The sequence below is a fragment of the Uloborus diversus genome, chromosome 5 (assembly GCF_026930045.1).
Source record: "Uloborus diversus isolate 005 chromosome 5, Udiv.v.3.1, whole genome shotgun sequence".
In the NCBI taxonomy this organism is placed as follows: Eukaryota; Metazoa; Arthropoda; class Arachnida; order Araneae; family Uloboridae; genus Uloborus; species Uloborus diversus.
Window position 1 is genome coordinate 55,085,662 of NC_072735.1, and position 115,645 is coordinate 55,201,306.

Here is a 115,645-nt window from a genome sequence, read left to right on the forward strand (position 1 = left end):
ATTTGCCGCCCCTGCTTTGGAGCATGCCGACCGGCACATTCGCAGTTTCAGAATGGGTGATGTTCTTCAGGTCCTCTATGGTTTGTGGACGATCGTTATAAACGCGCGACTTCAGATAACCCCAAAGGAAATAGTCACAGGTGCTAAATCGGGCAAGCGCGCAGGCCAGTTTAAATCTCCAATCCGATCGAGTTGCAGTTAGAAAAATACGCATCCACAGTAAAAGCTCAGTGCTGTCTTGACCAAAGCATGATGTCAACTGAAAGCATGATGTAACAATACTTCCCATTCAGATCTGTCCATTGAGTCTCTCCACTCTGTGATGCATCACACTTTTTGCGCGCCAAATTCAAAAAAGGAAGTTCCTGCACCCCACCCGTAGATGAGGAAGTTAAAATTGATGTTTGCATTTCTTGGTCAGGAATTATCCCGGATTACCCTGCTAATATTTTCAACAAATTTTACTTTCAACAGCAATAAGTGTAAAACAAGGCTTGTCAGACATAAGAAAATTTTATTAGCAGTATAAACAAAATATATTTCTTTTAAAAATGAAATGCAAATGATTTACAAATTAATGCACTTGGATGGAATGATGTTAGTCGTATAAATCATGTAAATATTAATAAATGCAAAGAAAATGCAGGAATGTTCTTATGCATCTACAATGTAAAAATCTCATAAAAATACGAATCCTTTCTTATAAAAACATAGACTTTAATTATTTTGCTAATTCTATTATAAGAGTGATAATTTAACTACGACTCAGTAGAAAAATTCTTCTCGTTGAAGCCATTAAAAAAAATATATACATTATAAATAAATTTATAATAGAAAAAAAATAAAGATAAAAAAATAAACACTGAAGCAGAAAACTACATTATAGTTATGCTATTTTGAAGAGAGCATTGTATATTCAAATACATCATTTACATGAATCAATTGAAAAAGAGTTATTATGAAACTATAGCCTGAAAAAACATTTTGACAAACATCAAAACATAACAAAATAATATCTTCATAAACGAATCAAACATAACAATTTTGTGCAATAACAAGATTGTGATTAAACATAATGTACAAGTTCGAAGAAAAAACATACTTTCATGCGAAAATAGGTACGAACACATGTTTGCTGAATATTAAACATTTTATATCATGAATTAAAAATTGAATAAAAACCACTTCGTCAACTTAAGTATAATGTAGCAACAGAATCAATAGGCCCACAAGTGAAGTTCTTTTAATGCATCAAAAATATTTTGACAATAATATAGCTTGTCATCAGATGCAATGCTAAGTTGTAAATGTTTGAAACTGAATCGTTCATATAGATATATCCAACATTGTGCTCCAAATTTGCAAATAATGATAGACACATGCATGTTTCCAAGTAGGTTTTTTTAAACATTTTTGCAGCACTCATGCAGTGTCCATTGCAAAATTGCTTAAAAATCTTATTTGTTCAGTCTACAAAGTAATCAAGCATTTAAATTTTAGAATATACAATCCACATAAATGAAAAAATAAAAGCTATAAGTTATAATTTAAGTAAGTGGCACATTTTTATTGTATGAACATAATACCAGAAAACCATAAAAATAATACAATTTAAAAAAGGGAGGGTGAAATGGAAGCAAAGTTAATTGCATAATATTGCAAAGACTTGTTTCAAGTCTAAGATGAAGCTCCTTCCCACCGAGAAGCATTCTTCCCCTTCCCGAGAAGGACCTTAAAACTTAATTACCTTAAACCTGGTCAATTAAAGTCATTCAAGGATGATAATTGAAAGTCACAATCATTAAGAAAAAATGTACCATTCTGATCTCCAAATACCCTTTAAACAGGCAAAGAAACGGCGATTGCATTTTGATCATAATGTATTGAGGAATGCAACACAATGGTAAAACAACATTTCAGGTTAATTAATTGTTCAAACTGAAAGATGGAATATAAAGAAAATCTTACTGATCAATGAAACAACTTTATGCAATAAATTACTCTAGGCTTGCATGATTGAAACTTGATTTGAATTTTACTTAAACCTTCAAAATAACTTGATAAAGCAATAATTTTTTTCGCAATGTAGAAAGTCAAGAGCATTTGAATTTTACGTTTGGAACAACAAATTAATTATATAAAAATAAAAAAGAAGAGCTTTGACAGACTGAAATATTTAATATGTATAAGCTTCTGTTCATTTTAAAATTCAATGCTTATCATATTCTAAATTTTGAGAATGAGTCTCATACCTCAAAATCAAGGCACAATCTTACTTGTACTTCATAACTGGTCACACTTTTAAAGCTAATTAAAATTTAGTTATCTGACACATATAATTTAAAATTTGCAACTGGTTTAAACTTTTTCACACAATTAACTTCCACAACCGAACAATTTTTCATTAAATTTTGTGTTCAGAACAACAAATTAACTGTATAAAAACAAAAATAAAAGCTTTAATTCCGTGCATCAGAGTCAGACTAACGTTAGTCCATCACAACGTAATTCTATAAAAAATATTCCTTTATAATTGTTTACCAGCATAAAAGAGCACAAGCCCCATTATCTTTTGTATGCACCATACAAAGTTTTTTCACTCTCTTGCAGAATAGCAATGATGTGACTTACGTTAGTCTGGTTCTGAGGTAAAGAATTTACCAGAAATATTTTACACAATCATGTTTCTTTTCATTTAAAAATTCAACACCTAACAAATACAAAATTTTGAGATTGAGTCTCATACTTCAAACTCAAGGCACAATCTTATTTGTAATTCATAACTGGTCACACTTTTTAACAAATTAAAATTTAGTGATCTGAATATATATTTTAAAAGCTGCAACTAGTTTAAACTTTTTCATAATGAACTTCCACAACCAAACAATTTCTCAACATTGGAATCCAGGTTCAACAATACCATAGAACAATCAACACTACAACAATTCTGAAAGTACTTCTCTTTCGAAAGCAAGTTTTTCCCATTCTTATTCAAATATCTTTTAAAAATTAAAACACATTCCAGCACTTAAATTCCAATCAGCATACAAACTTTTAGAACAGTATTCCCTATTAAAACCCTTAATATTCCCTAGTAGAATGAAAAATAAAACTTAATAAGAGAAAGAACTTTGGAACAACAACAATCAAAGTCAAAGATATCAGTTTAGCAAAAAGTGGTTGTAGAGATTCTCATTTTTTTCTGGTGCTTTCTAACTTTTACATGAGAGAGCCCAGCAAAATTTTGAACACTTCAAGAGATGACTGCCTCATGCTATTTTTTCATACTACTACATATAATTCAATTTATTTTAACTACACTTAAATTAAAAGTGACATTCATTGTTTTTGCAGTAAATAAAAATACTGATTATTGAAAAACAAACACTATAAGATTTAGGTAAATTCAATTACTAGAACTCAGTAGGACACTATATCACATTTGTTGTGGTTGCACTGAAAATTTCATTACATATTTCTATCATCATAGGTGGCTCGTAAGCGAGGGGCAAGGGTCCCCACACTTTTCATATTAAAAAATTAACAATCAATAGAAAAAATGATCATTTACTCGATGGATTGATTTACTTTACGAAAGTAAAAGCTAAAAATTCACAAAAAAATAAGCTCTTCTAGTGTTATTTCATGCAAATGGAACTTGGAATTGTAGGGGGAGGGGGGGGTGCAAGCTGCGGTGGCTGTTCTGAGGCTATATTCCACATTTTTAAGAAGTCAGAACTGTCAAAATTTAAAATTATAGCCCAATTTTACAGAAAAATAGCTTAAATGATCCCGCCCCCCCAATTTCTTTATACCTCTTTTGATCGCCCACTTCTTTGCGCAACAGTCTATGCCTATCACAAGTCAATTTGGTCAAAATCTGCCATTGGCTGTTCTTGTTCCAAGGAACCGCGATTTATTTATTTTTAAAAAGTACTCACTTTTCTCTATCATTACCAGAAACTATATTTGACAAGGCAATCTAAAATACTGCGCTTTTGGGTCCAAAGCATGCAGCAAATGTATCCGATAAAATTTGTCTTTATCTTAGTTTGCAACAATAACTCACTCTAGAATTGTTTTCACTGCTACTGCTGCAATGCAATCCACTATGCTTCTGGTGAGTGGCTCAATTTTAATACATTTTCCTTGGATTCATAGCTCTGAAACAAATATCAAGCTACCAAAGTTCGAAAAAATGAGATGTCATGTGATGCTAGAATAATAATAAAAGTTATTTATGGGATGAAAAAAAAGTTACTCTCTAGAGAGAAACATTCAAATGCAATTTGCATATATAATCCATCAATCTCCAAAAACGATTCCTGTCACAGGAGTTACTAGTCTTTCAAACTGTAAAAGTTTTAAACATAAGGGATGCAGTAAAAATTACAAAAACTCATGAGTTTCATAGTAAACTGAATAGCATAAATTTCAACCATACATTTTTGCCATATCCATACATCTATAAACAATTGACAAAAGCTTCAAAACTATTAAAACTACTGTACAAGAGTATAATTTCAAAATTATTTGTTTTAAAATTCACAATTTCAAATGTGAAAAAATCGGCATCTTCCATTGCTTTTTAATTATAACAAAAACATTTCCAATCTTGGTTGATAATTAGTGTACAAGATAAGAAATCACAGAACATTTCAAAGAACTAATTGCAGGAGATAAACATAATATCAAAACCATAACTTGCTGAAAATAAAACAAAGAACTTTAAATTTTGAGTTTGGTTGTCAACAATTTAAAGCTTTTACACAAATAATTGCTTAGAAATATGTCAGGGACCTCAGTTTTACATGAGTCCAGCAGTGAAAGTAACAGGCCAAGATATTAGCTCGTCCTTTTTCTTTTTTGGATGCTTAATTATTTTTGAAATATCCCCTCAAGCAGAGTTTTGGGAAAAGTTAATGCAGTAACTCACGGCTCATCTCATTCCATTCCGATGGGCTCATTTGGATAGATCATTTTTCCTCTGTTTCTCAATATGTTAAAGGTTGTAAAATTTAGCTTTAAATTTCAGACCATATAAGAAATAATAACATTGCATTTCTAAGGAAAATTCTTCCCTTCCCTTTTTAGCCAATAATAAAGCAGAGTTATATTCCATTCTACTCAATTCTTTGATCTGTAAAGTTACAATTGTTTGGATATTTATTTCACACAAAACAATTGAACTATTTTAATTCCTTTTTAGCCTACTTTCCCAGTAAAAGTCCGAAGAAGAAGAAAAAAGCATCAAAGAAGGCTTAATGCATCTATCGCGAAAAACAAAAAAAAGTCTAAAATAAATAAGATAATTAAATAAATATCTAAAAATTAAAAATTGGAAAGTAGGGTATTGAGATGGGGAAAAATGTCTGTCGGTCTGTCTGTTGGTCAGTCGGTCTGTCCCCCCTAAAAACTTTCGAATGAATAGTCCGATTCGAACAAACTTTTTTTTGTTCGAAAGATCTCGACGAGGACACCTCATTCCCATACTTCACTTTTTGGTTTGAACTATTTTTTGTTCAATTTTGAACAGTTCAAAAAACTTAACATTAGCGCCTACGGGGAAATTGAAGGCAATTCTTAACTATGAGGCGAATATGCTTCAAACAAACTTTGTAGGAAAAAGCTTTTGATAAAAAACTTGTATATAAAATATATTTTTGATTTGAACAATTTTCCGTTCAATTTTGAACAGTTCAAATCCCTCAACATTAGTGCCTACGAGGAAACTGAAAGTCAATGTAGATTCCGTACTTGAAAGCGGATTTACTTCAAACAAATTTTGTTGGAAATAGCTCTTGACGCCAAACTCCAGACTCCGAGAATTTAGGGGCACCTGACTCCGACTCCTACTCCTGTGCCCAACAATTAATCGGACTCCGACTCCCCGACTTCGTAGCTTTGGCAAAAATTTATACACGGAGGACAAATGACCGAGTCCGATTCTCGGATACTCGACTCCGACTCCGCAGCTATGGTTTTAACTGCGAAATAATTATTGTTGATATGACTTTTTTTTTTATTTTCACGCTAAAGTTTTAATTTAGGTATTTAGTTTTCGGCGAACAAACTCGAAGTCATTTATGTTTCTACATAAAGATATGCACAGACGATTATTATTATTATTATTATTATTATTTTTTTGACAATGAAAAGTATTTCTTTAAGTTGACATTTTATTGTTTTTATTTATTTTGGTAAGTGCATTAATTCATTTAAAAAATTACTTTTGGCAACAGGGGAAAAAGAAATGATTTTTTTTTGATATTATGTATTTATTTTAATGAGCTTATTAATTTTAATTATTATTTTTTGTTTTGAAAGCTGTTAAAGATTTTTTTATGGAAAAAAGTGTATTAGCTGCTTTGTTTAAAAGGTTGCTGCTATTTTATTTGTTCGTTTTTTTTTAAATTTAATTTAATTTTTTATTTTATCTTTTACGCATTTATTTTTTTTAGACGAGTGAGGAATATTTTATTCCTAGAAATTAGCTTAAAATATTAAAAAAATATGTTTGAAACAATTTGCGACTTTAGCTATTTTTGAGAATATTGATCAGGTACTAGAAAGTAGTATGAGTATACGGGAAAGTAGGCTCGTATAGTTCTAGACAGAACTTCTTGTTTATCTAAAAGAGAAAGCAATTGGTAAGATAATTTTGTCTTACTATAAGAAATACAGTTGATCTCTGTTAATACGACCACGGATAATACAAAATCACGGCTAAAACGAGAACTTTGTTAATTTAGTTTAGTTTGCTATTTACTTACATTAAAGATGTCATGTATATTACGTAGATCAAAATGAAATTTTCGGTTAAGACGAACAAAACTTCTGACCTCTTCCGGGAAAAATGTCCCAGTTGGCACCAAAAATTTTAAATGAAACTGTTGTCAACGCAGGCATTATCCCCCAACTGTCCTTTATATCGCCTGCCTTTTCTTAGAACACACACTCCAAGTTCATACTTATTAGCTCTCTAGGGAGTTGAATATTCTTGGCTGCATTAGCTATTGTGGGAAGTCGCCACACCCACAATAGCTCAAAGTGGGTGACTGCCAAGGTCTCTGCTATTCAGAAAGAGTTATAGATATAAAGCTCATTAAACTTATATATTTTTGGACAGGTCAATAAGCTAGGGGATAAAACAGTCTTAGTTCATAGTCAACCGTTCATTTGGGAATTACCACCTGGGTCCATCATTATCACATTTCTTCGCATTGGTACTTCAGTTGTCGCTAAAGCAATTTTACACAATAAAAATTACTGTCCCACTATTTCCGACACTTCTATTTAGTCCCTCCTAGAGTATCGATAAAGCACGTTATTTCATGCTCTAAATAAGCTTAGCGTTTTCTGGTTTGTGCAAGAAAAAATTCCGTAGTATCTATCCTGCCTGGCAGTCTGACGTTTCTGATAAACTGAATGCTGCTTTATTTGGTAGCCCATTAAAGGCTAAAGACGGCGAGCTTAAAAAGGAAAACACTATAAATCAATTTGTGAAAAGATAGACATTGTAAATGAGTTACAAAGCAATTCTGTTTTGAACTTACATATGCATTTTTTATTTTCCCCCCATTTTCCTTATTCACGGTTGTTACGAATAACACTTAATGCGAACAAAATCGTGAATTTTTGGCATTTCGTATTAACAGAGTTTAACTGTACCTTATTTTATTGTATATGTACATATTAGTTACTTGAATGTTATTTAAATTATTATTTTCAATCACCTCTGCTACATCACACTTTTTTTTTGTCATCTCCCGGAAAGTGCAATAAAACAAGGGATTTCTGTATTTACAAGCAAAATTTCTTGAAAGGGCTATTTTCTCGAAAAGTAGGTTGGCACCTAAAGGTCACTCTACGAAATTGGAACATTGAACAAGTATGTGGATCTGTTATTAAAAAAAAAATGAATTTATAAAAAAGTTATGAACAAACATTGACACACAAATTTGATTTTGTGCTTTTTTGATTTCAGATCTCTTAAACCATAACATCACCAACATTTATCTTTTTTCTTTCTCTCCCCAAGCCAAAACACAAATTACTCAAAATCATGGCATTCAATATGTTATTGAAACAAATACAAAAAGAAAATAGAGATAAAACTTCACACAGTTTCATGAATATTGTACATAAAGAATGCCAACATGAATCGCAAAAAAAAAAAAAAGCATAAATCAAGCATGATATCATTATTTGATAAAATACTTTTCAGAATTAAGATGAAACAATGTTTATGAACCCAATTAATTGTATGTAATATCGTGACTTTAATGAAAAGAATAAAGGTGTGAACGCAATAAAATGTATGTAATTTAAGTACAAAACTAAATGACGCATAATATTTACCCATTGAAAGTGACATAAAAAAGATGATAATTTACATAGCTCACATACAAAGATAATTATTCCAAAATGTAGCAATAAATAATTTAAAAATTAAGTATTGTATTTCTTCATTTTTTTCATATTCTCACATTCATAAACTTGAGAATGAAAACAATAAAGACTATTTTAATAATAACAGATAAAAACTCTATTCAAAATGTGTAAAAGGTTAATACCAATATATTCATTTCAAACATTATTAAAAAAACTACTCTTGTTTTAGTCGATTTCCATTACTGTTGTTGATTAGTTACAACAGCTTCGTCCTGGTAATTGATATCTGCAAAACTAGGACCACTGTCAAAAATGCTAGCTGATAAATTCAAGTCAGTTAATCCCATACTGTCCATCTTTTCCGCAATCGCATCTTCTTCTATTGCTGCTTCCTCTTTTCCAAGTGTATAATGTTCATGCATGGCGGGAGAAGGCATTGCAGTCATAGGAGGTGTTAGCGAAGCTTGGCTGACTGCGCCTGGTGACGTGGCTAGACCGGGAGAATGGGCTGGGTTGAGATGAGATGATGGTGAGGGGACACCAATAGGAATCGGCATAGAATTTAGCATTGTAGAAGCTGAATATTCTGGTGGTGAGAAGGATGCACCCATCTGAGCAAAGAGAGCCTCAGCTCCAGAACAAAGAACTGCAAGCAAAAATATACAGAATTTTAGCTTTGGGGAAGAGAATACATATTAGGTTTTTTTTGAAAATTATTACCGCTGCTTTCGGGAGAACCTAGATGAAAACAGTATACAACAGGAAACACACTTTAAATGAAAATATCATACATATATTTCCAGGGTCCGACAAATCCAGAATGACCGATCGGCAACTGAAACAATACCTTGGCAACATGGGCGGATACAGAAAACCATTTAAGGTGAGGTCATGCTAAAAAAGCCCCCCCCCCCCTGAACGAACCTACGATTATGGTACGAAAAATTTATGAAACTGCTTGGAGGTCAATAAAAAGCCCCGAATCGGCCAGGAATAAGCACCTAATTAGGGATATACATTGCAAATTAATTTTATTAGCAATGAAACAAAGTAGTAGTTCAAATATTTACCTTCAAAAATAATTACGAATTGAAAAGATATTGTAATCATTTACATTTCATGCATAAAATGTTTCAACACAATGTGGAAGGATACTGTTGTTGAGGGGGGGGGGGGGGTCATGACCTCCATGACCATCCCCTTGTATCCACCACTGCTTGGCAACTAGTTCTTTCAGAACAAGTTTGAATATTTCAAAATCCATTTTACACCGAATGTGCTTTCATACCCTAAGAAATAATATATCCAGTGCCTAAAATTTCTTCCTATTATCTAAGATTTTAAAATTTTTGTCAGTCTCTGTGTGTTTCAGAGTTACAAGATTTGTTTTATTTTTGAAGTTAAAAGCCTCAAGAACGAGAACTGGCTGTAGTGTTTTTCTTTAACAACTCACTGAAAAGAGAAATTAAAAACATAATTCTGAGTACTGCAGGTACATCCATGTTGGAGAGAAGGAATAAACCATAACAGTACACAAACATCATAGAATTAAAGCTTTGGTTATTTGATCATCAAGAAAGCATTTTCAGTTTGCTCTTTGACGGAAATTAATTGATTTTACTGAAATTGATGTATCTTGAGAAAATTTTAAATGAGGATTCTGCCCCCCCCCCTGCCAGGTGGATTGACATGCTGTTTCCTTAATTTACCATAAACATATTCTCATGTTGCACATCACTTAAATGCAGTTTCATGGAAATTTTACTAAAGCATTAAAATTTCATTAGAACAAAAGTTTTGTAACAACAAAAAATGTGCAAGGACCATACAAATCTACTACAATGGAATTGCAGTTTAAGAATTCACAACAGTTGAAAGAATTAGTGTAACTACTGTAAGCAAAAAAACTTACTGTCACAAAAGGTTATTATACATTTATTTATTTTTTTTTTGCCAAAAAAAGAAAAAAATACAAAATTTTCTCAGTGGAAGGATGTACCCAATCAAGCAACAGAATATGGAAAATGTTATTTGCATGCTTACAAATGTTTACCAATGCATATATTTAAAACAGAAGTAGAGTATTTATACAAATACAAAAGTGATGACCAGCAACAGGCTCTGGGCCCAGCTAGACTGGTCCTAGTCAATTTACAATCCCCAGTGAAGATCAATGGCCCTCTTAAAACTATCTACTCCCTTGCTCATTACCCCTCTTCCGGTAAACTGTTCCAAGGTTCCACTACCTGCTAAAATAATAGTTTTTCCTAACATCCATGTTAGCCTGAGATTTAAATAGCTTAAAGCAATGACCCCTTGTCCTGTTTGTATTCTATAAAATACTATCACCACAAATGAGCTTGAGAGAGGCATCATTACAATATGTAGTAAACCCAATATAAGAAGGTGCTCATTCTTGCAAGAATGCTAATGTGACAAGTGATTTAAAATACAATTGCCGCAAGGTGTTAAAATGGATGCAAACTTTGATTTCTCCCCCCTCCCCTCATGCTTCATCATTTATATAGGACTATTATTTTCAGATGAATAGTTATTACTTTAAATTGTTGTAAGTTTATTTGCTATTGAGAAAATAAATTTTTCCTCTTCTCTTTTTTAGAAAAATACATAAATTACTGATGTAGCAATTTTCTTTCACATTTATTGAAAATGGTGTAGACTTGCCTTTGAATATCTCTTTTGTTCAACTTTTTTTTTTCCTGGAAATCTGAAGGATCCTTGAACTTGAGAGACACACACAAAGCTCTAAAAAAGTTTGTGCTCAATGATGAATTACACATTTTATGACAGCATAGCTATTATTATTATTTATTTATTTATTTATTTTGTTAAAGTGGCAAATACTAGATTTCAGATGGAACCTGAAAATGTAGTTCATAGGATCACTCGGAACTTAGGCCAGGGGGGGGGGGGGATTTTAATGTTGCATATAAACCTCATATCCTTCAAATGTATCTTTTACTAATAATAAAGCTGAAAGTCTCTCTGTCTGTCAGGATCTCTGTGACGCGCATAGCACCTAGAACGTTCGGCGGATTTTCATGAAATTTGGCACAAAGTTAGTTTGCAGCATGGGGGTGTGCACCTCAAAGCGATTTTTTGAAAATTCGATGTGGTTCTTTTTTTATTCCAATTTTAAAAACAAAATTATCATAAGATGGAAGAGTAAATTACGAAATTATCATAACATGGAACAATAACATGGGCACAAGCCAATTGGCGAGATATGAAATTATCATAACGTGGAACTGTAACATGGGTACAAGCCAATTGGCGAGAAAATTCACCATACATTTGTAAATATACAGGCGAACCAAAACATCTTTTAATTTTTCTATTACGGGCAAAGCTGTGCGGGTACCACTAGTAATTAATAAATGCACAGCTTTTTTTTAAAAAAAAGACACTTAGTTTTTAAAATCAAACGTCTCATTAATCAATGCTTTAAAACTTGATGAACTTGTTCTCTAATGGTATTATTTTAAGAGTATGTTTACAATTATTACCATTTTGACCAGTGGGTTCAGCTTTTACCCTTGCTTGTCGAGTAGCTTGTCTGGATGTCCTTGGCACACCAATAGGAGGTAATGGATGTTCTGAAAAATACATGAATGTTCAGGAAAAATGAATAAGTAGTCAATTATTTATAAGACATATTGGGGTGGGGGTGGGGGCATAGTATACCTTGTTGAAGACCTCCAGGCAGCATATTTCCTTGAAAATATCTTTCTAGATCAATTCTCTCTTCAACTTTTAGCTTCTTTCGAGCTAGACCTTCGGGATCTATATGAAAGATAAATACATGAATTAAATTTCAAAATTTTAAAACATGAATATTTCTACTTACTAAATATGAATCAATGACATTTAAAAGTTTTGAGTGAAAAGCTGCATTTACAAATTTAAGCAAACAGGATTTACTAGATTTTTAATTTCATATACTGATTTCAAATGTAATTTCTATAAGATTTTCTCTTAACAAGTTTAACCAATAATACAATCTTAGCCTAATTTTCAACAATGGGAACTTGCTGAACAATTATGTTGTATAAAGCTTCACTTTCTGTATGATTATTGTATTTTGAGAGCAATACCACACACATAGAAACAATTCACACATATAGAAAAAAAAAACATTTTTCTTTCCTAACGTGATATCAAATGGCACTAAATTTTTTATTGTCTGAAGGTAATTCATTTCTTAATCAAAATATTGCTGCATTCAATTTTTGAAAACTGGAAAAATTTTGAGCTTGCAATGCTAAACAGCAGTTACAAAGAAATTTGTATTTTGTAACTGATGCTGGATGCTGGTTGGTAGTTCAAGGCATGAAGAGTTTGTCGTAAGCTTGATACTGGTGAAAAAAATGTATTTGCACTCTCGTGCTTCAATATCATTTATCTTACTGTTTCATTTATTACAAGAGCACAAATTATTTCCTGCAGCTTTTTGAGCAGTATTAAATAGATTTATACTTTTATAAAAATGTCTTTCAATATGGCTATAAAATATACATTGATGCAAATACTCAATCTTTAGTAAATCTACACCACTTCTTAGAACATTTTCATTAGGATACAGTTATTTGTCTAGGATAGCTTATTTATCTTTAAGTTTTTAAAGATAAATACAGAAAATTGTATTTTTCATAAATCTTTTTACTTTTTAGTGTTTGATGAACTGGAATTTAGTAGCCATACATATCTTTCTTATTTGAACTTGGAATAGATTAAGTAGAGTAGGGATTTAGTATGTTGTATCAAACTTTCATTTTCACATCAGTCTCATGAAGTTTCAGTAGTCAATTTGCAAAAGCAAAAGACAAAAAGCATCTTTTGTCGGATGTCTTTTCATCCAAAGCTCACTTATTTTGCACTGAAAAAGGGGTTCCTAGTAACCACGAAACCCGTGTCTGCAGTAATCTGCAATTTTGTGCAATTATATGTTGTTATTTCTAAATTTAGTTTTCAAGCACAACGTTTATTTATTCAGTTTTTATGATTGCGTTTGGAATGTGGAATATCTAATAGTAGTCGGATTCCAATAATGAAGAAAATTGAGAAAACATTACTTAATCAATGAAAATAGTCAAATTTTTCTTTTTATCAGCACACGAAGAAACCATAAAACATATTTCCTCCACCATAAAACATATTTCCTCTGCATATTTTACTTATTAGAATTGGAAATGAAACTGTTATTTATATACAGTACCAAAAAGTATCACAAACAAGTTACAAATTAGTAACTTTAAAAGTTCACAATTCTTGCTTCTGAAAAAAAAAAAAGGAAGGAAAGAGAAGAAAGAGAAAAATAAGAAACATAAATTGTAACAATAATAAAAATAAAATTTAAATAAAAAAACAATGGAAACTGGACATATAAGTGACAGAAAAAGTTTTCGATGATGTTTTTGTCAAAGACACATTAATTAAAACATGGTGACTTGAAAAGAAAGAGTTAATTTTTGAGATTATAATAAATCAATGAATACCTCTTTCCATTGGCAAATACTGAAAAGGTCGTGGCTCACCACGTTTATTTTCACTAGGTTTTCTAAGTTCTACAAAGACAGGAACAGGTTGTTGTACATTTTCATTATGATAACGAGGAGTCCGAAACGTTATCGCCACTTGCTTATGAACATCACTAGGTTGAAACTCTGCTTGGCTTTCCCACAAAATTTGAGAGCTTTGTTCCTCATAAAACCAAACTTGAATATCATCTGGACCAAAAAAAAAAAAAAAAAAAAAGACAATAAGTGCAAATTGCAAACGGGGGAAAAAATGAACAAATGATCTTTGACAGGCGACTCTTTTACATTTTGCACGTAAAGATTTAAAATTAATGCAGTCAAAGGACTTGTGAGAATTTTTCCTTTGAAAGTTGGGTAAGAACTAACAATTGCAACAATGGACCAAAAATAAAACTCTGGCATTTGGTACATTTTTAAATTTTATACTGAAATGCCACTATTAGAATTTTTTAAAAAAAGGAACAAAAACACACTTTATACTTCTTATACAAAAAACGAAAATTCTTCAAAAATATTTAAAAAATGATTGTGTACAAATATGAAAGAAAGGAACAAATAATATAAATAAATATTAATAATAAAAAGAGTATGACAAGTAAAAAATAATAATAATAAGGAAATAATATGAACTATTACAGAATTGCAGCATAATAAAAGAAAAATATGTCAAGCATTATTATGAAGAAAAATATATAATATCATGTAAAAATCTGTTATGTCTTCAATCATCATATCCATTGACAGAAAACAGAAACTTTTACTTACTGCATGTTTTTGAAGTGTGGTCAAAAGAAACAAAATGCATCTAGCAGTAAGTTACCATCCCTAAGCTAGGGCTAAGACCAGGGCCAGATTTAGAGGAGGGCAAGCGGGGCTACTGCTCCAGGGCTTCCACAACAAAGGGGCCCCCACAATAAAATTTTTTAAAAAAAATTCTTAATTTCACCGGCTAGCAAATTTTATGTCCCCCCCCCCTATAAATTATAATAATATTAATATAAAAAACTGAATAGCAGTAACTTCAGGATGTATTTACTATTAAAGTACTGATCGAAAATATCGGATATAGGGGAAGGTTGCCGTCAATGACTAGACCCGGAAGATTGTTCAGAGTTTGTGCAGACACGTAATCAGTTTTAACACCTTCCTTTGTCTGAAAACAGTCTACTGCAGAGACGTCAAGTAGCTAAAATTATTTCATCCTATTGTTAATTGGGCAGAAAAGATTTTTATCATTATCTTACTAATTATTGAGACTTTGATTTCGTTATAACATGCTTTGAATATCACTGATCAATTAAAGGGGAAAATTGACTTAAAAAAAGAATGCCTTTTCTAGTACAATGGGGTCGCTACCAAAATTTTAAAAGTATTTTTTTCTGAAAGAGCATGCTTAAAAACATGGGATCTGACCATTTTTAAAATAATTTGACAAAGTTTAATATTTAAAAAAGAATACCTTATTCGGTGCGCTTTCATTGTTTAACGCTTCTGCCGATGACATCACAAATGATGAAATGCCATTCATTGTTGCCATTCAGAAGAGCACAATATTTAATTCCCATCTTTACTCACATTTATTGGCAACAATATGGTTGATAGCAAATGTAGAGGCAATTTTTAATTCGCTGCTTGATTATCATAACGTGGTAATGCAGTGAAAAATGCACCAAAGGACATCATAAAGACTATGCCTTGTTTGAATTTTAGACATTTTAAAAAATTAATTAAAAAATAACTGTAGGGAAAATGAAAGTATTTTCTGGGTCCATGTTATTTTTTTGCTTATTCTATCAATTTCTGTGACTAAAAGTAGTACTTTTGACTGAAGGAAACAACCCCATTCCCCATACTTCATGTTTCATTATGATTCGTCCCAGCAGTAACACCTATAAGAATATTCAAAATGACGCAGTTGCTATCAATGGATTACTAGGTGTTTTCAGGAATGGAACACCTGACAAAGTGGTTCTTTCATGGAAAATCTCAAATATTGTTGTAACTTCAGCTCAATTACCTCTTTGACAATTGCTCAATTGTTTTGAAATAAATATAATAATTAAAAAAAATAATCCCAGTAATTCATGAAAACTCTTATATTTTCTTATAATTTCATATCAATTTTTTTTATAAATTGATTAAAAATTAAAACATAATAACACAGTTTCAAATAATTTCGCTGTTCCAGAAAAATGCAAAAAATAGTAAAACATGGCCAGTGGACAAGTGAGGGCATGTAACGTACTACAGTAGCTTACAGAAATGGTGGCATGGACTTTAACGAAATCTGCCGACAATATCGAGTCTTACAAGCAATTTTAAAAAGTTGAATGGAGAATAAATCCGGTTTGTTGTTATTTTAGTCACTTATTAGATATTTAGGAGATAAGCGCTCCGAAATATAAATATGATTAGTGAATCATACTTTGAAACAAGAGAGGACTTTTTTTTAAAATAGTCTTGAAAATTTGGGAGAATTGGCCATTCAAGAAGCTGAGAAAAATAACATATCCCATAGATTTAATTAAGACAGACAGTCTATTAGTACTATATTCTCTGGTAGTTTGAGAATTAAGTTTCTTATTTCAGTAATAAAATGGTCACATTTTAGAGAGATAGTACAACCTTGCGTTGAACGAAAATTTTCAAAATCGATTTAACAAAATTCTCAACAGTTCAAAAGAGGTTCAAGGGATAGTAGCTAAGAACAGTGTTGCACGGGTTGGGAAAATATCAAGTGGTGAACGAGGTGTGATGACAACAGCTGTGTGTTGTGTGAGTGCTGTTTTTTTAAAAATGTTCCTCGTATCCGAAAATAAAACAATTTAGAAAATAAATCTATTTCCTATAACTTATTGTTATTTGTAGTGTTTATTGATCACCTGTTATAAATATTTGTAAGTTACGCATTGATTTTGTAATATGAGAATGTGGTTCATCGATGGAAACTCGATGGTCCATCCATAGCAACCGGTAGCCATGAATGGACCACATGCTAAAATATTTATTTTCAATTTTCATTCTTTATTGTGTATATTTATTATGAAAGTGAATATTACTATTAAAAGAGAAATATACTGAGAAATTGTTCCTATAATTAACGTGAAATTTGAATCGGATTTCCTTTCTAAAACAATCAAAAACTGTTATGTGATTCATTGACGGCAACCTTCCCCTATACATATATATCAAAGTATCGGATATTTTCGAAAATATGATGATCTTTTCAAACCCTGATTAGGGACCTCCACTCTTTCGCTGCTCCGGGGCCTCCACACTTCCAAATCCGACCCTGTCTAAGGCAATATACTATAACAGCACGGTTATCACATCCTGAGATGCAGTTTTGTTCTAATTAGAATTCCTCAGTTCTGGAATAGTGAATAACCGAGCTGGAGGCAGATTTCAACTCATTGAAGCTGAGAGCGCCAACAAACGGGTAGATAAAATAATCTCACCATTCATGCATCTATTGAAATGCACAATTGAAAGATTAATTATCAAATTACCCAGGCCCGTCATTTGGATGGGTCAGAACGGAGTCATTGCCCCTCACTCTGGCTTTGAGGAACTAATGTTTTTACATTTTTGAATGCTTTTTTGTTTTTGTTTTTCAATACATTATGCACTCAGCATAGACCTTTTTCTTTTGAAAAAATATAAAATGATGGACCTGGTGGATTAAAAAAAAAAATCACTTGAGCATCAACATTTTTATTTAAGCTATTGACAAAAATGGTAATAACTTGACAAACTTTGAATGGTTCATTTTTTAAACTTTTGAACTCAGTTTCTTAAAAATGTTGGACATAGTTTGAAGGAACTTCATTGAAAAAAACATATATATTTATTTAAATATTAGCATTTTGAATTCAACTGGATAAAGGTCAGTCAAAGGCATTGCTGAGCTCTTGAGAAATCAAAACAAGCAAAATAACAAACAAAAACAAGCAGAAATAACAGATGTACACGAGTTAACAAGTACAGATAAACTGTCTCAATTTTTTGGAAGGTAATTTAGTTCTCATTGTATAGACTACATTATTCCTGATAAATTGATACATATTATGTCTCCCTCTCGCCTAAATGGTACTAAAATAAGAAGAAATATTTATTTTTTACCAGGACTACACTGTTGACCAAGTTTAAGCACCTGTTATATATTTATTTACTTTTGCAAATGCCACACTAAAAACAGCTCTTATGCCAACAGTGCACATGCTCTCCAATACTTTTCAATAGCTGAACTAAAATCACTCAGCACAGTGCACAGTGCACATGTCTAAATGATCAGCGGTCGTAGCCTGACCGGAGTCACAGAGTGTACATTGGGGAGAATCAGCAATTCCAATTTTACAGTGGTGCAACCGCAGTCAGTCATGTAATGTTAACAGTCTAAAGGTAGCTACAGCCAGCTTTCTAGGGGAATCAGGGACACAAGAAGGGTTCTCATTCATAACTGCTTAGGTCCTGTGCCCTTCTGCTTAAAATTATATTTAAATGTCATGTTAGTAAAAGCTTTAATGAATGAAAGGTTGAAATTTTATTGAGTCTTTGGACCACGAGGGTTCTTTTCTTAGCAAGCAGCCAGTAAAATATTACATTCTACAGTACATTTCGATGAGCAACAAAAACTCAGCTCTCACAAAAACTTCTTGAAATGGAAATAACTTCAAAAATAAAAATATTGTGCTTGGACCATAATATTTTTGAACTGAACACAACACAAGTCAAAGAAATGAAGAAAGTAAAACTCAGAGCCTTGATAGAATTAAACACAAGTACAACAAAAGGAAATGTAAAACAAGTGCTAGGCCCAAAACAACTAAGATAGATTATGATAACTACACCTGCTCATACATTGAAAATGAAGAGTATTTTTGAAACAAAATAAAGTGAAATTTGTTCTATCCATCAAAGTTAAAATCTCTTTTTAACCGACTTCAAAAAGGAGGCGGTTATCAGTTCATACCGTATGTATGTTTTTTTTTTTTTTTTTGTCCACTCATAGCGTCTCACCTAGTGAACCGATTTTGATGATTCTTTTTTTAATGGATAGGGGATGGCTCAACTTAGGTCCCATTACTTTATTTGACCATATTTGTTCTTTAGAAAAAAAGTTATGGGCAAAAAACAGTAAATTTTATGCAATTAACATGATATTGTAGCGAAGTTCGCACTTTTCATTCGTGGATAACAGTGGCTCAGTGGTAGAATTCTCGCCTCCCACATGAGCGACCCGGGTTCAAATCCCGACTAGGATAAAGTGAATTTTACTAAAATTTTGTTTCTACTGTTTCCCGTATTTTCTCGAATGTTCTATTAATTTCTGTATCTTTCCAAGTCTGGAAAGTTCCAGCACTTTCTCAAGTTGTATATAAGGAGATGTAACGTTCATTCGTGGTTCTGAATAAAGATCTCGAGTTGAGAATAACGAGTATTCGCTTCATTTGGCTTTCACATTGTCTTCGCTATCTTCATCTACGCGACAATATGAAACTCATTGTTATAAAAGTTTGGTGCCATATAACAGTAACATTAATAGTAATTGTAATGATAATTTTGAATAAAGGCTTTTCTAAAGCAATACAGTGATATAGAGCCGAACTTCTTACTAGGTAACTTCTTACTTTTACTGAAATATCTACATTTACACTAAAAAGAATGAAATAAAAAAATTTTGAAAAAAAAAAATAGAACCGACTTCAAAATTGCTCTAAAAAGTGAAAAATAATTTTATTCTTTAAACACCATCAATAATACTTTTAAACATAATTTTTGAAGTTGGCGCAAAAACAAAAAGTAAAATCCATTGTAACCATGCTTCGTTCATATTTTTATCAAAAAATCATCTAAAGTTAGGAACGAAACAGTTATATCGTTACTCAGATATGCTGTCATCAATGCGTAATGCATGTGGTAGTGAAGAAACTGGACCTGGTAAAATTTATACTTGTAGTTGAGTTATGGCTGTGAATGATTTTATCGATCGTTTTTGCGCCAACTTCAAAAATTATGTTTAAAAGTATTATCGATGGTGTTTAAAGAATAAAATTATTTTTCACTTTTTAGAGCAATTTTGAAGTCGGTTCTATTTTTTTTTTCAAAATTTTTTTTTAACAGAGTTGCTGTATTTATTCAAACCAATTCATAACATACCGCCATATTCCAGCATAATGTTCCTTTTTATTTCATAATAGCATTTCAAACATATGCTTCTTATACAAATACAATACATTACACTTTTAAATCTATACATATAATAAAATAAGATGTTTGTGTGTGTGTGGCGCGCTCCCCGGGAAAACGGCAAGGCCTAGAAAGATGAAATTTAGTATACAGGTGCTGTTTTTGCCAAAGATGTGCACCTCGGGCTTCGATTTTTGATATTTTAATCAGAAAAAAAGTTATTTAATGTTTTATGTGTTTTTTTTGCACTTTTTAGTACTTTTTACCTCACAGACCCCGAACCAATCGCACCACACAAATATTTTTTGTACTGTAGTGTAGAAAGTTTAATTTTAAATATGATGAATGAAAAAAATTTGAAATCAGAGCAATTTTTGTATTTTTTACGAATTTTTGAAAAAACCTTCAATTTCCAGTTTTTCCAGGGTTTTACTTTTTTCTAATATCATCCTGCGAGAAGTATCAAAGCCTCATTTCTAAAATTTAAGTTGGTAATAGTAAAAACATTTCGCCCTCTTCAGAAGAAAAAAGTTCTTAAGAATAAGCAATAGTTTTTTTTTTTTACAATTTTTTTAAGCTGAACACATCATGTCTTTCCACGCATCGGTCAAAAAAAGGTTCTTCATTCCTTTATGCCTCTGATGTCACTACTTGGATTTCGATTCGATATTTAGGACGGAATCTTAATCGCAAACAATGTTAATCTTTTTTTTTTACTATATAGCTTCTTCTGCATTTTATGACGTGATGACCACGTGTTTTTCCGGCAGCGCTTGCTTTTTTTCTTTCCTTTTTTTTTTATTTATTGATTGCATTTATTTCTTTTTCCATCCCCCCTCCCCCCCCCCCCCCCCCCCCAAGCTGGACGTTTTGCTGTATCTATAAAACGAAACATTTCATAGATGTTCGCATTTAATTCAATAAAAATTTTTGAATGCTTTTTTGTTTTTGTTTTTCAATACATTATGCACTCAGCATAGACCTTTTTCTTTTGAAAAAATATAAAATGATGGACCTGGTGGATTAAAAAAAAAAAAAATCACTTGAGCATCAACATTTTTATTTAAGCTATTGACAAAAATGGTAATAACTTGCCAAACTTTGAATGGTTCATTTTTTAAACTTTTGAACTCAGTTTCTTAAAAATGTTGGACATAGTTTGAAGGAACTTCATTAAAAAAAACATATATATTTATTTAAATATTAGCATTTTGAATTCAACTGGATAAAGGTCAGTCAAAGGCATTGCTGAGCTCTTGAGAAATCAAAACAAGCAAAATAACAAACAAAAACAAGCAGAAATAACAGATGTACACATGAGTTAACAAGTACAGATAAACTGTCTCAATTTTTTGGAAGGTAATTTAGTTCTCATTGTATAGACTACATTATTCCTGATAAATTGATACATATTATGTCTCCCTCTCGCCTAAATGGTACTAAAATAAGAAGAAATATTTATTTTTTACCAGGACTACACTGTTGACCAAGTTTAAGCACCTGTTATATATTTATTTACTTTTGCAAATGCCACACTAAAAACAGCTCTTATGCCAACAGTGCACATGCTCTCCAATACTTTTCAATAGCTGAACTAAAATCACTCAGCACAGTGCCCAGTGCACATGTCTAAATGATCAGCGGTCGTAGCCTGACCGGAGTCACAGAGTGTACATTGGGGAGAATCAGCAATTCCAATTTTACAGTGGTGCAACCGCAGTCAGTCATGTAATGTTAACAGTGTAAAGGTAGCTACAGCCAGCTTTCTAGGGGAATCAGGGACACAAGAAGGGTTTTCATTCACAACTGCTTAGGTCCTGTGCCCTTCTGCTTAAAATTATATTTAAATGTCATGTTAGTAAAAGCTTTAATGAATGAAAGGTTGAAATTTTATTGAGTCTTTGGACCACGAGGGTTCTTTTCTTAGCAAGCAGCCAGTAAAATATTACATTCTACAGTACATTTCGATGAGCAACAAAAACTCAGCTCTCACAAAAACTTCTTGAAATGGAAATAACTTCAAAAATAAAAATATTGTGCTTGGACCATAATATTTTTGAACTGAACACAACACAAGTCAAAGAAATGAAGAAAGTAAAACTCAGAGCCTTGATAGAATTAAACACAAGTACAACAAAAGGAAATGTAAAACAAGTGCTAGGCCCAAAACAACTAAGATAGATTATGATAACTACATCTGCTCATACATTGAAAATGAAGAGTATTTTTGAAACAAAATAAAGTGAAATTTGTTCTATCCATCAAAGTTAAAAACTCTTTTTAACAGAGTTGCTGTATTTATTCAAACCAATTCATAACATACCGCCATATTCCAGCATAATGTTCCTTTTTATTTCATAATAGCATTTCAAACATATGCTTCTTATACAAATACAATACATTACACTTTTAAATCTATACATATAATAAAATAAGATGTTTGTGTGTGTGTGTGGCGCGCTCCCCGGGAAAACGGCAAGGCCTAGAAAGATGAAATTTAGTATACAGGTGCTGTTTTTGCCGAAGATGTGCACCTCGGGCTTCGATTTTTGATATTTTAATCAGAAAAAAAGTTATTTAATGTTTTATGTGTTTTTTTTGCACTTTTTAGTACTTTTTACCTCACAGACCCCGAACCAATCGCACCACACAAATATTTTTTGTACTGTAGTGTAGAAAGTTTAATTTTAAATATGATGAATGAAAAAAATTTGAAATCAGAGCAATTTTTGTATTTTTTACGAATTTTTGAAAAAACCTTCAATTTCCAGTTTTTCCAGGGTTTTACTTTTTTCTAATATCATCCTGCGAGAAGTATCAAAGCCTCATTTCTAAAATTTAAGTTGGTAATAGTAAAAACATTTCGCCCTCTTCAGAAGAAAAAAGTTCTTAAGAATAAGCAATAGTTTTTTTTTTACAATTTTTTTAAGCTGAACACATCATGTCTTTCCACGCATCGGTCGAAAAAAGGTTCTTCATTCCTTTATGCCTCTGACGTCACTACTTGGATTTCGATTCGATATTTAGGACGGAATCTTAATCGCAAACAATGTTAATCTTTTTTTTTTTTTACTATATAGCTTCTTCTGCATTTTTTGACGTGATGACCACGTGTTTTTCCGGCAGCGCTTGCTTTTTTTCTTTCCTTTTTTTTAATTTATTGATTGCATTTATTTCTTTTTCCATCCCCCCTCCCCCACCTCCAAGCTAGACGTTTTGCTGTATCTATAAAATGAAACATTTCATAGTTGTTCGCATTTAATTCAATAAAAACAGCGAGATTTTCTTTTCTTTGTCAAACGCTGCTTTTTGCACACTACGGGGAATTTTGGAGATAATTTTTTTTGGTCAACTTAAATAAAAATAGCAGTTTTTTAAAAGTACTTTGCTCATAATGAAATGGGCGGGGAGGTTAAAATAAATAGAAGTGGATCGTAAAGGTAGGTAGCCGCCAAAGGCGGCAATCTCAGACCCCGAAGTGGTTTTTTTGGGGGAAAAAACAGGAAATAAGGAATCAAAAATTAAAAAAGTAGGAAATGTAGGGAAAAAATCACTTAAAAAAGTAGGGAAAAATAGGAAGAGATAGGACTGAACACACGTCAAGAGGAAACAAATTTAGCGTAAACTTTATTTCTAATGTAAAATAAACTAACAGTATTTTTAATTCAAAACTGTCCCAAAAATAAATTAACAGTACTTTTGAAGTATTAAAGGGATTTAATGAAAGACAGAGTCGTAAAAACAAAACGAAAGAAACAAGCTGACAATATTCAGTATTAAAAATAAACTGGTGGAAACAAAGATACTAAATACAAAAATCTACTATATATTAAAATCTGTTCGCGTCCGTCTGTCTGTCTGAAGATCGATCTTCTCGAGAATCGCTGCGAATCGAGAGTCAAACGAGATACCGATCAATTCGAAATTTTCCAAAGAAAACAATAGGACCAACCTCGTAATTGTGCGACTTTAATTAGCTGAGATATTAATTAAAACGTTAATTAACATAACGATATTCAGGAATTTTTATTTCTTTTCTGTTGCCATTTTGCATATGGGTGAGCAAGTAAATTTCTAATTCGCAACTCCAGAGTTCGAATGCGCTACCTTGCGGTGATTTACAAAACTGCCGAAAAAACTAAAACATTGCATTTCACGTGTTCGTTTTGGGCAAAACAAACAGTTTGTTTTGTGTGTGTGTCTTCTTTTTTTGCGTAATTCATCATTTCGAATCGTCATTCGCAATAGCGTAACATCAAAAATATCTGATATAAACTGTGAGTACATTTTATTTATCTTGTTCTGAGTGAATTTGAATAAATATCAGTTTTTCAATTCGATGAAAAAAAGCGGACTTAACAACATTGACTGGACATTAGGGCCATGCTGAAAAATTACTTCTTTTTCTTAACCTAATTCCACATAAACGATTTAAATAACCTTGTTACTATAGCATCCAACTGAAATGGACAGTATGCAAATAAATTTTCTTGAAAATATTTACCGCAGAACAGATTGAAAAATCCAGAAAGAATGTTAAGAATATGAACAATAAAAAATAAAAGCTTGGAACTTTTGTCGCTAAAATATCGCGCTAACTTTACTTTATTGCTCTGCAAAAGCTGTCATTATCGGTGGAAGAGTTTCGCCAAAAATCTGTTTATAGGGTTATGGTTTTAAAATTGTGTGAAAGAATAATGTATCTTGACAAGATTTTGCATATCAGTTAAATCATTTCCATGACGAATGAATTAAATGCATAATGATTTCTTTTGATATCCAATCATATAGTTATAGAAATAAATTATCTAGTTTTAAATGTTACTCTTGACAGTCTGTCACGTATGTGCACTATGCGAGAAAAATGTCAACAAATGCCGGAAATGTCACAAAAATGTCAATAAATGCTGGAAATGTCACGAAACTGGACATAATATGTACTAGTGCATAGAAAAAACAGTACAAAATGAAAATGCTGTTCGAAGCGAACCAAAAATTTATGAATACCGAATTCAACATCGTGAAAATGGCTGCTTCAGAACAACTTACTGTGTGTTCTGCATTACTTATTTACTTTCGTAATACTTTTTGATTTCTAATCTCTTTCTACATGGGTCAGAATAACCAAATGACTTTGAAAAATCTTTTTAAATGAATAAAGAACAAAATATCATACATGCGAACAAAAATTTCTGTCATTTCCTAAGTTTAGAAGCAATTTATACGTTACGGCGTGCGTTTGTTTTAGTTTTTTCCATCCGCCATTAGGCAGTGACTGCAGCGTGCCCTATAGTTTGTTGGAGTTGCGAATAATTCTTTTAAAAGAAATTTTTTTGCTGCTGTCCAAATCTTAAAACAACGTTTCCATCTAGAATTTCATTTTAAATTAGTTTAAAATTGGTTGCACTATTCGGACATAGCCTTTATTTTATCGTCTGTCTTTTTTTGAATTTTTACATTCAACATTCTTAACTATTTTCAGTACAGGAAAGTTGTTTCTTTAGCTATGTTTATGGATTGTAATGTAAGTTTATCATTCACCGGCCTCATATTTTGGTACATTTAGGAAGTGTAACTAATTATGTTTATTTTGTTGCACCTTTTCCCATCACATGAGTGAGTTTTCGAATTGTAATAACTCTCTTTTTCCTTCCTGTTTCTATTTTTGAAATGCAGTTTGTATCGTCAAAAGAACATGTTAAATTAAGATTGTTTGGATTTCTTTAAGTGAAACAGAGTTGAACAAAAAAGATTGTTTTTAAAGATTTTAACTAAAACCAAATTGGAATCTGATGACTTGGTATTAAATTAGTGCTTATTGGTATTTATTTAGTGTTGGTGCTTTAGTTTCACGTAATCAACCAAAAAGTATGTGTCATTCTATGTAAAAAGCTGATTGTATTTGTACATAAATAGTTCAGATATAGTCTATCAGATGTAATTCATTTTAAAGTGAGCACAGATTATAGTTGATAATGCATAGATTTTCATCTTTTGTGCTAATTGAAAATACTCATAACTTGTATCATTGATAACTATGATTAACGTCAAAGAGATTTTTGCCAAAAATATGCTCTACTGGTGTTTTTCAAACCTTGCATTACGCGTATTTATTTACTGCTTAGCGCTTTAGAAACTGATGTCAGAGTAATACAAAAACATCAATTGGACATCTCTTTCATTTTTCAAGTAGCCCATGCAACGCCGCGCCGGGCACGCAGCTAGTATGAAAATAAAATCCAAACAAAGAACACCTTTCAACAATACATTAGTAAAAAGTGTGAAAGAAAAGTGTGAACAAATAAAATGCAGTATAGCGATAGCAAAAAAAAAAAAATAAATAAATAAATAAAAATAAAATAAATAAATAAATATAAATAAAAATAAATAAAATAAAATAATAATAACAACAATAATAATAAAACTCATATTTTGGTGCAATAAAACCACTTTTGTTAAAGATTTGTTTTGTCAAAAACGAAAACATTCCTTCAAGAGCATCCATTTATCATTTATAAATACTAACACTTTCAGCTCCTGTTATCATAAACTGCCATACAAAAAGAGAAGTAAATATTAATTTAGTTTTAGTAAAAAATAATCAGCAGCTGACAAGCATTCTCGCATAAACAGGTGCAGATGTTTGAATTTAAAAAACAAAAGGGGAAAAGATTGAAAATGCAGAACTAAATAAATTTGTTCTTAAATATGGGACATAAAATTTATAATAAAGTAATTAAACTAAATAAATAACGAAATAAGTAAACTAAAGGGTTGCTATTATGTTACATATTTTAAGCATTCAACAAAATTTTTGTTTCAGGATCGCCATTTAGGGGGGTCAGTGGGGCCAATTTCTTCCCTCCCTGGCTTCAGAAAATTAATGCTTAACTATACAAGTTTGTGCGGTTTTTGTTGTCTTCAGACAAAATTTGCATTCAGTATACATCCTTCACTAGCCATCCCCGGGGTAAAAATCAAAATGACGGGCCAGTTTTAATTTTAATCAAGCAATAAAAACAAATATTGTTTTACTGATTTGATGATTTTTTACCTTCTTCTTCCAAAATTTTTGTCACAGAAAAAAAAGTAACAAAAATATTCATCCGGAAATTGTTCACCAAATTGAGAGTTGGGGGGGGGAGCAACTACTCGATATTGATGATACATCAGATTAGAAAATACCCATTAAAAAGAAAAAGAAATACAGTACATATTTTCTTTTGCCCCCCCCCCCCCCAACATTTAAAAATGTGAAGAAATGAAAACGGAATCTCGCATTTAAATTGATTCCCGATTTTTCTCCAAAAATCAAGAACGTTTTGCCTGTCTAGATTTTACCGAGTTTTTTTTTTTTTGCAAATACAAACTTTGCAAGGAAAGAAACTGAAAGTTTATAAATTTTATAATCATATTTCCTATTTAGAATGAAAAATAATTATATTTATGTATGAAAAAAGTTAGTTTCTGCTATTATTTTTGAAGTGTTCCGTTTTTGCGAATTCCTGTTATATGTCGCTTTTTCTTTTTACTAACATCAAGAAAATATGTACAGTGTACAGGTTTTTCATTTTTTGCTTCCTTACGTTCCCTTCAAGGGTGCCCATATAGGGGGGCTCGAGTCCCCCTTGGAAATTAGAACTTTCTTGCTTCTAGTACTTTTTTCTTTTCAAAAATATAAAAATATTTCTTCTCCAGTCATTAATGAATAAATAATTAAAAATGTCAAATTTTAATGACTCTAATCTGTCCTGAAATCTGCTTCCATGGGGAAAATATCCTGCTAAACTATGGTTAAAATTACCGAGCCCCCCCCCTTACAATTTTGCGTATGGGCGCCCATGGTTCCCTTTTAAGGTTTTACATTGCCTTTCTGTTTAAATAGAGCTCCATTTCCCTTGTAATCATCTATACAAAAAATTGCTGAATAGGAAATTCGTCTTTTCCCGCACTTTTTGAACAGTCGGACGTTTACTTTAATTAAAGCTTCTAATTGACGGGTAAGTAATATATAATTGCATCAGAATGTGCCGGTATCCATTTCTTTATTGTTTTGTTAAAATAGTAGGACTGAAGTCGGGGCGATAAAAAGAAAAGTCGATCATAAACGCAGCAACAGTAAAAAAAGTCACTTATGAAAATTTAACTTTTAAATATGCAGACGTCGCGGCGTTCCTTCCAGAAATTACTGTGGTCAGTCAATAAAAAGTTCAGGATCCGCTGTTTTTTTTTTTTCCTTATCAAAATGCAGAAAATTATTGATGCGGCATTGTAAAAATAAGGATCAATGAACAATTAGAAGTGCTATACTAAAGAAAGAAAAAGTAGGGGAAAAAAAGGAAAAAGTAGGAAAATAAGGAGAGAGCTCTAAAAAATAGGAACTCTTTGGGGTCTGCAATCTTAGCATAAAAATGTGAATGGCACAAAAAAGATAGAGATGGATTGATTAATACTGCTGCCAAATTTTTTTAAATAGCCGCCGAAGGCGGCAACTGCTAAGTAAAAAGGTAAAGTTAGCCAAGCAGCCGCCGTAGGTGGCTGCTTGCATAAAAAGCGAATGGCGTAAGAAGGCGAACCAGCTGGTCGCCGCAGGCGGCTAGTTTTAAATAAAAGCTTCAGAAGCAGTTAACAATAAAAAGAAAACAAGCATTTATTTCATTTTTAAACTAAAAACAGAGGGTCACAGAACATATGTTACAAAGTTGAAATCAATATACCTTTAGCAACTCTATCACATAAAAGGATGACTTCTGTACCACCAGTGACTGGTGCCGAATAATGACTTAATCTAATGATTGTCAGGTCAGACATTGCTTCTGAAAAACAAATTATTCTTGAGCAAAATTTTAAAAAATATCAAAACATTTATCAGATCACTTAATCACATCACTTACTTTTGTCATAAATAGGATCAGAAACAACAGGTGGTAAAGGAAAAGAAAATGCATTATCTGAGCCCCGTATGAACACTTGGAAACACAATCTAACAACATTCAGATCTATGCTGCCTGGATGATTAAAACCCGCTGAAATGTGAAACGTAATATTAGTGTTTTAAAAAAGTTTTAGTAACAAGATGTTAGTTTAAATGTGATTCCAAAATAACACCTGATTGAAGATCTCTGTGAAATAAATGGAGAGCTCTACTTTTTCATGTTTTTGTGCAGAAATGTATGAAAAGAAACATTATCTTACATTTTCTATATAAGAACAAGCCTCCTTTCCTCCTTCACTCCAACCCCTCCTCTGTGAAATAAATGAACAGCTATACTTTTTCATGTTTTTGTGCTTGACATTGAAATGTATGAAAATAAACATTATCTTTCATTTTCTGTACAAGAACAAACCTCCAACCAATATTCCATAAGATGTAATAGTTATGATAGACTATCCTTCAGGAGAAGGACAATACAGTTCCTTAATAACTGAATATATTATTTTGAAATAGAAGCGTTCTTTTTATTCTTTTTATTATAAGACTTGCATTGTTTTCTGACTAAAGGGTTGGCACAGGAAAAATGGTCAAGAAAAACATCAAAAACTAAATGTGTGAAAGTTACCTTTTAGCAGCTTTTTAAATCTTTCAGGATTTCACTTTTTTGCAACTTTCTTGTAATTTTAAGCTAAAAGGTAACTTTCACACATTTAGTTACTCAAAGAAAAAAAAAATTGTGTGTTTCAAAATAAAACAATTGTAAAAAAATCCTGTTAAAATAAACATACAAATTTGAAAAGAAAAAAAAGACCAAAGTTACTTTCTTTTTTTTAAAGAACCTGCAATAAGAAAAAGAAAGAAAAAATACAATGTGAATGAACCTAATTCCATTAAATTAGTTTCTCTTTTGTTCACTAAACAATTCAATTACATTTTCTTCATGTTTATTGCTTTTCTTTTCTGAGTTTTATACTATTTTCTATCATAGCCTGAACTATTCTAGTTTGCTTTTAAATCAGCAATTTAAAAGCAAATATTATTCAAATTATTATCAAACATCCGAAATGTATTTTGACATTTTTTGTACTTGGAGAAGAATTGGACAGCTCCAAAGCATAATAATCAATTACACACTGGTAACATATTTTATTAAAATGTCAAATTTGTTCTTATAGAGGCAAATCCTATCCCCCCCAATATTAAATATAAAGACAAAATCTTTAAAAGTGAAACTTTAAAAAGTTTTTTGTGATTGCAGAAAGTTTTTAAAATGTAAAGCTGTTCGCTTCATGCACAGAGGTTTTCAATCATGCGGACCAATCAGAAGAAAAACAACCTTTAGCATAAATTTTACTGGCAAAGTTTGAAATTCAGCATTCTTTTGAATGCCTATGCACTGTACACAATGCATAAAAAGAGCCAGCAATGCATGAAATGATTCATAAGTCACACATAGCCTAGGCGTACTACGCAATGCCAAATGAAAAATCAGTAAAGTATGAAATTCATCTCCAATTCAAAGACACAAACGCAAATGTGAAGACCAGCAACAGGCTCTAGGCCCAGCTAGGCTGGTCCTAGTCAGTTTATGAGACCACAATGAAGATCAATGGACCTCTTTCAGCTATCCACCGCTTGGCCATTACCACCTCTTCCGGTAAGCTGTTCCAAGTGCCCACAACCCTACTAAAGTAGCAGTTTTTCCTAATTTCCAGGTTAGCCTGAGATTTGAATAGCTTAAAACAATGACCCCCTCATCCTGCTTTCCGTGCAAAATTTTTAACCCATCAACATCTTTCATTTTGATAAATTTAAACAGATGAATCATGTCCCCTCTGATTCATCTTTGCTCCAGGTTATAAATATTAAGCTTTTTTAGTCTGGTATCATAACCAAATCTGAATGTCCTCTTTCTAGTCTGGTAGCCCTTCTTTAAACCCTTTCAACACAGAAATATTTTTCCTGAGATAATGAGATCAGAACTGAAGAGCATACTCCAAATGTACCAAACTCCTACATAAATATCATGTGGCAAGGCAGCAAAAAACAGAACAAAGAGAAAATAATCAATTGAGCAATCAAAAAGCCTGTTTCAAAAAAACATGGATGAAATTATAATCGATAGTCTATTAAACCATCATTATGAAGACATGCTTAATGAGGAGATTTCCGTGTCTGACACGTGTTGCAAGTGTTTTAAGGAAATGAGTGACGCAGTTGCATGCAAAAAGTGTCAAAAAATTCATATATTCTGAGTCAGTGTTGTATGATAGCTATATCAGAAACCTTTTTCATACTTTGTCTAAATTGCATTTGTCATTCTACAGAATACCTAGCGAAAATATATAATAATCCTTTCATACTTTGTCTAAGAATGCCCAGAATTATACACAATGCCTAGGCATTCTAAAGAAGATAGTAAAATTAATTGAAATTATCTTTTAAAATAATACTCACTTCCAAAGGGATCTAATTTGTGAGCTTCTCGTACTTTTAATGATTTGTCAATATCTCTTTTTTTCACACACTGTATACCTAAACTGGTAAAGCTGAAAAGGATTAAAACTATACATTATGATGTAATTCAAAATGATGTTTTTATTTGACCTTACATAATCAGGCATAAGTAAAAAATTGGCACAAAAGTACGTTCTTGAAAACTGAAATTCTTCAAAAGAGAAAAAATGCACATCAAATTGTTTTTTCCACAAAAAGAAAAGAGAATATATCAAGCAGCACAGTAATATTTAGGAATATAAAACCAAGTTGTTTCAAAAAAATAAAGTAAAAGATACAGAACAATTGGGTGACTCTACAAAAGTGGGAAAGTTTGGATTTCTAATTTTGCTGAATTTCTTAACTTTATTCTTGATACTTATATACTTCTTTAGCACTCCAATTTCAATATTTAACTTTGAGACATTAGAAATTTCTCCTATTGAACGTAACATTTTGAAAATGAAATGTCATCAGAATGCCCTGTTTCATGGCTGTAACTTCATATTTTAAAAAATCTAGACAAAAACCGATCAGAGACTTCCGCTTTTTTTTTTACAATTAAATATATCTCTTAACAATTATCATAAACAAAATTTCAAAACAATGTAAAATTCAAAATTTCAAGCAAAGGTAGAAAAAAGATCAAATACTATGATTTGCAGTGGATTAAAATAATACTGAAGAAGCAGCGTTATGAATTTGTTATGTAATATTCTTGCATTTGTTTAACGAAATAATTTAAAGTTAAAATAGTGGGAAATTTGAAGTTAAAATAGTGGGAATACTTTGAGACTTGAGATTTTGGTATGATTGCCAAATTTTGGAAAATTTCGGTTTTGTTCTAGCGCGTTTAGCAAGGCAAAAAAAAATTTTAATGGTCAAAATATAATGTCATGAGCACAATAATGAACCAGTGTCTGCTACACTATAACAATGTATGTGGTGAATTAGGGCGCTGAGCTCAAGTCAAAGGAATCAAAACCGAATTGCTGAATCATAGCAAGCAGGGGAGGGCGGAGGTGTATTCCTCTCGTACATAAATAAAAAAAAAAATTAAATTTTTCAAATGACGTTTTTTAGCGGTGAATGATTTGAATTTTAAAAATGATACAAAAAAGTTTTAAACATCTCAAAAAAATTACCCAATGGTGCTACTCCATTGAAAGGCAGGTACCAGATCTGATTTATGTTAGTTCTTATCCGTAGTTCATCTATACACTAGTTTTTTCCTGAATCCAGGTGTTATTTTACAAGTTTCAGAGGGATAAACTTTTAACAGTACCTGATGTTACTTTTCAAGGAGTAACCTTATCCTATGAGCTTACAAGAAGTGAAGAAAATAGCTGCATATTGTAGAAAAATCAATCTTACTAATTATGAGAGTATATGAAGCTCACCACATATCTATGTCGAAACATACAATGGTTGATTAATTTTCATATGTCCTTTAGAAAGCACTTCATAAGCTCAAAAGCAAGTTGTGTCCTTCATTTTATATCAAAATGCATAATTTAATGCTACGCATGAAAATTTGTTTAAAAAACATCAATAACAAAAAGTGGAATTGAAGAAAACTAATAAAAAAATGCAAAAACCTTTTGAATTTCCAAAATTAATTTGAATTCTGAAATTTTGAATTCAAATTATGTTTTCCCCAATCACAAGTTGCAACAGGACCGTACTCATTGGTTATTACTACCCCATTCGCTTGTTTCTAGAAACAGTTCCTGTCCCTGCTCTTGGGTGGTTGGTTACGTGCATACTTGTGTATGTGTAGGCTTGTGTGTGTGCGTAGACCTGTGTGTATGCACGCTGACATGTGTGTATGTGTGTAAAGGCGCGTGTGTGTGGGACATGGAAGCCACCGACCAAAGGAGCAGAGGCTAACGGAAGGAGTCGTGCCTGCAGAGGATGGTGGGGTTGAAAAAGGAACCAAACATCAAGGTCGGTCAAATGAAAACAATTAGCAATTGTGATTGCTCAAAAAAAAAAATAAATTTAGACAGAAATTTACTCCAGCGGATCTGTAATACACTTTCTGAATTTTTATTTTTTTGAATTGCAATTTTCCGTTTTTCAAATTTTAGTAATGGTTTTCGAAAATATTTATAAAATTTATGCCTTTCCTCAATTGCTGAAGGTATGAAAACCGAAACCTTGAACGAAAATACCCATGCATTCTCAGGAAGATATACTCTATTTTTATTCTGATCTTAAACAATAAATCCATCGTCCATCATATGAGACACAAAGTTTTCTTGCCCTTCTTGCAAATATAATAGGAAGGTGATTCGAACTTCAGATGATGTTTGTAAAAATATTTGTTTTATGAATGGCAAAAGTTGGAAAACATTTGCTTGGAAAACCTTTGTGAGATTAAATCTTACGGGATTTGGCCTTCAATCCCAGGTTATTTGGGATCAGGATTTTGCGATTGGAAATACTAAGTGCTATAAATTCAAAAAGTTAACAAATGTTGCTCAACAAAATTCCAGTTAAATGTGTATGAGCTCAAATCTGCATAACTCCCACTCCCTTCTATTAAATTAGAGAAAAGGTACTTACCTACAAGTCATGTCAGGATTATTTACTAATAATGTACAAACACCTCTTTTACACCCTTCTCTTCCAACCAAATTATGCGGATGAGGCCTGTACGGTGGGCCATCTTTAGCTACACATGATACTACTACTGCATATTGACCAGTATAATTCATCACCTAATGGAAAATACAGATCCAAGAATTATTATCAAAATTCATATGAACACAGTAAGAATTTGAAAATGCTTAATAATAGAACTTTTGATAAATTTTGATTATCTTCCTTCATACTGACCAGTATAATTTATCACCAAATGGAAAGCACAGATCCATGAATAATCTTAAAATGCATACCAACATAGCAAAATTTTAAAAATGTATATGAAAAGAATTATTTTCTCAAGTTTCAATTTAGTTGTGAACAGAACTTTTAATCTATTTTGCTCATCTTCATCCATACTTTAGATTAAGAAGAATTGAAAGGAGTATTTTGTATGGAAAAGTTTAGCACAGCAATAATTTCACAGCAAGGTAAAATAAAGTTCATAATCAGTAAACAGAAATATGCCACCAAATTAAAATTTAATTTTTAAGTTTCTATTTAAATGCCTCTTGAACCAATGGTCAAATACAGTATTTGTTGGTTCTACAAATTTCAAGGGATAAAAAATGGCAAACCACTTTGAATTTCTTTTTATTATTATTATTATTATTGTTTAATGAAAGGGTGGCAACAAATTTACATGTTTTTTGAAATCAGCACATAAGGAAAAGAGAACAAGTAAAAATGATAGATAAATTAAGCACACAGTTTTTAATCATGTTTTCACTAGAAAATTATCATAAGCTAAAATTTTCTAAGAAAGCATTTGTAACTGAATAGCACGTTACTGTCTTTGATAGGTTTTCTGGCATGGCTTTTACAGCTTTCTTGGATGCATCATTTTTTTTTTTACTACTTTTGCTACTTTACTTACTTTTATAATCAATTCAGATTCAAAGTGTCATTATTATTATCATTATTATTTGCCCCAATTCAAATTGAAGAAATCAATAGCTTCAGTTCTGATAGCTGCCAAAGTACAAATTTGCATTAAAAACTAAATCAATTCATTATATATACGAGTAAAAAAATTTATATATATTTATTTTATTTATTTATTTATTTATTTATTTATTTTTATTTATTTATTTATTTATTTTTTATTTATTTATTTATTTATTTTTTGCAGTCTGATGTGGACAAGTTCTTGAAATCTAGGAACATTTACAAGAATTTTTTATTGAATTTCTTTCTCTGCAAGAAATGAACAATCAAAACAAAAGTAACTTTACATATTTCAATGTAATCTTACTATTATTGAAAAAATAACAATCATATTCAATCAAAGTAGATAAATTGCATTACATAATAATAATAATAATAATAATAATAAATACCATGCAGATTCCAACAAACAACCGATAATTCCCAACTAGAAGTTCAGAACCATAAAATAAAATACCCCTATACTTCTGCATTTAAGAAATATTAATGTATAATTAAGATAAAATTGTGCCATGCTTTGAAAAGATTAAAAATTTAATCATATATTTAAGATTTTTAGCCTTTTTAATTAAAATTAAAAAAAAAAAGACTTTAGGGTAATTTGAAATATAATAAGAAATGTGCATGCATAACAACAAAAATTACAAGATGTTTATAGAATAAATATGCATTACATTTAAATTTTGAATAAAAAATTATTACATTCACACAAAAGATACCTTGAAAAATTCATATAAAGAATTTCACCTGAATGGTTGGATAAGTTCTGTTTTCTGGAGTGTTACTAGCCCCAACAATGCTACCAGCTGACCTTCCCTCGATTTCACACTCATAGCGGAACCTGAGACTTCGTGAAGCTGGCTGTTCCAGAATGCGAACATAGGGTTTGTGAGTAAGCACAGGTATACTGGGCATGCCAGGTTGTGAACTTTGATCCATTAACTGAGACTGGATCACCTCATCTGGGGAAAAAGTGTTCATAAATTCAGTCTATACAATCATTGTTTTGTATTTATACAGATTTTATATTCATACTATGCAATTATATTGAATTAACATACAGTAATATTTCTTAAGCCTTTAAATAAAATGGTACTTTTATGTAAGAAGCATATTTTCCCTTAGTGTTCAAAAATAAATAGACAGAAATTTGATTAAACTATATTTGCCAAAAAAAAAACATGTTTAAGAACAAAACAGTTTTATGAAAGACATATTCCTTCTATGTCAAATATATATATGGGAAACATATATACTAATTCATTAAACAGAAATTTAAAAATAATAATGAAAACTGAATAAATATAAATGGAAAAATTGGATTTAATTTAATTAAACAAACAGCCATTCTATTAATGGCACATGAGTTTAAGCAAAAAAAAAAAACACATTTTTTGAGGAATGGAAATTAGCAGGGTATTTATTACTGAGAGACATAATTTTGTTTAAGGCTCAAGCTTTTAAAGATGAGACTTGATGAAGGCTAGCTAATTTAAGCCATTTTTCTCAAACCAAGTTTTGCTCATTCACATCCAGTTACTTTCATTAAAACAAAATATTGAAGCTTCAACAATTTACTACTCATAGTTAGGCTAACTTTGATTAAACATGCAAATAAAACAGTAAGTGAAGCCCTGGTGTAGTCTTTAAGAAAAAAGGATCCTTACAGATACAAAAAGAGATCAAAAGGTTGGAAGATGTTGGTGTAAATATAAAAAGGCAGGGGGCATTGTCCCCCTGTGTCACCTGCACCACTGAAGTAAAGGCTGAAGTCTGTTAACTAATTCTTGCTAGGGTCCTTTTTTTTGGAGGGGGGGGGGGTGAATTTTTTCATTCATGGGGAAATAAGATGAGTCTGTACAGAGGTTTGAAAAAAAAAAAAAAAGAACCTTTTTAAAACGTTCATTATCTTCAGACAAATTTTATAGTGAAATTCAGAGAGATGATGCAGAAAGCACATTTTTCAAATTTTGAAGCAGGGCTCATCACCTCTTAGATCTTGTTTGACATTAAACTAGCAATTAATTATGAATTACCACTTGTTAATTATAGAAAGTGGTTGATAGACAATTGAAAATAACTTACCTACATCAGAAATAGTTAGAGAATCTGTTAGAAAGGAGTACAGCATATTGAGAGTTCTTAATTGATAGGAAGCAGAGAAATTGAAGATAAGAATTTTGAAACCATCCCACTTTAGCATGCAAAAAGATAGAAGGTATTAGCCATAGAGAAATGGAAGATATATAGAGATAATTATTTGAAATGTACTGAAAATTTACATAATACATAAGTTTTTTTTTTCTAAACTTTATGAGGAGATACATATCTGCCAACACCTTTTTCAAAAAATGCAGAAGACAAAAAAAAAAAGTGAAATAATTAGGTAAAAATGAAGAAGATTTTATATGACATTAATTTGCAATATTTAAAGTGTAATATACATGTTCAAACTTGTTTACTTGTTAGCGGTCCACGTTGGACAGACTCTTTTTTTTTTTCATGCAATATACCTTATAGGAAAACTTATTTTGTGTTGGTTTATATTCAGTAGTGGTGTTTTGATGAATAAATTTTAGAAAATGCAAGTTTCTTTCAACTTGACCATTAATTAAGAGTAAAATCTAACTTGGGGTGTGTCTCGGTAAGGCGCATTGTTTCATATGTTTTGTTTCAGACTGAGTGTGAGGATTTATACAATAAAATGTAAGTTTTTATTTTAGAATTAAAAAAAAAAACTCACTTCCGAAATTTTTTATGTTTTTATAAAATCTTGAAGGTTTCTTGTAGTTTTTAACTTTATATTTACTGCATGTAAAATTATTTTACAAAAAAAAAAGTACAGTTATTTTATTCTAAAAGTTATTTTTTTATCGATGCTAAGAACTATTCAAGCATATTCTGTAAACGTGCCTCCTTTAGGTACTGAATTTCTGAAAATAAGTTGATTCTACGATTTTATAAAAATATGAAGGTGTTATTTTATGTAAAATACAGAAGATATTTTTATTAGGTATTTTGAAAGCATTTTTGGATAGCAAATTAATGTATGGCATTTTTGTATTGTTTATGTTTGGGCTGCTGTTCTGTCGAGACATTTTTACTTTTCAAATCGAAATTTGAATAACTAAGCGTTTTTTTGGATGAAATAGTTACATTTTGTGGACGTTTTCCGCTTTAAACATCGCATATTGAATCGCTTTGCTCTTTTTTAGTAAAGTATGATAAAAGTTTTTGTTCGATGAAATGCATGTTGGAAAATAGCATTAATTTCTATTGGTACATATTTCTTTGGTGAGCTGTGATAGTAATTTGTTAATTTAAGCATTTTAAATACCTTCTAGTAATTTTTTTTTTGTGTACAAAAACTTTGTAGTTTCTGGTATTTTTAAAGCAAACATTGCCTCTGTTTTTGCTGTGATTTTATGTTGTTTTTATATATATTGTGTTCGGAAGTGCTTCGATCATGTTTTTTTTTTCTGAATTTTTCCTGTTGGCGCCAAAAAAGCATCGCTAAGAACGATGCTTTTTCTTGGCGACGCTTTCTTGGCGCCAACAGGAAAAAGTCGCCAAGGGTGGGGTGTATGACATTAGTTTCAAAACATTATTTGAAGCAATTTTAAAGAAATCTTGATGCAGAGTAACAGCCGACAGCACAATAATGATAGAAACACAGAAGGGTATGAGCTGAAAAAAATTCGCAGCGCGAAAAGACCGTGCGTTCATTTTGACAACATCTACAAAAATATTGATGCCCCCTGAAAGTTTTCCATTAACTCAAAAGTCTTCATGAAAATTTAATTTAAATTGTGGATCACTGTCTAACAATGTCTTTCCGCTGCTGAAAAAAACATTTAGTCATAGGCAGGAAATACGAATCAAAAGTGAAAATTGAAAATATTTTGTCAAGGTTAAATTACAAAACTTTATTTGCTAACAAAGAGGCAAAATGACAACAGAAAAAAATAAAATAATCGAGCTTTTTTCCAACGTCGATCAAGATCTGCGATAATTATTATATAATTAGAATTTGTGCTAGTGATTTGCGAGCATTAAAAGTCCTAATTTCAGTTCTAATTAATTTTAAAGCAAAAATCTATTCTTTCGATCCGTTTTAAATACGAAAATACAGGGGTAGACTGAATCCCTCAAGAGGGGTCAAACTTGACTCCCGAAGGGCGAAAAAAAAAAAAAACGAAGTCGCGCAGATTTGAGGCCGTAAGGAAAAAAAAAAAAAAACTAAGTCTCACAGGTTCAAGGGCACAAAAGAAGAAAATCCAAGGGGCACAGGTTCGAGGGTCAAAACAAAATATTGCTGAAGACACACAGGTTTGAGGGCACACACACACACACACACACACACACACACAAAAAAAAAAAAACGAAGTCGCACAGGTTCGAAGGTGCACAGGCAGGTAGGCATTAGGGTTTCCAATCCCGAATCCCGCAGGATATTTAGCGGGATTGACCCCGCGGGATTTTGCCCTCAATCCCGCATTTTTTTCCCATTCAAGCGTTTTTCAGCTTTTGCCGCTCGTGAAACGACTATTATCACGAGCATCAGCTAAAGTTATCTTTTTCCTCGTATATCTACAAGAAGAGCAAGAAAGCCTGTGTGTCTCATATGACCAACGATTAATTTACTATTAAAAACCCAATAAAATGAGAGCATATTTTTCTGAGAATGAATTGGTATTCTCATTTGAGGTTTCAGTTTTCATATGTTCAATATTTGAGCAAACTAAAACTTATAAACATTTTCAAAAACCATCCCTAAAATTTAAAATCCAGTAAATTACGCTTTAGAAAAAATACAGAACACGCACTAAAAATTCCAAATTCCGCTGGAGTAGCCTGAATGCAATATTGGAGCACTTCTGTAAGTTTCAGTAATGCGCTCAAAACCCTTTAAGCTCCAAAAAAAAAAAAAGAAAAAAAGAAAAAGAAAAAAAAATGAAAATAATGACAAATCTGACATTTATATAGTATTCGGCACAACTTTAAAAGGTGTGACAAAAAATTGTATGAAACACAGGATGACTCGCATGACAGTGCAATTCCTCTTTAAAGTGGGGGGCAAAAATTCGAGAGGTTGTCCAAACACTTTTACTGAAACTGCGACTGGTGGGCGTGCGAATGGTGAAATCAAGCAGTAGTCATCCCTTGCTGTAATAAATCAAATTCACTGATACAATGACCAACGTTAATGAAGCAACAGGGATATTATCGATGCAAATTAAATTCGATGCAGCAAAACAAATTTCCAGCAGATATCTTTTTTTTTTTTTTCCCCGAAATTAGCAGTTCTTCTCTTGAGCAAAAATCCAGCATAAGAAAAATATTTCAGGTGATGAAGTTAATACGGATCTTTTTCTAAGTGTCCACAATTACTTAATTTTAGTTAAACCAATTGCAGTGGAGCCACAGGACGTGTGTTCATCAAGTGCATTCTTTTTAAAGCAAAAATCCTTGAACATTCCATACGATAACTGCTAAATAGCATCTGACTGACGTGTTTCACAATTACTTTTCGGAATTCAAGGCTATTAAAAATCGAGTAATATAATTAGTCCTTCCTAAAAAGCACAACTTTTTTTATTTGACATAAAAATTTAATTTTTAGAGGAATAAAATCAATCCTGCGTGATCCCGGTATCCCGCGGGATTGGCACCTTACAATCCCGAAATCCCGCGGGACGGAATTCGGCGTGGGATTGGAAACCCTAGTGGGCGTACAGGATCTGCTCCTACATAAACATAATTCCACAACAACATGCTTAAAATATTCTAATTGCGATTTTTTCTTTACATATCCATTAATCCAAGTCTTAGCAAGAGGAGTCCTGCCTTGACGGGATTTTTGAAAAACTGTGACCTTTTTCTCAAAGCCGTTCTCCAGGAGATTGTAAGTGAAAATATTTAAATTTGATTTAACTTTATCGCTGACAATCAAAATAAATCGAGTTGTGGCTTCATTATAAAGAAAAATATTCCATTGAGCAATTTCTAATGAAGCAATTGACCTTTTTGGATTTCTCCTGTAAACCAAATCCTACTATTGCCTATCTAATCTCTGATGTTAAACTCACCCCAATCGACGGTATAGCAGTCACGCTACTAATGGGAAAAACGTTCTTTTCTTATATCGATTATTATTCTTCCCTTTGGAAGAGATTGGCGCCAAAAACTAAATAACACCAATTTACCATGAGAGTTCATATGCGTACCGAATTTCATTATTGTCAGTACTTTTTGTGCTAGAGTGGAAACAAAAAAACTTCCACATACTACATGCAGACACATAAAAGTAGACATTTTCCAAAAATGGATTCAGCACGCTTTAAAATGCGTAAATCCGTCGAAATTCAAAATTTAAAGGAATAAAAAAGAGCACAATTTCAACAGGTGTCCTTTAGTATTATCTCAGGTCATTCAATCTGCATTAAAGTACTTCTCTGCAAATTGTAATCAATGCTAAAAAAGAAGACACCTCCAAACGCGTTCTCTAAAATCGAACAAGTAAAATCGCAAGAAGTAAGACAAATTCCTTTGCGGTTCGGAAATTAGGCCAGCCTGACCTGATTTCATCAAAAACTACCTGAATCATTGTCAAATCTTTATTTAAAAAAAAAAGGCCGCAACATTTATGAAATAATAAAAATAATGAATAGGAATATAAAACAAAACTAACCGCAACTGAATTTCGTGACGACAACGACGAAGATTCTTTTGACCAATCTTTATTGAACGGGTCTTGTAAAACAATTCACTTTTCAAAGTTCGACGTTCAGTAATTTAAAACAAATTTTGATTTAAAATTTCTTTTTAGCAAAAAATACTTTTTAAACAATTGTCATCACACTCTTTTTAACTCCATTCTGAGGATCCTTCCAGCGTGAGAATATTATCTTTTTAAATGGTGCATACTTGCGACCCTAATAACTATTATTGTTCCTAGGAAGGTAAAACAGATTGCGACCCCTCTCTCCTCCTCTTGTTAAAATTTTATATTAAAAAAAATATTTAAGCTTCAATTCGACCAGCCTAAAGAGTAAGCTCTTCATCATCTAGTACCGAACAAAAAGATCTATGTGTAGCAGGGTTGGCAAGTTGTTGACCAGTTGGTGGTTTTATCTACCGTCAAGTTATCTACCTTCTTTTGTCATGGTTTTTGACAAAATTGTCAAAAACCTGAATTTCTGGTCCAAAATCAGTCTGAAACTATAATATTGATAACAAAATTGCCTTAACAAGCGATCCTTAGTTTTATAAATTTTGATTCCATACATAAAAGTAAGTTTCTTCACTGTTTTACATTTTGAAAATGATGTACAATGAAAAATTACGAAACAGTATTTTGATTCAACAAGTTACTTGTCTGTAAAATAAAAGAGAAAAGGTCTGTCGAATGAAAGGGCCGTTTTTCTAAAATGCAGTGTATATTTAAGAATGTATATAAATAAAACAAAAAATACGTGTGTATGTATAAAGTATATCGGGGTGCCCATTCCCCCACGATCAAGGGCGCAACCCCCCACTAAATACCACCCCCCCCATAAAAAACCTCTAAAAATTTCAATAGCGCAGTTTGTGCCATGGTCCCTTCTACGTGGGCACCCCAGTGTATGTATGTATGTTCCCTATACAAATCCAGTTTACGTCGGATTTCAACCAAATTTGGGAAGGAGGGAGGTACTAGTGCATCCGAAAAGGAACGTGGGGGAGGGGGGTTGAACGCTAAAAAAAATACCGAATCGTTCGAATTTTAAGACTCGAAAATGGCACTAAATGGCTCTTTCTACCAAAAATAATTATCTGATTGTACTAGTTTCAGTCTCATTCGAAAGTCCACGAAAAGTAGTCCTGATGTGAATTTACTTCCTTCGATTTGCAAAAATCCAAGGCTGTAAAATCACCAAGAGAAAAGTTTTAGCATTTTTTAGGGGAAGGAACATCAATGTTAAATCAGAAATTTATCGTCTGCAGCGAGCTCAGTTGTAATTAGCGTGAACAAAAAAATCGAGAAGAAAGATCTGTTGCTATTTTTTTCTCGACAGCGAACAAATAAAATTCTTGCTTTTGTTTTGAGGCTTTTCCTGTAATCGGGAGATTTAAAAAAAAAAATCTTTTGGGGGATTTTTCCGCGATCTGTCGGGAAGTTTTATTTCTTTATTTATTTGTTCAAGCCTGATTGTTGAAAACGCGGCACTTGACATAACTTTCAATTTCGAGGAGGACCGTGCAAAGTCGGGCGACGCAGCTAGAAAACAAATATAATAGACATCTTTAGCTACTATTTACACATTATGTTTAGTCCCATTCTAAATCGTTTTTCCCTGAAGCTGCGGTAAAAATTTTACCAGTTTTGAAGCGTTTTGTATACCAGGTTCATTTTTGAAGTTTGGGAAGGATCAATCCAAAACTGGGAAAATCTTCTCACTTTGGATGCTGAAATATCTGATATATTTTGATTTTTCCACTTACATTAGCTATTAGAAACAAAATGAATTTGGTTCGTTTCCGGTAACTATTAGCTCATTAATGAGCAAAGAATGTTTATATTTGTTTGCAGGAAAATTACAAAAGAAAAAAAATGGTGTCATCAAACATATTTAGATAATACTAGCAAAAATACCCGGCGTTGCCTGGGTCAGTAATAGTTATGAGGAACAATCGTTACTTGCCCTTGTTTTCTGTTTTAAGCGAAAGAATTTAAAACAAACCTTTTTGACGTGATTAAAATTGAGCTTCTTCCTTACTCATAAAACTAAAATAGCAATAAGTATAAAAAACAAAATAGTATTCATTTAGAAACGAAAGCACGACATGTAAGCATATACAAATTTGAAAATTTCCGAAACATGAAATTAAACTTTACATGTTTAAAAAGATTTATCTGTTAGTATTTTTTTTAACATTTAAAATTTCTCTGTATGGCTATTGATGTACGAACTGTTTTAAAAAATGTAGCTGCCCATGTTCCCCTCACACTTGCTTTAGTTATTTTGGGAAATTTCAATTATTGTTCACTTGGTGCGGTTTAAAATGTTACCAAATTTGCGAGAATCATTTTGGGACATCTTCGATAATACTCCCCCTTCTTACTAATTTTCATTATAGAAATATTGTCGCCAGATGCTGAGATACTTTTGGTCAAAATAAAATGACGCTACACGGTTTCATCCGAAATGTTTCCAAAAAAAGTAGTAAAATTTGGCAATTGTTTGAAGTTGTGCAAAAATAAAATTTATGGAAGTTTTTTTGATATTATGGATTTGCCTAATTTAGTTGCTAGATTATTTTACACAGTAAAAAATTTTTTTTAAAAAAGATTCTTTGATTGGCGATATTTTTTTTACATGGAGTAAACTGAGAAACATTATTACGTAGCCTTTGGCTTCAAAAACAGCGATAGTTGAAAAAAACTACCAAATGCATCAGCTACTGAAATCTTTCTGCAAAAATTTTGGCGATGTTACTGCGGGTTGATTGGATAGTGAGTTAGTGTCCAATACAGGGTTGGCCGAATTGGACCCAATTGGGTTGGACCCAATGTTTTTTTGAAAAAACCCATTTAAAAAAACTCATTATTTAACCCACTTTTGGGTTTTTTAAAAAATTAATTCATTTAAATACTTTCACAACTTAAACTTCTTTTTTATTTGTTCTTCACCACAGACAATGAACGTAAAAAATGAATTTTGAACTTTAATAGTATTTTTTAACTCTTAACAGCATTAAAAAAATACTTCAAAGATTTTAAATAAATGTATTTAACTTTTTTCTTTAACTGGTTAATAAATAACTCAAATTATATTGACCAAGTCCTATCATGTCTGATTTACTCAATATTTGTAGATTGTACAGAGGAAACTAATCTAGTTAAAAGGCTTTCATGTCAATTATTTTCTGCTAACCGACACGTCACAAATCTCGAATAAACACAAGGTATATTTTTTAGAAATAAACAGATTTTTCAAACGGTCGACAGAAAACAAGAGGTACAGTATTTTCATTATCTTACAAAAAAGTTTAATATTTCTTACTCTGTACACAGAAACAGAAAAACAGGCAACATAAAATTCAAAGAAATGTCTTGATTAAGCTGGAATTCAGTAAAAAGGGATTTAAACCACTTGAGTTTCTACTGTAGTTTTGCATAACAAAATGAAATACAATAAAGTAAAATGCAAAAAAAATGTAGTAATTAAAACGAACAATAGATTTTATTACTCGAGAAATAACTTTGCCTTAACTGTTGGTAATAATGAAAATTAAAAAATCAGAAACTTCACCATTCTCGGGTTTTTCGTCTTTGATACTTTTCTTCAGAAAACGCTGAATTTTAACTAGTTTTCCAGCTTTTTTTACCCGAAGACAATTTTTGCACTTTGTCCATATACTTACGCTACAATATGCTACAAGTACCCCACATTTTCCCGAAAAAAGACAAAAAAAACCACATTTCTTTTAAAAAACCCAACTTTAGTTGGGTTTTTTGGGTTTTATTTAAAAAAACCCTGGGTCCATGGGCTTTTTTTAAAAAACCCGGGTTTTTGCCAACCCTGGTCCAATACGCATAAATAATAATAAAAACCCCTTAATTACATTTAAGTTCCGTTTAAATAGAAAATGATCTGCCAAATCCATTTATTTTTAGCCAATCTTGTGGGAAAACATTAAGATTTGACTTGAGAAAAGACTCAAAAAGTCAGACGAAACGCAAAAATATTCAACAATGCAACAATTCTAGCTATCGACTGGGCGTTGAGATGATACACTAAATAATGAATTGGATTAATGAAAGGCTTCGAACAGGGAACAAAAAAGCTCATAACTCGTTTTTTATACAACTTAGAAACTTCGAACAGGTGCTATCTTCAGCAGAAAAATTAGCGTTTTCGATGGACACATATTGTTAATATGTGCATGTTTTTTTCCACCCCCATATTGGGGCATTTATGCGAAAATTGGGACTAAAATTGGAATAAAAAAGGAACTATCAATCGGATTTTTTTCGAACTTGTCTATAAATTTTCCCAGTACCAAAATGAACAAAAGGTGAAAGTTTCAGTCTGAGAGTAGTTTCTGAGATCTTAGGGAACAAATTTACCAACATCCATATATATATATAGATATAACTAATCATTGAGTACTGGTCAACTTAGTTTTACCTTTACTCAAAAAGCAAAAAAAGATACATAAATCTTCACACAGAAGGATTTTTAGATTTACTAACTGGGATTGATAAAATATTTGTAACTCGTTGTATTTTAGCTATTAAAAAATTTAAACATCTTGGCCGGTATTTAAATGCCATTTTAGTGATCCCTTTTCACATGAAAAGTTGGTCTCCTGTAAAAACGGTACGTGATGAACCATTTCGATGTATAAATCATGTACGTTTCGTTTATACAGAATTTCACAATTTCATTTAACGGACGGAAAATTTGTTGAACACTGTAAAAAGAGTAAATAAGCAAAGGTTTTTTTTTATGTTGTTCAAGTAGTTTAATTTTTTTACCATGATATGAAAATAAAAAGGAATCAATCAATGTGTAGGATAAATACAAAAAATTTGATTGATTAAAAAAAAAGAAGCAAGTTATTTATAGATTAGATTACACATTGCCAGTTACGCACTGTGTAAATTTGTCGATTCAACAGAAAAACAAATGCAAACAAGCATCGGCAGTTAGCTCTACAGCGGTGAGAGTTCGTTATTTAAAGACAAAGATAAGCATCGAGTTAAAATAAATATTCGAAAGTAGCAGGAGAAATTTCTCGTGAAACAAAATAAATAGAAAACGAAACAAAAAGCACAGAACAAAACCAAGTATTACAAATAAATGAATGAATCCACATAAAAAATAAATGTAAAACATGCTTTGGGATTTTTTTTTTTTTTTTGTTTTTGGTTCTGAATTGCACGTAATACTCCCCCGCCCCTTTTTTTTTGCAACTACTGGAAAATAGGTTTGTACTCCGAAACATATGCAACTTTTATTGCAAAATATTACTGCAAACTAGAGGTGGGCAATGTCGTTCTTTTTAATGATTCGTTCATCAGAGGATCGTTCATTCTTTTGACCCGTTCATTTAACTCGTTTATTTAAACGACTTCGTTCATTTAAAAAAGTTGCAGTCGATCTCTCTTCACGACATAGGGGAAACCATGGTAAAGTGGATACCCCGGGCAAAGCGAATATTGCCTATAACTCCCAAACCGTTCGTTGGCCGGCAACCGCGTTTGTCATAGCAAAAGTCATCTGTTGCCGCTCCGTGTGCGACAAACACGTCTGGACGAGTTCGCGTCGTGCGGCGCCAATGAACGGACAGAGTATGTTTTTGAGAAAATAATATTAATTTGTAGAGGTAAGTGTTTCTTTTTTTATAACTTTAATACTATTTGTGCCAGGTTCTTTGTTATGAGTAGGAGTTTATGCATGATGATGTAGCTTTCAACTATCCGTAGACGACGAGTTTAGACGCTCTGGATTTTTAATAATTTGGGATAACCTCAAAAATGTACCTGAAGGGCAAAGCGGATTGGGCAAAGTGGATACCATATTCACTATGCCCGGTCATGACAAGTCACTTCATCCAAACCTGGAAGTCCTTCAATTTTGTGATCTCAAGATCATGCTACAACCGAAAACAGTCCTTATACTCCCATGAGGTCTGAAACCTCTCCTAGCAAGGGACTCCGATGGGATCCAAGGCAATGATGTTCCCGTCGCTTCATCTAAACCTGGATATTCTAAGAACTACTGTAGTCTTTCAGTTTTACGAGCTATTCCTGAGCCTGCTAAACCAATAACAACAAGCTACAAAGATCTACACTCCTGACAAGAACTCCAATAAAGGAAGACCAGAAACAAAAATTTGAAAAAGCAAAAAAGACTGTCATGAAGTCACTGGATGATGCTTCGACAAAAGCTTCTCATAAGACTATTAAAATGACTACTAACAAAAAGACGGTAAATCAAAATTCTCTGCCACAATACATAAAACTGCAAAATAGAATAATTTAAAGATGGAAGGAAAGAAATTTGAAGTTGTAAGGTGAATTTTCTGTGGTGAAATGTATATTGAAAAAGATGATCCGCCAACGAAAAACTGCACACAATGTCAAATTTGTACTCATTGGTATCAGGAAGAGCGTTCAGCATTCAAAAATGGTGATGTGATAGCTGCTGTTTGTGATAGCTGCAATGACTAGTAATGTAGCAGAAAAATGTTTTTTTTTTTTTTTTTTTTTAATATGCTCCTATAATTTTGGATGTTGATTTTTCTTAGTTTAGTTTTTTGTTTATTTGTTTGTTTGTTTGTAACAACTACAATAATTAGCATTGTAGCAAAAAAAATGTTTTTTGAATTTGTTCCTTTAACATTCAATAGTTATTTTATTACTTCCTTTTACAAAAAAGGAAGTATTGTATTCGCGAAAAAATTTTCACTCAAAAATCGCCCTTAATTTCCATTTTGCTCACCCCCAAATGAATGTTGAGTTTTTTTTTCGATTCGACCACATGCGGAAAAGTGCCTAAGAATGTATAGACACGCGAAATATCCATTTTGACCATCACCGAGGTAATTACAACGACTTTTCTCGTGACGTCTGTATGTATGTGCGTATGTGTGTATGTGCGTATGTGCGTATGTATCTCGCATAACTCAAAAATGGTATGTCCTAGAAAATTGAAATTTGGTACATAGACTCGTAGTGGGGTCTAGTTGTGCACCTCCCCTTTTGGTTGCTTTCGGATGTTCCTAAGGGGGTCTTTTGCACCTTTTTGGGGGGAAATCATTGTTAATTTCGATGTAAACTCAAGTGGCGTTATAATTTGTCGGACACTTGGCGATATATCGCCAGTCTTTTGGTCGCCAAGTTTTGTCGCCAACTTGGCGACAAATTTGGCGGAGTTTTTTTTTTTTTTGGTTTCAATTTGGCCATTGTTGGTGATATTTAGAGAATAAATATTGAATCACATTAAAATAGCGAATATGGGGAAATGACATTAAATTGGAGTAAAAGGAAGTCATGTGATGCACACATCAGCTCGTTTTTAATGTTTAGCTTTGTAACAAATAATGTTGTTGCTCGCTTTGCCCTAGTATTGAATCCACTTTACCCGGGGTGTCGGGCAAAGTGGATATTCATGCCATTGTTGAAAACTGGCCTTATATCTAAAATTTTAATTAATATTAAGGACAATCGTTATTGCATTACGTAAGTTCATTAAATGAAGAGTGATTATAAATATTTGTTTCAATTTCCGCGGTTATAACTAAACTACTATAAGCAAGGAAAGCTTAAGGTATTCACGTTGCCGGGTTTCCCTTACTCACGTACATTTGAAAATGCTTCATTAGATGATTAATATTACCTTTGAAGGAAAAATAACTAAAATGATCTAAAAGTAAGAAAATATGCCTATGAAAATTGAATCAAACGAGCTGATGTGTGCATCACATGACTTCCTTTCACTCCAATTTAATGTTATTTTCTCATTATTGGCAGTTTTAATGTGATTCAATAGTTTACTCTCTAAATACTACCAACAGTGGCCAAACTAAAACCAGATTTAAAAAAAAAAAAATTAAAAAAAAAAAATTTTAATCGCCAAATTTGTCGCCAAGTTGGCGACAAAACTTGGTGACCAAAAGACTGGCAATATATCGCCAAGTGTCCGCCAAATTATAACACCACTTGAGTTTACATCGAAATTAACAACGATTTTCCTCCAAAAAGCGGCAAAAGACCCTCTTTGGAGCATCCGAAAGCAACCAAAAAGGGTGGTGCACAACTAGACCCCACTAGGAGTCTACGTACCAAATTTCATCTTTCTATGACATTACGTTCTTGAGTCATGCGACATACATACGCACGTACGCACATACATACAGATGTCACGAGAAAACTCGTTTCTTTTTTTCTCGGGAATCGTCAAAATGGTTATTTCGTTTGTCTATATCTGTGCTCAGATGACAAAATGTTATAAGTCACTTTTTTTAAATTTTACGGGACGTCAATTTTTAAATTCAAGATGTCATGAAAAATCAGGAAAATGTTTTACATAAGTAAACGTATTACCAATATTTATGCAAGATAGTTGGGTAATACTTACAGTCAGTGCACATAGAAAATATTGCTGTAACCTAATTAATAACAGCTGTTTCCCAGGGTTTTCCTGACTTACCACTTGTTGCCACCTCCTGTTTTCTCAATTTTCCCACTATCTACATGGTATTGTATAATGTTATAGAAGGGTTATAGAATCTACACTTATTAAATTTAATGTTTTATTGATCAAATTAAGATAACAATAAATGCAATTTTACATGGTTTCATTTTCAGCCGTTACAATGTCTTCAACCTCGTCAAATTCTGCAGCATCATCACTAGTTCGCAGGTTTTTATAAAAATCGTGGCAGTCTTCATCTACCAGTGAAAGAATTGACAATAAGTCGTTCTTTTTCAAAGGGTTAATTGGAAGTGGTCCAGCATAAGAGAGCGGGATGGTGATTGAATCTAATGACAGTGGCCTTCCTCTTTTTTGTCTCCTGAAATCTACAACCTGAAATTCCGATGCATCGTCCAGGGTGTATTTATATTTAATAACCCCAAAAGTTGATTCATAGCGCAACCATTTTATCTTCATCCACTCCACCTTTTCCCCGTTTAAATTAATAGTTCTTTTTACCAAAACCCCCTCTTTTTCCAAAAGTTTGGAGAAAGCGAGAAAATCCGAGTTGGCCATGGGAGTCACATGAAAACTTTTTCCTTCTTTTCGTCTACTCTGTTTACTGGATACTAGTCGTACGAAGGAGTACCAGTCCCTTGGAGTCATTATGGCTGCGTGCTCTGCTTGTTTCTTTGCCCTTTCAATCCTGGCATGGTCACTATCACACTCCAATCTTGTGTGGCCAGGTAATATAAATTTTTGATCAATCACAGAGATTGAAGGTTTCTTTAGGATTACAAAACTGAACATTATGGCCATGTGAATGTTTCTATTTTGGCCACCACATGTGTCGGAGTATGTTGTTACATGAGATATATTGTCGGGCAACATCGTGATTTTTCTGAACACACAGGAAGCAATTTGATCTGATCCACGACCTCCAATCGCCTCGTGCCACATGAAACAGTGTGTTTCTTGAACATGTGAGCAGTCACGCACTGTGAGATTGTAGGTAGATAATAACCTTTTGTAGTAAGCAATGTTGGTAGACAGATATGGTGTTGGAAGCACTTACTGCAAGTCGAATACTAATACTCTTTCACCTGGATTGTTAGTAGCTAACTCCTTACCCTTCCTCTTACTTTCATATCCCATTTCAGCCTGAGCAATATGTTCATCATGAAGCAAGGACAAACGTTCTCGTTCCGCTAGATTGGTACAAAATTTTTTCTTAGCTTTGAATTCATCACATTTCTTACATGTATCTATGTATGGTTGCTTAAACTTTAAACCAGTGGTTTTGAAAACACTTCTGAAGACATTATAACAAGCCACCTTAGCATCACTATTAACCTGTAAACACGATGTTTTGTATTCTTCGTGCATTTTTTTTATTGTAAGGTGACTGGGAAGGTAAATCTTTTCAGATGTCTCTCTTCTGGAATAATGGCTAACGTTTCTTGGGTACGAATGGATAAAACGTCTTATTTCCTCTCGTTCCTCTGTCAATTTATTTGTAGGCGTATGCTGACCTCTGCGGTCACTGACCACCATGCCAGTTGAACTATTTTTGAGTTTTATTATAAGAGTGTCGACCTGACGTGGTGTGATCCCGTGGACATTACAAAAAAAATCTTTACATACTTCGATTTTTTTGGAGCTCCATATAACTGAATAGGATACAGAAATCTGTCTGTTCTTATTCCCTCCTCTTTTCCTTTCGACAGCTTTCTTTGAAACTGAAATCCTACCACAAAGAATTTCATGTTTAGCAAACTTCGATTTTAATTTAAACTGGGCATTGAGCTCTTTCTGGGCTTCAGGTGGACATTTCTCATTACATTTCTTGAGTTTGCAGCACTCTGCTCTAGGAGAAAAAAATTTTGCGGGTATTAGCGTACCTTTCCGATTCCTGTATGACAAGCCTTGTTCCTTCTTTTTCATTTCTTCCTCTCTACTTATCACCCCTTTTTGTCGTTTTCTTCTTGGTATGGCTTCAGGTAGCCCTTCAGCTTCATTGGCTGGTACTAAGCAGTGAGAGTTGGTGGATGTCCTCAGATCATCGTTGTTGTAATTATTATCATCAGAATTTTCGTCCCCTAAACAAAGAGGAAAAACGGTATTAGAGTTGTTGGGAAAATTTTAATTGATTTGTTTTTATTATTTTTTTTAATCAATATTTTTTAAAAAAAGTTATTGAAAGTAAACTACTTCATATACTTATTTTATACCTTCAATATGATTATCTTTGTCAGCTCTACCAGAAAATTCTGGTTCTAGTCCAACATCACCCTCAGAACCAGTAGAATTTGATTCGTATTTACGTTTGTTATCATTTACATCAACAAAAGGATCGTAAGAGGGGTCTGCATCTTCATCATCACTCACGTGAAACGGGTCCTAGAAACATAAAGGAAAAATCAGTGCTATTACCTCCATCTTAACCGAACATCTCAGCTCGAATGAAGAAGAAAATAATAATAAATATTACGATTTCATCATAATTTTAATACCTATTACGTAAACTTACAATATTAAGCTTGATTTCTTTAGCACGTTGACTGCGGAAATTTTCAACAAAATTTCTCAGTCGAGCGAAAACTTTTTTTTTGCTAATTAGTTAAGTTTTACATTACTTCAACTGTATAATATAAATTGAATCACCTTTTCATTTGTTTTCCACAAAAAAAAAAAAAAAAAAACGCTGAATGACACGTTGTCGTCAACCGCACTGGGAAGCATACTTCCCGGACCTAGTCTAATAATGTAATTCACTAGTGTAAACATTTTTTTTATGATTCCTTATTTATTTTTATGATGATCGTTCACAATCACTGATTGATTGAATTAATAATCAGTAATTTATAATTGATTTTTAATTTATATTTCGTAAGCTATAACAATTTGGAATTACATATTCCAGTTCAGTTTGAAATAATATTTTTCCAATAAAATAAACTTTTTTTAATCCATTTAGTTACTTTTAAACAGATATTTGTCATTAGCAATTATTATTAACGACTAATTAAAAACAAATTCATTAAAAAAAACTTTTGTGTAAAATAAACGTAAAAAAACAACAAAAAACGGGGAAGGCTGGGACAATCCCCACCCATTTAACCTGACGACAATGTGTCGGGGCCCGCCGCTAGGAACAACTCTCGAAACCGACAACATGTCGTCAGCTGCAGTCAAATTGTTAAAGCCTCAAGATATTTACTTATCGAAAATGAATGCCAAATACAAATGTGAGTGAGCACTTACCTCGTCATGAACAGCTACATCATCTTGCATTGCCAAATTATTAATAGATGTTGGTAGTTTATTTGTAGTTTCCTCAGTTTTTAAACAATCTTTGCTTTTATGCAATAAAAGTAACGAACGAAGTAGAAACTTCGATTTGCACCTATCACACAACCACATCACAAAATACAAAATAATTTCAAAGTGAAACAAATGAAAAAAATATCAGAAACAACTTGTTGATAGCAATGACTAGAGGTTTAATCTGGATCTAAAAACATCTGTTTGTACAGCTCGATCACGTGACCAATATTCCTCTAATCGGAGTTAAATCAACAGGGGAGAAGAATGGCGCGAAAAAACACGTGGACCTTACGTCATCAGTATGAAAATGTTTTGCCGTCTTTTCCGATAGGACTGCTCCTGAAACGTAGAAGACGGCAAAATGTCATAACTCAAAATATAACATCTTGCCATCTGCAGATTCAAAGAGTCAAACTGACTCTTCGAGACGGCAAATTGTAAACAACATTTTGCCAGCATGCAATTCTGTGGCCTTTGACTTATTACAATTTACCATTGTTGTTTGCTCGTGAACTAAAAGAGAAAAACTTATGCCATTTTGCCACCTTCTAAACGTAAACAAATGAGACTCCTGGATGCGAAAAACTCAATTTTTTAGGAAATGTGACTTATATCATTTTGCCATCTGAGCACAGATATGTTCTTAGGCACGTATCTACATGTGGTCGAGTCGAAAAAAAACTCAACATTCATTTGGGGGTGAGCAAAATGGAAAATAAGGTCGATTTTTGAGTGAAACTTTTTTCGCGAATACAATGCTTCTTTTTCTGTAAAAGGAAGTAAAAAGGAAAAAAAATCAGGTTTAGATACATAAAACAACTATAGTTCATTTTGTACGATATTTCTCAGTTGCCGTACGGTAAGATGTTTTCTATTCCAAAAATCGCAGGTTCCATTTCAGTATGTCAAAAAATTAAGTTATCAAATTTTTCGAGCTTCCGCACTGTACATAGAGTTATAGTATTACCAATAGGTCATGTATAACAAAAAAGGAAACAACTATATCGGTATCTCAGCCGCAGTACCGGATAACTTAATTAAAGAAAAAAATACCTTGCTAAAAATATTAGGGAGCTTCAAAATCATTCCACAGTACCAATGAAAACAGAAAAAAAAAAAAAAACGCAGCACTAAGTGGGGAAAAAATTAGACAGTAATAATCAGTCAAAAATAAAAGTGATAAAAAAGGTATTTTTAGAAATAATTTTCGCGACAGAAAGAGGGAGAAGGATTTTAGCAGGTGCGGGGGGACAGGCAGTGGAATGCCCAAACAGTTTATTAGTAGCCCAAACAAGTTACACTAAACATTACAATGGATACATTGGAAAATTTTAATCGAACTGCAACGTCAGACAGACACATTTTCCCCGTCTCAAATACCCCACTTTCCAATGTAATATTTATTTAATTATTTTATTTATTTTAAACTTTTGTTTTGTTTTAGCGACATTTTTAAGATGCATTTAGCCTTTTTTTCGTGCATTTTTCATCTTTTTCCGACTTTACTGAGAAAGTAGGCTTAAAAAATGCGATTTTATCACAAGTGCTTCAATATAATGTTCCAAACTGTTTACCGTTCAAAAGAACGGTCGTTTACTTTTTAAGTGAACGATCCGTTCATTTTAAGGATTCGTTCTTTTTGATACGTTCGTTCATGAACGACCCATCCCTACTGCAAACTAACACATTGAAACCCTTGAATTACACAATCACTTGAAAGATAATCTCATTCACAAATGTTCTAACCTTTTTCTCTCCCGTAACCATTCTAAAACTCCGCATTTACAAGCATCCTCTCTTTACCAAAACATTTATCCCTCCATACAATCAATACCATTCCAATAACCCCAATGCTACATCTTACTTTCAATCACTTTCATTTTGAGACATAAAGAAGTAAGAAAATGTTATTCGAAACCATCGTAACATAACTATAAAAATTATAATAGATAAAAAAAATTATATTAATTTGAATTTTTGGCATCTTGAATTCAAATTATGTTTTTCGCAATCACGAGCGTGTGTGTGTATGTATGCGTGTTTGTGTAGGTGTATGTGTGGGTGTTTGTGCAGACGCATGTGTGTGTGTGAGTGTATGTATGCATGTGTGTGAGTGTTGTGTATGCAGTGCTGTGCGTGTACGCGCGTGTGCGTGTAGGCGTTCGTGTGTGTGTATGTAGGCATGTGTGTTTGTGTCTGTGTGCAAGCAAGAGTGTGTGTGTATGTGTAGGTGTGTGTATGTATGCGTGTGTGTGTGTAGGATATGGACGCAACCTGGACACGGTTTTCGCAAGAGGAGCGCAATCGTGAGGCGGCCGGTCGACGGTGATGCTGCAGAGGGTGCTGGCGGGAAAATAAAATCAGCGTAACGCCAAAAACAGTCAAATGAGAACAATAAGCAATCGTGATTGCTCAAAAAAAAAAAAAAAAAATGAATACAGAGGACGCCAGTTAATTGAATCAGTGGTTAACTGAATCAGCCGCTTTAATGAATCAAATCGTCAAAAACAAAACAAAATCCCGCTTTATTGAATCAAAACTGTTTATAACAAACGTGATTCATATAAGCGGCTGCCACTATATTATTATTATTAATTAACGAAGTTAGGCTGCTTACTCAAAGTTCATACTACTCAAATAACACCCAACTGAACAGTAAATGATGTCTCGTTTTGAATCTACTTTTAAGGAAATGCGTCTAAGTTAGTGCTACTGAGGAGACGACGTGAAATACAAACAAAACAGGGGTGGGGGAGGGGGGAGACAACACAATAAGTGGCACAGGCAGGGTTGGGTTTTTACCGGGAAAAACTTGTTTTTACCAGGACATGGGAAAAACTAGGTTTTTACCGGTAAATACCTAGGAAATTCTATTTGCCCTTGTTCATCTGCTGGCAGGCAATGATTTATTATTTTCACCAATAAGCTTTATCATATATTATAGTTTATAATCATCTATTTTTTTGTATTAATATATTTATTGCATACTAGAAAATAACCATTGGGTTATTGGGCAAGCAATAAGATGAGGGCTATCTCATGAATTTCAGATGTAGATTTTTTTTTCTTTTCTAAATTATTTGGGAAGGGCATGGGACAATTTTCTGCTATTAAAAGCTTAAATTGATAGTTCTATTAAAAATTCAAAGTTTGTCAGCAAATAAATATTAATTTAATATAAAATAATTTATACTACATGTGTATTATATCAATGTAGATCACAATCTTATTGTAACTCACTGTACAGAGACACATAAAATGTATTTTGCTAGTTTGCTACAGACTGTTAAAAGGACACAAAAGATTTAGATTGGTAAATCTATCTTTTGTCTTTTGTTGGATTACATTGGTAAGTTCCTGGCTTTTTTTCCTTTCGTTTAAAATTTTAGCTTAGAAGTAAAAAATTAATTTCATTCATTTTGATGCATAAATTAGCTTAAAGTTTAGATTCTTTGAAAATTAAATACCTGAACAAAATTGCAGAAACAATTAGTACTTTTTAACATGAAAATGGTTATAACAACGTATTTGTTATGCATTAATATAATATTTAGTAAAAAATATATACATATAGCTGTATCATCTAGTCATTAGAGCATTTTTTTTCCAAAAGTTGGCAAACATCATTTATTCTTCATTATACATTATTTTGAAAAATATCGATACAAATTGTTTTAGAGCCAGTTTTTCTTTCCTTAAAATTATTAAACCGTTTGCATGCAAAGACCCGCTAAAACAATTTAAAATTTACATTTCATCACCACCAAGTAAAAAGCTACGGCCTTTTTTATTTATAACCCACTACCCCCAACCCCGAGTCCAAAACTCATTTTAAAGGGTGGGAAGTAAGTGTTGTTGTAAATTAAGTAATAACTTGTAATGAATGATCACTGTCACTGAAAATTAATTTTACTTTAATGAAAAATGGGAACTGTGCATGTTTACAACCTTAAACATGAACACTTTTAACTATAATTTACTTTTAAAAACCAATAAATGTGTGCAGAAATGACAGAAACAATAAAACATACCATGAGTATTTTTTTCCCTAAAAGATGGTAAAAACCACGAAGAAAACAGGTTTTTCCGAGGGCGGAAACAACCATGGTAAAAACCGGTAAATACCATAAGTGGTAAAAACCATGCCAACCCTGGGCACAGGCATTTTAAAAATAAAGGGCATATTATAGCCGTTATGATAATCCTCATGAAAATACGACCGCTTATTTGGCTTTATTATGTCGCATAGCATCGAAAAACATACAACATAGTATTATAATGTCATATTTATTTGTAGAAAAATCGTCAACGTGCTAATAAGCTTTAACTTCAATAATAAAGTTAAACAAATTATTCACTGCATAAGAAAAACGCTTTAATTTTATAAACTCAGGAGAATATCAAACTTTCTTTTAAAAAATTGTTTTCAAAAGAAAAAAAAACGTTTTTCTAAAATGATAAGCGAAAAAAATAGATTAAACAGTGAAAATAAAAATTGTTAATCACGAGAAAATATTAACTCAGTACGCAGTTTAAGAAGTGGCAGGACAGAACTGCTGCTTATCTTTTGAAATGTTTCGTACTTTATATCAGCTCGAGTCCCCCTACTTATTTTTTTTACAGCGAAGATACCTTCACTGCTGAAAAACTTAATTTACAAGAAGCAATTTTCTTCCCTCCGCAAGTGCGATGTTATCATTCGATGCATGGGTAACGGATAGACTCGTTTAACCTAAAAATAAAAAAATCAATAAAGCTCTTTATGATTTTAATGAAAATCCCCTTCCGCTAAAGTGACTTGGCATCTATACTTTAACATTTTCTACAAAAAATAATTTAAAATTAGTATTTAGAAAAAATAAAAGAAAAACTAAAAAATGATGTCGACCGCATCAACTGGGGTTATTTAAGAAGAGAATTGTGTAGAAAAATTAACGTTTCAGCAGAGATGCAATAACATGTTTCTCAAACACTATTGCACCTGCATTTAACATTTTCCAGACTACATTTGCAGGTCAAAAAAGAAAAAAAAAAGTAATCTATCTTAGTTCATAACGAGCTTTCGGGGGAAAAAAAAAAGTCTTAACTTATGAAAATTTGTTCAAGGCTCAGTGTCACGCGCTGATTTTGAGATGGTTCCGAGCTAAGAAAAAAGAATATTAAAAATCACTGACCTGAACAAACAATCAAAAAGGAATTCAAATTATTCCTTCAAATTGTATTGCTCTTAAAAAGCACATAAACGATGAACACGAAAATCGTTAAATGAATATTAAGATATAAACCTTTTTGGTTTCACAGTACTCAAGTATATTCAAGTTTTCGCAAAAGGAGCGCTTAGGCACAACTATAATTACACAAAAGTGCTGTTATCAAGCATATTTCAAAATAATATTAATAACACCTTAAAAATAATAGATTTCCTTGGACTACTATAAGGACTATTACGAAAATAAAATGCTCAACAAGCTATGTTCGATTAAAGCTTCGCCGTTATCATTACTATTTTAAAATTAGAACTCGGTTACTTTATTTCCCCTTTTTGAAAGTCTCATTGTTGCACTGGCAAAAACCTTTTCAGTTAATATTTTTGAAAAAAATTAGCTATGTCCAATAAAATTTTCCAAAATGCTTTTTGCCACAACAAAATTTTTTGCTCTGTCCACACTTTTCTTTTTCAGGCATTAGAAGTGCACTAATAAATTAATTCTTTTATTTTTCAACATAATTTCGCAAATTTTAAAGATTCGGTTCAAAAACAACAACAATAACGGCCAAAATTTAAAAAATAAAACTTACTTTAAATCGCTTTAAGCCGATCAAGACGTGGAAAACGATATTTTCATACGGAAATCTAAAACAAATTTTACGACGATACGGAATACCCTTTCCATATTTTTACCAGAAACACAAGCCAGGTTGAAGAACAACGGAGCAGAACTTTTGGCGCCAAACTTCCGACCGTACTCCGCCTCAATCAATGAATTCGTAGTCGGTGAGTGGTGATTCAGTTCATGACGAGTATAAGACCATTCTTCAGGATTGGCGCCTTCATGGTCTCGCTTCGATGTTCCACGAACTGACATTGGAAAATACAGCACGAATCTTTCATTTTACCCCTTCCTTTTTAAACTTTAAAAACGAAAAAAAAAACTCAATTTACTCCATTTTTTTAAAACTTATGTATAATATAGTAGGTACATTGTGCTTAACCATTTAAGGACCACGAGCTTTCACGAAAATTTTATACACATCATAAAACTATTAAATGGCGGTATAAATGACATGCATAGCAAATTTCATGAAAATTGGCCCATAGATTTTGTGTAAATTGATGGAACTTATGGGACAAAATGGTTCTTAAAGGCAGGGCCGTCCGAAGAGCTGACAGCGCCCAGGGCGAAAGTTTCCTGGCGCCCCCCACCCCCATACACACAGAAAAATCAAGTTAGTTATAACATCAGTGCATAGTACATACTTGAATATTTTACATATTGATAAACAGAACAATCAAAGGGCTATGCGTTATACAAATTAAAACACAAGCAATGAATCTGTTTTTGATATTTGTGAAACATTAATGCCCCAAAAACTTTTTGAAAAACCGAAATGTAAAAAATCCAAATATTTATATAGTAAAATGTTATCCCACTAGATAAAAAACAAACAATTAAAACTGAATTAGTTATTCATATCGATCAAACTAAGAACACGAATATAATTTGCTGATTATAAAGAGAAAATGTATTTATCGAAGTAAATTACATCAAAATTAAATTTCGATCTGCACTCATCCAATGATTCTTTTCAAGAGTTTTTTGGTTTTACTTGTACCAATTACCAGCTTTCTTATATGTTATAAACAAAGATGTTATTCTTTTGCATCAAATATTTGTAAGTTTTAGGGAGAAGCCCACAAATACTCAACAACACCGAAAATCGCTCAGAATTGCGTTTTTGGAGCTCTAATTTCGAAAAATCACTGGACCCTAATATTACAAAATATGGCCTTACAAATTGCTTTTTAAGAAAATATTCGCGCCCATGCCGCCTTTCTTTAATATCACAAGCAATGGGGTTTTCAAAAAACACTTACCAAAAGATTTTAGTGGGATAGCTCCTGAAAGTAAAACCCTGCTTAAATTTTTTGACCATAATTTTGAACAATTTTCCTGGGAGATGCTCCAGATCCTCCTATCCATCAAATGTTCAAAGTTTGTCTAAAGCTACGTTTTTGAAACTTCAATTTCGAAAACTTCAGGGGAAGAAGGAATTGATTTTAATCTATTTAAAAAAATAATCATTCGGAAACAGGCTCTGAACTCCCTCCCTTACCCTAACGTCAATCAACATGGCCTATAACCGCGTTTTAAGGCTAAAATTGCGTTTTTAAAACTAAAAGTTTCAAAATTTTGACCGGACACCTTTTGACATTTTTTTTCCTATCCGATCAATAAAAAAAAAAAAAAATTTAAGTAACCCCTTAAAAAAATTTCTTGTTACGTCACTGCATGAAGGGGCAGAACTCAAGCAAATTTGGTGAGAACTAGACAAAAGAGAAGTGTTTTGTTTGATTCTAAACAGTTATATTCTCAGAAATTGTATCTGTTCCAATGATACAAAGGAAACGAATGCTTTGGAGACTGAGAGACAGAAATATTATAGTGCCATAGAAACAAAATAGAGAACCATTGCAATGATTCTCTATTTTGTGTGTCTATGGCTGCGTATCTATGATACCTGAAATGAGGGGGCGCCTTGCGGCACCCCTAATTTTATACAATTGGGGCATTTTATACGAAGAGAGGTACCGCAAGGCGCCCCTCATTTCGTGGAGCCCGGGGCGATTGCCCCGCTCGCCCCCCCCCCCCTTCGGGACGGCCCTGCTAAAAGGTATGAAAAGCATACAACTATTTTCCGAAATTTTATTAAGTTGTTAATTAACTCATAAGTATCTGGATAACTAATCACCTACATTAAATATTAATCTTCAATTAAAAAGTAACCTTGAATAAAAGTAGAAACATAATCGTATAAATTCAAATGAATTTTATTTAAGATGTTATAAAAAATATATACAGAATATGTTTTAAACAATATTTTATTTTTCTATGCTAATATGACTCTGATGTATCAATAACACGGCTAGGGATTGCAATACCGGACCAAAAATGCAATACAGGCATTCGGTATTTTTAAAACGTGATACCGGAGTACCAGTATTTGAAATTTCTCAAAAAAAAAAAAAAAAAAAACCTTGAAAACATATAGTTTTGTTGTCACATTTCATAATTTCGTACGAAATTGTATTATTTATGAAAACGTATTGTGAACAAGCATAAAATGAAGGATTAAATGTTATTATCTTAAACTGCAATCAAATGTTTTTTATCTACATTTTTTTTCTTTCTTTTATCACATTCAAGATTAAAAATTTTAAAAAGTAGCAGTTTCCTCCGGTGATCTTAATCTCTTAAATGGACACATAGAAGGATAGACAATTTTTTAAAGTCCCTTTATTAATGTACCAATTCTGCATATTTATCACTTTTCATAAATGAAAACTTTTCTCCATTCATATTATTATTTACATCATTGACGATTCTTAAACTCAAAACAACGACGTTTTCTTAATTATTAATAAAACTTTCGAAGAATCAGTATAAAAATTAATAAAAGGAAAATTCACCGTGGATCCCCTCCCCCTCCTCCGCCTCGAAAAAATAACACGTACATTTCTAAACCAAACAAGTGTGGTAGTTTACAGGCATCTAAGAAGTATTATGACCAAGCTCCAAGTAGAGGAGTTACTGGTCAAATTTTAAGCTTCCTTGCGGTTTTTGCGATACAATTGTGGAGTTTTTTTTTTCTGAAAGGTACTGGCCCAAGGAGAAAGAATTTGGACGTTGCCAGTCTCGAAAATGGTGCAGGCGTGGGGGATTTTTGTGATACAATTATAGGAGGAGTGCGCGGGGGCTATTATGGGAGTTAGTTAGTTTTTTTTTTTTTTTTTTTTTTTTTTTTTGCAAGGTATTGGCCCAAAAAGAAAGAAATTAGATGTTGCCAGTCTCAAAAATGGTGCAGGGGGCGTGGGGGAGTTATAATTTCTAACAAGTTTGTTCACTAAAACTATTATATCTTCATCATTTCAAAGTCTGCAATAATTATTAAAACTTAAAATGTTTGCACCCACTAATAAGAACATTATAATGCATATATATCTGAATCGATTTATAGATACGCGTTTTAGAGCTATTGAGAGCACATTTTTCAATCTAAACGATGTGAGCTAGTTATAATTGCGTAGTTTGAATGATTAAATGAATTAAAATTTGCGTAGCTTCAATGATTAAATGAATTAAAATGGGTTGGCATTCTTTTAACGCTAAACAAAATGCTTAGCGAGAAGCACACACAAATTGGGGGAATACTCTCTTAATTTCCCCAATCACCCTAAGGATAGACCTGTTTCTATTCTGCATGATGGACACTTCATATTTATATTGGTTAAAATATTGTGAATATCCTTACCTACTCGCTCTGTTACAATGCAGCTCTGATGAACGGTGATCATCTTACTGCTTGTCCACTTTTAAGTAGGAAACCTATGTCATCTTGTTATTGAGAGGCCAGGGAACTGTTATCTGCATTTTGAATTCAAATTCATCTCTATTCCTAACTGTTTGCTAATCTTGTGCAGATCTAATTAACCTACGGATAATGTCGATGGGAATGATTATGTGGAAATATATTTGGGGAGAATGACTTCCACTTAAAATGAGCTTTTCACCACAATTTACATGGCATCACCAAAGCTGTAGTTGGAGGGAATTCGTCGTTCCCCAAAATAACCAGTTTATTATTGCAAAAATAATACAAATGAGGCAGTGAGAAGCAAAGGGATGTAAGTGGACATTTTCAAGTTTTGAGTAAAACGCGTTTAAAGATAAGCTCCTAGGTAGGTTTTCATTGAAATTTTTTCCTAAATCATGCTGTATAGCAACAACTACCAGGGCTGCTAGTATCATCTCTTGCCCCAAGACAGAAGAGAGGTTCTTCTACCATGTGTACTGGTTATCTCCAAATGTTTAATTTTGCCACTTGCATCCCTTTGCTTCTCACTGCATCAAATGTAAAGAAAATTGGTTTCAAGATACTTTTTTTTAACAAAATAAATGCCTGCTATTTTAACTAAAACAAGCACAAAATGACCTTTAATGGCCTACAGCACTGGGTATCACCACCATGGAGTGTATTTCACTTCACTCCAGGGTCCCCATGGCAACCACTACACACAATTTTACTGGTCAGATGAGCCCACCTTGAAGATAACTCTGACTTATGATACAGATCAGGATCCAAGCGTCCCCTGATTCAGAACCTTCAGAAAGTGGTTTGATGGGATATCACAAGGAATGAACTGCATATCTCAACAGGCAGAAGAAAAACAGAATCAAGAATGTCATACCCTCTAAAGCAGGGTTTAAGCTGAGTTCAAAAGTTCTTTAGCAAAATAGCTAAAATTGAGAAAAAAGCTTTAGCAAAATGCTAAAATATCGAAGGCTACTGAATATGTTCATATCTGCATTGCCTGTTATTAAATCTGGGAGAAACACTAATGACTATTCAGAATATCGATGCCACATTTTGAAAATAAATTAGGATGCTCAAGTTGCTAGGGCAGAGCATTAAATGGGAGAAACCATCCACAAGGTTGAACTTCGAAATTTAACCATCATGAAAATGTCTTCCGAAAAGGCAATTTTCCAGCTGCATAGACTTAAAATTGAAGTGAGAGGAAACCGTACCCCATACATATGACAGAATTTGGCTTTTTGATTTTATGTACTTTCAAGTCTAGAGAAGTTCTTACTCAAAAAAAAATATATATATATATATACTTTTCTCTTCAGTTCAATGAAAATCTAGTTTGTTCTAAAGATCAATTTGCCTTTCTTTTTTGTATTTGTTTTGACTTCCCTTCTTTCTTCTGCGTATTTGTTGTAGAAGTGCTTAAGTACTACAGCACACTAGAGCACCTGATTCAGGACATAGCTAGTGGTTGAGGAAGTACAAATAACTATACGAAGTAGTAAAAATTATTATGCAAATATTTTGATTTAAAAAAATGACTAACTGCATAGCAGTCTACCTTGAAAATAAAAGTTGTGTCCAAGTGAAGCATCTTCAACAGTCAGGTTCAAATAAAAGAAAAAAAAAATAGCAAGCAAATTTCTCTTCAATGTATAGAAAAGAGCAATTTCATGACTTAAAATTTGAATTTAGATCTGTTTGAATTTTTAAAAAAATCTATAAACTCTGTCATTGTTATTAATAGGCGTAAACATTCTGTTCTGGCAAAAATCCACTAAGGGGGTAGCCCCCCTCCTCCATCCCCCATTGGGGTGAAAAAACCCTGTGTGAATTCCAGAGCATCAAAGGACATTTGTGCTAAGTTTGTGAAGATTCGACATAAACTGTTGACTTGTATTAAGATAAACCTCCCAGTAATGTGGGATGCTTTTGCTCCCCACCCCTCTCCATAGAGAGACAAACCTGAGCATCAAAGAACCTCTGTGTCAAATTTTGCAAAAATCCCACGTAAACTGGATTTTTATGAGGAACATACACACACCCTTCTACAAATAAACTGCCATTTTTATATTTTCTCATACATAAATTATCTCTATCACCACTACAAGCCTTCAACTTGATTGAAAAACAAGCAGTTATTACTATTATACCCCAGAATTTTTACCTAAAATATCAATGAAATTTTATCAACTATTTAGCCAAATTATGTACACAAGATGATCAGTCTTTTGATATACAACTAAACAACCACCATAATTATGTATAAGAACAGCAGGGCGAATCAGAACAAAACTTAATAATCATAAAAAGAAATTCACCATAAATGTATATTTCGATATTTTTCATTGTTTTTTTTTGAAGGTAATACCATGATGAGTTAAGCAATGAAGTGTTGTCATTCTAGAAATGTAATTGACTAATTAACAAGACTATGTGTAAAGCCAAATAACCTCACATTTTCATCATCCGCAAAACTTTTTATGTGAGAATAGACTTTTTGTTGAACCTTTTTATCAGGCACAGGCCTGTACAGCAGTCTATCATATTAGAATTCACGAATTCTTTAGACTGCATCATAAGAAATGAAAAATTTCTCACAACGGCATAGCTTTAGGATTAATGGGATGTATTAGAACACATATTTTTGTTGTTCCGATTGTTTCTGCAGATTACTAATGATAATTCATTCAACCACACAGCAATATTTTCATGTTATACAGCTGAACCTTGTTATCACGTCACCTTTGGAACTTTTTACAAAATTTCTTCATAGCCAGAGCGACGTCTTAACTGAGATAGTTGTAAAACTTATAATTAAGCACTAGTTTATAATAAAACTAGAGTTAATATATTAAAAATTAAAGTGATTAATTAGATTCAATTAATGTAGTTTTGAATTATTAATGGACAAGGCAAAATTCATAAGATTAACTTAAGACTTTTCTTTTTAAATTTCATTCTAAAATGCTTAACAAAAAGGGTGAGCTTATTTTTTGAAAAGCAATTTAAACACTCCTACTTTCTACAAAGTTAATTTCTAGTTGAAAAAAAAAGGGGGGGGGGGTCCAGTAGTTATCAGGGAGAAAGAAATCTACTGGCTTTTACAGACCAGTTTTATGCCCTGCTGAAAAATAAGCATCAATTAACAATAAAATACCGGGTGGCCCAACGGGTAATGTTTGAAACAAATGAAAAAATAAAAACAAACAAGAGACATGAGAAGAATTTAATGACGTATATTGAAAGGACATATTGGGCTATTAATGATATAGAGGTTCGAAGGGACTGCTATCTTTAACAAGGACAGCAGTTAGGCGGTTCTGGAATCCAACCATTACTCGTGAGTAGGCCTCACTGTCAATCGTCTTGACAGCAGTTGTAATGACGGTTTTCAGTTCTGAAAGGTTCGTAGGACTTGTCTGCCACACTTTGCTCTTCAAATAACACTATAGGTAGTAATCACAGGGGTACAGATCTGGTGAATATGAAGGCCATTTGTTACCATCTTGGAAGTGCAGTGGATAATCTAACCCAATGATTCGATCGCTAAAATGCTCATTGAGAATCTCGAAAACATCCTTGGTACGATGTGGTCTTGCTCCATCCTGCATAAACCAATGACCTTGGACCAGGTCATTACCATGAAGAAAAGAGATTAACTCCTCGTTCAGTAACTTTCTGTATTTTGCTGTGCTTCGAGTTCCATCGATGAAAACAGGGACAATTCTTGTTGTGGAACTTCTCCTGCCATGCTCGTTTTGAACTGCCTTCACATTCTCATCACATCTGGCCATTTGTAGCACAATAAATACGTGAACTTCCGTCGAATATTTGTTCATTTTTACTAACGAGAATCACAGTAAAGCTCACCGCACACTGAAGGAACATCACATTTACAATTGCCCACTCAACGGAGCATGCGCACCAAGTTTGGCTTCACTCACGTGCACCTAGCGCCATCTATTGGACTTTGTTTCAAACATTACCCGCTGGGCCACCCGGTAGTTCATGATTTATAATTTTACTTTCTTATCCATACTTTTCTGTTATCTCGAAACACATTAAATATGTTCGAGTTTTACATGTTTTCTGGCACATGAAATAATATGAGATATAAGAATTTAATATGAGACAGAACCTGCGCACAGGCAGCTCCCATATGGAAGGGTGAGTGGGGATTGAGGGGTAATCACAAACTCACTTTCAAAAGGGGCTTCGCCTCTCCATTTTTCTAAGGATTCACATGTGTAAAGAAAGTAGAATTGATTTAATGAATGTTTTATATTTTACTCCTGTGATTACTTTATAAAAATTAAAATGGAACTTTGAATTGTGGGGGAAGCAGGGTGTTATTGTCAAAACATCTTTTGGGAATTATTACAAAATTGAACTTCTAACAAGCAATTAGACTTCTCCATGATGAAGGAAAGGAATAATTTCAGGGACCTGCTAAGCTAAATCTCTATATTTTAGTTTCTTTAGCTAAAAATGCTGTATCAGTCCCCCCCCCCCCTCTCCCAAGCATGCATGAATCAAACACGTTGTAAGAGTAAATGGCAATCATCAACGTTTTGACGCACAAAATTAGCGGATTAACTGTTTCAAGGTTACAAGAAACTTGTTTTTCAATGCAAAATAGTAAATTTTTGAATGTAAAGGCATTTGGTAAAAGCAAAGAGAATGAACAGCAGATGGTTTATATAGTAAAAATAGTAAATTAAGGAAATAAACAAGACAAAATGGAACTCAGAGTCAAAATTGATTACATGATTCTCTTCCAGAAAAAGCCATAAAGCAATAAATTTCTCAAAAAATCCCACGATGATAAGTTTTGTAGACAAATTGAAACCACTAACAATAAATTTCAAGTTAGAAGAAATCGCAAAGATTTAATTGTAACATTTAGTGAAAGGCAAAATAAACATAATACAAGAAAAACTTGAAATGTTGGTTAAACAGGAAAATAAAATAGCAAAACATGTGCAAAATAAAACAAGAAAAGGAAATTTAAATACAAATAAAAATAATTAATTAAGACAGAACAATAACACCTGTATGACTAAGACCAAAGGAGTTTAAAGAAAGGGGGGGGGGGGACATATTATAACAAAGGAAGCAAAACTGCAGAAAAATAAGAAATGGCTTTACGTTTACTAGATTAGAACGATTCTTCAGAATGTGAAAAGACTCCTGAAAATCAAGATCTGAAGAATTTGGGCATTTCTGGATATTTTCATATGGAGTTAAAATCAAAGGAGTGATTTGATTCCCAGCAATGTTGAGCAATACTTGACCTGTTCAACTGTTGGTTTTTTATACTCATTTAAGCAAAATTTCAAACTTGAAATTTGAATAAGGCTTAGGTTTTTCCTTGCAGTGAATTGCATAAATAAATTTTGGCTCTGAGTTCCAATTTGTCTTGTTTGTTTTGTTAATTTGCTATTTTTACTATTTAAACTGCCTTTTGTTCATTCTCGTTGCTTGTACTGGATGTCTTTACATCCAAAAGCTCACAATTTTGTATTGAAAAAGGGGTTTCCTGTAACCCCGAAACATGTGTTTGCAGTAATCAGAAAAATTTGTGGGTCAAAACGTTGATGATTGCTATTTACACAAAAGTATTTATTTCTTACATTGTAAGAGGTCAGTGAAAAAAATCAACCGTCACCTCTTTGAAAACCTTCTGGATCGGCCCTTGAAGAATAGTTAAAAAGTCGGGCCATGTTAAGAAGGTATCAAATAAAACTGTTTAATATTATTTTAGATGCTATAAAGAGAATGTATGTTCCTTTTTTCACTTTTTACAAAGTACAGAATTTTACATAAAATATATTATTTACTTAAGTTCTCGTTATCAAATTGAAATTAATTATTAACACGCTTTGTTTGTTTTTCTTTGACCCTTTTTGAAATTCTGCCAGGGGTCTGCCACTGCAGTAAGCAATTAGAATACTAAAGATAAGGATGAACAACTACTAACAATTTCAATTCATTTTGAAAGCTCCCAAGTGAATGTTTTAAAGATGGTAATGTTTAAAATTTGTTAAAATCAATTTGATGGTAAATCGACAAATGTAAATTTAACGTAGTTGGCAAAATATACCTCGAACACAAATATGTTTTTTTTTACCATTGCTGAGATATTTACAGTTCACATAAGAAACACACATAAAAAGTGTAAAAGCTAAAACCTGTAATAGATCCTAAGCTTAAATGTCCTCTGTTACCCAAAAAAGGGAAAATTACTGTCGAGCAATAAATTAGCACGATAGATTGTGAACATGTTGGATGTTCATTAAAAAGCAAGAATACTGATAAAAGGCAAACAATTAAGGAAAATTCTAAATTAGTGTTTGTAGCAGAATCAATACATAAAAGTACTACGCATCTAAATCAATTGCATCAAAAACAGCAAAACATTGTTTAAAAAAAAACATCAGAAAAAAACAATGAAAAAGTAGTAGGTTCCAACAAAAATAGCTAAAGATCTAAAATATTTAAGCAAAGAAAAAATTCGACATTGAAAAGATGAAAAATAGAAAGTTATGACAGCATTGCATCAACTATAAATTTAATTTAGAAAATCAGACACCTGATTATGAAATATCTAATGAGAGCATTTGAATTCTTAAGATGGCAAAACGATATGTTCAATTTTATTTAAGTTATCTTTGTTTTTCTGACGTATACTTAGTGTGATGCAATGCTACAGAAAAGATGAAGGTGTTTAAGAATCATTGACACATCAAAGTAAATTTGAGTTATTATAGTATTATGAATAAACACTTTTTCGAAAAATAAAAATTTTCTTCTAATTAACACATGTTAAAACAGTCGTGTAAAAAAGTCAGTTTAAAGCTCAGAAAGTGATCATAAGTAGATCAATAATGAAAACTAAGGTAACATAAACATTGAATTTTGACTTATCAATTAACTTTAGCTTCAAATCGGGATAAAAATCAAGAAAAAGAAGTTGACAGTTCGAAGGTATTGAAGTATATCAATGTAAACAAACAGACAGGCAAGCATTTCAGAAATCTTTTTAGACACTATTGAATTAAATGATTCCTACAAACCTACAAATCAAGAGAATTCCAGATCCCACACTAGCATGCTCGCCCGCTAATCCAAAGATTCATTCACAAGATTTTACAAAATAGTAAAATTTTTTCACACACTTTGTTGCAGATGAGTCACAAAACTATTTTAGCCTTTCTACGAAATTTCGTGCTTCCAGTTTCAAGCAGACGCTCTCATTGGTTCATAGTTTAAAACGTCATAAGCAAATCCATCCTGCAAAGTATTTCCACGCAATAAATTATTGAAGAAAAGAAGAAAAGAAAATTAAAAATACATTTGCAAAGAAAACGCAAAAATTTTGCATGAAAATACAAAAAAATATGAATTTATAATTATAGTCATCTTTTTTTAGTCAAAGAAACGAAATTTATTAACGTTTACTGCCTGAACGAAGACGATTACGGAGTCCCAGAATTGGTGACAAAAGTGATGATTGTGGAAAAACAACGTGTTTTGGCCACAAATTTTATGAAACAAATTGAATACCCTAATTTCTGAGTATAAGTAGACACTTTAAATCAATGCAAGACGCTGAGAACTTCGGAATAGTACCCAACCCATGCACTTAATCCCTACGTTTTCACGTAGGGACTCAGATAATCAGCAACGCAACTTCGAAAAAAGAAAACAAGAATTCCAATTATTAATAGCGAAAAGAAAAAAAAAAGCATAGTTGGTATTTAATCTTTAAGAATTTTTTTCCTCGTTTATGTATTTACTAGCTGCGTTGCCCGGCGTTGCACGGTCTACCTCGAAAAAAAAAAAGTTTTGTCAAACGACGTGTGTTTAACAGCCAGTTTAAAAAAAAAAAAAATAACGAAACGTTGCAAAAAGTCGGAATAATGGCGGCAGTCGCTAAAATCGCCATTAAAGTTTGAACCTTAGTCGCTAAAAATTCCCATTTGAATGAGAAAACTTCGTAAATTAGGTTTACAGTTCTCTAAAAATCAAAATAACCGAATGAATAAGGAGAAATACAAATAAAAGGATCATCAGAATAAAGGCAAACAGTTCCACAATAGCGTCAACAGACTCTTTGAATCCTCATTAGAATTAGGACAATAGTTCGACACCAAAAAATCTCAGTACAATCTCGACATTAGTCCCTAAAAATTCTTTATTGACTGGGGACAGTAGTCCGAAAAGATCTCTATCAGAATTAAGGACAACAGCCCCAAAAATTAGTCCTCTAAAACTCTCCATTAGAAAAGAAAAAAAAAATCCTTAAAATTTTACACACTTAGTGCCCCGGGGCACTGACAAATATGGTGCCCTCCCCCCCCCCCCCCCCAAAAAAAAAAAAAAAAAAATCTGAAGGTAATTTTTGGATATTATTTTTATAGAAAGAAAACTCCAAAATAAATTCCCGAATTTCATGTAAGAAAATTTTTTACTGTCGCAGATGGAGAAACTATGATGGTTAAGGTTAATCATAATGTGCGTTCCCTTGTTTTCTCCTTTGTTTTTCTTGTAGTAAATTTTTCTATAATGTTCTTATAACCAAGTTTCGCGGTCAAACTTCCTTCTATTGATAATAGAGCTAATGAAGATAATTTACTATCAGAAATGAGAGTACGCAAAGGACATTTAGTTCTCTTCAATAGCGAAAATGATCGCTCTCAACTACAATTGGAGATTGGCAAAGTCAAAAAACAATCTCAGGGCTGTATCTACATTGGCAAAAGTATCCATTTACCAAGTTTATGGATTTTTTTTTAACTTTTCGGTCATTAAACTTTCTTTTTCGATGAATGAACTAATATGAATAAATTCATCAGGAAAAGATTCCTCCAAATCACAGGAGTAAAGATCTTTTGCCTTTTCTCGAATATTTTTCTTGTCGCATTCAAACAAGCAAGAAAATTTCTTTAATATGCCATCATAGGCTGACATCCAGAATTTTAGTTTTTGTAATCAAATTATCACAGATTACATAAAAACAGGAAACCTTGAAAATTTGCTTAGAGTTTAATATGACTTCTTCACATTGTCCATCATAAAACTGTTTTGGAGTTTTTTTTTCTGTCTTTTTTGCTTAAAAAAAATATGATGACAGAAATTTGGTGCCCCCTTTCCTTTGGTGCCCCGGGCCCAGGTCCCGAATGTCCCGCCGTAAATCAGTCCCTGAGTAAAGGCGTGAAAAGGTAACAAAAAAACGAAGTCACTTTGCGTTTATAATATTAGTAAGAATTAATATTTAGCATATACATAAAAGTTGCATAGTGTGTTTTAATGGTTTCAACCAGTCAACTACTGGTATTTCTGTATTCTTCTTAAATTCCGATTGTTTTATTTATTTATTTTTTTGAGCAATCACGATTTGCTTATTCTCCTCATTTGACCAAAGTTGATGTTGCTCTGATTTTTCATTTTGCAATGACGACGAGAATAAACTAACTCGTTGTTTTTATACGTATTAAGAGGTCAATTTTCGTCGTCATGGTTACATATCGTTCGCGTTCATTCAAGGCTTAACCTAAGCAGATTTTACTTTTAAAAAGGGGGTGTTGTAAAATTACGTTTTCTCAGGAAAATATTAACATAGATGAACTTAAAAATAAAAACTTTTTATCCTGTCTAGATCCCACTCATACAGGTATAGGGTAAGGGAAGCATTATTCTTTATAATTGCACTAATTTCGTAATATTGGTACTATTTTAATGCAATTCAGTTATGTTTTAATAAGGCGTTTACTGGAATATAACTGCTTTATGTAAATATTTCTATTGTAAAGCAAAATTTTGTTTATTCCACTAAATTATCTGATTCATTAGTTTTAATAGGGGCTATGATTGTACTTCTCTAAACATTCTTTTTCATTTCATCATCAAAATTTTCTTCGGAAAAAAATCTGTTAAAAAACTAATTTCATGGTAGAGTGAATACATTGCACGCACAATTTAATTTATGTGCTAAAGCTATACCCTCATCTTAACTAAAAATTCATTTTAAAAAGAGGGGGGGGGGGGAAAGCGATAAATTTAAGAAGTAAGTTTTTAACGAACGTACACAAGCGCCTATTTTTTTTCCAAGACATCAATAATTCGTGGTTTCCTTAAGTAGCTCATTCTTTCCATTTCTCTGATAAGAAAAATGCAACCCCTAATCATAAACTTCGTTTTTTAAAATTTATTTATTATTTTAATGAGGTCTTTGTAGTTGCAGTGGCGTAGTTAAATGACACTGGTGATGAAGTTTCAGTTTTCTGCTCTCCAGGTCCGTCCATTTAGGAAGGGCATCAATAACCCCCCCCCCCCCCCCCCCGTGCTGTGAATAATTGATCCTTTTGCATATAAGTAGGCGTGTTTTTGTTGTTTTCCGATAAAATTTACATTGAATTTGCATCCTGTGCATCCCTTTTGAACAATTCGAAATAATGGGCTAGCTGCTCTTCATTGAATATAACATATTTAATTGGAAGAACAGTAAACAAACGTTAGTATGTTAGTAGTTTAATTACTAATATAAATTTCATAACAAATTACCTATTTTTTTGAAAATACTACAAAATTTTAAAAATGCTTTTATTGTTAGTAAAAAACGATTGGAAATTGGGAAAACAATAGATAATAGGATATAATTTCATCAATAATTTGAATTTCACGTTTCTTGTAACAAATGCATTCTGTAATATAGGCAGCTTGATATTAAGGATAATGAGCAGGAAAATATCCATACACGCTTCTTCCTCCTCAAATATATATATATATATATATATATATATATATATATATATATATATATATATATATATATATATATATATATATATATATATATATATATATATATATGGAACATTTAGATATTTTCGAGCATGAATTTAAAAGGAAAAAAAACTGAAGAAAAGAAAAGAAAATCCCAAAATTTTAATTAAATAAAATCGGATTTATTTTTTTTTCGTGGACGAATAATCAAATTTCGCATCCGTTACATGTTTTTACTTGGGTTTGACAATAATGTGCAAAATGAAACGAAATTTCAATCAATTTCATAAACAACAAAATTAATATCTGTCCAACATTCCAAATCTTTAGAATTCGATTTACGTATCACACATAACCTCTTTCTTTTTCCTTTTTTTTTTCATTTCACTGCATATGTTCCAGATTCTAAGGAAATTTTCAGTTGGTTAACTTTTTCCCTGGTGTGAAATAGCAGACGATGTTATATAGCCTTAAACTTAAAGTGCATGGGGAAATCCATATTTTCTCTGAAGACACTTCAAGCAATTTGAGAAACTTTCAGATTCAGAGCAACAATATCCTGCATGGACACGTAATAGATACACTTATACCAGCTTCCAATGATATCGGATCCTTTACGACGCCTTCCACAAAACGTGCGGAAACTTTTAATTTCCGATCAAGTATCTCCGACTCCTTCGAACTTTCGTTAGGAAATGTCAAGGTTTATTGGAACAGCCGAGTCCTCAGGTTGTGAATCGAGAATCGGAAATTTTGGCCCTTGACGTCAATGGAAAGACCACGTAAGATTTCTCCATCGTAGCTTTAGAGGTATACGATGTGCGAATGACCGAGTAAAAGTTGGGGTTTTTGTGAACACAACTTTCATATCTGATTATGATTCTTGTCTAATTTTGTATTTTGGGAGAGATAAAATCTAACTTGGTCTGATGACGACAATGTTTGGGGAAAATATATTTAAAATTAGTAAATGTGTGTATTCCATACAAAGGTATTATAATTGCCTCAAGCTGTATGGTAAATACGAATGTGGAAATTTTTATTTTATTTTTTTATGTTTTTGTAAGACAGAAGTTGATGAATAAGCGTTTCCGTGAAGCACTCGTTCATGTTTTACCACTTGTATGAAACGTTCCGAACCGGCCATTAACCCTTTTGGTCGGAATTATGAAGCACTTTACCAAAAATGTTTTTATTTGGTAGACGATGTACAAACGGTAAAGAGTAGTTTATAGACAAATTTTCAAATTTGTAGATGAAAAATTTGAATTGTCATGATGTATCTATATTCCAGACATACATTCTTAAAGTACGAAGAAACATTCTTGCACAGATAATATTAAGCATAATGTAGAGTCAACTGCAAAAAAAAAAAAAAAAAAAAAAAAAAAAAACAGGTAATTTAATCAATTATTAAATTATTAGCAGCTGTTAAAGCTCATGGTCGGTATACCAGACAGCAATTGAAGAGGAAAGCGAAATGTTGATATTATTTAACATTTTTACAGATAAAGCAAAACGAGGCTTTGAAAAGTTGTTGTGAAATTTCCATTTGCTTTCTATAAGCTGAAAAAAAAAAGATTTTGGAGACTTTGGAGAGATTTAAATGTAACTGAATATTTCTACAAATGTTTTAAATACGGAAATTTGCTGATATTCTCGAAGGATTCAGTAGAAACCTTTTACTCAGAGACGCCTCCGTTAGGAGGTCACGTGAGGTTACTATAACGCGGAGCCATATTTAAGAGGTAGGTTTTTAAGGTTCAACCCCACTCCGAAAAGTTTCAAAACTATTCCAAAACATGCTGTTTAATATACATTTTTTTCCTAACAAAATTGTTATTACCATTTTATTATATATTTACGGATTTAATTTTCAGTTTCGCCTAAAAAATTAAATTATTATTGTTGAAGATATGTACAAACTCAGTGTTTTATCTGCAGTATTTATTTTATTGTAGTTATTGCGAACATCCTTTTACAAAACAATGCAGCGTTTTCCTTCACATCGTAAATACTTAATGCTAGCAAAAACATCAAAATTCTTTAAATTTGCGAGTGCCTAACTCTATGTTTTACAAATTCTATAAATGTCACAAACAGGAATTTAAGAAGTATTATTTCGAATGGGAGTAAGAGAGTACACGCATCTATTCTTTAAAGTTGCCAAAAAGACATTAAATATTTAACGAAGTTATGTTGCGTATGCATCACACACACACATTTCGTTCTTTCTTTAAATGCATACCTAATGTTTTACATTTGCTCATGTTAATGTCTTTAAAGCAGCACCCAATCGTTTAAATTAACTATTGTAACAAAAATAAATATAACCTACAAATGAAATCCAATTTTATTGACGATATAGCTTTCACAAGAAACGTATTTGGCAAAACAATTCCCGAGAAAAAAAAGTCTGGTTACTCTCCTGCTACAACCTACCAAAAATTTCCTAATGCGAAAATTTTTATTTAAAAAAAAAAAAAAAAAAAAAAAAACATTTGTACTTCTTACTGCATCTTCTCATTAGATGAAGTACCATTAGAAGTACCTTGTAGTTTGCCATTCGGAAAATTGAGAAATTCTCGTCTCAAAACTTTAAATTCCGGTCACCCCCTGCCTATACTGTTCCCCAAATGTGGTTGTAAATCTGTTCCGATAGAAGCCACGGCAACAGAGATTTTTTTCTATATACATAGTTACATTAATTGATTTTGTAGATTTTTAAATAATCCTACAAAAATGTAGTTACATTAATTGATTTTATAAATTTTTAAATAATCCTGCAGAAATTTTGCTCTAAGATTTTGCTAAGGCTAAAATTTGCCGCACAATCAGAGGAAAAAAGCAAAAGTTTCATCAAAAATGTGTGTTTTTAGGCCCATTTAAAAAATTTTTCAATAACTCTAACAAAAGAAATGAAACATGTTATTGAAACTAAAAAATAATTTAAAACGTGGGGGGGGGGGGGGGGGGGTGAATAAAGATTTTAGTTTACAATATTTTACAAATAAGGTCAATGCTATGTTCTTTTACAATCTCTATGTATGTGCTTTCAAAGCTTCCATCAATCGCTTTCTGCTTTTATTAGTTTTTATTCATTTATTGGTTTATTTATTTATTTTATTTCCAAAAAAAAAAAAAAACAGTTTATATTGCTACAAAGGTTTGGCTGTCACTCTCTTTTTGAACGTAAGTATTGAAACCATATTGATGCATATTAAATGAAAGTGACCCGTCTCTGTTTGAAAATAGTAAATAACAAATATATAAAGAAACAAAGAAAGAAAAGAAATACGAAATAAACGGGTAATTTTCAACAGCTTTCAAAAGAAACAGCGTTTTCTAACAACAAACGTTAGAAGCCCTTAGTTAAAATGTATTTTTGCTAATTTAAAACAGCAAATTAAAAGCTAATACGTCGAACGTTAGTTAATTTTTATAAAACGCAGAATCGTTTTTTGTCCTAACTATATCAACCTTAACTTCGAACCATTTTTGTTGTTTTTCATTAAAGTTTAAGGTTTTTGTTTGGACGAATACTTTTTTTCCCGTGAAGTATCTCTCTTTCTCTCTCTCTGTCTCCTTTTCTTGTCTTGCTTTTTTCTATTTTTTAAGTTAAATGGGGGGGAAAAAATCGGATGCTAGAAACTCAAAATGAAAGAACGCGAAGTATTTCACTCCCTTAGTTGGAACGGAGCAATTCCAAGTTCCAAGTAAAATGAGAAATTGTCGGGAAGAAAAGAAACAAGAGAGACAGAGAGAGAGAGAGAGAACTGAGAAATTATAAGTAAACAGCTGTTACGAAGAAAATTCTGGGTAATACGAATGGAATTAAATAATTCAGTAAAAAAAAAGGAAACATAAATATTTATCATCGTTAAAGAAAATCTTAGAAAAATTTGACAAAGTAATGCAAATCACCTAGCCTGTTTCCTACATTTTTAATAATGAATTAATGTAAGGAATAGGGGCAGCTATTTATTACACGACGGACACAAGAAAGTTGATTTTATTGTGATAAAGAAATAACTGCTCAAAGGAAAAAAAAATTCAAAGATTATTTTTTAGGTTTTGGTTCCTACTGCTACAAAAAAAAAAAATCTTATTTTTAACTACAGTAATATTACTTATACTGTAATTTATATTATTTTAAAGTAATGCTAGTACATCAACATATTTTATTCAAGCTACTTTTGTTATCAGATTTTTTTCTAATAGTCATTAATCTATTTCTTTTGCTTGGCCAGGTTGTGAAACTACTTTAACTACTCTATCACTGTAAGGATCTTTTGAACACTTTATTTAGTCAGTGATCTCAAATTCGATCATTTTTCCACTAGTTAGCTAAATATCGCATATAGCTTCCCATGTAGCCATGTAGATGTGGGTATCTTGCTGAATCATTAAGGTTCCCAGGTTTAAATTTGTCGAGGCTCTTGGAAATCTGGTACAAGGATGGATCCTGGACATCTCTATTAATAATATGGAACAAAATCCAAGTTCAATTATTCTAGTCATAGCTGCTGGGGCTGATGCCCAACATTTAGGGGGGTCAAGAGGAATCATTTATCCCCCCCCCCGGCTTTGAAAATTAATATTTTTACTGTAAGTGGGATAGATTTTTAATGTTTTCCGATAAAATTAGCACTGAATACACCCCCCCCCCCCTTTGTCGAAATGACGGGCATGCTCAGGGTGGGACGCAAAAGAACACTTTTGAGTGTTATGGATTTACTCTGACCAAACTATACATAATTTTTCTTGAAAAATGCTAAAAACAAAAAGAAAGTTGTTGAAAATCTAACACTACAATATATGTGTGTGCGCGTTTTAGACAAAAAAAAAAGAGAAAAAATTATATATAAAAGTGTGATGAGTGAAAAAAATATGAAAATGTTCGGGAAAAATATTTTTAGAAATATACTTGCATTATACTCCGACAAATTTTTCCTATAAACAATCGGGTAATTTGTGTCCTTTAGGATAAAAAGACTTCTTGAGCATTAATCACTGTCATAATACGTAATGGTCCTTTTTTAATTAAATTTTTATTGCTTTGGAAAATTAATGATTGGAACATCGATCCATAATCTGAGCAAAATTATTTTTTTTCCAAATTTTAATGGTTCTTTTTCTCAAAGCAACTTATTTAGAAAAAGAGACCACTGCTTTATCTCAGGAATTAATCACACAGGAACGAAAGAATATTTGATCGTTTAATTTGCTTAAGAGTTCACGTTCTGGGTTTTTATAGTATTTTCATTTTTATTATTAGTTTTCTCTGAATGTAATTCATCTTAAAAAGTACACGTTCTAAAAATGTATCAAACAATAAAGATAAGTATTTTCCAAAGTATATCCATTACTTTATAATCAATATTTTTATTATTTCTTGAAAATGACGGACTTGGCACTTGAAAAATAATGAAATTTATATCTTTTCTGCCCCTTAAATAACGATTTTATTTTGAAAAGACAATAAATATTCTCTCACAATGTATTATTTTGTTTGCTTCTCTTAAGTTGCCCAAATAACTAGTAGTGACCCTTGTTATGGTGGATTTTGAATTTCTGCGCATAGTGAAGGGCATCTCCCTCTCCTTACTTAATGTTCCCAGGGAAAGGTGTTTTAGGGAGAAAATACCTATTCAAGACTTGTGGAATATTTTTGAAGGCGGACTATAAAATATCACGCGAAAATACTAATTTGAACAGATGCAGTTAATCCCAAAAACGTTCACAAACTTTTAAAATTAGTAGTTATATTCAAGTACGCTGAAACTGATTTCAAGTATGTAGTCCAATATTTTTTCACCTCCTCTTTACGCCATTCTTGATAAAACCCAACATTCATTTTTAAATATTCACTGATTTTTTTATTTTATTTTATTTATTTTTTTAATTAGTGCAAAAGCGAAAGAGAGAAATAACACGCCACAAAAGTCATCGTACACTGAGATATTGTTGAATAAAACCTTAATTAAAATTATCATTTGTTGTTTTCTATCATTTTTGCATCGTGGGGGCACTTAAAAATGATTTTGGTTTTAATTTTTTTGCTTGTTTTCTCCGTAACATTCTTCCAATTATTTTCAAACAGCTTATATCCGAAGGAAACAAAACAAAAACCCTTTAAAATTTGCTTATTTTCGATCATAGTAGTGGTAAATCAGCTCTAAATAAGGTTAAATTAGTTAATTTAATACATTCTACAGCGCAGTATGTGCTGAAATGCATTAAAGAAAAAAAAAGTCGAAAAAAAATGTTAAGACAAGGTCAACCAGCGACGTTAACAGAACGTGATTGGAGATTTAAAATTGGAAAATGTATGAAAAATCCACCTTTTAGTGCTGTAAAAGTTTCTGCAGAATTGAGTGAAAGATTTTGTTTTTCAATCTCACCTGAAGCTGTTCGCCGAGTTCTCATAGCAGCTGGATTAAAGGGATCGCTCTGTTCGCCGAGAAATGTTTGTTAGTGCGAAAAACAGAGAGTTTAGGTTTTTCTTCGCAAAATTCAATGGTAAGTAAGCTTGAGTCTGTTTTGCACATAAGAGTAACTTTAACATTTTTAATTTCGATGGCGTTTAACTGAAAGGAAAAGAAAAGCCTAGGAATTTAATTCCAAGAACTTCGTTGGAACAGCAATGCATATCAGGATTTGGTAATTTGATATTAATTGGTGGAATAACGAATCATATTGTTTTGTTTAAATATTTTAAAATACAATTTAAAAACAGCCTAAAATTTTGGTAATTGAAACCACTTTGTTTTCCATCAAGATAACGATCCTATGGCTTGCATCGCTCGTCCCTCACGTCTGGAGTTTCTAAATCTGTTTAAAAGTTTAAAAAATACCACCTCAATCGCCCGATTTAAGCACAATGGGACACATTTGGAGAGAACTGGAGGTTAGAATAAGAAAACAGGACACAGGACATTAAAATTAAAAGTGAATTGAAAAAAGTAATGACCCAAGAGTAGATAAACAATGACTCAGAAATGATGAAAAAAACAAAACAAAAAAAAATAAATATATATATATATATACATATATATAACCCTTTATATATATATAAAGGGTGTCCCAAAATTAACGCAAGATTTGAATTTGCCACAATTTTTGCTGTGAATTGTTGGCAGCCACAGAAAAATAACAATTTGACAGCTGGGAGTTTAGGGTTAGTAAAAATGGAGTGTTATGCTATTATACAGCCAGCGAAACAATTCAATCACTGCATGAGGAATTTCCTGTTCGTGTACTCTCTCGTTTTGGTGACATGAGTTGTACCCTAGATCGTGTGATTTTACAACATTAGACTTCTCCCTATGGGGTTATTTGAAGTCAAACATCTATGTCAGCAATCCCACAACCACCTGCGCATTACCTAATTGCGATATCGAGCGCCAATAACAGTAAACTGCTTCACCCGCCCAAACTTTCATTATTTTTCAAATGATTGTTCGATAATGAAAACGCATTATACAATCGAAAACGCTCCATTTGTAATAACCCTAGACCCTCAGCTGCCAAATTGTTATTTTTTCAAGATTGCCCACAATTTATTGCAAAAATGGCGGCAAATTCAAATCTTGCGTTAATTTTGGGACACCCTAAATATATATATATATATGCTTTGTTCGGTTTGCTCCAACTATATCGAAATAAATTCCGAGACATTTAAAAGCTGTTGCTGGTGCCTAAAAATATCCTATCAAACCTTAATTTAAAAAAAAAAAATATTTACTAACCTTCCTTTTTTTTAAGTGATGAGTCTAAACTAGACTTTGTATAGTACCTGTACCCGTGTGTCTGTGTGCAGATTTATAAACAAAAAAAAAATAAATAAATAAATAAACAAAAAATAACAATCTGATTGAAATTTAATCAGTACTTCATTTATTAGCTTTTATTACAGCGCCTCCTCTATTCACTAAAATTTATTTCTCTTCGGCAACCACCTTAAACCTTGTTTTAATCAATATCGTATGAAAGCTATTCATTTATCTTTCGTTCGAACACGTCTTTCTCCGGGGTATTAGTCTTCATTTGTCAAGAGAACTTTTTATCGTTTACTCTTTCGTTCAAACTTTGTAGCTTCCGGGATAGATCCACGGGAAAAGGTGCAACTATTCAACTTAGTCTTTCAATTCATGACTTATCTTTCTTTTCACCAGAGAAGTAATAATGTTTCTACCCAAACGTCTTTCACTGAAACAGAAACTTTTCAGCGGGATTTTGAAGAACTATTATTGGTAAACTATTAGGATTCGATGAATGACGGTAATCAGAAGAAATCTATCTATTCTTCTTCGGTGCTATGAAGTTTACAGAAGGAGACTTCTTTGAATATTTAGTGTATTTACAGACACAAATACACTTCATTTAATTTTTCTTAGTTTCGAAAGCATTTTTCGTTCTACTTATTTGATTTTACTTCCGCAAACCTAACGAAAATGTAGAATGATAGTATAGTAAGACAGTGGTACTCAACCTACTGTCCGCGGGTCATATGCAACCCGCGAAGCTGATCCATGTGATCCGTTGGTATGTTCAATATCACGTGCCGAAAAACATATTTTGGCACTTTCCAAGGCAACTGATCGTTTTCATTCAACAAAAAGTACTATTGTTTCAAGATTAAAGCCAAATAGTCAATGGTATCTGTGAAAGAGATGGAAGCTTTAGTTTCTAAAACATACCCGCGGAAATTAGAACAACAATTTTTGGTTTGAATTTTCATTTCCTTTTCCGATTTTCCCAACTTATCAGAAAATATTTCAATAATATTTTAATTTTACCTGCTTTCTGGGTTCTGCTCCACGAGATCCAACTTTTTGCGGCACTCGGGTAAAAAAAAAGGTTGGGAACCACTGGTTTTAGTCATTTAAAGTAACTTTAAAACAAGTTATTGGTAGCTTTGAATAAAACTTGATGCATAATGTTATTGTTCCATAAACCACTCGGTTATCTATTCTTCTTCGGTGCCCAGGCCCGACGAGAGGCCATGTCAGCCTAGTTGGAAACTAGGGACCAGGAGCTTGGGGGTGGGGGGGGGGGCGACACTGACGCAAAGCACAAAAAAAAGAAAGAAAGATTAGAAGGAAATAAAAATAAATAGGAAGAAAGAAAAAAAGGGGGGGGGGGATTGCGAATAAGAGAAAGCGTAAATATTAAGTAAAATTTTCTCTTTTGGTATTTACTGTTGTGGCACTCAAATAGTAGAAGCCTGAGTAGATTGCTTGAGTTGACAATGCTACTCGGCTTAAGGCAGAGAGATACGGGTACGGCTTCAGTTTACAGAGTACTATAATGGTGGAAATCCGATTTAGCTCAGACAGCTCACGATAGATGGAAGCGCCGTCTACTTTCTGCGGACTATGTCTTCGGTGCTATGAAATTTGCAGAAGGAGACTTCTTTGAATGCTTAGTGTATTTACAGTCGCAAATACACTTCATTTAATGTTTCCCATCAGTTTCGAACAAATTTTTCGTTCTACTTATTTGATTTTATTTCCGCAAACCTAACGAAAATGTAGAATGATAGGATAGATGGAAGCGCCATCTATCAACATTTTGATAATTTTGATCCAAACTAGAAGCCAAATAGCTCCTGGTTCATCACCCCCAGAGATATAGATTCACTTGGAGGACTTTTATGAGCATGGCACATTTAACGTTCCCCTTTCATCATCAGTGCGAAAATACAACTTTGTTGCATCGGCATCGAGTTCGGAAGTCTCCAGTTACGAGTCCGATGCCTTACCGATCAGGCCACGGCCATTGATGCATAATAACCGACAGTAGCATCAACGTTTCAATGCAAATATTTCTCTTGAAGTTAACCACTATGAAGTCTTAATTTTTTTTTCTGTATTTGTTTTGACATAAGCTTCAATTACTGGAAACTAGGTTAGGATGACTTCCTAATTCCTAGGATGACTTCCTACACCAGTGGTTGGAAGTAGCGCGCTACAAGTAGCGACGCTACTGTAGTAGCTACATTTTTGAGTAGTTTGTAGTGTAGCGCACTACTTTTAAAAAAAGTAGTGTAGTGAGTAGTTAACTATAAAAAAAAATAGTAGTTTGTAGCGATTTCTGGAAACTACTTTCAAATAAACTGAAAAAAAAGATCAATGTTCAAACGAATTTGACTGGCGCAAATTTTATGCAAGTACATCAGCAGATGCAATGAGAAATAAGACTAATAAAAATACGAGCTAACCTCAATTTACATTGAAAAAAGCACTTATTTTCGTTAAAATGAAGATATTGGTGATTTCGTGAGTTTAAAATTTGGTGAATTTTATATGAAAAGACCGAAGATTGAAAAACAAAAATATTTTAGCGAGGCTTAAATTTTTGACAGTATTCACCAAATAAAAAGAAGCTACTGAAACTGTTATAGAAAAGGATGAAATTGAACTGTTCTTACAATAAATGCGAGCTTTGCAGTGTATGAGAGTATGATAACGGATATTTTTCTTAGTTTCTTCTGATGAGCTAATTTATCAATCTTTTTTTGCTCAATCCTCTTACGGTGTGTTTGTGTATTAGGGTGTCCTGCCCCCCAGAAAAATCGAAAGTTGATTTTTCAAGTTCAAGCACACTTTCTTATATTTTATCCTTTTACGTCAAAAAACAAAAAAAAATCATATAATTTGAACAACGGCAACAAGTGCCGATTATGTCTGAAAGTGTGAACCAGCACTTGTGCAGTATTAGGTCAAATGAAAATAAAATGTTTTTCTTAGAAACTCAAAATTTCTGTTGAAAAAACGTTGCTCCTATACCTCACATATGCACCACAAAAATATTTATTCAAAATAAAAACCATTTAGATATCCCACACGTGGCCTAACATATGTAATTTTCTTCAAAAAAATTAAGTTTTTGATACATATTTTCAGATATGTAAGATTTTACGAAATTATCAAGCTGAAAAATATAAACAGTAAAGTAGAAAAGTAGGGAATTAGCGTTAAATAGAAATTTTTTGTTTTCCTGCAATTTTTAAGTCTCCCACATAGTACTCAAAGATATGGATTTTTTTCAGGTTGAGTTAAATTTTTCATTTAAAATATATTATTTTTTTATTATTCGTTTGTAATTGTTGATCTGTAAATGTGTTCGCCAGTAATTTTTGAACTTGATAGTCTATTTAAATTTACATGTAATTTTTTGAAAGATAAAATTATAAGTTTTAGGTCAAGTGTGGCATATCTAAATGTTTTTTAATTTGAATAAATGTTCTTGTGGTACATGTGGGGTATTGGGTATAGGGACAACGTTTTATCAACATAAATTTCGAGTTTCTAAAAAAAAGTTTTTTTTTTCGATTTGGCCTAGCATACAAGTACTGTTTTACACTTTCAGGTGCAAGTCGACACGGGTTGCCGTTGGGCAAATTATATGAAACTTTTTAACCGACTTCAAAAAAGGAGGTTATGATTTCGTATTGCGGCTTTTTATGTATGTTTTCGAATTATTCCAACACTACTGGACCGACTTGAAAAAAAAATTTTTTTTGTTTGGAAGGGTATACTTCCTAGATGGTCCCATTGTAACTTGGTCTGGATCTGATAAGGGGTCTCGGAGAAATCCAAGAAAGTTTAAATTTCATCCGTCATGGTCACGTGGTTTTGCTGTGATCGGTGTATTTTCACACCTAAGGTTTTGGCTTTCTCTTGAACGATATTTAATTCTCGCGGCACATGGATGATTAATTTTCGCAACGCTGCGCAGCCTGCTGATTTATTATTATAGGGGTTACTAATGTATTTATTACTGCGTAGCAAATCAGTAAATTAAATATATTTTGCTGCTTTAATAGTTGAATCAATTACCTTAATATTTTACTTACTAATAAATAACTTTATTTAGGCACTAATATATAATGTTCTTTTTTTAATATTCCAGTTTTTAAAAATATTTAGTGTTCAGTTGCGGGGGAATTGAATACAGACCACCCCTCCTCCATGATTTAATTTATATTCTTTAATAATATACATTATAACTGTGTATGATTTCTGAAGTTTGACCAATATTCTAGATTTACTATTTCATGATGCCGTCAGTTCAATTTGAAATTAAGGTTATATTAATTAGCAGGCTTCAAAAAAAAAAAAAAAAAAAGGGAGGAGGTTCTGAACTCGTCGGATTTGTTTTTCCTTTGTACAATATTCCATAAATACTCGAAGGCACCTGTACTCAGGGGCGTGCACAGGGAGGGGGGAGGGACACCTGTTGGCCGGGGGCCCGAGCCTAAAGGGGGCCCAATATTTTTATAACTAAGGGTGAAATATAGGGTTAACAATATGGAGAGGGGTCCGGAAAAGTCATTTATGATGGGCTCCAAAATTTCTATGCACGCCCCTGCCTGTACCGATAAGGAAAATTTTTTTTTGTTTGAAACGGTATTTTTCCTCGACTGTCTATTGGTCATCAAGTTCAGGTTTGATGAAATTGAGGAAACTCTTCAAATATCATCATTTAAATCGATTTGTACTTTATTAACTTTGTATATCGTCTCACTTAGTGAACCGGTTTTTATGCTTTTTTTTTTTTTTTTTTGTTTAGTGGTGGTTTTGTTTAGGGGTGGTCTAACTTAGGTTCCAAATCTTTGATTTACCCCATTTGTTCTTTAGGGAAAAGTTAAGGGTAAAACTATAAATTTCATGCAATTTCCCTCACAAACGATTAAATATAAAACCCATTGATAAACAAAGGCCATAAAACAAAGGTATATACTTTCTTTACCTATAGTTAAAGAAAGTACTAAAAAAATATATTATTAGGAGTAATGCTAATGAAAATTTTGAATTAAGGATTATCTGAAGCAAACATAAAATTCATTCCAGTGGAATTTTTAAACTTCATCTATAGTGGGGCCATGTGAAGAAACATGCGACTTTTATCACGAGTTACATGACACGTATTGTGAAACATAAATTACAATTTAAAATATTACAATTCTGAAATTTACAATTTTACAAATTTAAATTGAAAGCGATTTCGTTTATTCAATTTTTTTTTTTTAGTGACTCGTGCATTTGCTTGCGGAAAGCAAACTTTGATAAAGTTGAACAACTAATGATGAAGACTATTTTTTTTTGTAATTAGTTACGCATTTGCAAAAGCCTTTCTACACAGTCGTCGAAAGTCTCCGAGACGCTCGCCGTGTTATTTACACTCCTAACAAGCAAAAAATAAATTACTTTTAAATAAAAAAAAAAACGCCTTCAAAAAATACCCAGGAACTAAAAAGCAAAAAATGACTGATTACACTTACAGTCTATTTCCTACCCAAACATAGAAATGAAATTTATTTTACAATTCCAGTACAAAAATCAACTGAACTAAACACCGAATTATAAAATAAACACTGATTTATATTGCTATACGATGAATTATTTTAAATACCTAACTAGTTATATACGATCTCTTAATTTTTAATAACCTTTTGAAATCGGGGCCTCCTATAAACTAATACCTAACGTAACTGAGTAGGTTTAGTTTTAAAGACTAATTTCGCGTGTAGTTAAATTAGTGTTTAATTCAGGATTCGGTGGGCTGTCAGTTGCGTTATGCAGTTGTTTATAGGCGACCCCGACTTCAAAAGGTATTTAAAAATTAAGAGATCGTATATAACTAGTTAGGTATTTAAAATAATTCATCGTATAGCAATTTAAATCAGTGTTTATTTTATAATTCGGTGTTTAGTTCAGTTTATTTTTGCACTGGAATTTCATTTAATTAAAATAAATTTTATTTCTATGTTTGGGTAGGAAATAGAATGTAAGTGTAATCAGTTATTTTTGCTTTTTAGTTCCTGGGTATTTTTTTTTTTTTAATTTAAAAGTAATTTATTTTCACGATTGTTTTTACACAAGAGGAAAAATACAAGAGTGTATGCAATTTGAAAAATTGACTTTCATTTTTTAAGGGACAACCTATTGTGTATGCTTTGTATTTACTCATTTTTTGGAAAGTAGCGAAGTAGCGACTACATTTCAGAAGAAGTTTGTAGTTGCTACATTTTGAAAAAAAGTAGTTGTAGTTGTAGTTCGCTACAAAAAAAATGTAGTTTTTCCAACCACTGACTTACACCAATCTCATTCTAACCACACTAGTTGTATCGATATACAAATGTATTTGTGCCTCTTTTATAGAAAATTTTATGTTAGCAGTATTTTTTAAAAGGCTTCTCCTAGATAAAACGCAGAAAAAGCGATAATCCAAATTGGGATGCATTAAAATAATTATCTTTGTCGATATTATTCACATTCTATTAGATTTAAAAGAACTAATTTTGAACAAGAATCTCTTAACGAAAAATTGCGTTGACGTGAATGAGTTTCTTACGAACGCAAATTGACTTTTATTACACAAATTCGCAATTACGATGAACGAAAATAATGTGCTATACGTTCTGCTGCTGTATCGACTTCTAATGATGAGCAGTTAGCTTCAATGAATCCAATTTGGATTTCGTCCAAATACAGCTGGCATGATATTAAGATAGTTGTTGTTTTTTATTGGCAAACTTAAGCCAATGTCCGCAAACAATAATTTTGCGTATTTTTCACAAATACAGTCATCTCCCGATTATCTGGGGATAGGGTGGCAGGGCACGGTAACCGCGGATAAGCGAATTCGCGGATAATATGAAAATGGATAAGAAACGATACTAGGGTATGCAGAGGTGCCCATCCCCCCCCCCCCCAAGTTCAATGGCGCAAATTCTCCCCCCCCCCTAAATATCTCAACACTCTTTCTCTTTTTTATTTTATTTTATTTTTAGCTCTTTTTTTAAATTTTCTTTACTTTTTTAAATATTAGTTATTTTTTTTTTATTTTTTAGTTCTCTTTTTTATTTCATTTACTTCTTAAAAAATTTATTTATTTATTTATTTATTTATTATTACTACTACTACTATTGTAAATATTATTTTATAAGAAAAGTTCAGTGCTTCGCCAATGAGAGAGACACACACAAATTAAATAAATAAATGAAATCAAATATAAACAGAATACAATAACATAAAATGAATAATTTAAATTAAAAATAAATCAATAAATACATTTAAAAAATCCCCCCTCCCAATTTCGGTGGCGCAACTTGCGCCATAATCCTCCTTTGTGAGCACCCCTGAGGTATGCAATAGCTTTTCAAAATCGATAACACTTGCATGCATTTAAACTATAGCTAAAGCGATTAAAGTGTATGTAAAAACTATAAATGCATTACTCATTTCTACAAATTGATTACACAATACGCAAACAAATAGTGAAAACACATTATCTGACACAAATCAAGTTATGCTGCACAAGAAAAGCCTAGAGAAGGGGAAATAATTTTTTTTTCAACCACTCGTTAATCGAGTGGTTCGGTCACTCGTTTACGAACGCACATAAGTAGTGTAAATCTAAAAATCAGTGCACTTATCCAAATTCAGTTAATCATCGCCAAAAAATTTTTTTTTCTTATGCTAAAGGCCGCGGATAAGCCGCTAGCGGTTAATCGAGAGTTTACTGCAATTAACTGTTATTAGAAGAATGTAGTTGCCTATTTGCTGATTAGTTAAAAATATATGTTGGATTTTTTTTTTAATTTTTGCTCACATATTTAAAAAAAAGATAAATTGTCTTCACAACCAGAAATGCATCGCTTATTTTCGACGATCCTTCAATTGTTAGACAAATTTAGCCATTTACGACGATTATTTCCTCGCTGGGTCAAACTCGCCCTCAAATCCCACGAAATTTCAGTCAATTTGACGACACGTTTACTCGATTTAACGAAGAGTTGAATCGGGGCATTTTCACGAAGCCATTTCGTCAAATACGATGAAAAAAATTGTGAGATTTGAGGATGAATATTTTGCGAGTGTTCTCTTTCTGTGAAACTTTAAAAACCGTTCAATTAAAAATTCTTCCCTATTGATTCAAAACTGCGTCACAATTTTCTTAAAAGAAAAAAGAAACGTAAGTACCTATTCCCAAAAAAACATTTTTCGAAAGTACACATTCATTTTTTTCATCGTCACCATTATCGTCATTATTATTATTATTGTTATTAATATTATTATTATTATTATTATTATTATTATTATTATTAATGATTTTAGTGCTATTGTTGTTGTTATTCCTACTGTTGTTGTTTATCATTATTATTATTATTATTATTATTGCTATCGCTTTGTATTACAAAGCGCTTTGAATGTGTTAATTAAAATTCAAAAAACTAAAGTTGTCGAAGAACTAACCATAGAATATGCAAATTTAACTCATTTTCATTTTAAAATCACTACAAAAGATATATCCATAGTAAATTGGCTATTAAAATTCGAAAAAATAGCAAGGCACATTTTAACATGACAGTGTGGCTTTCTAAATTTTATTGAAACAACGGTTGTTAAGTTGCATGAAAACTGGTATGCAAGGGAAAATTTCAATGCGTGTGTGTGTTGCTCTGTGATCAAATTCGCAGGTTGTATTTTAAAAAATCAGAGTTGTTGCTTATTTTAACGTGAGGACAACCCTTTAACAAAATTTTATTCATATCGCTTTAGAAAGTACATTATGCTAGATAAATTAGCAAACCCCTTGTGTCTGTAACGTAAATTAATTTAAAAGAGAGTGCGTGTTTCTTTGATTTATTTTTTTCTTCTCTCCCCCCTCCCTTTTTTTCTTGAGGACTATACAAATAGTAAGTTGAACCATTAAATATCTCGTAAAATAAAAATATTTGTGCTATAAAATTAAAATAAGAAACAATTATGTATAATGCCACAAATTGCAGGTTACTGCAGACACATGCTCCGGGGTTGCAGGGAACCCTTTTTTCAATGCAAGCAAAATAAGTGAGCTTATGGATGAAAGAAAAGCCAAAAAAAGTCAATAGCTTTTGTCGGATGTCTTTTCATTCACAAGCTCACTTATTTCGCATTAAAACATGGGTTCCTTGTAACCTCGAAACACGTGTCAGCAGTAACCCGAAATTTGTAGTACGTTGTTAGTTCCTATTTTTCAGAAAATATCACAGATAATTTCTGCTGTATTCGGTCAATTTGCTTCACATAGAAACAAATTTTAATGATGACGTCAGCATTGCTATATATGGCGTGAATTTACCCACTTTTCAAAAATGAGTTTGTATCACTTCTAAAACTTGAAAACAAATGTAAGGGATATCTGTACTTTTCATTCATTATAGTTCTTTTTCTACCTAAACATAAGGTAGCACCAGTAACAGACATGCTTAAGATGTTATGACATGCTTAAGAGGCATGCCCTCTGAGGTTAACTCAATTTTCTGATCCTTTTATTGTATTAGAATTTTAAAACTAGTTTTCTCTCATGCAACTACATCTCATCTAAAGTTTGACTGCTTCTCAATCTTCTGAATTGGTTTATTTAATTTTTATTGCTCGATTTCGAAAAAAAGGTCCGACTCCCAGTAATAGACACCGAAAAATCTGATGATACCCAGTAACAGATAGGATGAGGAAAGGATCAGTAGTGGTCAAATTCCTTTCTTTTTATCTTCAAATGTGCAAAAGTTCTTCATTTTTAGAACTAAAGCCCTATTGAAATTTTAAATGAACAGGTAACACCAGCTGACCTCCTGGCAGCTGTTCATAACCTTCCACCACTGCCTTGTAAATAACAACTGGCTCATAAAATTCGCTCTGATAACACTAGAGGGTTGCACCGTATTCATTCATGGAACACAACAACATCAGTTTTACCCGCCTAAAATTTTTATTATTGGGATCAAAACTTATGACTGTCTGTTACTGGACCCTTGTCTGTTACTGGTGCCGTTTAAAAAGAAAGTTGTCAAGTTTCAGAAATGATAAGAAACCAGCATTTTTGAAAAAATGGGAAAATTTACGACGGATAAGGCAAAGTCACACCCACCCCGATTGGCGGTAGTTAGTTTTATCTGTTTTGATTCAGCTTTTTTTTTTTTCAATTTGGTTCCGTACGAGTTTATAATAAGGAGCCATTCATTAATTACGTAAGGGTCCCGAGGGGGAGGGGGGTTGGGAAAATCTCTACATACCCTTACTTTGGGGGGGGGGGGAGGCGGTCAAACATATTCCTACGTAATATTTTCCAAGTCGATATTTTATATTAGAAATCGTGAGGCCTAGTGGTTTGACAGGGATTATATTTCATTTGCGTCTGGAAGGTAAAACGTATTAGCATGAACTGTTTTTTATTTGTTTTACAAAGAATGAATAGCATAAAATATAAAAAAAAGAAATGCACTATGTATGACATGTTCTATTTTTAATTAGTAACGCATCGAATAAAAAAAATGTCAAAAATCAATTCAGTCTAGATTCCACTTTTTTAATAAATATTTCTTCACACGAAAAGGTTTAATTTAGTAATAGTGAATTTAATAACGATTCCAGTGATGTAAGATTCGTTATTTTATTATTTTGAAAAACGAAATGGAATCTTGAGTAAGAATAGGAGGGAGGGGGAGGTTGAAAAATCTTAAGTACCCTTACATGTGGGAGAGGGGTCGAAATTGCCAAATCGTCCTTATGTAATTAATGAATGGCTCCTAATTCCATATTCAGTAAGAAAACTCTCAGTTTTTATTTTTATTCTTAATACAACAGTATAGAAGATTTTTAGTCAGTTACTTAAATGACATAATCTATTCGATGTTCTGATTTTGATTACTTATCACATTAAAGAATTGATATCCTTGCTTTAAAAAAAGAAGAAAAAAAACTGACATTTGTTAGTACAGACGTCTAGAATGCGGCTTTTAAATTACAATTTGAGAGTTTAACTCCATTTATTTCCGTGTAATAGTTCTTACCAGTGATACAACAGATGATGTTTAGTAGCAAATGAAAAGAAAAAATATTTTCAATAACATTGTTTTTTCTTTGAATGAATAAATACTCTTGCCATGTTAATCCCATGTTTTTCTATGAAATTTAAAAAGGAAATCATGATGGTAAATCTTCAATTACTTTCTCAACAGACAAACATTTATTATGAATTGAATTGAAAACAACTTACAAATCTTACTTTAGCTAATGTTTAAGTTCAAAAAAATAAATAAATAAATAAATAAATAAATAAAATAAAAATAGAACATCAATTTTTAACAAATTTGAAAGTATAGTCGCACAGAATTTAAGTCTCAACTTTCTACTGTCTATAAAATGTCAGTTAAATATGTAAAGTCAACTCAAATTTAACTTAAATTTAAATCCAATTTTCCGCTCAAAGAAGATCTAATAAAGTTTTTGATCATGTGCTTTTTGATTCAATAATAGAGAAAATCCAGTAAGAAATAATTTATGTTATTCTGAATGAATAAAAATATTTGCAATTTCACTGGGGAATCAACCAAAATTTAATCATGCAAAATAAAATTTTAAAATATTTACCCAGAATTTATTTTATACCCGTATATTTCAAGCAGCAGATTACTCTTGAGCCTTAAATTCTCGGATGACCAATTTCTATATTCTTATTTATTTGTAGCTTTAAATTCATTTTCTTGTAATGAAACTCTTTTATCGTAAACTTCATTTTGAATAAATTAATATTTTATGCTTCATTAACATTAATTCTTATTACTTAAGGTGTTTGAAATTCATGGAAAAGTTCTCTGAATAATTCATGCCTTAAATAAGCCACGGAACAAATGCAGCACAATTTGAACATACACTACTTTCTGGGCAGGAGCAAATTTTGACAATAAATACAGAAAATATTCGGTGGTTTACTTTAAAATAGAAATTTAAAGCAATGCAGTTCAGACTTATTTCAAAAATGAATTCTAATAAGTGTCTATTTGCGGCACAAGTTCTTTTTTGTGCATATATTACGGTTCGCAACGTCAAAATACTTTGCCAATGACTTATCATTAAATCGGGGACTTTAGTGTCGGCTCAATGCGTAAATATCGGTGCAGTTCTGAGCAGAGACCGATATTGAATTCCTAAGGGGCTGTCCACAAATGATGTCACGCTTTAAGGGGAGTAAGAGGTTCCTGAAATTGTTACAAGGGGGAGGGAGGGGTAACAAGAAGTGTGATATCAGGTGTTTTTTAAAAGTAATATGTTTATAAAAATTAATGTGACATGTAACAAAGGGGGGGGGGGAGGTGAAGTACGATACTTTGTGACAAAGAGGAGAGGGGGGTTAAACATATTGAAAAAAATGCCTATCATTTGTCGACAGCTACTAACAAAACAGAGTGGACAGCAAAGTTTTCGAGTGTGAAATTTTACTGTTTATGTTTTCACGCAAGTTTATTTTTTAGTATAATTTTATCGTTTTGTTTTGTACCACTTGTCTCAGATTTAATCTCGAGCAGTGGAAAACAGTTACGGGCAGAGAAATAAGAGACAATTCTTCTTAGACTTAACACATATTTGCGAATTATTGTAGATTTTACTTGGAAAATTCTTACTGATTTAAAAGTTTCAAATTTTGCTTTAAAGAGAAGATCGGCAAACGATTTTTTTTCGATGCAAATGACTGTGAGTGATGCAACGTGTTTATTTTATCTCTAACTAGTAATGTACTCAGGTTAAATGCAACATCTGATTCCGACCATAGACTGCTGAAGAAAAAAAAAAGAAACTGAGCTTGTGATACCAAAATTTATATATTTTCCTTTTATGTTTGAACCTAAACTTTTAAAACAAGAAATAGAGTTTAAGTATTTTGGTATAATCTCGGTACTGTCCCACATCAGGACACCATTCCTAGCAAGGACGGATACAAGGGAGGGGGCGATCTCTTGAGTAACTCAGAAATTTTTCCGAACTGAAGTCGTAAAACGCAAGTGTAGACCATCTTTGATGACGTTAATGAAAGAAAGAGGCTTCGAATCCCCCTCTCGGAGACTTAGCAGAATTGAAGTTTCAGAAAGGCAAATTTTAGATAATCTTTGGTGATGTTGAGAGGAAGAATCTGGATGCTTTCATTCAGGCATTTTTCAAACTTTAAAAACTTAAAGATGTGTTGTAGACATCTATAGCAAAGTTAGGCAAAGGAATGGGTTCCGCAACTTTCACCCGGTAATTTTTCGAAACTTAAGTTCTAAAAAGCGAAATTTTAGACGACCTTCGATGATGTTAGATTGAGGAAGTTTCGAAACATTCCCCCAGAGTTATTAAAAAAATTGAAGCTCTAAAGCTTAATTTCAGAATATCTCTTTCAACGGAAAAATGAAGGAATAGATTCAGAGACCTCCTTGGATAAACCTCTATATTTTAGTTGTTTCAGAATTGATATGAAAACGATGCTTCACCTCATCCCCCCCCCCCCCCTCCACACACAGGCATGTGTATATCAGATGCGCAGTAAAAGAGGTCGTTAAAAAAATCAACCGCCCCCTACTTGAAACTTGCAGTGACCACATGCTCAATGGGACACTAACAAACTACAAAACAAAACGATGAAATTACATTAAAAAATAAACTTGTGTGAAAATATAAACAGTAAAATTTCACACCCGAAAATTTTGATACCCACTCTGTTTTTTTTAGAAGCTGTCGACAAATGATAGGCATTTTTTTTTCAACATGTTTAACCCCTCCCCCCCTCCTCTTTGTCACAGAGTATCGTACTTCACCCCCCCCCCCCTTTGTCACATTTCATAACCAAACAGTTAGTGTTATAACCAAATTCGTTGTTTGGTGGATCAGGAGGGGTCAGCTGCCTCCTGGATTTTGAAAGTCATTCAACGTCTTAAACTAACTCACTCATATTTTAATGATTTAATCGTATTTGTTGCAAGGAAACGAAATAAATACTTATAACTGTTGCACAGTTATAAAAAATTAAAGAAAAATATTAAAACCATTTAAAATGAATTAGTAGCCTAGTTCTAAGCTATTCGGCCATTTAGGCCGGACTTCGAGCCTCATCAGAAATGAGGTGCAAAATAAATAATTTTAATAAAAGTAATGCAAACCCTAATGCAGCATAATTTTAACAACTTCAAAAATAATTTCCAAACAGTGACTCCAGAGCTTTTAAAAGTATGCAATAAGCTGTGTACAATATTGTCTACTTCTTTTCCTTTTCTTTCTATTCTTTTCTTTTCCACTTTTTTTTCTTAAATAAAAGAGTAGAAATCTTATTTCATGATCTTTCCAGTAGAGTGCAGCACTGGGTCTTCTATTTTTTTTCCTTCTTTTTTTAGAAGTTATGTCCACCAAAAAATTTGAATCGTTGCAAAATTCCAGCATGGCTCAAAGTAGTTACCCTGAATGAGTATAAATATAATATTATGCAGTTTTGTATGTGTTAAGTTTTTTTTTTCCTTGTACAATGTATTAAGAACATATCATTTGCCTTCTAGAAAACTTTTAAATGACGGGTTTAATCATAATAAATATTAATTTAATCAAATCTTAATATAAAAGAATGTCTCATATCAGGAACCCTTCCCCTACCTCTAAGTGCCAATTTAAACAAAATTAACTTCCATAATTAATTCCCCACTAGCATGTGATATATTTCATTTGTAATCTACACAATATTTCATGTAAGTTTCACTTGTACGATTGCAACTTCTTAATCACAGCGGTCATTATCTTTACGATTCTCTGAAGGAACAATATCACTTTTGAGTAGTTGCAATGTAAATAAAACTGCCCCCAGAATACATTTGTTAAAATAATGTGAGAACTGCGAAACATAACGGATGAAGGGGAATTGCTTCCAATGCAATATTTTAAGGGATGTCGTAAAGTAAGAGTAATTCTGCCACACTGTTCTGGTTATGATGTCATCATTGCCCCTAGAACTACTAATTTTGATTGAGATTAAAATTATAGTTTACTTAAGATGCTTTATTACACTTGTTATTGCAATAATTACGCTGTGAGCGTTTCGAATAAATGTGCTTTATTTAGAAAACCCCCAAGATTGAAAGCTTTAAGCAGCTGGTGTGGAATTAGGGCTTAAATACTACATTCCCTCAGATTATCTTTGCCATTAACAAAATTGCAATCACATCGTACTGTATTGAACACTATTTGTTGAAAAGTAAATGACACTGATTGTAGGAGGGTATTTCAAAGCTCTTCAACGACTCCTTTTTTTATTTTATTTATTTATTTTTATTTATTTATTTATTTATTTATTTTGCAGTTTTAATAGATGAAAACATATATGAATCATTAAAACTAATGAGTCCTAAAAAATGAAAATTTTTGCATACACTAGTTTTGGGGGAACAGGCGTTACTACAAAGAAAATGAAAAAAAAAAAAAAAAAAACAGATGTTTGTCAGATGTTGTGAAAAATTCATCACGCAATAATTTTTCACACAACTTAAATTTCAAATTTGAAGAAAATGCTTTTAGGAAACTTTTTTTTTTTGCAATGGGGGAAGTACTCACTGTTTTCAAAAAAAAGAGAAAATTCTTTCACTCCGAAAACTAAAATAGTGTTTTTTTTTTTTTTTTTCAAATAGCAATCTTAAAGTAGCTGCTGCCCCATTAATGATAAACTTGCTCATACTTCCAGAATCTAGCTAGTTTAAGTGGAAACAACCTTACTAAACTATAACTGTAAACCAGAGATGAGATATTGGGAAAAAAACATCTATATTTCAAAACATCGATGTTAGAAATTAAAACATCGATGGTATTGATAAATCGGTCAAAAAACATCGATATTTTCAAACATGGATGTTTCAAAATATCGAACTTTTCTATCGAAAGCCGCCCCTTACTAAAAGAAAGAAAAACGTGTATAAGTTGATATTTATACACTTTCACATATTATAAGATGAAACAACAACCAGCACTGTGATTCAACATTACTAGCATTTTTTCTTCAACCACAAACGCATTTAGCATTTCAAATAATTTCTTCCGTAAGAATTGTAAACGATTTTGATTCTATAACCAGACTTTTATTCTTCTAGAAATCTACTTTTTTATCCTTTACCAGAGGTTTTTTTTTCTATAGTTAACTAAACTTTTTGACTTTTGGGATTGTTCAAATGACATATGATGTAGGTTTCCTGTACCAATGCATCACTGCTTTTCTTTTTGTTACAGTAACAAAGTGAATGATTTGAAAGAGATTCGTTCGTATGACAAGAAATAAAAAGATCTCGAATCCAAGGAATTACGAATGAATGTATATTCCTTACCATGTATGGATAAAATAACATTATACCTTCTTCTTAAAAATATTTTTTGTCAGAAAAGTTTAAACATTGTAAAAGTAGTGAAAATATTTGATTAAAGTTGTACATCTGACTGCAAGTAATTTTCAATAAAAATAAAAATATTTTGAAGAGAAAAAAAATGGAACCGACTTCAAAACTGCCACTGAAAATTGCTTTAAAAAGTAAAAAAGAAAAAAAAATTCTTTGAACACCATCGATTATTCTTTTAAACATAATTTTTGAAGTTGGCGCGAAAACGAAAATTAAAATAACCATACTTCGTTCATATTTTTCAGAAAAAATCTCTCAAAGTTGGAAGCGAAACATTTATTACCGTTACAGAAATACGTTGCTGCCCATGTATAATAAGTGCGAATGGTATTAAATCACCTGCTTCTGTTTAAATTTATAGTTGTAATAGAATTATGGTTACGAATTATTTTATCCATCGTTTTTGTTCCAACTTCAAAAAATACGTTTAAAAGTATGATCCATGGAGTTGAACTCCATATATTTATTTATAGAATGTATATATTTTTTCTAATCTTTTCAAGAAATTTCTAGCTGCAGTTTTGAAGTCGGTTAGTTTATTTATTAATTTATTTTTTCAAAAATATTTTTATTTCATTCTCTTTACCGCAAATGCATTTCAATGGTAAATGTTACAATCACTGAACTTCACCTTATTTTCTTCATATAAATGCTCCATACTAAAAAAAAAAGAACTTAATTATTCGTCTAAAATTTTAAGCGATTCGCCCTAAAAACTAATCCTTGCTCCTCTCTGGGATTTATTTGTGTACTAATTTAATTTGAACCATTTAAATATATACCGGTTTCCCAAACTAATATGTAATTTACATTATACAAGTTACTTGAGATAAAAATCCATTGTCACCTTATCAACGCCCCCATAATAGTATTACAGAGGCGTTACTCCTTACTTTGCACCGTAATCTATTATTGACATAGATGAGGATAAAAATACTATTGGAGCAATGAAATAGTGAATATATTTCATGCTTGTTTCAGAGATGCCTTCATTCCAAAATTTATATTACCATTACTATTAATATTTTTGTTGTGTAGCAAAGAATGTTGGAAACAACGGGTTTTATATTTAATCATTTAATAGGTTAGTTACATGAAATTTATTGCTTCTTGAATCGGCCCTGCCGATTAATCGGTAATCGATCAATTTGCTTATTGACGCATCCTGAGTATATCTGCACACATTTCAGTAATCTTTTGATAAAATAATTTGTTTAGTTAATTACACATGTAAATTGTAAAATTCTGAAAATTTACTAAAAATAATTTTAGTTAAAAACTCGAATTCTTTAGATCCCTATTAAAAACCGAGAAAAAAGTAATTAAAAAATAATCCTCAAAAAATGTGAGGAGTAAAAAAAATATTAGTTTATGGGTAGTTTAAGTTAGTAATTCATGTCGAATTTTTAGTGAAAAATATGCGGCAAGAATCTTTGAGCGTGAAACAAGCGGATCAAAGTTAGATTTTAGAAGATTAACCTTTCAAAACTTGGGAAGTTTCGTTTAAATTCATCGCAGCTTTGCAGTTTCCTGAATAGAAATTTCTGATGCAACGTTTATATAATGACAGTTTGAAAGTTTATTCGTTGTACAATATTCATTAGACTTTAAGTTGCTTTTGAAAAAGTTTATTTCAAATTAAATATTTTTTGAAAATAATTCGGCAGATTTGCTGTTTTGAAATCAAAACTTCGAAACAAATCCTTACAATTTTATTTATAAACTAGCTGCGTTTCCCGGCTTTATCCGATCTACCTTGAAATTAAAAATTGTGTCAAGTGACGTATATTCAACAATCAGGCTTAAATAAAAGAAAAAAAATCATAATGCAAAATTTCCCTCCTAAACAATGACGACAAATAATAAAATACTTTTAAGACATAAAAATGTGAAAGATGGATTTAAAAAGCGTAACCATGGAGCACAAAATAAAATAAGTTAAAGAACTGAAAATGAGAAAGATGGAAATAAACAATGGATTCAAAAAGTGTAACCGTGGAAACGCAAAAATAAAATGGTTAACAACTTGAATGGAGATGAGATTTTTCGGACTTGATTTAAAAAATCTTGTAACTTTCTTTTTTTTTCCTTTGGAGATAGAAGCTTAGTTTTTCGACCATAGATCGAGATAGAGCTGGAGTGAAAAACGTCGCTTTTCCCAATGGTGTCAAAAAGAAAACTGTGGGACAGTTCCTTCACTTTTTATTGATATTTGATTAACCAATTCAGAGGATCCAGAAGCAGCCAAACATTAGATGAGATGTATTGCACGAGAGAAAAATAGTTTCAAAAGTCTATATGCATTAAAAGGCTCAGAAAATTGAGTTAACCTGAGAGCGATGTCGTAAGCATGTTTGCTATTGGTGCGTTACCCTAGTTATTCATACATACATGTTTTACAGAGACATTTCGTGCACGGAATTTCTCTCATAGACGTGTAAAAAATTGTATTTTAAACATAAAAAGGTCTCATTCGTCATCTATTTAACCCCCGACACACAAAAGAAGGGGGTTATAAGTTTGACGTATCTGTGTATCTGTGTGTCTGTCTGTGGCGCTCTAGCGCCTAAACGGATGGATTAATTTTGAAAATAGAAAATTTGTTCGAAAGGAGAGTTGATGTTCTTAGATAGGTTTCATCTTTGGATAACATTAACAAAGATATTAATTAAAACCCTCTAAAAGATTTTCGCAATTTTTGCAGTGAAAACATAGTTACAAATTTAAAAATTTAATACCAAAATAAAGATAATTTTGTATTTGGAACTTCCATGTTTCATAGAATTTGAATTAGAACGTTTTTTTTAAAGCAGATTTTAATAACGGCTAAGCCTTTATTCACGTGATTCATAACCGTATTCATTATTGGCCGACAAGGAAACAGATAAAAATTTTAAAAGGCAATGATTTACAATTCTTATCTGTTGCTAGTTTCTATTTAATAGCAAATAAAATATTTGACATTGATTTTTAATAATATAAGGTTTTTGAAAGGATTTTCAATTTTCCCTCTTGATTCTAGTTATGACTCAGTCGGGGGTTTTTAAATTTTTTAATTTTATCGTTGCTTGTTTAATATGTATTTGATAAGGAATGTAAAACTATCGATAAATGTATGAATAAATGAAATAGTAAATGAATAAATAAGTTAAGGAGTAACGGGATAATTTCTGTATATTAAAAAAAAGTAACGTTAAATAAATTGTGAAAGGATGTCTGTAGCAGGTCTGCGTCCAGGAGACCCTACAGTGCCAACAGCCTTGAAATTCGGATGAAAGATTCCCCAAACACCATAGCATTACATGCCATTCGAAAGAGTATTTTTTCTGAATCAGATTAAGTTTGTGTCAAGTTTCTCAATGAACAAGAACAGCAGATATCAGGGTTTATGTTTTAATACAAAGTCAGCAATTTGTCTTGTTTCGTTTCAGTTTCAATGCCATTCCCTAAAGTATCATTCACCTTTTTTTTTTTTTTTTTTTTTTTTTATCATCGCCACTTCTATTTTCTTGAAAAAATCTAACTTGCCCTTATCAGAATGGCTCAGTAGAACTGTTTTTACAATTCATTTCAAGTTCACTAATACACAATGTAGCACTATTTACAGGTACAATATGATGTAAGGTCAAGACAAAATTATGCTACTGCGTAAAGGTTGCTAAGATAAACTTACCGAATATGGCCTTGCTACTATTTAGTGTACTTACTTTCATGTACTTTTACACAAATATAAAAATTCTGCGATTCTATTTAAAATTATTTAGTTTTTATTTTTTTGCTATAATTTTGCTATTATTTAGTGCACTTACTTTCATGTACTTTCACACAAATTTAAAAGTTGTGCATTAATTAAAATAGTTTAGTTTATTTGTTGCTATAATCTTGCTATTATGTAATGTGTAAACTTACTTTCATGTACTTTTACACAAATTTAAAAGCTGTGCAATACTTAAAATCATTTAGTTTTTATTTTCTTGAGCATGTATTTTTTTAGCAATTATTTTGAGTTTTTAGTGATTCGTTTAAATATTCAATGACTTTCTCCCCCTTTAAAATTCTATCAAGGTTTCACAATATTATCCTTAACTTTCAAGTACATTTTCCTTATATTTTATGCACCCATAAATAGAAAATTATAATGCATCTAAATTTTATACTTGACGAACGAAAGATTAAACTTCTTAAACAAACACGAATATTTAATTTTCTCGAACATGTGATTAGTAATAAAATCTGAGACAAGCTAAGTTAATGGAGTTATTTGCCAAACAGTGGAGTTTTCCAAGTAGATGAAGATTCTGAAACGCCGTTCTTATCAGATGTGTACACATTGATGGTAAAATGACAATCTGGTCTGTACACATTAGATAATTTATTCACATAACTTACCTATTCTGTGTTAGTGCTTTGGGTTTGTGTACGCTTCTGATCTTCAATAAATAATGTTGATATTATGGAAACTAAATATAATGTGATGAAATTTTAGCTACTGCTCCTCTGTAACGGAAAATGATGTTTAAAATTGTAGCTCTTTGAATTGAAAATGGGGTTTTTTCCTTCAGTCAAAAGTACCTACTACTTTAAGTCACTGAAATTGATAGAATGAGTAAAAAAAATCACATGAACCCAGAAAATACTTTCACTTTCCCAACAATTATTTTTTAATTAATTTTTTTAAATGTCCGATTTTGAAAAAAAGGCGTGGTCTTTATGACGTCATAAATGATGCGATTTGGCGCATCTTTCCACTACGTTTCCACGTTATGATAATCAAAAAGCGAATTAAATATTGCGCTCTACACTTGCTATCAACTATATCGTTGCCTATACACGTGAGTAAAGATGCGAATTAAATATTTTTCTCTGCGAATGGTAACACTGACTGGCATTTCATCATTTGTGATGTCCCATGAGAGAAGCGTAAACATTGAAAGATTTAAGTAATTTTTTAAAAATAATAAACTTAAACAAATTATTTAAAAAATGGTCGAATCCTATGTTTTTGAGCATGCTCTTTCAAAAAAAAAAAAATATTTTTAAAATTTTGGAAACGACCCCATTGTCCTCGTTTGCATCAGTACTATGATTTTTATCAGGAAAAAAGCTTTTTCTACGGAAATGTATTAAAAAGTAAAAAATTACGTCAAAGCCTGGTAAAAATAAGATTTTCCAACTACTGAAGAACTTTTCTCATAGGTAAAAAAAAAAAAAAAATGATGCAGAAGTTCAATCATATTAAGAAGATGGTGACCCGGACGTGTTTAGTACTATCGAACACAACAGGTGTTAGTGCAATGTTATTGTTACAAGATTGTTGCATAGTTCAAATGTTGCATTTCTCTTTTGTGTGTAAAAAAATGTTTTAGAAGATCAATCATATTAAGAAATTGATGGCTTGAACGTGATCAGTACTACCCAACGCAAAAAGCAAGTCGGTGTTATTTCGACGTTAATTTATTGCTAAATTGGTAAAATACTGTATTATATCTTTTTTTTAAGTTTCTTATGTTATGTAATACTAGCAGTACCCGCACAGCGATGCCCGTGCTAAAAATTTAATAGAGGTCCATTGAATTAAAAAAAAAAAAATGACGCTCCCTCCCCCTCTGATGTGAAATGATCATTTTTCTTTGTATAAAATGCGTACTCACCTTTTCAAAAAAAAAGCCTTTTTAAGTTTCTTTGGAATTTAAAACTTTTCGTCAAATGATTAAATTAGATTTACATTTGCTTTAAAACTCTATTTAGCGAGTGAAGCGGTTTTTACTGCAATATAAAATATTTCACCAAATAAACAAAAAAAGATATCAAATAATATCTTTGAAATGTAAAAATAATTCCAAAACTCTATTGTTTATCGTTAAACTTGCCCAACAACCACGCTATCATAATCCATCCGTCTAACGAAAGAAAAGAAAAAAAAAAACATGCCGTGGACCATTCAAAAATCATCGTCAGAAAAAAAGAAAATGTCGTACATTTCACTCGGATAAAAACAAATCAAAAGTTTCTTTTATTTCAAAACAACGAATTTCATGAACGGTTGCCTTAAAACAATAACCCTAGACTGAACTGCTCAGGGCCTCACGTGCCAAGCGACCACGCTACCGGAAGTCAGTCCTTTGGCGAGTGAAGCGGATATTTTTTCTTTGGCAATAATAAATGTTTCGCCAAACAAACAAAAAGCTATATGATCACATTAACCGTAGCTTTCACATCTTTATATATTAAGAGCTGCTTTTCCCGGCTTTGCCCGGTCTACCTTGAGAATAAAAATTGTGTCGAGTGACATATATTCAACACTCAGGCTTAAATAAAAGAAAAAAAAAACACCATGCAAAATTACCCTTCCAAACATTGACGACAGATATTAAAATACTTTTAAGAAATTAAAATGCGAAAGACTGATTTTGAAAGCGTAACCGTGGAAACATGAAATAAAATAAGTTTAAGATATTAAATGCAAACTGAGGAAATAAGCAACGGATTCAAAAAGCGTAACCGTGGAAACGTGAAAATAAAATAATTGACAACCAGAATCAAAATGAGATATTTTGAAATTGATTTAAAAACGCTTGTAACTTTTTTTCCTTTGAAGATGGAAGCTAATGTTTTCGACCATAGGTCAAAATATTTCTGGAGTAAAAAATGTCGCTTTTTTCAATGGTGTCAAAAAGAAAACTGTGGGACAATTCCTTCACTTTTTATTGATAGATTTAATGAAGAAAGTAGTGCCTAAATTTCAGCTAAGCCTAAAAAGGTTCGAGCTAAAAACGTAAATTACTCCCGTCGTAATGAAGTTAGAGCATCAAAACAAATTGCTTAGAACGCGGAAAATTCTACCCTTTTCAACGATACATAATATTAATGTGTGCAAGTAATGTTTCACCCCTTTAATAGCCAATAACAGGCAATTTACGTGAAATTTGGGCCTAAATTGGAGTAAAAAAAAAACTATTCATCGAATTATAGCCTAATTTTTCGAATTATAGCCTATGTTACTCAGTGAGAAGGCACCTTTCGTACAGTGAAAGAATTTTTCAAATAGGTGCAGTGGTTCCGGAGATTATCTCGAACATATAAACATACAAAAATTCGTCCTCTCTCTTTATAATATTAGTAAAGATTATAATTACATTTTAAAACATGAAATTTGTTTATATTTTTTAAAGGCAAAATTTAATTTAAACGGAAGATAATCATGAAAACGGCAACTTTTCAGGAAAAAGAACTACAGCATTTACATACACTGAGTCATAAAACGTTTGAGACGCAGTTTCTGTTCTAAATTGCCCTTCACATATTAACATAGCTTTGTTATTGGCATAAAACGGAAGAAATACTCTTAAAATATTGTATATGAATGCACAAAGTCTAGAAATAATAATTATGAAATCCATTTAATATGTTATTCGCAGTTTTAAACTATCCTACCATTTAGAGCAGCTGCGAGCAGGGCCGCCGAGAGCCAAAGCGGGAATCTTGTCAGTTTGATCTCACCGGGCCTCTCTCCCCTCATAAAGCTTAAAAGATTTACACTACTCTGATTCCGAGTCGAGTTCCCTGAACTGCTGGGCCTATAGTTTCCGATTAGGCTGACATGGCTTCTCGCCAACCCTGGCTGCGAGCTATGTCAGAAATGGGAAGCAAAATAAATTATTTTCTTAAAAGTAGTGAAACTTTAAACCAAAAAATTAACTTTCAAATTATAAAATATCATTCCGTTTTTACTTCATACTAGTGTTCGCCCAGTGGTCGAAATTTGACGTATTCATAAATGAATATTTGAGAAAACTTGTATGAATTTAACTATTTCCAACATTTTTATTTCTACTCTTACTCATGTTTACTGCATAGCTGAAAAGATACAATTTTTATACGGACACACAATACCACAGTAATAATTTATTCCAATTTTGCTTTTTATCTGTTAATCTAAAAATAAATGGTTGACAGGGGATATTTCGGTGTTCGGGTCGTTTCCGAAATTTTCAAAGTATTTTTTACTGAAAGAGGATGCTTAAAAACAAAGGTTTTAACCATTTTTAAAATACTTTAAATAAATTTTATATTTTTTAACAACTATTTTAATCGGTGCGCAGACTGAAATTCATTTTTTACGCTTTTGCACATTGCATCAAAAGCGATGAAATGCCATGCAATGATGCCATTAGCGCACATCACAAATTATTATAACCTGGAAACGCGGTTGACAGCAAAGCATAAACATTTAGAGTGGCAATGGAGCAGCGCGCCAAAGTAAATCACTTGTAATGTCATAAAGACAGCGCCTTATTTCTAGAGTCGGACTTTAAAAAAAATAATAAAAAATAACTGTTGTGAAAATAAAAGTTTTTTTTCTAGCTCCACTTCTTTTTTTTCTTTTTTGCTTATTCTATCAATTTCAGTGACTAAAAGTAGTACTTTTGACTGAAAGAAACAACCCAATTGAGAAATTTGCGTGGTCGTCAAATTCTTGGCTTGAACAATTTTATTTTGGATACCATGTGTTCCTTTGTGCTAACCCTATTCAAATAGATATTTTTCTACTCTTTGTTTACGTATGCAAAGGAAAAGCATTTTTTGCCCTGGCATTGGAAACTACAAATTTGACGCCAAAGGATAAAAATCGTAAATTAGCCAATTTTCGAAATCTTCCCATATGAAATGAAGCATCAAAACTCAGTTTATACGTAAAACTTCTGTATGGACAATATTACTTAAAAACGTCTACTATTATTGAGTAAGTTGCTTCTTCGTCATTAGAAATATAAATTTCCATGCAACAAACGAACGAACTCTACTCGTGGCAACTGTCCATTCGAAACACTGGACGTCGCAATAATAGTTCATTTTTAAACTAGTATGTTGTGGCCATCACGAAACTTTCTTCTATATTTTTCTTTCTTTTTTTTCTGATCCCTCCCCATGCTTGACGAGGAAGCAATATTCCCAACAAAAACAAAATTACACATGCAAAAACTTGACTACCATCCCAATGTCTGAATTATTGCAAAAGCAAAGCAAAGAGCGAAAATTGAAAGTTATTTTAAAAGCCTTGCTTGAATTAATTACAAATATTTTATTTGTTAACAAACATAAGATGGCAACAGTTAAAAATTTTAAATCATTGAGATAATATTTCCATAGACTAATAATAAGAGTAAACCGAGCTTTCTCATTCTTGCTGATAAAGAAAATTGGTTCATAGATGTATCATGTGACTAGTGGAAGGGCTTGGCGAAGACTTTGGCAGCATGATTGCTAGATGGCAGCATTATCTATAGTTTGGCACTCGACATGTATTTTAAGACAATGTGTTTTCATTAAAAAAAACTTCCAGGTGCAGAGATTGAATTGTTTTTCTTTTAGTTATGCATTATTTTGACATTAGTAATAGTTTTTGATCAGTTTTCGGTAACTTTTATTTCATTTGGAGCTGTCAGCGTTGGCGTGAACGAAATGGCGTAAACGTTTTGCGTTAACGCAAAAATGTACTAATCGGTATCTTAAATTGAAACTGTAGGTAAAAATCTTACCGTTTGCTGATTCTTCTTGGTCGCTTGCATCTTTTATTGCGTAGAAAGTTATTGAAATTGACTAAAGAAAATGCACAATACTATCTAAACGAAAAACTCACTATATTAACAAAATATTTACAACTTAGAATAACAAATTTACAAATCGGACTCCATAAAAGGTCATTCTTCCGTGTTCCATCAATTCTATTTATTTTATTTCGCGCTGGTGTTGATCGTCTGCTACGATTAACGCCCGGTGTTGCTAGGATATCCACCAGTCACATGGTTTGGTTTATGAGCAGCAAAAGGGTTGCCATAGCTCGGTCTATTCTTATTATTAGTCTATGAATATTTCCAATCATTTCCATTCAATTAAAATCACGAGAAATACGCAGACTACAATCTATTACGATTTATCTTTCTTATTGTTGCATTAATAAAGCTGTTTTTATTCAAAAAAAAATCAACACCTCTTGGAGCGATTGGCGTCAAAATTGAACCAAAGCCTGTTTACATATGGATTCACATATATTCCAAATTTCAACCACAACGTAGCATTACTTCTTGAGATAGGGCACTCACAATGGAAAAAAAGAACGGGCGATTGCACTACCCCCCTTTTTAGCTGTTGACACCAAAATAAAATCAGCTCTTATACCCACTAAGGACTACTTGCCGATAAATTTTTCTTTCATTCTGTTCATTATTTCTTGAGATACAGCAGTCACAATTGACGACAAAAAACGTTCTATAGCTCAACCCCCGTTTGAGTTATTGACACCAAAATTGAATCAGCACCTGTTCCTGTTAATGGCAACATATGGACCAAATTTTGTTTGATTCCGCCAGTTACTTCCTGAGGAATAGCAAGCACGCGTAACTCAAAAAACGTCCCATTACTCTACCCCCCTTGGAGGAATTCGCGCCAAAAATCAATGGGCACAAGTTCACATAGGGGCACATATGTGTACCAAATTTCGTTCGATTTCATGCGGTAGTTTTTGCTGTAGAGCGGCCACAAAAAACTGGTCACACACAGACGTGACACACACACACACATACATACACACACACATACATACACACACACATACATACATACACACACACACAGACAGACAGACATTTTCCAAAAATAGTCGAAATGGACTCAGCACACCTCAAAACGTTCGAATCCGTCAAAATTCGAAATTCGAAAATTTGCACGAATCCAATACTTTCTTCTATGTATTAGATATAGAAGAAAGTAAAAAAGGTCGTCTTTGTGATTTGGTTATGGTTAAGGGCGGTGCATAACTGATTTTACACTTGTCAAAATTTTCGACACTCTCCTCTCCCCCCCTTTTTCACAAATTTCGCACTTCACCATACCCCATCTTCCTTTAGTCACATGTCACGCTGTTTTTCATAACGATCCTATTTTAAAAAGGCTTGTGGTCACATTCGCCCCATTGTATGTTCCTCCTGTCATTTCTTTCCTCTCCCTTGTCACAAACTGTTACTATTTCGTGAACCCTACCTCAAAGCGAGACTTCATTCGTGGATTGCCCCTATTTTGTGGTAACCGTAAGCGAATATACATTTCACTACTCTTTGTTTTCGTATACAAAGAAAAAAACATTTCTCGCGCTGCAATTGGTACCAAAAAATTGACGCCAATAGATGAAGAGCTCCAATTTCCCAATTATCGAAATCTTGCCGAATGAAATGATGCTGCAAAAATCAAATTATACGTAAAACTCTTAGATGAACAATATTTCTTTTCAAAAGTTTAATATCATTGAGTAAGTTGCCTTGACCTCTGTCATTAGAAATATAAAATTTCAAACAGAAAAGTGAACGAATCATACTTGCTAAATTAAAAATTGTCCATTCAAAAACACTGGACGTCGCAATAATAGTGCAATTTTATTTAAAAAATCGTGTTAGTGATTTGTTTACGGTTTAGGAGATAACTGACTAATTGCATTTTTTAAAATTTTTGATCCCACTCCCCTTTGTCACAAAGTTTCACACTTCACTATACCCCCTCTTCCCATTACCACATATCACACTGTTTTCATAAACGATCTTATCAAAAACAAAAAAGGCTTGATGTCCCTCTTGTCATTTATTCTTCCCCTTTGTCACGGGGGGGGGGATGCAATTAGACATTTCTCTACTCTTTTTTTTTTACGAATGCAAAATAAATATATTTCTCACCGTGACATTGGTGCCAACACTGGATAAAGTTCGCCAATTTCACAATTTTGGAAGTCTTCCTGAATAAAATGACACCGCGAAACTCCTTTAATACGTAAAACTTCTGTACAAACAATATTCTTTGTAAAAGTAGGCATGACCGTTGCCGTAAGAAATATAAAATTTTCAATAGTCAAATGAACGAATTCTACTCGCGGCCACATATAATTGTCCATGCAAAAGCACTGGAAGTTGTAATTATACGCCAACTTTATCAGAAGTTTCACCTCGAGATCTGTTTGTAGTGACAGCAACTGCAGTTATTATTGGGATTGTGTGTGTGTGTGTGTGTGTGTGTGTGTGTGTGTGTGTCCCCCAGAAAGTGATTTTATTGAAACTGAGAATCCTCCCTCACTCCGTAAAATGATTTATTTAAATATTAAAATCGCGAACACATAATCAAAATGAAAATATTTTAATTGCCTGTAGTTACTCAAAAAGCCTCAATAATAAAAACAAATGCAATAATTTAATTTCTTTATGCTCAAGCGAGAATTGGCAACACCACAATATTATCCAGCAATTTCTTCACGCTAACTACGTCGCGTGAAAAAAGCAAATAAAAATGAATTTTCACCAACTTTTAATTGCTTCTAGCGCTTTTTCTAGCGCTTCTACCGAATTGGCGTTTTCGCTCGGTAAAACCGGGTTGAACGTGTTTTAAAGTATTTTGCACGAGCTTTCCAACCATACCAAGCTCGAAGCATTAAAATGCATTTTTCGTCTAGAAAAAGCGGTTTAAAAAATGAATTAAAACTTAATGTTTCACGCTTCCAACAATGAATTTCAACAATGGAAAAGAGATAAAATTAAAATTTTTGAGTTTCGCTAACTAAAAAACGCTTATAACTTCTTTTCTTGATGACACTAAAACTCGGCAATAGCTACTAAACAAAAAAAGAATGAAGGAAATCGGTTCAAAAACAGAGGAGGAATCGGTACCGAAAGGAAACGGCTTGCCTATTAATATATAAAGATCATCACAAAATTTCTATCATTTATAGTACTGCGTGGAACAATACATAAATGACGATTTCAACAGTTCCAAAGATACTTCAAAATGGGATTATTGAATAATGGGATTAACTGTTGCCAACTTTTTTTTCTAAAATGCAAAGATAAAAACTTATAGCATAACTTGTCAAAAGGAGTGCAGCCACTAGGACTTCTAATTTTCTTTTTTTTTTAATGTCAAATATGCTAAAGAAAATTGAAGTAGTGGAAAGTTATCCCCCACAGCTCAATATTACTCTGAATGACTAGCTAAATGGTGGATATTTTTCATGAAACATCCACCATTTTGTACTATCTAAAAATGTCAATTTTGTAAAATTAGACTCCCAAAAATTTCATTGCTCGGAGAAATTAAATTATTGTAATAATAATAAAAGCGAGCGAAAAATGTTTTTGAGAAGCATATTTTTTTCAATAAAGGCTCACTAGTCAAAAAAAATCCGGAATTCATTTAGGAAACTCCAAAATCAATCACGTCTTCATCTGTAGACTCTGAAAACACTGAAAGCACAAAGGTTAAATTTCCACCAACTCTCCTGAGAACAGATAGCGAAGCCTGAAAAGAATTCGAAGCGTCTAAACTAAAGTAAACCAGTCAATACGAAGCTTCCAAAGCTGGACAACTCCTCTCCCAGATTTGCTGAGTTGAAGCCGTATTTATTGCATTCCTGTATTCTAGCGATTGTCGGATGTTGTTTTCAAAAGAGCAATCGCGTATCAAAGCTTTAAAAGTTCCCCTTTCCCGATAATATGTCTGTGAGCGTTATAAATCGTGTTTGTCTTAGTATGAAGTATCCTAAAGTGTTTTCTAAGTTTTGTTTGTGCCATAAGCTGAAGCAGATGGTCTCAGCAGATTTTGTGCGAATGTATTTATGAAATGTATTCGCTTCTTTTTTTTTTATTGCGTGAAATGTTGCAAAAAGTGTTTATAGCTTATTCCACTATGTTTGTTTTTCTTTATGACGACACATATTTCTAGTAGAGTAGTTTTACCAGTGTATGAGCTAGTTGTTTTTTTTTTAAACTTCGTTTAAATGTTTCAAAAGTATTGGGCTTAGATAAATTGGCAATAATAATTCCCCCCCCCCCCCCTCTCCCATGTAATTCCAAAAAAAGGAAAAGAAAAAGGGAAGGAATATATGAAAGAATAATATTTTAAAGTGAAGAAAAGAAAGAAAATTAGAAAATAATGAAAGTAAAAAAAGAGTAATGCTAGACAATATAAAATTTTTAAAATGTGTGTCGTAAAGACACAAGATAGAAGAGAAATTTTTCTCAAGCTACGCTGTTGCCCTTTTTGCGCCTGACTTAGGCATATCTACAGCAAAATTTTCCTTTTTAAGTTATAAACAACGAGACAACTAAAGAATGCTCGAAATTTACTGTTTAATTGCTGCCAAAAACAATGAAAAACAACGAAAAACAACAGTAATTATAAAGTTAACAAACGTAACGTGAAGAAGAAATGCATAATATTTTAAAGTAAATTAGAAAGTTTTTTATTTAATTTAATTCTTTATTTTATTTTTCAATGTAATTGGTCACTATTATGGAAATTTATAGAATAGATCACAAAATGATCAATACCTTCAAAAATAAAAAGGCAAGTTTTTTTTTTATAAGTATAAAATTATGTGTGCACGAAGTCGAGTGTATCTGTATTGCTGTATATGTACAGTGGCTCCCAAAAGTCTTCGTACACCTACGACTTTCAACGAAATAGCCCCCTAATCATTGGTTAGAATTAATATTTCGGAATAGGTATTTAATTATAAGATCTATGATCAATTTTTAACAAAACTGCATGAAAAGTTTTCAAAAAATATTAAAACTTAATTTTTTAAAAATCAAAAACCAAAAAGTGCCAGAAATTTTATCTCACAAAAGTCTTCGTACACTTTATAAAATGTCTATATATTATGGAATAATCTAACTTTTGATTAAGTTATTAATTAGTAGAATATCATACAGTATTTATAACACCTTTTAAACGTCTGAGAATAGATTTCATTCTTTTTCTTTCTTTTTTTTTTTTGCGTAATTTCTGAGTAGGTGTTCTACCATACTTCGAGTCTTACTGTTTCTAGCTTTATTTTCGTTTTCAAGCTCTATTTCGTAATCTAGCCTCCAAATATCTCTAAATACGTTACATTAAGTTAAAATCTGGAGATTGAGGGGCTATTTTCTAAACTTTAGGCCAATTTTCGAGGCAATTGACGAAAACGTTGAAAACCGTGTGCTTCTTATCGTTATCTTGATAAAAAACAAAGTTGTTTCCAATAACAAAATTTTTGGCTAAGAGTTCAAAATTTGTTTTTAAAATATTTAAAGGAACAGCATGATTCATTATTCCATCAAAAAATTACAAACTACCAAGTCCTGGTGCTGATATGCACCCTCACACTAAAACACCTTCACCGTCCTGATTAACTGATCCAACTAAGTTTTTAAGATTAAGTTCCTAATTTTTTCTTCTACTTACAGTTATACAACAATTTAACCAAAAATGTTGAATTACTTTTTATCTGTAAGTAAAACATGATTCTAAACTGTTTTTTAGCTTATTTATCATTGATTTTGGGACGAAAAGCGTAAGCTTTCTGTTTTTCGCACGACCAAGAAAATTTCTGCGGGAAGAGGTCCTATTTAATCCAGCTAATCAAAGAACTCGGCGAACAATTTTAGGTGAAAATTAAATGTAAAATGTTTCATTTAACCCTGCAGAAACTATTACAGTACTCAAATGTGTATTTTTCATAAATTTTTTAACTTTAAATCTACAATCACGTTTTGTCAACTTTTCCGGTTGACCTTTTCTTACCTTGTTTTCGGTCCGATTTCTTTCTTTAAAGCATTTTATCAAGCACTTTACTATACAAACAAATAAATTAACTGATTTAGAGATATTTCAAATCAATTTACCACTACTGTGGGAAAGAAATTCAAATTTTAACGGCGTTTGCGGTTTTTTACGAATACCAGCCATTTTATAGTAATAAGCAATATATTATGGAATAAATAAACCAAACATTAAAGCCAAATGACTTATAAGGGTTAACACAATGCAAAAATACTAATAAAACGCCATATGATAATTTTAATCATGAATTTATTTGAAAATTTTTGAGTGTATGATGACTTTTGTGGCGTGTTATTTCTCTGTCTCTTCGTTTTCTGACCCATTTCAAAAAGAAGATCCTTCAATATTTTGAAAAAAACCAATAGGTTATATTTAGAATGACATAGGAATGATGTGAAAAAATATTCGACTTTATATTCGAATTCAGTTTTGAATTATTTTGGTTTTACTAAAAAATTTCAAAGTGTACGAACACTTTTGGGAGCCACTGTATATGCTTATTGCTTATACACATAGAATGTAAAAAAAATCAAATACTGGCCATAATTTTCTATAATTTATAAAATTATCTATCTCGTAAAACTTCCCCTTTCATTTCAAATATCACAAAGAAAATTAGATGAAATTTTAACATGTTGGGAATTTATAATTTTCGAAATTTTTAGGTTGTTCAATCTTTGTTTCGCCCTCCAGTTGATTAAGCGCTGTAACCTCACTTTTTTTTTGATAAATATTGTGTTTTGCTTAAGTTTTATACATTTCTACATATTTTTGCTCTTTTTTTCTCAATCCGGTCACTTTTTATCTTTTTGTTAGCCATGGATATTTCTCCACGGAAAAGGCAGGCCGTTGTGACATTAAGTGAAAATCTGATTGCACAACAAACGAAAAAATGATTTGTGGTTTGCTAAAAACATGGTTTATATATCAAGAATTCAAAGAAAAGTGCAAAACTCTAGTTGACTCTATGCCCAGTAGAGTGAAAATGGTGTTGGACAAAAAGGACAGGCATACTAAGTGGTGATTTTGATTTTATAATTAAATGATGTAAATAAAGATGGTTTGTAAAAGAAATGGCTTGATTACATTAATTCACAAGAGTGTAATATATTACAGCATACAAAAAGGAAGACGTTTTCTATTATTTTTGACTTGTGAATGTCAGAAATTTAAAAAAAAGAAAAATTTTAGAGAAAAAAAATTATGATGGTTTTTATTATTTATGTATTTTTAACGTGCTGATAATTTACAATAATGTTCCTCTGAATGTTAAAGAAAAATAAATTTCAAACTGATTTGGAGCGGCTTGCAAGGAAAAACAATTCTCATGTGCCTTTTACTTTTCATTTAGAATATCGGTAAATTTAATAGAAGAATTATAGGAGAGGACACTTTTAGAGTTCAAATTCTTGAGCTTGCTTATTTCGTGATGATTGATTTATTTAATGATCCAACTTAATGAATTTTTTAAATGTGCCGAAAATCATACTACATTGCTGCTTATCATTTGCTAATATCGACACAATAATCGATTAAGGAATGGGTAAAAAATACTCGCGGTAACTATCTAAATCATCCGGCCCTGGCAAAAAACCTCGAAATTTCAAAGGCTAAAGTTAATCTTAGCATTTGGCGTCCTCGCCCGAAAACCTTGCGTTTTAAATGAACGATCATTACAATATGAAATTTCCCGTCGATCCCTAGTCTTGGT

General features: G+C 32.1%; 1 protein-coding gene across 1 annotated transcript; it reads right to left on the reverse strand.

Moving 5' to 3' along the window:
* Window positions 1-6,458: 6,458 nt before the first annotated feature.
* On the reverse strand, window positions 6,459-70,373 carry LOC129223440 (embryonic polarity protein dorsal-like). The gene is made up of 10 exons (XM_054858053.1): window positions 70,352-70,373; window positions 35,914-36,128; window positions 34,141-34,295; window positions 31,534-31,625; window positions 29,036-29,167; window positions 28,859-28,957; window positions 13,911-14,141; window positions 12,100-12,198; window positions 11,922-12,011; window positions 6,459-9,040 (listed from the first exon to the last, which is right to left on the reverse strand). Exons 2-10 carry the CDS (start codon window positions 36,103-36,105, stop codon window positions 8,634-8,636), a joined length of 1,497 nt encoding a protein of 498 aa, XP_054714028.1. The 5' UTR covers window positions 36,106-36,128; window positions 70,352-70,373; the 3' UTR covers window positions 6,459-8,633.
* Between the last annotated feature and the right edge of the window lie 45,272 nt (window positions 70,374-115,645).

Coding starts and splice junctions, on each gene's coding strand:
- LOC129223440 (XM_054858053.1), bottom strand. CDS start 36,105: ATGGATCAAAGTTCACAACCTGGCATGCCCAGTATACCTGTGCTTACT. Junction 34,296..35,913: donor GAACTTATCCAACCATTCAG/GTGAAATTCTTT, acceptor ATTTTCCATTAG/GTGATGAATTATACTGGTCA. Junction 12,012..12,099: donor GCCTGGAGGTCTTCAACAAG/GTATACTATGCC, acceptor TGTATTTTTCAG/AACATCCATTACCTCCTATT.